This window comes from Muntiacus reevesi, chromosome 2 (assembly GCF_963930625.1).
Source record: "Muntiacus reevesi chromosome 2, mMunRee1.1, whole genome shotgun sequence".
NCBI classification, from domain to species: domain Eukaryota; kingdom Metazoa; phylum Chordata; class Mammalia; order Artiodactyla; family Cervidae; genus Muntiacus; species Muntiacus reevesi.
The window spans coordinates 89,707,974-89,813,912 of record NC_089250.1 but is presented as its reverse complement, the minus strand read 5'-3'; the positions used below and the strand labels follow the sequence as shown (position 1 = coordinate 89,813,912).

At 42.8% G+C, this 105,939-nt stretch overlaps 4 protein-coding genes across 4 annotated transcripts; 2 read left to right on the top strand and 2 right to left on the bottom strand.

The window, feature by feature from the left end:
• Positions 1-5,527: 5,527 nt before the first annotated feature.
• On the bottom strand, positions 5,528-34,087 carry C2H1orf131 (chromosome 2 C1orf131 homolog). The gene is made up of 7 exons (XM_065922315.1): positions 33,935-34,087; positions 29,008-29,351; positions 18,967-19,032; positions 8,158-8,253; positions 7,942-8,028; positions 7,305-7,357; positions 5,528-6,064 (listed from the first exon to the last, which is right to left on the bottom strand). The coding sequence occupies exons 1-7, from the start codon at positions 34,020-34,022 to the stop codon at positions 5,926-5,928; spliced, it is 873 nt and encodes a 290-aa protein (XP_065778387.1). The 5' UTR covers positions 34,023-34,087; the 3' UTR covers positions 5,528-5,925.
• A 53-nt stretch (positions 34,088-34,140) lies between these two features.
• On the top strand, positions 34,141-67,114 carry GNPAT (glyceronephosphate O-acyltransferase). The gene is made up of 16 exons (XM_065922314.1): positions 34,141-34,371; positions 41,980-42,162; positions 49,408-49,584; positions 51,500-51,629; positions 54,603-54,730; positions 55,043-55,118; positions 55,385-55,536; positions 55,655-55,785; positions 57,240-57,463; positions 59,669-59,911; positions 61,610-61,689; positions 62,530-62,670; positions 62,938-63,037; positions 63,259-63,352; positions 63,967-64,028; positions 66,796-67,114. The coding sequence occupies exons 1-16, from the start codon at positions 34,294-34,296 to the stop codon at positions 66,837-66,839; spliced, it is 2,043 nt and encodes a 680-aa protein (XP_065778386.1). The 5' UTR covers positions 34,141-34,293; the 3' UTR covers positions 66,840-67,114.
• Positions 67,115-83,789: 16,675 nt separating this feature from the next.
• On the bottom strand, positions 83,790-87,581 carry EXOC8 (exocyst complex component 8). The gene has a single exon (XM_065922311.1). The coding sequence runs from the start codon at positions 87,438-87,440 to the stop codon at positions 85,263-85,265; it is 2,178 nt and encodes a 725-aa protein (XP_065778383.1). The 5' UTR covers positions 87,441-87,581; the 3' UTR covers positions 83,790-85,262.
• Positions 87,582-87,684: 103 nt separating this feature from the next.
• Positions 87,685-100,168, top strand: SPRTN (SprT-like N-terminal domain). Its single transcript, XM_065922312.1, has 5 exons — positions 87,685-88,270; positions 89,495-89,594; positions 93,560-93,688; positions 96,394-96,661; positions 97,830-100,168. The coding sequence occupies exons 1-5, from the start codon at positions 88,050-88,052 to the stop codon at positions 98,573-98,575; spliced, it is 1,464 nt and encodes a 487-aa protein (XP_065778384.1). The 5' UTR covers positions 87,685-88,049; the 3' UTR covers positions 98,576-100,168.
• The last annotated feature ends 5,771 nt before the right edge of the window (positions 100,169-105,939 follow it).

Here is a 105,939-nt window from a genome sequence, read left to right as displayed (position 1 = left end):
TGCCGGCTGTGAGGTATCGTATCCACATACAATCCCCAAAGCACTCAGCATGTCAACACTGAAAAACTATTGCAAGGCTGTGGGCGATGCCAGGAGTTCTCAGTCTCAGCACTGTTGACATTTGGCAGAGCGGGGGCCTGTCCCGTGCACCCAGGATGTTTAGAAGCATCCTTGGCCTCCCCTCAGTAGATGCCACTACTGCCCCAACCTAGTTGTGACACCTACAAGTGTCTGCAGGACTTCCCTGGTGGTCCAGTGGTTAAGAATTCACCTGCCAATGCAGGGGACGCGGGTTCAACCCCTGGTCCGGGAAGGTCCCACATGCCGCAGGGCAACTAAGCCCAAGATGCCTACACACCCTAGAACCCATGCTCTGCAACAAGAGAAGCCAGTGTAGTGAGAAGCCTGCGCACCACAAGCAGAGAGTAGCCCCCGCTCTCTGCAATTGGAGAAAGTTTGCACACAGCAGCAAAGACCCAGTGCAGCCAAAAATAAATAATAAAATATATTTTAAAAAAATAACTAACTTAAAAAAACATAAAAAAGCTTTAAAAAGATCTACAGACGTTACCAAGTATGCCCAGGGGACTCCCTGGCTGAGAACCACTGGCTTATGCTAGCAGCTGGTCATGGGTCAATACGCAGAGTGGTGTGTGGGGCGTCCACACTGTGGTCCCCAGAAAGCCTGAACTGCAAACCTGTGGGCTTCATCCTAACACCCATGGCCAGGCCTTCCCAAGTCTGCAGTGTCCCGCCAGAACGGACAGGTCAGGAAAACGGGGAAGCCTCTCACCGAAGCCAGCCCATCAGGTCTCACTTTGTATTCCTGAAGGGTCTCCAAGCCACTACCATTCCCAGAAAACAACACTCCTCACCGCGTTCTTCCCTGCCCGCTTCTGACTAGAAGCTGCAGGAACGTCTTAGTAGGTGTGTGGCCTTCAACTGGTCAAAACGTCAAATCAGGCATCATCAGGAAGCTACTTAAGACCTATGCAAACCCTGGAAACCACAGTGTTTCTTTCTCAAGCAAGCCAGGAGTTCCTGGCTATTCATCGGTCACATTCACTGATCCACGGCTTGAACTTTAAATGGACTATAAGACAGAGAAGAGTGGGTTTGGGGGGGAATGCCAGGCTCAGCCATCAGAAATGCCTCTTTCAACCCAGTACAGGTGGGGCCAAACCTCTTCAGTCTGTGCCTCAGCCTCCCCACCTGGACGTGGGCGCGGTCACACTAACCTACCTCCTCTGGTGTGTTGTGATGATCGTAGAGTAAGGAACGCTTCTTAAAGAACAAAGTGGAGATGTGCATCTACTGAGTCCAGGCCAACGGTTCACACTTGGGAGGACACAGCCTGCGCGGTGACTTTCCCGAGCCTCGTCTGACATGTCTTCCATCCAGGAGTACGTATTGATTACACAGCTGCCTGGCCAGGAGTGCGTAAAGCCAGATTCACCTGAGCACAGAGAGCAACGGGACAACAGCTCCCGTTCTCAGAACGGCCTGCTTTGATGGCACTGTGTGGAGCACTGTACGCAGGCTAAGCCTCTGCATGCAGACGCTGCCTTGAAACATGGAAAGACAGTGACCGCCTCCCTGCCTTTGTGGTTATCTTAGCTCTCGCTTAAGGAGACCTTCAGCTGACGGTTTCTCCTCTGTTTTCAAAGATCTCCGCAGAAGGAACGGCTTTGAAAACCAACATCTAAGCATAAGAAGGCATACAACCGAACTACGGTCTGGAAGGCAGGTTGGCCTAAAAGGTGGAGGGCCTGGTGTCCCCACGGGCTGGGACTCACCTGTACTACCTGTTATGGGGGTGGGGTTCATGGGTTTCTTGATGAATGACGTTGTCTTGAGTCAGAGTAGCTGGGAGCTGAGACTACAGGCAAGTCTCTGAGCCAGGAGGCATCGCTTTCTCTCAACGGAGCAGAGGGCTGCCTGGCCCAAGTGCTGGGAGACCCAGGGAGCTCCTGGGCGCCACTCCCCAGACTAGGACCTCAGAAAGCCTCCAAGGAGAATCCGAGATAGGCTTCGGGTCCGGAAAAGTGACAGCTGGCAGCTGTGGACACAGGAGCACAGTGGGTGTTTCCTGGGTGCGGCTGTAGCTGGGGAAGGGCCCTTCCAACTCCTCAGTGGTGACTGGACATCCCAGGCCCCGGGGTTTTCCGGCACCAAGAGGAAGTGCAGAGTGAGCAAAGCAGAAAACGTTAAATGCATGATGTAGAATTGCTGCTTTCACACTCAACTGTTGTATTAAGCATGAGAGATGTGTGTTTAACGTTGGCAAAGGAAATTTCAAAGTAGCAAAAAGCTTCGTGTCCTTGTTTTAGCTGTCGATGACGGAAGCTCCACCTTCCTGTCTTTCTTTACCCTGCTTTCCCCCTCCCCCACTCCTCCCCCGCTGTGCCCACACTCTGTCAGGAGTTGCTGCCGTGGGGTGGCAGCTCTTGGTCCCGTTGGTGTTCACATTCCACTGGAAACCCGGAGGAGGGAGGTGGGGGGAAGGTATGCAACTTTTTTCTAATTTTTGTATTGGTATCCCAAGCGTTTGTATTTTTTGAATTGCAAACACTGTGCTTTCTGGTCTTTGGGGGTTGGTTGGACTTTGTGTATCGCCTTTTGGAAAACTTGAGTTTTACCACAACCTTAAGCAGATTTGAAATAAATTCTTTTGACACTGCCAACAGCTGAAAGACAAGGTCTGATCTGTGCTTACTGCTCAGCAGCCAGGTCTGCATCTCTTCAAAGTGGCCTAAGTGCCAGCTGGATGGGGCAGAAGCTGCAGTGGGGTGGGGTGGGGGCCAGTGGAGGCCCAAGGTCAATGTGCTTCTCTGCGTGTGCTCAGGAAATCATGAGGTGATTGATTACATGTGATGCGTGCTAAGTCGTTTCAGTCGGGTCCGACTCTTTGTGACTCCATGGACTCTAGCCTGCCAGGGTCCTCTGTCCATGGGATTCTCCAGGCAAGAATACTAGAGTGGGTTGCCATGCCCTCCTCCAGGGGATCTCCCTGACTCAGGGATCGAACTCACTTCTGTCTCCTGCGTTGGCAGGTGGGTTCTTTACCACTAGCACCATATGACTCTCAATTATAAGGTACTGTGTCAAACAGTTCATGAAACTCACTTTTGCAAGAAATTGGTAAGAGTTAACACATGGTTGGGATAAATTCATGAATGAAAAGTTGATCATGGGCTGCAAGTGGAAGTTAAGATTTGGGGAAAATGTCCTAATTGACCTGGGAGGATGCAGGAGACTGACCAGCCCCTCCACCCACAGACTGAGCCTGGTGTCTGACTGAAAACTCTCTTTTCTCAAATTGTGCTTCCCAAGAACAGCTGTTTCCCATGCCACCACAGCTGGTGACCTGGTCTCAGCCTTCTGTCACCTGCCGGACCACCGAGTGGTTTAGCCAGGTTTCGGGGCCAGTTGTGGATTCTGAGAGCAGAGAGCAGGACGTCCCTTAGAGAGAGCTCGTGGCATCAACACAAAGAGAAGGAAGCAGAATCTGGCCAAGGGAGACCCAGCAAAGGCCTCGGCCATTCAGCTCAGTCACCCAGAGTTGGGACGAAAGGCCTGGGCTCTAACACCCTCACGTCAGTCATCACTGCCTGGGACGTTAGAGGGGGTGTGCATCCCTGAGAAGAGCTAACTGCTGAAGCAGGTACCTCAGCGCTCTTGGCAGAGGGTCTGGAGGAATATGGCAGGGCCCACCAGTCCACACCCTGTGCCACACACAGGTTTCCCTGAAGTTTAGGCGGAGGCTCCTCCAGAGTCGAAGTGAGGGAAGCAGAGACGAGGCAGGCTGGCTGGTCCTGGAGCTGCACAGACTCTCAGTGTGTGCCTGGACTCTCATCCCCAGCGGGGCGGGGGCGGGGAAGACCTGGGCTTCAGATTGCCAGGCCTTTCTCAGTCCTGGGTTCCCGCACTTGTCTATTTACCACCAACACTGGGGACAGGGAGCACTGCAAACATTGGGGTGACCACCTGGGGGTAGACTCCTCCCTGCCCCCTGGGTGACTGCCGCCCTGCCTCCGCTTGCTGGTCAGGGTCAGCTACCTCTGCAAGCTGGTGCCCATAGTTGCCCGGGCAAGAGCCTTGGTTCAGTGGAACACAGCTGTGCTCTCTGCTTCCTTCTTTGTCCACAAGGCCCAGAGCTGTGGGGCCAGGAATCACGAGTTCCCTAAGCAGTTGCCTGGGATTAAGGGCAGGTGGTAGTGTTGGATGGCAGCAGGACCGATCTGCCCAGGCGTGCCCATGATCAGGGAGACGCCCTGTGAAGGGGGAAGGGCGCTGAGTATGGAAGACATAGCAGGGAAGCACTTAAGCTCCCAAGCGTGGGCTCCTTCCCAGCAGCACTGTTCATCGTCACCTCTTTCTGCAGCCAGCCTTTGCTGGAGGAAGCCTCCCGAACGGGGAAATACACAGCGTGGTCTCACGGGACCATCAGTCCTGAGCATGCAGGCTTGCTTGTCGCCCTGACCTGAGTATTTCCAGAGCACCCAGTGGTCACATGGCTCCTCTGTATTTACTCCGTAAATTAAAAGGTGAAACAATAAACAAGGAAGGCAATTTACACTAGGAGCTTGCATGCTTTTCCAGAATTGACTAGCCTGGGACTCTGGTCGGAGTCGGGTCAAGTGCTCAGTTACCTGAGCCAAAAAGGCTCAGGGGAGGTGGGGTGAGGTGGGACTGCTAGGTTTCCTGGCTCTCTGTCAATAAGAAAGTGAGTTAAAGTGACTGGGTACCCACTCCAGTAGGTCATTTCCAGCTCCTCAGATTTTTCCTAGGGCTCTGTCATGTTTGGGATCTTCTACATCTTCTTAAAAAATACACTTAAAAACTGCCAAGGACGTCATTGGTGGTCTCAGTGGTTAGGAATCCACTTGCCAATGGTTCCATCCCTGGTCCGGTTCCATCCCGAATCAGGGAAGATCCTACATGCAGTAGAACAACTAAGCCTGCACTCCACAACTACTGAACCCGTGCATCTAGAGCCCATGCTCTGCGCCAAGAAGCCACCGCAATTGAGAAACCCTTGTCCTGCAACTAGAGTAGCCCACAGGCAACAATGCAAGGACGGAAGACTCAGCTCAGCCGAAAATGAATGGACTAATTAAAATAAATCTGCCAAAATACAGACCCTAATGAATACTGCCTTTCAAAATAAACCAGAAAAAAAAGTATTTCCAGTGTTTTAATTTAATAAAACATTTTCAATTTTGCTTCAATTCAAAACATACTTTGAACATTGTCAATGCCTTCCAAGTCAACTTATGACCCACTTAAGAGAGTCAGCCAGTGTTGAAAAGTACCCCTCTGTGTTCCCCAAAACTTTATGTATGGCTGCCCCAAGAGGTGACTTTGAAGGAGGTAACATTTGTTTAATTTATTGGTCGTGTTTTTTAATAGTCATGTTCATTTTTTACCAAAAAATTATATCTATACAGCTTCTTATAAAGTAGATTTTATACACCTTAGGTAGGCTGAAAGTTTAAACTGCTTTTCCCACAAAACAACTGACAAATTATCATATTCTTAACTCTTTAATGATTAAATATTTTTAGAAAATTAAAAAGCAATTTTAAGCTAATTATCAGCATCTACAAATCTGTAAAATTATGAAATATCTACAAGTAAACACACAAGGCACCAGTGAAAGTGAAAGCTGAGTGAACCTCACTGGAGAATATTAAACATTCTTCTCAATAATTTGACTTCAGATTCACATTGCAGTTGGTCCAATGTGGTTATCATTAAAAAACAGATACTTCAGCAGCTAGAAATTCATTATTTCAATTTTTTTCCTTAAGATAAAAAACAGTCTATGAAATACAAAATAAATAAGAATAATCTGAAGTCTTGTAGGGGTCCAGTTTCAGTCCATTTTGGCACTTTCCCATTTCTCTATTTTATAAAGTAATGTCATTTAGCCACTCTGGAAGAATTTATTTTCTTGATATCAACTTGGCTCAGAATCAATGTTCCATTTTTGAATTTTCCAACCTGTCCAATCCGTCCACTTGACAAAATACTTGGAGCAGACTTCTTCTTCTTTGATTTCCTACATTTAAAGTGAGAGAAAATTACTATAATGAAGCTTTAAAGAAATGATTCCAGCACCACAGGCCACCTGGGTCTGCTCCTGTGAACTCTCAGCTTTTCCCAGGCACGGCCCCCGGCCCAGTGTCGTACCACCCTCCTTCCTGCGGTCCCTGAACTGCCTCCTGCCTCAGGGCCTTTGCACTGGTTTCTTCTACCCTGAATAATCTGCTACCAGGTCTTTCCAGATCTTCCTCTTTATTCAGTTCTCAAGATTGAGATGTGGCTTCCTTAGAACAGCACACCAGCCCGCCTTCAGCGACATTCTCTCACAGTGTGCTAAACTTCAACCTCCTCACGAAGCCTGCCAGCTGCCCTGGGGGCTCAGATGGTAAAGAATCTGCTTGCAATGCGGGACACCTGGGTTCGATCCCTGGGTCAGGAAGATCCCCTGGAAGAGGGCATGGCAACCCACTCCAGTATTTTTGCTTGGAGAATCCCATGGACAGAGGGGCCTGGTGGACTACAGTCCATGGGGACTGCAAAGAATCGGACACAGCTGAAAGACTAACACTTTCACGAAGCCTGCCAGGACCTGACATGCCCTTACATATCTGTTTATAGGTTTTAATGTGCTTCCCGCCCTAAAATGTGTGCTCCTCCAGGGCAGAGACCCTCAGTGTGCTCACGGCTGTACCCCAACATCTATGTGCCCAGCGCACAGCAGGACCTCAACACACCACACAACCAGAAACAAACAAATGATCAGCTTCCAGCTGTAGACAAAAGTAGATTTTGAAACAGTAATTTGAGGAGAGAGAAAGAGGTACTTGAACGAAAGCTAAGAAATAAGCAGAATGGCAGAAAATCAAGGTCCCACTACTCAAACCCCAGCGCTCTCCCTTGTGTGGCTGTGGACAGGCAGGCAACACAGACCCCGGCCGGTCATGCTGACCCAGCAGCACCTCTCTTAGGAGGGAACAGAGGTCTTGTTGGAAACTGCAGTCCCAGCTTTTCCATCAGTCACTGCACCTGTCTGGTGCTTGAAAATAGGTTCCTGATTCAACTCTGAGGGAGTCACCTCATCTTGGACGATTCACTAAATCCTGTCTCCCCACTCAAGGGCTTGCCTTAGGATAAAAGAGAGACGGCGCAGCACTGCAGCAGGCTCGAAACACCAAGTGCATTCAGGGCATCACCTTCAGAACTAACCAAAGGGTTATCCGAACCATTCCATCCCAGTGCCTAACAGTATCGCTTACCTGTCTTCCTGCCCTTTCCTCTTCTTTTTCTTGAAAATATCTGTGTCCTTGGCCTGATTTCAGAATCAAAGAAAAAATACGTATCCATAATGGATAAAGGAGATTCAAAAAAAGGCAAGAGATTTGTCACCAAAAGCCACAGAGATACCATTTATTTTTAATACTTTTTCAGGTAGGCACATTAAGCGTAACAGACTCAAAGTTTCATCCTAAAACTCTTTCAAGACTGTGAAAGGCCATTCAGAGAAAATGAACAGTAGAAAGGTCAAACCTTCCATTTTTAAGTGAAAGGGAGGGAACATAACATCCGCATACCCTTGTGGTTTGTCATAAGCCCCTGTGTTCTACACAATGCAAAAGGCAAAAGAAACAACTTGATATAGTGAAAAGATCAAAGTAGCTCATAGTATCTGAACGGGAGTTTGCCATTTCAAAGCAACTCTTTCAGGTAAATGAGTCAGATTACGTGGCTGGTATCACAAAATGCAGCTGACTCAAAGAAGTGGACAGAACGGTTATTTAACTCTAGGCTTGTTGCTGCCTAGACTGCTTTCCAAGCAGAGGGGTCCAGCACTGCACTGCGGCAAACTGACACCATCTTTCCATTCTAGTTTAATAAAGAGGCTGTGACACCTACCATTCTCTTTTCCTCTTCCTTTGCTGCCTTCTTTTCTTTGATGTGCTCCTGCAAAATCTTGTAATTCACATAACTATTTTTGGGAGGCTGAAAGGAGAAAGGACATGTCTCATTTTTTATCTTGCAAACACTTCCCAGCGACCCCCACCCTGCCTTGCCCAGGGGTTCCCCTCCTCCATAACCTGGCTGGGGTGGAAGGCAGAGGCAGCCCCTCACCCGAGCACCCAGCATAATGGCACGTTCCCGCTCCAGGACTCTCTCCTTTCCTTTTCCATAGCCTGTGATCCCAAACCGGTGCACTTCCAAGCGAGCCTGCAGATACAAAGCAGAGTCAGACCCGAGTGCCTTCCACAGACTCCACAGAGGGAACACAGCCCCAGGGGTACTGCCTGCCAGACACGATGCGCTGCACCCCAACACTACTATGTGTGACCCGCAGCGGCTGGCTACACCGCCAAAGAGTTCTGTCACGGTGGCAGGTCAGCGGCTTTGTGGAGCCTCTCACAAAGGTTCATGACTTCCCCACACCATTCTCCCACATTTAATGCAGACAGCTGAAGCTGAGATTTCCCTGCGCACAAATCAGTGACAAAACCAGGATGACCCACAGAGCTCTATGGCACTTCGGATGTGCCCGAAAACAAGCTGCTACCCGCAAAGGCAACAAAGCACTCCCCAGACACATCTACTCACACCAAGAAACACTTTATCACAGCAGCTTCAACACAGGTCCGTTTCCTTTAAAAACATTGTTGGAACTTCCCTAATCTACTGGTTAAAGAATCTGCCTTGCAATGCAGGGGATATGGGTGTGATCACTGGTCAGGGAACTAAAATCCCACAGGCCAAGGAGCTATGAGCCTGAGCACACCATAGCCTGTGCACCACAACCATAGATCTGACATAACACAACTAAGACTCACGGCAGCCAAAAAATAAATACATTGAAAAAAAATTTTTTTAATACATTACATATAAAAAAAATATTGTAAAAGAGAAAAAGTCACCAATACCCACCCTTGGCAGCTGAACTACTTCCTACCTTTTTTCTCACACATTTTTATTTATTTTTTTAATTTATTTTAATTGGAAGCTAATTAGTCTACAGTATTGTGGTGGTTTTTGCCAGACACTAACATGAATCAGCCATGGGAGTATATGTGTTCCCCAACCTGAACCCCACTCCCACCTCCCTCCCCATCCCATTCCTCAGGGTCATCCCAGTGCACCAGCCCCGAGCACCCTGTCTCATGCATCAGACCTGAACTGGTGATCTGTTTTACGTATGATAATATACATGTTTCAATGCTATTCTCTCCCACATCCCTTGCGTTCTCCCACAGAGTCCAAAAGTCTGTTCTTTACATCTGTGTCTCTTTTGCAGTCTCGCATATAGGGTCATAGTTACCATCTTTCTAAATTCCATATATATGCGTTAACATACTGTATTGGTGTTTTTCTTTCTGATTTACTTCACTCTGTATAATAGGCTCCAGTTTCAATCACCTCATTAGAACTGATTAAAATGCATTCTTTTTAATAACTGAGTAATATTCCCTTGTGTAAATGTACTATAACTTTCTTATCCATTCGTCTGCCAATGGACATCTAGGTTGCTTCCATGTCCTGGCTATTGTAAACAGTGCTGTGATGAACACTGGAGTACATGTGTCTCCTTCAATTCTGGTTTCCTTGGTGTGTATGCCCAGCAGTGGGATTGCTGGGTCATATGGTAGTTCTATTTCCAGGTTTTTAAGGAATCTCCACACTGTTCTCCATAGCGGTTCTACTAGTTTGCATTCCCACCAACAGTGTAAGAGGGTTCCCTTTTCTCCACACCCTCTCCAGCATTTATTGCTTGTAGACTTTTGGATAGCAGCCATTCTGACCAGCATGAGATGGTACCTCATTGTGGTTTTGATTTGCATTTCTCTGATCATGAGTGATGTTGAGCATCTTTTCACATGTTTGTTAGCCATCTGTATGTCTTCTTTGGAGAAATGTCTGTTTAGTTCTTTGGCCCATTTTTTGACTGGGTTGCTTAGTTTTCTGGAATTGAGCTGCATGAGCTGCTTGTATATTTTTGAGATTGTTTGCCAGTTGCTTCATTGGCTATTATTTTCTCCCATTCTGAAGGCTGTCTTTTCACCTTGCTTATAGTTTCGTTTGTTGTGTAATAGCTTTTAAGTTTAATTAGGTCCCATTTGTTTATTTTTGCTTTTATTTCCAATATTCTGGGAGGTGGGTCATAGAGAATCCTGCTGTGATTTATGTCAGAGAGTGCTTTGCCTATGTTCTCCTCTAGGAGTTTTATAGTTTCTGGTCTTACATTTAGATCTTTAATCCAATTTGAGTTTATTTTTGTGTATGGTGTTAGAAAGTGTTCTAGTTTCATTCCTTTACAAGTTGTTGACCAGTTTTCCCAGCACCACTTGTTAAATAGATTGTCTTTTGTCCATTGTATAGTCTTGCCTCCTTTGTCAAAGATAAAGTGTCCACAGGTGCCTGGATTTACCCCTGGGCTTTCTATTCAGTTCCATTGATCTATATTTCTGTCTTTGTGCCAGTACCACACTGTCTTGATGACTGTAGCTTTATAGTATACCCTGAAGTCAGGCAGGTTGATTCCTCCAGTTTCATTCTTCTTTCTCAAGATTGCCTTGGTTATTCGAAGTTTTTTGTATTTCCATACAAATTGTGAAGTTATTTCTTCTAGTTCTCTGAAAAATACCATTGGTGGCTTGATAGGGATTGCACTGAACCTGTAGAATGCTTTGGGTAGTATACTCATTTTCACTATATTGATTCTTCCAATCCATGAACATGGTATATTTCTCCATCTATTTGTGTCCTCTTTGATTTCTTCCATCAGTGTTTTATAGTTTTCTATATATAGGTATTTTGTTTCTTTAGGTAGATTTATTCCTAAGTATGTTATTCTTTCCTTTGCAATGGTGAATGGAATTGTTTCCTTAATTTCTGTTTTCTCATTGTTAGTGTATAGGAATGAAAGGGATTTCTGTGTATTAATTTTATATCCTGCAACTTTACTATATTCACTGATTAGCTCTAGTAATTTTCTGGTGGAGTCTTTAGGGTTTTCTATGTAGAGGATGGAGGTTCGTGACATTGTACAGGAGACAGGGATCAAGACCATCCCCATGGAAAAGAAATGCAAAAAGGCAAAATGGTTGTCTGAGGAGGCCTTACAAATAGCTGTGAAAAGAAGAGAAGTGAAAGGCAAAGGAGGAAAGGAAAGATATGCCCATTTGAATGCAGAGTTCCAAAGAATAGCCAGGAGAGATAAGAAAGCCTTCCTCAGAGATCAATGCAAAGAAACAGAGGAAAACAAGAGAATGGGAAAAACTAGAGATCTCATCAAAAAAATTAGAGATACCAAGGGAACATCTCATGCAAAGATGGGATTGATAAAGGACAGAAATGGTATGGACCTAACAGAAGCAGAAGATATTAAGAAGAGGTGGCAAGAATACACAGAAGAACTGTACAAAAAAGATCTTCGCGACCCAGATAATCACGATGGTGTGATCACTCACCTAGAGCCAGACATCCTGGACTGTGAAGTCAAGTGGGCCTTAGAAAGCATCACTACGAACAAAGTTGGTGAAGGTGATGGAATTCCAGTTGAGCTATTTCAAATCCTGAAAGATGATGCTGTGAAAGTGCTGCACTCAATATGCCAGTGAATTTGGAAAATTCAGCAGTGGCCACAGGACTGGAAAAGGTCAGTTTTCATTACAATTCCTAAGAAAGGCAATCCCAAAGAATGCTCAAACTACTGCACAATTGCACTCATCTCACATGCTAGTAAAGTAATGCTCAAAATTCTCCAAGCCAGGCTTCAGCAATATGTGAACCGTGAACTTCCAGATGTTCAAGCTGGTTTTAGAAAAGGCGGAGGAACCAGAGATCAAATTGCCAACATCCGCTGGATCATAAAAAAAGCAAGAGAGTTCCAGAAAAACATCTATTTCTGCTTTGTTGACTATGCCAAAGCCTTTGACTGTGTGGATCACAATAAACTGTGGAAAATTCTGAAAGAGATGGAAATACCAGGCCACCTGACCTGCCTCTTGAGAAACCTGTATGCAGGTCAGGAAGCAACAGTTAGAACTGGACATGGACAACAGACTGGTTCCCAATAGGAAAAGGAGTACATCAAGGCTCTATACTGTCACCCTGCTTATTTATATGCACAGTACATCATGAGAAATGCTGGGCTGGAAGAAGCACAAGCTGGAATCAAGATTGCCGGGAGAAATATCAATAACCTCAGACATGCAGATGACACTACCCTTATGGCAGAAAGTGAAGAGGAACTAAAAAGCCTCTTGATGAAAGTGAAAGAGAAGAGTGAAAAAGTTGGCTTAAAGCTTAACATTCAGAAAACTAAGATCATGGCATCTGGTCCTATCTCTTCATGGAAAATAGATGGGGAGACAGTGGAAACAGTGTCAGACTTTAATTTTGGGGGCTCCAAAATCACTGCAGATGGTGATTGCTACCATGAAATTAAAAGATGCTTACTCCTTGGAAGGAAAGCGATGATAAACCTAGATAGCATATTAAAAAGCAGAGACATTACTTTGCCAACAAAGGTCCTTCTGGTCAAGGCTATCGTTTTTCCACTGGTCATGTATGGATGTGAGAGTTGGACTGTGAAGAAAGCTGAGCACCAAAAAATTGATGCTTTTGAACTATGGTGTTGGAGAAGACTCTTGAGAGTCCCTTGGACTGCAAGGAGATCCAACCAGTCCATCCTAAAGGAGATCAGTCCTGGGTGTTCATTGGAAGGACTGATGCTGAAGCTGAAACTCCAGTTCTTTGGCCACCTCATGCAAAGAGATGATTCATTGGAAAAGATCCTGATGCAGGGAGGGATTGGGGGCAGGAGGAGAAGGGGACGACAGAGGATGAGATGGTTGGACGGCATCACTGACTCTACGGACATGGGTTTGAGTAGACTCCAGGAGTTGGTGATGGACAGGGAGGCCTGGCGTGCTGTGATTCATGGGGTCGCAAAGAGTCGGACACGACTGAGCGACTGAACTGAAGTGAAAGAGGATCATGTCATCTGCAAACAGTGAGTTTTACTTCTTTTCCAATCTGGATTACCTTTATTTCTTTTTCTTCTCTGATTGCTGTGGTCAAAACTTCCAAAACTATGTTGAATAGCAGCCGTGAGAGTGGGCACCCTTGTCTTGTTCCTAACTTTAGGGGAAATGCTTTCAACTTTTCACCACTGAGGATAATGTTTTATGTGGGTTTATCACATATGGCTTTTATTATGTTGAGGTATGTTCCTTCTATGTCTGCTTTCTGGAGGGTTTTTTTTTTTTTTGTTATCATAAATGGATGTTGAACTTTGTCAAAGGATTTCTCTGCATCTATTGAGATAATCATATGGTTTTTATCTTTCAATTTGTTAATGTGGTGTATTACATTCATTGATTTGCAAATATTGAAGAATCCTTGTACCCCTGGGATAAAGCCCACTTGGTCATGATGTATGATCTTTTTAATATGTTGTCGGATTCTGTTTGCTAGAACTTTGTTAAGGATTTTCTCATCTATGTTCATCCGTGATATTGGCCTGTAGTTTTCTTTTTTTGTGGCATCTTTGTCTGGTTTTGGTATTAGGGTGATGGCGGCCTCATAGAATGAATTTGAAGTTTATCTCCCTCTGCAATTATCTGGAAGAGTTTGAGTAGGTAGGTGTTAGCTCTTCTCTGAATTTTTGGTAGAATTCAGCTGTGAAGCCGTCTGGTCCTGGGCTTTTGTTTGCTGGAAGATTTCTGATTACGGTTTCGATTTCTGTGCTTGTGATGGGCCTGTTAAGATTTTCTATTTCTTCATGGTTTAGTTTTGCAAAGCTATACTTTTCCAAGAATTTGTCCATTTTTCCCAAGTTATCCATTTTATTTGCATATAGTTGCTGATAATAGTCTCTTACGATTCTTTGTATTTCTGTGTTGTCTGTTGTGACCTTTCCATTTTCATTTCTAATTTTGTTGATTTGATTCTTCTCCCTTTGTTTCTTCATGAGTCTGGCTAATGGCTTGTCAATTTTATTTATCTTCTCAAAGAACCAGCTTTTGGCTTTGTTGATTTTTGCTATGGTTTCTTTTGTTTCTTTTGCATTTATTTCTGCCCTAATTTTTAAGATTTCTTTCCTTCTACTAACCCTGGGGTGCTTCATTTCTTCCTTTTCAAGTTGCTTTAGGTGTAGAGTTAGGTTATTTATTTGATTTTTTTCTTGTTTCTTGAGGTATGCCTGTATTACTATGAACCTTCCCCTTAGCACTGCTTTTACAGTGTCCCATAGGTTTTGGGTTGTTGTGTTTTCATTTTCATTTGTTTCTATGCATATTTTGATTTCTTGTTTGATTTCTTCTGTGATTTGTTGGTTATTCAGAAGTGTGCTGTTTAGCCTCCATATTTTTATATTTTTAATTTTTTTCCTGTAGTTGACATCTAATCTTACTGCATTATGGTCAGAAAAGATGACTGGAATGATTTCAATTTTTTTGAATTTACCAAGGCTAGATTTATGGCCCAGTATGTGGTCTATTCTGGAGAAGGTTCCACGTGCACTTGAGAAAAAGGTGAAATTGACTGTTTTAGGGTGAAATGTCCTATAGATATCCATTAGGTCTAGCTGGTCCATTGTGTCATTTAAAGTTTGTGTTTCCTTGTTAATTTTCTGTTTAGTTGATCTGTCCATAGGTGTGAATGGGGTATTAAAGTCTCCCACTATTATTGTGTTATTGTTAATTTCCCCTTTCATACTTGTTAGGATTTGCCTTACATATTGCGGTGCTCCTATGTTGAGCACACATATATTTATAAATGTTATATCTTCTTCTTGGATTGATCCTTTGATCATTATGTAGTGTCCTTCTTTGTCTCTTTTCAGAGTCTTTATTTTAAAGTCTATTTTATCTCATATGAGTATTGCTACTCCTGCTTTCTTTTGGTCTCTATTTGCATGGAATATCTTTTTCCAGCCCTTTTTCAGTCTGTATCTGTCCCTTGTTTTGAGGTGGGTCTCTTGTAGACAGCATATATAGAGGACTTGCTTTTGTATCCGTTCAGCCAGTCTTTGTCTTTTGGTTGGGGCATTCAACCCATTTACATTTAAGGTAATTATTGATAGGTATGGTCCCGTTGCCATTTACTTTGTTTTTTTGGGTTTGCATTCATATAACCTTTCTGTGTTTCCTGTTTAGAGAAGATCCTTTAGCATTTGTTGAAGAGCTGGTTTGGTGGTGCTGAATCTCTCAGCTTTTGCTTGTCTGTAAAGTTTTTGATTTCTCCTTCACATCTGAATGAGATCTTTGCTGGGTACTGTAATCTGGGTTGTAGGTTATTCTCTTTCATTATTTTAATTATGTCATGCCATTCCCTTCTGGCCTGAAGAGTTTCTATTGAAAGATCAGCTGTTATCCTTACGGAAATCCCCTTGTGTGTTATTTGTTGCTTTTCCCTTGCTGTTTTTAATATTTGCTCTTTGTGTTTGATCTTCGTTAGTTTGATTAATACATGTCTTGGGGTGTTTCACCTTGGGTTTATCCTGTTTGGGACTCTCTGGGTTTCTTGGACTTGGGTGGCTATTTCATTCCCCATTTTAGGGAAGTTTTCAACTATTATCTCCTCAAGTATTTTCTCACAGCATTTCTCTTTATCTTCTTCTAGGACTCCCATGATTTGAAAGTTGGGGCATTCAACATTGTCTCAGACGTCTCTAAAATTGTCCTCCTTTCTTTTAATTCTTTTTTATTTTTTCCTCTCTGCTTCATTTATTTCCACCATTCTATCTTCCACCTCACTTATCGTATCTTCTGCCTCAGTTATTCTACTGTTGGTTCCCTCCAGAGTGCTTTTGATTTCAGTTATTGCATTATTCATGACTGATTGACTTTTTTATTTCTTCTAGGTCCTTGTTAAACTTTTCTTGCATCTTCTCAATCCTTGCCTCCAGACTATTTATCTATAACACCATTTTGTTTTCAAGATTTTGGATCACTTTTACTACCATTATTCTTAATTCTTTTTCAGGTAGACTCCCTATATCCTCCTCTTTTGTTTGGTTTGGTGGGCTTTTATCATGTTCCTTTACCTGCTGAATATTTCTCTGCCTTTTCATCTTGTTTAGGTTGCTGTGTTTGGGGTGGCCTTTCTGTATTCTGGCAGTTTGTGGTTCCTCTTTATTGTGGAGGTTCCTTGCTGTGGGTGGGGTTGGACGAGTGGCTTGTCAAGGTTTCCTGGTTAGGGAAGCTTGCGTCGGTGTTCTGGTGGGTGGAGCTGGATCTCTTCTCTCTGGAGTGCAAAGAAGTGTCCAGTAGTGAGTTCTGAGATGTCTATGGGTTTGGTGTGACTTTTGGCCACCTGTATTTTTGTGCTCAGAGTTAAGTACCTGCGTTGTTGGAGAATTAGCTTGGTAAGTCTTGCTCTGAAACTTGTTGGCTTTTGGGTGGAGCTTGATTTTAGTATAGGTATGGAGGCTTTTGGATGAGCTCTTGTCAATTAACGTTCTCTGGAATCAGGAGTTTTCTGGTGTTCTCATGTTTTGGATTTAGGCCTCCTGCCTCTGGCTTTCAGTCTTATTCTTACAGTAGCTTCAAGACGTCTCCATCCATATAGTACCATATGATAAAACATCTAGGTAAATGGTGAAAAGATTCTCCATAGTAGGGGACACCCAGAGAGGTTACATGGAGTTACATGGAGAAGAGAAGAAGGAGGCGGGAGATAGAGGTGACCAGGAGGAGAAGAGGGGGAGTCAAAAGGAGACAGACCAAGCTAGCCTCTGATCAGTTCCCTAAGTGTTCTCCACAGCCTGGAACACCCAAAGAGATTCACAAGAGTTAAGTAGAGAAGCAAAGGGGGAGGAAGGAGATAGAGGTGACCTGGGGGAGAAAAAGGAATGTCAAAAGGGGAGAGAGCACTCAAGCCAGTAATCACACTCCTAAGTAAAAATGGGTACTGAAGATTGGATTCTTAAAGGTACAGAATTGATAACAAATATGAAAAAGCAAAGGTTAAAAATCTAGAGTAGAGGTTAGACTCTGAAAAATATAATATTAAAAAAAAATTTCTCGCAAGTTGTAAAAAAAGATATATGAAATTTGCTTTAAAAATAGGATCTTTTTTTTGCAAGGTAATAGTAGGTTTTAAAAATGAAAATTAAAGGAGTAATAAAGAACTTAAAAGTTAAAAAAAATTAAAACGTGATAATAGAAAAATATACCTAGGAGTTTCTCTGGAGCTGTTGAGGGCAGTGTGAGGTCAGTTCAGTTTCAGATAGTTCCATGTTTCAGCTTATACTTCTTCTCAAGGTCTATAGGTCCCTTCCAGTGTAGCCAGTGCTAACTACAGGGATTTAATCTGTTGCGCCTGTCACTTCCAAGGCCATTCTCTCTGTTTATTTTGGTTTCTTCTGTTGGCTGGCCTCTTCAGTGTCTAATTTCCGCCCTGACACAACGGGGGCGCTGGTGGTCACTTATTTAGGCTCTCTTGTTCAGTCGTGCTGTGGGGAGGGAGGAGCACTGCAGACAAACATCCCTGGCGTGTGTGGGGAGCGCTCGCAGTGTCTGGGCCACACTGGGTTTGCCCGGCTCATGGCGTGTGTGCTTTCTCCGTCTACACTGCTCAGGCTTCAGGTAGCTCTGCTGGGAACTGTCTGAGGCAGGCCCTCGGCTGCGTGCACCTCCCAGGCCTAAGCCGCTCAGGTTCAGGTTCTCGGGTACTCCACGAGGCACAGACTCAGTTGGGCCTGCGTTGTGTGCCCTTCCCAGGTCCAAGCAGCTCAGGCCACCAGGTGTTTTGTGAGTGCACTCTCCCCAAGTGGGCAGTGCATCTTATCACCTCCCCATCCCAGCTGCTCAGGAGCACCGCCTCAGGAGTGCCGTGTGTCTCCTCTGGGGAGCTGATCTCTGGCTGCGACCCTCCTGACGAATGTCAACCGTCCAGGAGCCAAGGAAGACTTGGTTAGCAACTGGGAGCCTGCTCACAGTTTGGTAGAGGATGCCGTCTCTGGGGCCGAGTTTGCCTCTCGCCTTCCGGCTCTGGCTGTTGCTGCCTGCCTCCCTGCCTCCGGCGGGGGGTGGGCCGGTCCAAAGCCTGCTAGCTCTCCTCTGGTATTGGCTCAGTCCTTTGTTTTGTGAGTGGGCCTGCAGTGCCTGAGGTTAGAGCTTTTCGGAGGAAGTTCTCTCTCTCTCTTTCCTCTTTTTTTTCCTCTCTGGCTAACCCACAGTTTGGGCTGCTGTCTCTTGTTGGCTCCCTCAGATTGCCCTTAGGGCATTCAGGCCCAGCAATGCAGCCAGCGCCTCCCAGTTCAGCCGCTGCTTGCTGGTGGCGGACAGGAGCGTCTGGGCTACTCCACTGGGAGTTGTGGTTAGGCACATAATCTGTTCGGGTTTTATTTATTTATTTTTCCTCCCGGTTATGTTGCCCTCTGAGATTCCAAAACTCCCTACAGACCCGCGGTGAGAGGGTTTACTGGTGTTTGGAAACTTCTCCTCTTTTACAACTGCCTCCCCAGGATGGGTCTCTGTCCCTAGCTATTTAGTCTCTCTTTTTATCTTTTATATTTTGTTCTACCTCCTTTCGAAGACAATGGGCAGCCTTTCTGGGTGCCTGGTGTCCTCCGCCCGCATTCAGAAGTTGTTTTGTGGTATTTGCTCAGTGTTGAAATGATCTTTCAATGAATTTGTGGGGAGAAAGTGGTCATCCCGTTCTATTCCTCCAACATCTTAGGACCACCCCCCCCACACACATTTTTAAAAAACCAAGTTACAACCACAGAACACACACATCCCTGCTTTTCCTACCACTATATCAGGGAAACTATAATCATAAAACCAGCATGTTTTAAACATCTGCACAATGTTCAACCAAGTAAATGCAGTGTGCCCTGCATCACCATTCCCTGACCATTGGACAACATAGAAACACAAGCATTTTTGGTATTAAAAGCTGAAAAAGTAATTTAAAAACACCTACCTTTTCTAAGTTAAATTCTTGTATATCCACATCGTTATCAAGTTGGTTTTGGTCTTTAGTTTTGGTCTGAAAAGGAAAAAAAATTATTAAGGTCATCTGTCCCTTATAGTATCCATCCACCAAGAGACGAGTCATGTTTTTAAAAGCTGTGAAACTGGCCCAGATAACAAACAATAACATATGCTTGTTGCGCAAAAGCCTAATTAACAGCAAATAGAAGAAAAATGGAGAAAATAAATTTAAGGTTTCAAAGTTTAAGATAGGATTGATGAGAAACTAAGAAAAAAGAGGAGTAAGGGAGAGACCAACATCTGTATCTCATGCAGTGTCTGTGGGAAGCTCTGTATAGTGAGGGGTTTAGAAAAGGATAACTGCCGAGCAGGGATTTTAGAGGGTAAAAAGTAATATTTAAATAATTCTCAGGACTCAGAACTTGGTGCTTTCACTGCCGTGGCCGGGGGGGTTCTATCTCTGGTTGAGGAATTAAGATCCCACAAGCCATGAGGGAAAGGGAGGAAGAGGGGGATGGAGGGGAAGGAAAGGGAGAAAGGAAGGAAGGAAGGAAAAAAGGCATAAAAGAACAAATTTCTTTAAGGAACATCAGAAATCTAGAAATGATGGAGAAGTAGCTGAGAAGTAGCCCAATTGCTCACGTCGGCCACCAGAGAGCAGGGGCTGGACAGGGAGGTGCGGGCTGCATAATCGGTGCCTAGGGTAAGGACCGGGCCTGAATGCCCTGAGGACAATCTGAGGGAGCTAACATGAGATAACTTTCCTGAGAAAGGCTCTAATCACAGCCTGACCGGCTCACAGAGCAAAGGATTGAGCGAATACCAAAGGAGAGCTGACCAGCTGCATACAGGCCCCTCCCCAGCTGCTGGAGGCAGAGAGGCTGGCAGGAGACAGCCAGAGCTGGAAGGCAAGGGGCCACTCCAATCTCAGCCCCAGAGCCCAGCATCCTCCACCAAACTGTGAGCAGGCTCCCAGTTGCTAACCAAGTCTTCCTGGGCTCCTGGATGGTTGCAGCCTGAGATCAGCTCCCCAGAGGAGACACACGGCACACCTGAGACGGTGCTCCCACAGCGCACCCGGGAAACCAAGGGGCTGGGACCGGGAAGGTGAGTAAGATGCAGGGCCCACAGGGGACAGTGCACTCCCCACGCACCTGGTTGCCTGAGCTGCTCGGACCTGGGAAGGGCACAAAACACAGGGCCCACTTTGGACAGTGCCCCTGCTGAGCAACCTGGAGCCTGAGCAGTGTAGACCGGGAAACCACACACCCCGTGAGCAGGGGCAAGCCCAGTGTGGTCCATACACTGCGAGCACTCCCCACATGTGCCAGCGATATTTGTTTGCAGCGTCCCTCCCTCCCCACAACACAACTGAACACGTGAGCCTCAGTAAGTGACCATCTCTGCCCCCTGTGTCAGGGCGGAAATTAGACACTGAAGAGACTTGGAAAGAGAGGAAGCCAAAATAAACAAAGAACAGGGAACCACTCTGGAAGTGACAGGTGCAACAGAAAAACCCTGTAGTTAACACTGACTATGCACTGGAAGGGGCCTATAGACCTTGAGTCTTCTCAAGGTGGGGCAAGAAACTATCTGAAACTGAACTGACCCCACACTGCCCAAAACAGCTCCAGAGAAATTCCTAGATATATTTTTATTATTATCACTTTTAAATTTTTTTTATTTTTAAGTTCTTTATTAGTCCTTTAATTTTCATTTTTATAACCTACTATTACCTCGCAAAAAAAGACCCTATTTTTAAAGCAAATTTCATATATATATATTTTTTTACAATTTTTGTGATTCATTTTGTTTTGTATATTTAATATTGTATTTTTGAGAGTCTAACCTCTAGATTTTTAATCTTTGCTTTTTGGTATTTGTTACCAATTTTGTACCTTTAAGAATCAAATCTTCAGTATCCATTTTCTCTTAGGGGTGTGATTACTGGCTTGATTGCTCTCTCCCCTTTTGACTCTCCCTTTTCTCCCCCAGGTCACCTCTATCTCCTCCCTCCCCCTTCCCTTCTCTACCTCACTCTGTGAATCTCTCAGGGTATTCTGGGCTGTGGAGAATGCTTAGGGAACTGATTACTGTCTAGACTGCTCTCTCCCCTTTTGATTCCCCCTCTTCTCCTCCTGGTCGCCTCTGTCTCCCTCCTCCTTTTCTCTTCTCCATGTAACTCTGTGAACCTCTCTGGGTGTCCCACACTGTGGAGAATTGTTTCACCATTAACCTAGATGTTTTGTCATCTGTGCTGTATGAATGGAGACATCTTGAGGCTACTGTAAGAATAAGACTGAAAGTCAGAGGCAGGAGGCTTAACTCCAAAACTTGAGAGCACCAGAGAACTGCTGATTCCAGGGAACATTAATAGACCAGAGCTCACCCAAAAGCCTCCACACCCACACTGAAACCAAGCTCCACCCAAGACCCAACAAGTTCCAGAGTAAGACATGCCATGCTAATTCTCCAGCAAAGCAGGAACACAGTCCTGAGCATTAAAAGACTGGTCAACCACTTGCAAAAAAATGAAACTAGAACACTTTCTAACACCATACACAAAAATAAACTCAAAATGGATTAAAGATCTAAAGGCAAGACCTGAAACTATAAAACTCCTAGAGGAAAACACAGGCAAACATTCTCTGACATAAATCACAGCAAGATCCTCTATGACCCACCTCCCAGAGTAATGGAAATAAAAGCAAAAATAAACAAATGGGACCTAATTAAACTTAAAAACTTTGGCACAATGAAGGAAACTATAAGAAAGGTGAAAAGACAGCCTTCAGAATGGGAGAAAATCATTGCACATGAAGCAACTGACAAAGAATTTATCTCAAAAATAAGCAGTTCAGGCAGCTCAATACCAGAAAAATAAATGACCCAATCAAAAAATGGGCCAAAGAACTAAACAGACATTTCTTCAAAGACATACAGATGGCTAACAAACATGTGAAAAGATGCTCAACATCACCAATTATCAGAGAAATGCAAATCAAAACCACAATGAGGTACCACTTCACGCCAGTCAGAATGGCTGCTATCCAAAAGTCTTCAAACAATAAATGCTGGAGAGGGTGTGGAGAAAAGGGAACCCTCCTACACTGTTGCTGGAAATGCAAACTAGTACAGCCACTATGGAGAACAGTGTGGAGATTCCTTAAAAAACTGGAAATTGAACTGCCATACAACCCAGCAATCCCACTGCTGGGCATACACACCAAGGAAACCAGAACTGAAAGAGACACGTGTACCCCAATGTTCATCGCAGCACTGTTTACAATAGCCAGGACATGGAAGCAACCCAGATGCCCATCAGCAGACGAATGGATAAGAAAGCTGTGGTACATATACACCATGGAATATTACTGTTATTAAAAAAAGAACGCATTTTAATCAGTTCTAATGAGGTGGATGAAACTGGAGCATATTATACAGAGTGAAGTAAGTCAGAAAGAAAAACACCAATACTGTATATTAACGCAAATATATGGAATTTAGAAAGATAATAACAACGACCCTATATGCGAGACAGCAAAAGAGACACAGATATAAAAAAGACTTTTGGACTCTTGCAGAGAAGGCAAGGGTGGGATGATTTGAGAGAATAGCACTGAAACATGTATATTGGCATATGTGAAATCAATCACCAGTCCACGTTGGATGCATGAAACAGAGCACTCAAAGCCGATGCACTGGGACAACCCTGAGGGGATGGGGTGGGGAGGGAGGTGGGAGGGGGGTTCAGGATGGGGGACACATGTACACCCACGGCTGATTCATGTCAATGTATGGCAAATACCACCACAATATTGTAAAGTAATTAGCCTCCAATTAAAATAAATATATCAATTCAAAAAATTATTATTTCAACTAGATTAGTTTATTCCTAATATCTATCTGACTGGATCCACTAAAGAGCAGGGGGCTTGGTACAGCTGAAGGGTGATGCTCAAGGGTAGCCCTGGAATACTGCAGGCTTCCCAGGTGGCTCAGCAGAAAAAGAATCCTCCTGCAATGCAGGAGACAGAGCAGACTCAGGTTTGACCCCTGGGTCAGGAAAATCTCCTAGAGGAGGGCATGGCAACCCAATCCAGTATTCTTGCCTGGAGAATCCCATGAACAGAAGAGCTTGGCAGGCTACAGTCCACGAGGTTGCAAAGAGTCGGACACGACTGAAGCGACTGAGCATGCACGCAGGCTGGGACGCTACAGAGACTGTGAGGGCGGTGAGAAGTGGGGGCAGTGACCGGACAGAATGTCTTTAGGTGGCTAATGCCACTTCTGGCGCAGTGCACACGTGTTCCTCAAGGGACAAACAGCCTAACTAACCTACGCTCCTCTCACTGGTGTCGTAGTTAGGCAGACAGCTTTTAAGCCAGAAAGTCTGGGGTCAGAACTTCAGCACTTTTTCACATCCACAATCCTTCATCTGGAATCCTAAGAAAATTCAGAAGGAAATACTGTGAATGTACTGAATACTGTGTACATTTCTGTCCTTTATTTTGCCCATCTTTGCATGAAACGTTCCCTTTGTATCTCTAACTTTCTTGAAGAGATCTCTATAATCTTTCCCATTCAATGGTACACAATGGAATATTGTGTACCATTTCCAGTGGGGTCTAAGACAGCAACTCATAATTAAGCACATTCACATTTCTGCAGCAACGCCTATAAATGCTTATGTCAAATGTAACCAACAAAAATAACTGTTAACCCTCACGTCAGTTCAGGTCAGGTTTTGCTGTCAAATAAATCTGTACCAAACTTACAAAAAAAAAAAAAAAAAACACCTAAATTTGTGCTTTCCAAAGCTCTGGGGTATTGGAGTTGCATATATGGGATGGTGGGGTGACTGTTTATATGCAAGCAAATCATTAAATCTCTCTAGGCATCAATCTCCTCTGCAAAATGAAGACAGGTCACATGAACTGTGAAGATTCAGTGAAATATTCAACTGGTTAAGGAACATAAGTAATCACTTTTAGTACACATCAACCACTCAGGAAATGGGGCTTCCCTGGGGACTTAGATGGTAAAGAATCTCCTGCAATGTGGGAGACCTGGGTTCAGTCCCTGGGTCATGAAGATCCCCTGGAGAAGGGAATGGCTACCCATTCCAGTATTCTTGCCTGGAGAATCCCATGGACAGAGGAGCCTGGTGGGCTACAGTCATGGGACTGCAATGAGTTCGACATGTCTGAGCAACAAATATACACAGTAAGCTTTTAGGAAATACCGGCCAATCTTTACTTGGCAAAGCATCACATGCTCAGAAGCAGTGTACGTGCACCACAGCCCATGCCAAAGGATCCATGCGTCCCTTCCGATCCACGGGGCACTGCTTTATTGTTTTTACTATGTCTTTCTTGTCTCTTTTCTACAGAGGCGGCTAAGGTTCACGAGATGGACCCATGTCAAGGGTGGAGAAATAGGTTTGTCAGACACAGCCCTGATGGCCGAATAACACTTGGATCATTTAAGCTACACCTGACCCTTTCCTCAGAGCATAGGAACTTTCTTCCTCACAGGCAGCCTTGCACTCATTAAAGAGGGGGCTCATCCACTCTACTCTCAAATCACAAGTCCAAGCCAACCTGTTTTGAACCTGGACTCTGCAGTAAACACCTCACCCTGTCCCCTCATGCCTCTGGCTACTGCATTATCTATAATCCATTTACTATACAGGGGACACAGCAATCTTTTCAAAATATAAAACAGATCACTTCATGCCCCTGCTTAAATTCTTCCATGTGGTTCTTCATGCACTTTAAATCCGAAGGCCCCAAGTCTCTGAGGCCTGGTGTGACTGGCCCCAGTCTGTGTCTCTAACAGCTCACACCTTCTCCCCTCTGTTCTCCTCCTGCTAGTCTCCCAGCTCCTAGAACCTTGCAGGCCTCTAGACAGCTCAGGACAGCAGCAGGGCCATCTTCTGCGTACATTGCTCTCCTCTCTCCCATCCCTGGCACCCTTCAACACAGTGTGAGCCTAGAGTCACCTCCTCGGACACTTCCAACCACTGGCTCCAATGGAGGTTCTGCCTGTTACTCTCAGGACCCTGCATCTTTCCTTCAGAGTGCTTATAACACTTTTAAAGTATATTATTAATTTATGCAGGGTCTGCCTGACTGTACTAATAAACAATATACTCCATGAAAGCAGAGGACTATTATCTTATTTACTGTGGCATCTCCTGGGTCTGGCAAATAGTAGGCACCCAATTACTTACAGAATAAATGAATGAACGAATCGATGTAAAGGTGACCTCTGACCTACTATTTCTTGTCAGATTACTTCTGTAATCAGAGTTTTACAAATGGGACATGATCAGGAAGTTTATTTATGGGTCAGATATCTGGAAGGGGTTAAATATACAAATGGTGGCCAAGTTTGTCACTCATTTGGTGACTCCCAAATGAGTCCATTAAAAGGGGTTCTGATCACCAACTCCAATGTAAGGGAGAAGGATGCCTCACATGTGGGAGCCAGTGTACAATAAAGCAGTGTACTGTAGATCAGAACACACACACACAGAACACACAGCCGGGTGTTCACAGCTCGATGCAATTCTGACACTATGTACTGGAGACAACACAGATTCCACAGGCAAAGGGCTCAGCCCGACAACACCATCCCCACTTCAGACCAGCTGCAAGCCCAGGCTGTTACCTGTAGCACATGTGACCCACCACCTACAGACTGCAAGTTCTCCTGACCCCCTCCTTGTGTTCAACTAATTTGCTTGAGCAGCTCACAGAACTCAAGAAACCCGTTTACTTCCTAGATCACCAGTTTATTTTAAAAGGTCGTAACTCAGGGACAGGCAGATGGAGGAGATGCAGAGGGCGAGGCATGTGGGAAGCAGAGAGGACCCCACATCTCCTCTCTTGGGCCCCATCTCGCAGCACCTCCACATGCTCACCAACCCAGAAGCTCTCCAAACCAAACCCCACCCCCTGTGGAGTTTCAGCGGTTTCCTCACACAGGCATAATTGAGTACATCTGCCCTCTCCAGAGCTCAGGGGGTAGGACTGAACGATCCAATCCTCTAATCACAAAGTTGGTTCTCCTGGCAACTAGTTCCCACTCAAGGATGCTCTCCAAGTCACTTCACTGACACAAAAGACACGTTTATTGCTCTCATCTTTGAAGAAATTCTAAGGGTTTTAGGAGTTCTACGCCAGAAACAGAAGCAAATGTTTAATGTAGCATTTCTTATTATAAATCACCACATCACACCCAAGAATATCTGTTTCAATACACTGTGTAGTTGGATCATTTTTGATGGCACAACCTAAATTCTGGGAAAAGAAGGTCACTTACTTGCCAGTACCTCTTGTGTTCTCAAGAGTACTTCAGACAACAGGAACTCACATGGAGAATCGACTAGTGGGGGGAGCCACATAAATGGAGAAATAAAAGGAAAACAGGAATAAAAAACAGAATACTTCAAACATGACCAGCTGTTCCTGTGATTGGTCAATGGAAGCCACCATTATTTTATCATGTACTTTTGCTGATTCCATGTCTGTCTGACTGTCCGATGGTGACTTGTAAGTTTCCAGAGAGCAGGGGCCACAACATGTACATTTTTCCATGTTCTGCAAACTCTTGGCATAGCATTATGTGTCCTAATTACTCCAAAGAACTGGCCTTTGCCTGGCATGGCTTATACCCAGGATATGCCATAATGACTAGCACTATATTAATTTGCAGTTATTTATATGTTGCAATATCAACATTCTAAAGTCTTTTTATGGACATATGTATTTTCATTGTGTTCATATACTGCCTCCTTAGCCAGACACATTTACATCTTCAGAAGATAAATTTTAGAAAGGAAAAAAGGGCAGAACACCAAGAAAAGCTAAAAAATTTCATTAAGATGAGGAAGTCCAAAATGTAAAATGAGGACTTCCCTGTAGTTCAGGGGTTAAGAATCCAATGCAGGGGACGCAGGTCCAGGCCCTGGTCCAGGAGGATTCCACATGTCGCAGGGCAACTAAGCCAGCACACCACAACTCCTGAAGTCCACACGCTCACAACAGGAGAAGCCACGGCAATGAGAAGCCCACACACCGCAACTAGAGGGCAGCCGCGCTCACCACTACCAGAGAAAAGCCCTCGCAGCAACGAAGGTGCAGCACAGCCCAGAGTAAACAAATAAACAAAAAGGTCCACGTCAAAAGGTAAAACGAGCTGAGGCTCCTAAGAAAAGTCAACCACAGTGAAAAGGGGATTCTCTAGAGCAGAAAGAAAAAGACTGCTATACTTGTTCTATTATTAAGAGACAGGGAGATACAGACTCATTCAATGACAACTTTTTTTGCCCTTTCTATTAGAAAAAAAAAAAAACAACTCTATTCCAGAAGGATGAACACAAGTGAATATAAGAGGAAACTAAAGACCAAGACATTTCAGGAAATAAGGGTATCTAGATGCTTAATGTCAGTTAAATTCCCCAAAGGCAGTACTGTATTTCACAGCACTATTCTCCAACCCTCTTCATATCATGGCACACACAGAAAATACTAATATTTGTCTGGCTCACTGTAGTACCCTACACCGGTAAAGAAAACCAGTCTTTGGAAGCTCCCTGGCTGGCCAGCTTGGGAGGTCTGGCTGCAAGGGCCAAAAAATCCATTTCTTGTCTGCCTGTAAGAATTCCCATTGCCCCAGTACTTGGATACTGTAAGAATTGGAAAGTTGACCTAGGATCAAAGGAGATATGGCTACATCCTAGCCTGTGTTCACACGTTCATCAAGAATATGCAAGCCTAGCTGTCTTTGCAGTGGGTTGAATCATGGTCTTCAAACAGATATGACCATGCATTAATGTCAGGAATCTGTGAATGTGACCTTCTCTGGAAAAGCATCTCTGTAGTGTTATGGAGTTAAGGATTTCATGATGAGATCCATCCCAGATTTAGGGTGGCCCTACATCCAATGACATATTAAAAAGAAGAGACATCACTTTGCCTAACAAAGATCTGTTTTGTCAAAGCTACAGTTTTTTTCAGTAGTCATATATTGATGTGAGAGCTGGACCATAAAGAAAGCTGAGCACTGAAAAATTGCTGCTTTCAAATTGCAGTGCTGGAGAAGACTCTGAAGAGTCCCTTGGGCAGCAAGGAGATCAAACCAGTCAATCCTAAAGGAAAGCAACCCTGAATATTCACTGGAAGGACTGACGCTGAAGCTGAAGCTCCAATACTTGGACCACCTGATGCGAAGAGCTGATTTTTCTTGGAAAAGACTCAGATGCTGGAAAAGCTTGAAGGCAAAAGGAGAAGGGGACAGCAGAGGATGAGATGTTTAGATAGCATCACCAACCCAATGGACATGAGTCTGAGCCAACTCCAAGAGGTAATGGAGAACAGAGGAGCCTGGCGTGCTGCAGTCCACCGGGTCACAAAGAGTTGAACACAACTCAGCGACTCAACAACAACACATCCAATGATGGGTGTCGTTCTAAGAGAAAGGCAAGAGATTCGAGACTCGGGCACCAGGAAGAAGGCCATGTACAGACGGAGGAAGAGTTCAGAGTTCTGTAACTGTCAGAAAATAGAAGAAGCAAGGAAGAACTCACCCTCTGAAGAAGGGAGCACGGCCCAGCCAACACCATAATTTGGACTTCGGGCCCCAAAACTGTGAGAGAATTAATTTCTCTACAGCAGACCCAAGAAACTAAGACAATCCTCTTTTTCTTTTGCTGACAGACAAAAGTTTGGAGGACATGGGAAAAGCAATAGAAATGTAAACATCTGGATTTCTGCAATGAACCTGACAAAAACTTGTGAAAAAGTCTGGATAAGAAACCACGCCTCTCTCGTGGACTGAATTCTGGGCAGAATTACAAATGTAGCCTGAGACTGCTGCTCAGCAGAATCCCTCTGCTTTTCATCAGCATGGAAGTTCCTTGAGAGCAGGTAGTTTTTGCCTATTTTGCTCACTGCTACATCCCAGGGCCTAGAACTGTGGCAGGACAACATCAGGGTTTTCACACATGAGCCGATTTCATTACCTTTGTGTTCTCGTCTTGATCTGGCTTCTGTTTCCTTTTTTTACTTCGGCTGTGAAACTGGACCACTTCTACTGGCTCCCTGTCATTCCTTGGGGGAGAGCAGGCTGTTGCAGTTCCAGCGCCTACAGGTCCCGCAGGGGAACCACTGGGGGTCACAGCAGGAGCGCCCTGCAGCTCTTCCTGGAGCTCCTGGAAGAAGCTGGCAGCACTCTTCCTCTGGCCTCTGACAAGAGACTTGGGTTGGGGAGCTGGCTCTGTTGCCAAAGCTGCCAGGGGCCCCGTACCTCTCTTCTTCTCTCTCTTTTTTCTGACTCTTTTCTCTTCTGTTTCATCTTCTGTCTCTCCTGTTTGTTCGAACACAAAAAGGAAAATTAAATATTTTGTGCTTCAGCTGTCACCAATATCAAATGATACGAATGCGCACGTCCATATGTCACAGTTTACAAACACCCAAAAATACACACAAAGAAGATATTTGTTTTTCTTCGGAGGGTCGTATTCAACATCCCCACAATTCAGAGACTCCAAAGCACTCAGTCATCTTTCCCAAGGTAATTACATTCATGTCTTTGACTCTTAGCACAATTACCTAGTCCTTGCCGTGGTCCTGACTAAAATGTCATCATGACAACATCCCAGGAACTGACAATCCTAGCTAGCTCACAGTCTGTACTAAAAATGTAAGCAGATCCACCACTGCTGCTTTTTAACACTCGCTAGGGTTACAGGTGGGTACCACAGTCTTCCTATTTCCTTTCATGGTTATAAACGAAAATGAATCTAAGACAACTGGCTTAATTTGAAAGCCTTTGAAAGTGAAAAAGTAAAAGTCGCTGAGTTGTGTCTGACTCTTTGTGACCCCATGGACTCCTCTGTCCATGAAATTCTCCAGGCAAGAACACTGGAGTGGGCAGCCATTCCCTTCTGCAGGGGATCTTCCTGACCCAGGGATCGAATCCACATCTCTTGCACTGCAGGCAGATTCTTTACCATCTGAGCCACCAGGGAAGCCCAAGATGAACTTAAGACAACTGGCTAAATCTGAATGCCTTTATTTTCAACTAATACACCTCCCCTTTCTTTTAACTGTTTAAACTCTGACCAGTCACCTGAAGGTTCTGACAAGAACTCTAGGCCTCACTACTGACTGACAGTATGAATATCACAGGGCTCTCTAAATACTAGCTGAGTGTTTATGCTTGCTTCTCTTTTCTCAGTTTCTTATTCAGTAAATGTGTATCAGACTTCTTTACCACAGTGGTCCAGTGGTAAAGAATCCACCTTGCAATGTAGGGGACACGGACTTGATACCTGCTTCTGGAAGATTCCACATGCTGTGGGGCAACTAAGCCTGTGGGCCACAATCACTGAGTCCATGAACTGCGACCACTGAAGCCTGTGAGTCTACAGCCTGTGTTCCAAAACAAGAGAAGTCCCCACAAGGAGAAGCCAGCGTACCACTGCTAGAGAGGCGCCCTTGCTCACGCTCACAACTAAAGAAAAGACCGTGTGCAGCAGTGAAGCCCCAGTGCAGCCAAAAGTTAAATTCAAAACACAAACCTTTGGTAAGAAAATATATGTATTAAGAGTCGACTAGAAAACCTTGGTCAAGATGGTGGAGTAGAAGGATGTGTGCTCATCTTCTCCAGCAAGAGTACCAAAATTGCAACTAGCTGTTGAACAACCATCGATAGGAAGATGCTGGAACCAACCAAAAGAAATACACCCTGAGTCCAAAGATAAAGAAGAAGCCACAGTGAGACAGTAGGAGGAGTGCAAACACAATAAAATCCAAACCCATTCCCTCTGGGTGAGTGACCCACACACTGGAGAACAATAAAACCAAAGAAGTTCTCACACTGTTGTGAAGGTTCTGAACTCCAAGTCAGGCTTCCCAGTCGGGGGGGGGCGGGGGGGGGGTGGGAATCTGACAGGGACTTGGAATCCCCAGGGAATCTGGCCTTGAGGGCCAGTGGGATTTGATTACAGGCCTTCCTGAGGACTAGGGGTAAACAGAGACTCCAGTCTTTGGAGGTCACAAACAAAATTTTGTACATACCAAGACCCAGAGGAGAGGAGCAATGACTCCACAGGAGACTGAACCTAAACTACCTGCTAGTGTGGGAGGGCCTCCTCTGGAGGCGTGGGTTGGCAGGAGTTCACCATAGGGACGGGGGCACTGGAAGGTCTCCCTTAGCAAGTAAACCCTCTAGGAGTTTGCCATTAACCCTACAGTAGAGCCCTCAGACCCCTGGGCTGGGATGCCTCAGGCCAAACAACTACTAGGGAGGGAGTACAACCCCACCCATCAGCAGACAATTGGATTAAAGCTTTACTGAGCAAGGCCCTGCCCACAGAGCAAGACCCAGTCCCTCCTATCAAGAAGCTTGAGTAAGAGATAGTTGCTCAGTCATGTTCGACTCCTGGCAACCCCATTTTGTCAAAATAAAAATCACAAATAACATACAAGGGAACTCCCATCAGGTTATCAGCTGATTTCTCAACAGAAACTCTTCAAGCCAGAAGGGAAGGGCATGACATTTAAAGTAATGAAAGAGAAGAACCTACAATCAAGAATACTCTACCCAGCAAGACTCTCCCTCAGATTTGATGAAGAAATCAAAAGCTTTCCAGATAAGCAATAGTTAAGAGAATTCAGCACTATGGAACCAGCTTTACAACAAATGCTAAATGAACTTTAGGCAGGAAACACAAGAGAAGGGAAATATCTATACAATTAAGACCAAACAATTAAGAAAACGGTAATAATATAGTAGGATATTATATTATATACAGCAATAAAATAATAGGATCATACATATAGATCCTTAAGTGTAAATGGATTAAACGCACCAACCAAAACACACTGACTGGGTGGGTGAAAAATGTGCATGTATGCACTTCCACTTACCACATCACTCGACTTGATCCCCCTAAATTCTATGCAATTACTTTATATCGTTAATCATGTTCCCATTATGGCTTGCAATTGTAATTATCTTTTGCTTTTTGTCTGGCTATTGACTGTGAAAACTGATAAACCTCTTTTACTTTGTAATTATGTAACCACTACTCACTTAACACTATTATATCATGATTGGTCAACAGAAAAATAATAAAACTCTGTATCACCAAAACTAGGATCTAATAGAAAAACCTGTAATCACTTTTTAAAATCCAGATGGATATCAGAATTATCTCAAATTTTTTTTGAAAAATACCAAGGCTCAGGTAGTTTTTTCTTCAGAGCTCCAGATATGTTTCTAATGAGCACTCATGTTTAAAAACAATTAGACTATAGATGATCTTTTACTTTTTACCTAGTTTCACTTTTTCTACTTCATGTTCAGTGCTCCCGTTTCATTTAGTTTATTATGTTTTCCAATTTCTCCATTTCTTTTTCTTTCTAAAAAGCTTTTGCATACATATGTATAATATATATATTTAAGAAAACTTGAATTTTTGCCTAACTAAAAAAATTACATTTTGACTCCACTTGTTTGACTTAGTATAAATAGAGTGTTAGATTTCTAATTAAAAAATCGATATGCACAAGCAACAAAGGTTTACTGTATAGCACATCAAACTATAGTCAATATCTTGTAATAACCTATGATGGAAAATAACTTCAAAAAAATAATACGTGTATTTGTATAAATGAATCACCTTGCTGTGTACCCGAAACATTTTAAGTCAACTATATTTCAATAAAATATACACATTAAAAAAAGAGCCGACTAAACTTTGGCATTAGGGATATAAAAACAAGTAGATACAGCCCGTGTCTTCAGAGCTCCAAGTAAGTTCCGGCCTGTGTTAACACAAACTATATTTAAGATTTTGCAGAAAAGTCTTCTCCTCTAGGACTTCTCAAGGTCAGAGACTAAGTCTTCTCTGTCTTCCAACATTTCCAAAGGCCCAGAGATACTCTGTCCACAGTACAAGTCAATACAAGTGCAGGAGTTGGAAACACAGTGTGGGGCTTAGAATCCAAGCTCTTCAAGTTACTAGCTGGGTGAACTTCCAAGTTTTTTAACCTCTAGTGCTTATTTCTACAATAATGCTATTTGTCTTGTAATAACAGTATTAAGGACAGTATCTATTTCATAGAATTGTTGTGATAATGAAATGAGCATATACATGTAAAGTACGGAGTGTATGGTAAAATCGCAATGCTTTTTTAGCTATTATTTTTTATTCTAAGCTATGTAATGAGCTTAGAATTTTGAGCAACTGGCTCCAAAATAAAACAGCAACATCATACTACAAATTTAAGAAATGTGTTTGACCTATAAGGCACTAATGCCTGATGATTTCCGGTGCATGAAGGAGTGTCATCTTCCCTGGGGTAAGTTCTTCAGAGTGTGTAGAACTGGATCCTTGCTTAAGTGCCAGGAGTTCCCAACCTTTAATGGTAAGTTTCCTTTTCCGCAATCAAGATGAAGGCAAGCATAAGTCAGCCAACTTAAGGCTGAAAGGTCGTGAAAAGTTTCATGTGAAACCATTCTCTGAAGTCACCAAAAGAGGTCCCAACGCGACAAGGTGTCACCAATGCCCGAGGGTCAGGCGGATCTGGGGGGTGCGTGGGAGAAAGGGGCTTCCCAGAGGTCGGGAGTGAGAAAGGATGCCATTTCCAGAGCCTGAGGTCCTGTGCACATCTCCTCGTTAAGTCTGAAAGCGTTAATGCTTTCGACAAGCAAGCCGGTTGGCCCCCACACTCAGGAACGAGTTGGGACATCTGATTCTTAGAAAGGCTCACAGACCCCGGTCGTAGGCGAGGGGAGGGTGCAGGACCCATTATCTGAACCTGGTTGGAGGAGCCAAGGAGTGCTCGAGGAGCAAGAATCTTTAGCCTGAAAGCTGAGGCCAGCCAGGTCCGGGGTCCTTAAGTTGGCTCTCCACGTGGGCTCCGAGGCCCGGCACTCACCAAAGTCGTAGAGGTTCTGGAGCAAAGTGTCCAGAAGGGCCTGAGAACCGGGAGGCGCGGAAGTCGCCAACCGGGGCTCCTGAGCCATCGTGAGGCCAGCGGGCCGCGGCGGGACAGCACAGATCTCGCGGGCCTCCCCGTTCGCTTCCGGTTTCTGACGGGTTGCGCGCGCCTTGAGTCCCCGCGCGGCTTCCGTCCTGGTTAAGATGGCGGCGCCCGAGGTCCTGTGGAGTGGCCTTAGAGGGTGCTGCCGCCCTAGGCGAGGTCGAGCCGCCCCGCGCGGAAGAACCGCCCACAGCAGCAGCACCACCACTGCTTAGCCAAGAATCCCAGGCCACACCCGGGACAGCAGCCGCAGCATGGATCCTTCCAGTTCATCCAAGTCTTGTTTCTCCGTCGGCTCCACGGGTCCCGGGGCTGTCGTGCTCCTCTACGCGGTATGCGCCCAGGGGAGCGAGGCCGGGGCGGGGCTGCGAGAGGACCCGCTTCTCTCGGTCCCGGGTTCCTCCGGGCTGCGACCCGAGGTGCAAAGGAGTGGGTCCGAGATCCCCAGAGGAGGGATGAGGTGATTGATTTGGTTTCCAGGGCGACGGTGTATCTCTGTGTGTGTGAGCGTCGGTATGCTTTTAGAAGTTTGTGTTGGTGATGGTTCCTCTGGTTCCTGCCCGCTCGTTCCTTCCCTTTCACTCCACCAGGCATGGGGCCTTCAGGAAGCCGCTGACACCGGAACGAGGGAGGAAAGTTGGGAATCTCCGTCTCTAGCGAGGGCGAATCGAACTACCTTTTGGTTGGTTCCTCGAACCGGGGAAACCTGCGGGTCTGACCCAGCCTGAGATAGCCTGTGGTTCCCCACCCCGCTCTTCCGCAGGTGTGATATTCCCGGGAGAAAAAGTGTTTGGCTTGTATGTGTGCATCGAGTTTCTAAGACTTTTAATCTAAGAAGATTTGGAGCTTCTGGAAATTTTTATTGTGTTTCTCTGTCTCTGTCCATCATTGTACTTTTCCCACAAGTCATTCTGAAAGACAGCTAATGGCACCTGGCCTCCCTACAGTTGGCCTTTTCACCGCCTAAACCCCTTCTGATTTTAACTGGTCCTTTTTGACAACGGAATGTTAGTCACTCACAGATTCATGAAGATATTTTGAGGCAGAAATTTGTAGCTCTCAGTATTGCACAACCGTGGGGCAATTGACTTAAAAAAAAAATTAATTTTTATTTACCATAGGAAGAAATAAAAGTGCATATTTTAAAGTCATGTTATCAATGTTCTGGCTTAAATCTAAGGTTAATTTATGTAGGAACGTGGTAACGGGGAAAGCATGAAAGAGCAAAGTAAGCCAGAAACTCAGTTTCAGAAAAGAATGTACATATGATAAAGAATCCACCTGCAATGCAGGCGACCCGAGTTGGATCCCTGGGTCTGGAAGATCCCCTGGGGACAGGAATGACAACCTTCTGCAGTGTTCTTGCTTGGGAAATCGCATGGACAGAGGAGCCTGGCGGGCTAGTCTATGGGACTGCACAGAATTGGACATGACTTAGCGACTGAACAACCGCAACAACAACAAAACCCATGTCTACCTTCAAATTGGGAAATCAGTGGAGCATGGGAAAACTTCTGTTGCCTTGCTGTGAAGAGCTTGGGCTTCTAATTGTCCACTCTCCTAAGGTTTATCACTTGTGCCTTTCTCTTCATTGACCTCACTTCATAGTTCAGTGAAATATTTCAACCTTGGAATGTAGTGAAGAGGGTTACTGTGTAGCTCTGACTCCCCATAGGTAGCTTTTTCAGCCCTAAACTGGTTCATGAATTAACAGCAATTTCCCACATGTGTATTAAAGGAAATAATTGATTTTTATTTCCCCCTCTTACCAAAGATAAGACTTTGGTCCACTTTTTCACGTGAAAAACTAAATCAACTACATGTACGCTGTTACTACTTTTGAAGCTAGGCAGCAACCCTCACTACTCTTATGACTACAGGCTTTAGTTTCTTGTTAACCTGAACTTTTTCTTACTGGTTCAGACTGCCCTTATATATTTCCTTGCCATGCTCTTCATTGTGCAACACTCTAATCTTAAGAGATGTTTTAGAAACCGCTGATTGCAGCAGATGCTGCAGCAGTAGGTACCTACATTATCCTAGTCAGCGTTGTCAGTGTCCAAGGTATGGAAGTTAAAGATCCACCTCTTGCCTTTAAGGACTTCACAGGAGATCATGAAAATAAATAATCATAATTAAGTGAGATAAGGGCTTCCCAGGTGGCGTTAGTAGTAAAGAACATGCCTGCCAATGCAGGAAACATAAGAGACGTGAGTTGAATCCCTGGGTTGGAAAGATCCCCTGGAGGAGGGCATGGCGACCCACTCCAGTATTCTTGCCTGCAGAATCCCATGGACTGGTGGGTTACAGTTCATCCATAGGGTCGTGAAGAGTCAGGCACAACTGAAGCAACTTAGTACACACACAGGTGAGATCAGCGCAATGATTGAAGCATGCACAGTATGTTGTGGGAGGGATGAGAAGGAGTACCCAACCTGTTCGGGGACTTGGAGGAGGCTTCTAAGAGAATACGATACCTGAAATGAGATTTTGAGATATGAATGGTAAATGAGGAAGAGGAAGACTACCCTAGGTGCCAATGTAAGAAGACCACACCCTAGCATGTTTGGGGGAACCAAGATAGGCTCGGGTAGAATAAAGGGAATATGAGAAGCACCACTAAGCAAATAGGCAGAGGATATTTCCTAACGGAATTTTATATGTTTAAATGCCCTTAAGGATAAATCTTAGCTTTATGAGGCAACCATTTATTTTTTTTGGCTGCGGCATGTGGGATTTTAGTTTCCTTTCTGACCAGGGAAAGGAACCTGTTCTAACCTGTTCCCCCTGTGCAGTTTTAACCCCAAGATCACCAGGGAAGTCCCTACGGGGCATCATTTAAGGATGATCGGATTTGTATTTTTGAAAGTCCAAGAAGACTACTAGTTTTCTCAAATTGTGTGGATAATCTCTTACTAAAGCAGAGACTATAGAAAGACTTAGGGAAGGAATCTGATCTGGAAGCGTGAGGATCAGTTAGGACTCTTGCCATAGTTCAGGGAAGTGATGAGTGGCAGTGAGTCTGTGGAGAAGGGAGATGGGTGAGTTTGTTTGGTGCTCTGGACAGTTACATGTGGTGGCTAAGAGGCGGCCCTCTGAAACTGACTCCTGATTTTTGTGATAGGGCGCCTGGGGGGGACGATGCCACCTTTCACTGATAAGAAAGAGGAAGAGGAACAGGTTTAGTTGGGATTATACAGTAGTAATTTCAGTTTAGGATGTGGTGAGTTGGAGATGTAAGAGGCAACATTGTGATTTTTAACTTGTGAATTATCTTGTTATGGACCCAATACATCACAAAGATTTGGGAAAACATCCAAATACAGTTAGAAATATGATATTCCTAATGATATGATCTATAAGTATATTTCATATGATATTAAAATATGATACCAGAGTAAGAGAGGATGATCTGGCCTTCATACATGGATATGACGGTCATCAGCAAGTAGGTTGTATCTTAAGCCATAGGTCTCTTGGAATCTTCAGTGATCCCACAGATGAAAAGCAGGCTGGGACTGGGTAATTGCTGGGTGTACCCATAACGCAAATTACAACTTCCTATTAGAGTCTGACTGAAAAGTCCAGTCCTTTCACAGTTGGGCGACTGCTCTGTCTCTGAACTGACTCATCTCGTTCGCTGGTATTCAGCCACACTGGCCTTCTATTTCTTAGAAGTAAGCATGCTCCCTCCTCAGAGTACTTAGATTCCTCTCTGTACGACATGCTGTGTTTTCCCAGAACTTTGCATTGCTGGCCTTTTATTATTATCATTATTATTATTATTATTATTATTGAGATCCCAGTTCAAGCATCATCTCAAAGAGGCCTTACCCACCCCCCGACAGTCAGTCTAAAGTAGCTCTCCAATCACTCTCCTTCATTAGTTACTGTTTTATTTTCTTTACATTCTCTCTTCAGTGTTGTGCTACAGCAGTTTATCCTGACTTTCAAAGTTCATTGTTTAACTTGTATGAAGTTTGCAACCCTATGGTTAAAACACTGCTGTTATTAAAAATAAAGGTTATTATATAAATTTCCATTAAATTGTTAAAAATAGTTAATACAACTCAGCACTTCCTCATTAGTTTACTAAATTTCACTGTTATGCTCTTGAAGTTATTTATGTCACACTGTAAGGTGGAAATCCTAAAGTACAGTGGCTCCTTCCATCTCCTCCTAACTCTTGGGTTTAGTAAAGTTGTGTTGGTAGCTTGAAGCTTCCCAGGTGGCACTAGTGGTTAAGGACCTGCCTGCCAATGCAGGAGATGTGAGAGACAGAGGTTCGATCCCTGGGTCGGGAAGACCCCCTGGAGGAGGGCATGGCAACCCACTCCAGTACTCTTGCCTGGAGAATCCTGTGGGCGGAGAATCCCGTGGCGCAAAGGTCCGTAGGGCTGCACAGAGTCAGATACGATGAAGCACCTTAGCACCCACACAGGCGTTGGTAGCCTGAAACTTGCCAGGGTGGGAGGGTGTGTACCACAGACAGCGGCACATGCTGTAAGTCAGGGCGCTCCCGTGGAGGCACCTTTGCCAGCATGTTACGGTGGACCCCTGCCTGAGCCCGTCTTGTTTCTTCGTTGTTTATCCCCTAAAGGGTGCGCTCAGCTCCCTCGCACAGCCTGTCTGCCCTGCTCAGGCTGTATTCTTGGCCTGTGGAGCAGCGCCTGGTGTATTTGGGGCTCTCGGTCACTGTTGAGTGAATGGGCCCACCGGAGCAGTTGACAGGGGGGTACAGGTAGAGGCTTGCTGTGCAGAGTAAGACAGGGAAGACAGTGGCGGAAAAACACTTCACCTCAGTCTTCTCACTTGGACTCATTGTATTTTGCTCCTGTGAGTATTTATTTTAGGATGGTAAATACTTGTCCAGCAAGATGTGGGGAAGGCCAGTTAAGGAGCAGTAGCACTCAACCCTGGCTGCATGTTGGAAGTACTTAAAGTACTTTCAAAAATACTTCCGATACGCAGGGAGAACTCACAGACCAAAATAATCAGAAATCTTTGGGAGGGCCTGGGCATCAGAATTTTTTTTTTAAGTTTCGTGAGTTAATTTTAATATGCAGCCTGTGTTAAAAACCACTGTATTAGACATTGAGTTAGACCAGATTGGGAGAAGTTTGAGCTTTAGACTGAATATTGGAGAGCTGTCATCAACAGGGCTCAAGAAGTGGCTTCATTTAGTAATTTATGTTACCATTCTACAAACAATGACTGGGTTCCTACTAGGGACTAGAAGTACAAAAAGGTATGACACATGACAAGGAGCTTCCCTGCTGGCTCAGTGGTAAAGAACCTGCCTGCCAGTGCAGGAGACACAGGTGCGATTCCCTGATCTGGGAAGATCGCACATGCCGTGGAGCAACTAAGCCCATGCTCGGCAACTACTGGGCCTGTGCTCCAGAGCCTGGGAGCCGCAGCTACCAAATCCTGTGCGCCCTGGAGCCCGTGCTTTGCAACAAGAGAAGCCACAACGAGAAACCTGCGCACTGCAACTAGAGAAGAGCCCTCGCAGCAGCGAAGACCCAACACATCCAAAAAGAAAGAGAGAACAAATTTTTTAAAAAGACACATGACAAGAAGTTCAAAGTCTTGTAGGGGAAACACCAAATACAAGTTGATTGATAGATGAAAATGTATTGAGGATTCCCTACAAACTCAAAGAAGAGGATGACCATTTCAGTCCTAGGTTAAAGAGAATCTAGAAAAAGTACACAGAAGAGGTGTACAAAAACTGTCTGTGTACAGTGTACAGAAACTGAAGGCTGAGTACTGTCCAGGCAAACAGTGGGGGAGGGCCATCTATAAGTGCCCTGTCTCAACAACTGGTCCCACCGTGCACCTGGTTACCAACAAAAGAAGCTGTGGCTCTCTGGGTTACACAACTCATATCCCCAACATATACCACAATGCCAAGAATGTTAATTACAGGTGCCAAATATTTGATAAGGAATGCTGCTCCTGGAGGTAACTTGAACAAAGCTGTAGGAGCCATGGGCTGTCATAGCTTGTTTAGATAACTAGGTCTTTGTGTAGCTGGGTCAAGTGTTAAGAGGTGTGAGTTTGATCCTGCAGTTAACAGAACCATGGAAGGACTGTAGGTGAACGTATCTTGCAAGTTTGGAGAGTATGCATACCTGCTGCTCTGCCTGGCGAGTTATTGTTCTGAGGACTCCCTTTTTCCCCGCTCCCCCTTCCTCTCTCTCTCTCTCTCTTTCTCTCTCTCTCTCTCTCTCTCTCTGCATCCCCCAACCCTATACATACCTCCCCAACTGATTCTGGTCCTTTTCTGTTCCCACACCTAGGACCACTAAATGGGAAGTCTCTTAAGATCTTTCTGTCCCTAAAATTATATCATTTATAATGGTAATTTGTGGCATTCTACCCGGTCTGAGCCTATATAACTTATACTGTTACTTAGAGAAATGTGAGATTTAATGTGAGGTTCTTCAGCAGGAGTCTGTGATACATTACAGTGACTGCAGTTTTATACCAGAATTCCAACAGTTAAAATATTTTCCCCTCATATATTTTCTTTATTTATATATGAACATAAAAATGTTCGTGTTTGCATATTTCATACTACCCTTTCATACTTAAGCTCCCCATCAATGCTTTTTTGCTTCTGTTTATATTCGTATTGTTTAAAAATCTGGATTTTTTTTTAAAATTACCTTAACATTTAGTCATTCAGAATATATATATTCCAAGCAGAGCTAGATGTTGGAAATACACAGATGCAAAACACAAAGATGCCCTCAAGGTAATTGCATTTTAGTAGGGAGGCAGATGTGCAAATGATCACGTCATGGGATACATACCATAATAGTTATATGTAGAAAGAAGCCCTAATGAGGAAGGCAGAGTGATTCCATCAGGGGAATTCGAGGAGTTTTCACAGAAGAGTGATACCTGAGCAAGGATGATAGGAACAGAAGGGCACTCCAGGCCGATGGACATGTGCAGAGGCCCAGAGGCGTGTCAGCAATGGACTGTGTTGGGGAAATCGAATCACTCACTGTTAAGTGGACCATGAGTGTGGTGAGAAGAAAAAGCCAGGTCTCAGAGGTTCTTGTATGACACCAGCAGTGGCTTAGGTCTTATTCTGAAGGAGCTGAGGGGGAAGTCATATGTTAAACCAGAATTTGGCCAGAATTGTGTTTTAAAAGGGCATGGAGTGGGGACTTCCCCATTGCTCCAGTGCTGGGACTCAGTATTCCCAATGCAGGCAGGCCTGAGTTCAATTCCTGGTCAGGAAACTGGATCCCACATGCCGCAACTAAGAGTTCACATGCTACAAGTAAAGCCTGGCACAGCCAAATAAATTTAGAACGAAAAAATTTTTAAAACCAGTAAAAGAGGCAGACACAATAAGTGTGAGGGATGAAACCTGTGAAATTGATCAGATTTGCTCTAGAGCTTAGTGCCCACTTTCACTGTATTTGTTAACTTTCCCACAGGGACACTGGCTTTATAATAAAGAGAGCAATCAAAAATAAAGTATTACAATTTAATATCAATTCATTGAGCCTAATAATAACTACATTTTTTTTCTTACTATGTGAAAATCTAACATTGGAACACCCTGTTCTTTTTTTTTTTTTTTGCTTTTCTTTTTTAGGCAAAAATTTATTTAGACCCACTCACTTCATGTATGGAATTTTCTCAGACACATGTGGTGGTGGTGGTGGTGGTAGTTTAGTCACTAAATTGTGTCCAACTCTTTCGACTCCATGAACTGCAGCCAGGTCTTCTGTCCATGGGATTTCTCAGGCAGGAATACTGGAGTGGGTTACCGTTTTCTTCTCCAGGGCATTCTGTCCTTATTCTGTGTCAGAATAAAAATTTTTACAGAGATGAAACCTTACCAGTAGTTCCTAACCTGTCTTAATTTATTTTACAGCATGTTCATGGCTTTCTTTCCTTTGTCTTGTCCACAGAAAGAGCTCAAAAAGTGGGATGAGTTTGAAGATATTTTAGAGGAGAGGAGGCATGTCAGTGACTTGAAGTTTGCAATGAAATGCTACACACCTCTTGTCTATAAGGGAATTACTCCTTGTAAGCCAAGTGATATTAAATGTAGTGTTCTCAATTCTGAAGAGATTCATTATGTCATTAAACAGGTAAGTGATTCCATCTGCAGCCATAGCCAGATTCATTCATTGTGTACAAGTTTCTTTTTCTTCTTGATTCTATGAATTTATTTTGCTATTTTTAATGTATCTTTTTAGATTTCACTATATTTAGCACATTCATCCAATGTTTATTTTACCTGTAATTCATGTTAGCCTCTTTGCTAGACATTGTGTCTAATAGTGAGCTAGTTGAGCAGAGTTCTTGAGCTCTTGAGTGTTTAGTCTAATATAGGAAATGATGACAGGTGTACAGTCAGTTACAATGAAACACATACACAAGACATGCTAGTGGGAGGCCAGTGTGCAAGGACATTAATTAATTATAAGGGTGATTAATTTTGTGCAGGGAGTAAGAGAAGTGATTTTTTAAGTGGGGCTGGTAAGATGTGTAGGGACTTTCCATGTGCAATAGGTGAAGAAGAGTGTCCCTAGCAGAACAAATAACTTTTTCCTGTGTTTTTCAAACCTCGTGGCACATCAGAATTATTCAGGGAGCCTTGAAAAGGCCCTCTGCCTACATCTCACATTTGGGCTGATGGAACCATTCACTGAGTTAGGGGCTCAGAAGAGGGATGAGAAGAGGGCTGCAGAGAGAAGCTGTGCTCTGTGCTCTGGACACTTCACTTGAGATGTCCAGGCCCAAGTCCTAGGGTGGCATGACTGGAGCGTCACGGTGGTGGCCCTTCATGTGGTAGTGTGCTTCTGCACCGTGATATTCATGGACAGATCCTGCTTCTTTGACATTTAAGTGGAGGTGAGTCAGGTTTGTGGCCTTGCAACATTCTTAATTTTTTTTTTTTGGCTGCACCACATGGCTTGCAAAATCTTAATTCTCTGACCAGGGGATTGAACCGGGCCTGTGGCGGTGAAACCACAGAGTCCTAACCACTGATCTCCCAGGATAACTCTTTATTATCTTTATTATTTGCTATCTGTTTTCCTCTGATTTAGACTTATGACCTATGCTGTTAATCATATTGTTTTCATCTAGCATGATCTGTCTTGGGGAAATTATTAATCTTCTCTCAGTTCACATAAGTGAAGTCAAGTTTCCTTATCTGTTAGAAGATAAAGACAGTTGTTCTCAATACTGACTCTTTGTTAGAATCACCTAGAGAACTTTGGCGGAAGGTAACCACAATTTTCCACAAGTATGTAAACTCTGTGAAAGCAAGAATTTTTTTGTCTCTCTCTCTCTTTTAAATTGCTATATTCCTGGTACCTAGCACATAGTGCATGTTCAATAAATACTTCTTGAATTAATGGATAAAAAAATACTTTGGTCCCATCCATAGGGATTCTGACTTAATTGGCCTAGCTTAGGACCCAGACATTCTTCTCTTCTCTTCGTCTCCTTCCTTTCTCCTAAATGGCACTTTTTAATTGCCCCGTTCTTCTTGAACCTCCAAATCTACCTCCATGTCCTCTTGACAGATGACTTTTCCTACTTCACAAAGAAAATTTAAGCCATTATGTGGGAACTCTTTGAACTTGCTGTGATCAGGCTTCTAATTTACCTGCATCTAATATACATCATTTTCTTAAATGGAGCCCCTTCTGTTTGAGTTTAATCCCTACCCCACTCCTTTGCTCTGGATCCTTCCTCCCTTCTGCTCCTCATCCTCAGGGACTTGGCTCTCTTGCCTGTCCAGTCAGATGTCTCAGCGTCTTCCTCTTTATCAGCTCTTTACCATCAGCATTTAATATGCTCACTGCTCTTCCAGCTTAAATAGACCCCCTTTGACCATGTTCCTTCTCTCCTTAGTACCCCTCCCTTCCTTTCCCACTTCTCTGCCCTTTGAAGAAGTTGGCTGGTTTCTAGGCCTCTTGCCCTACTTTCTCACCCTTCATATACTGGCTTCCAACCCCTTGTGGTAGTTCTTCCCAAGGCTGTGAGTGACTTCCTTCCTTGTGACTAAAATCAACCTAGTTCAAATCCTGGCTAACTTTTGGTGCATGTTTTGTCCTTTCTTTCCATGACACCATAGTCTTCCACTGAACCCACCACATCTGTGTTTTTATTCCTCAGTTATCTTTACAGGCTTCTTTTCTTTTGCCCATCCCTTTAAATGCCACTGTTCCTCAAGATTTTGTTCTCGCCCCTTCTTATTGAACTCACTCACCGGGCAGTTTCATTTGTTGCCAGAATTTTAAGTACCTTCCTTATACTGTCTCCATATTATAATATTCAGTTCAGTTTAGTCGCTCAGCCATGTCCAACTCTTTGCGACCCTATGGGCTACAGCACGCCAGGCCTCCCAGTCTATCACCAACTCCCGGAGTTTACTCAAACTCAAGTCTGTCACATCAGTGATGCCATCCAACCATCTCATCTCTGTTGTCCCCTTCTCCTCCCACCTTCAATCTTTCCCAGCATCAGGGTCTTTTCCAATGAGTCAGTTCTTCGCATCAGATGGCCAAAGTATTTGGAGTTTCAACTTCAGCATTAGTCCTTTCAATGAATATTCAGGACTGATCTCCTTTAGGATTGAATGGTTGGAACTCCTTGCAGTCCAAGGGACTCTCAAGAATCTTCTCCAACACCACAGTTCAAAAGCATCAATTCTTCGGCGCTCAGCTTTCTGTATAGTCCAACTCTCACATCCATACATGACCACTGGAAAAACCATAGCTTTAACTAGACAGACTTTTGTCAGTAAAGTAATGTCTATGTTTTTTAATATGCTGTCTAAGTTGGTCATGGCTTTTCTTCCAAGGAGCAAGCATCTTTTAATTTCATGGCTACAGTCACCATCTGCACTGGTTTTGGAGCCCCAAAAAATAAAGTCTGTCACTGTTTCTGTTGTTTCCCCATCTATTTGCCATGAAGTGATGGGACCAGATGCCATGATCTTAGTTTTCTGAATGTTGAGTTTTAAGCCGACTTTTTCACTCTTCTCTTTCACTTTCATCAAGAGGCTCTTTAGGTTTTCTTTGCTTTCTGCCATAAGGGTAGTGTCATCTGTGTATCTGAGGTTATTGATATTATAATCTTGATTATAAGATTACTATATAAAAATAGTATATTATAAATAATATAGATAATTAGTATCTATTGTTTCAGCCCAGATCTCTTTGGAGTTTCATATGTATATTTTTGTAGTTTATTGGATATCCACTTGGAAGTTCCCAAAGCACCTCATATTCAAGATGTATAAATCAAAGTCTTTGATTCACCTTACCCTTGTGCCATGGATATTCTCCCACCCCATCCCCCACCCCAGATTACCCTGTCTCCAAGAATGCTCCCCACCATATGTTAGTTGCTCAAACCAAAAATCTGGATGCCGTCTTCCACTTCTGACCTTGCTCTCATACACTGGCAGTCACTGAGAGCTGCTGATGTGCTCTCCTGAAAATAGCACTTGTCTATTTTCTTTCCATGTCTGCTGCCCCTTCTCCGCCTCGGGCTCCCTTTGTCTCACTGGGTGTGGTGGCAGGATGTGATCACGTCTGCATTTAGGAGACTGCTCAGGTTTGTGCGATGGAGAATGAACTGGAAAGGGACAGCACTGGGCACAAGCAGTGGGAAAACTGGCTTCTTTAGGTTTCCAGGAAGAGGGCTCTATAGGGACGGCATGTCTGTTGGGCACATGAAAAGCCCAGCTGCACAGAATAGGAGACCAGGTCACTCTCTGCTTCTCTGGTTTCCTCCAGTACCTCGAGGAAGTCATTCCTCCTGAACAAACAAACCTGTTAAGTTGTGTTCTTCATCTATTCACATCCTTCCTGTCTCCAGGGGTCTTGTCTTTGTACTCCCCAGCGTTCTTTGCTGGCTCAAACCGGCATGTACATTACCTATCTGGAGGAAGGCCCCCTCCTTTCCATGTATTCTTTCTTTTAAATCTCCAGTTCTCCTTTCCTTCTTATCCTGACTCTTAGAAGTATAGGCTGCCCTCTTCAGTTCAGTTCAGTCACTCAGTCATGTCCGACTCTTTGCAACCCCATGGACTGCAGCACGCCAGGTCTCCCTGTCCATCACCAATTCCCGTAACTTACTCAAACTCATATTCATTGAGTCAGTGATGCCATCCACCATCTCATACTCTGTCATCCCCTTCTCTTCCAGCCTTCAATTTTTCCCAGCATTAGTGTCTTTTCCAATGAGTCAGTTCTTTGCATCAGATGGCCAAAGTATTGGAGTTTCAGCTTCAGCATCAGTCCTTCCAATGAATATTCAGGACTGATTTCCTTGAGGATGGACTGGTTGGATCTCCCTGCAGTCCAAGGGACTCTCAAGAGTCTCCTCCAACACCACAGTTCAAAAGCATCAATTTTTCGGCGCTCCACTTTCTGTATAGTCCAGCTCTCACATTCATACATGACCACCGGAAAAACCACAGCTTTGACTAGATGGACCTTTGTTGGCAAAGTAACATCTCTGCTTTTTAATATGCTGTCTGGCTTGGTCATAACTTTCCTTCCAAGGAGCAAGCATCTTTTAATTTCATGGCTGCAGTCACCATCTGCAGTGATTTCGGAGTCCCAAAAAATAAAGTCTGACACTGCTTCCACTGTTTCCCCATCTATTTCCCATGAAGTGATGGGAGCAGATGCCCTCTTCACACCCCAGTTTCAGAAGTTTACTTGCTGAAATCCATCCAGTGAACGTTACTGTGGGTCTCCAAGTACCCCGATCCCGGGCCCATTCAGTCTGCGCTCTGTCAGCTATTACCGTGTCAGTGTTGTGGGACACTCTTCTTCAGGCGATCTTACCCTGACACCTGGGACATCACACAGATGGTCTCTTACATCTTCCTTGTTAACCTCTTCTATATGTTTTTACATCTGCCAGTGTGTCTCAGGATTGAATCTTAGCAGCCTTTCTCTTCCTCTCTACAGTCTCCCTGATCGATTTTATCCATTCTCATCATTTCAGTTTTCATCTATAGTCTGATGATATCCAAACAATATCTCTACCCTTGGCTAGATTATTGACATTCAGAATTTTATCTCCAACAGCCCTGTTCCCCGCTGGATATATAATTTCTGTGTCTCAGAAATACCTCAGAATCAGTATATCTGCCTTGTTAACCCCTGCACTGTCCCTACTACTCATTCTTTTGCCTAAAGCTGAGCGTCACACTGCCGTTACCCTTGTCTTCAGCACCCATTATTGCCTTTGTTTGGGGCTCTTTTGTCTCTGGCCTGAACTATCTTGATAGTTTTCCAAGTGTCCTCCTTTTCCTAGACTCATTTCCTGAAATCCATTGCCACCAAATCTTTGAGTCCTCCTTTTTTCTCTTTTTCTCATTCTGCCTTTCTAATTCTTCCTAACTAGCCTTTGCTAGGATTACTGGCTGAATTATGTCACCAGTAACTGTAATTCTCACATACCGCAGTCTGCCGTCCGGATGGCCCGGGATCTGCGTCAGTGTAGCGCTCTGTTTATGTCCCCAGGTCCCTGGCTGCTCCTGGGAGGATGGACAAGAGTTGTGCACATCAGTTATCTCCAGACTTGAGATCCCCTCTACATCAGTCCTTTCCCGTCCCCTAAATGTGCCAAACCTTAAGCTCTTATTAGACTCTACCCTTCTTGCCATTAACAAACAATCATATTTTTACTTTGGAATAATGACAAATACTAGAAATTATTTTCCTCAGATTCCTGTTCCTTATCTTCAGGTATGTCTGTATCTGCACCCGCTTCCTGTGTGCTTCAGTCTGGGCTCAGCGACAAGGGCTCTGTTCTCCAGGGCAAGGCGAGCACACGTTAATCTTTTCTGAGACTGCTAGCAGACATCCTCTCCCTGTCTCTGGCTTCAGCCTTTCTTTCTCTGTTGATTCTTCCCTTAATCTGACAACAGATCCAAGGCCACCAAGCTTTACACTTAAAAATAGTTAAAATGGTAAATTTCATGTTATTTTATTTTATCATAGTTTTTAAAATAGAATGATGATATAAAGACAAAAAAACAGATCTAAGGCTTTTCCAAGACTGGAAACATTTTTGCTGTAACTGTTGCCCTCCCTATTCTCATGCAGACTTTTCAGTTATTCACTCTATGGCCACTGTCTTCACTTCCCCACCGCCTGTTCATTCCATCTTCGGTCTGTTTATATTCAGTGTAGGTTTTGTTCTGATCATATCACTAAACCTTTCTTGCTTCATCACTTTTCTGAGTAGAAGGATAAGCTCTGAGTAAAATAAGGGAGTACTGGGCAAGAGGAAGCAGTTTATCTTGACCCCACATTCTTGGGCCGGTTGAACTAGCTCCTCGAAAGCTCAGATACAGGGACTTCCTGCCGATCCAGTGCTTAAGACTTTGCCAGCCAGTGCAGCAGCTACGATCCCTGGTCGAGGACTTAAGATCCCACATGCCTCACAGCCAAAAACCAGAACATAAAACAAAAGTAATATTGTAACAAATTGATGAAGACTTTAAAAATGGTCTCCATTAAAAAAAAATCTTAAAACGTTAGAGAAAACCTGAGATATGAGCTAAGTAGAGGATAATTATACATTTGTGAAAGTACTAAATGCCACTGACTTATTTCCTTTGATACGGCAATTTGTATGTTAAATTCACCTCAGTTTTTTTCAAAAAGTGAAACTCCTTCACTGCATGTGACTGGGGAGATTGGGGCTCTAACATCCCATCCTCGTCTTTAAGAGCATTCTCCTTTAGTAGGAACAAATATTATTTATTACATAGATTTCACTCTTTTTCAAAGTGCTTGTTTAGGGGGAGGTTAAAGGAACAGATTAGGCTTCCTTGCAGACAGAAGCTGTGACTTGTTTGTCCCCAGGCACTTGGCAGTCCCAGCACACAGCCAACATTTTGTTCTCTGTACAGAAAGATGTGGCCTGCCATATGAATGAAGAGCATTCCATTGTGAGGTCATGAATTTCACTAATTATCCTTTGATAGTTCAGAGATTTTTGTACCAGTGTCCTGCATATCTGACACAGTGAGTGGTTATTTCAATAGAATCTTACATTTTCACCTTGTATGTTGTTGCCTTGTAATAGCACTAAGCAATTAGACAAAGAGGTACAGTAATCTACTGAAAGTAACTACTTTCAAAGTGTATGTTCTCAGACACTAGATTTTGAGCAGCAACTTAGAGAATTTGGTTATAAGCTTAAATCATTTCCATTTAAATTAAGAACAAAACATCCCATTTCTGAGTTATGTAACGTTAGTCCATTTGGAACTGGTCCTACTGATTTGAGCAAAAAGAATTTGGACTCCCCCCCCCCCAGAAATTTATCCCTGCTTTCCCTTTTAGCTTTCCAAGGAATCCCTTCAACCTGTCGAGGTCCTTCGAGAGGAAGCCTGTGAAATCCTGGATGAAATGAGCCACAAGCTGCGGCTAGGAGCCATTCGGTTTTTTGCCTTTACCCTGAGTAAAATATTTAAACAGATTTTCTCAAAAGTGCGTGTAAATGAAGAAGGGATTCAGAAAGTGAGTATTGCTTGTTAAAAAACAATCTCTTCTTCAACCCCTCACAGTTTCTTCAACTCAAAGGCGTCTCACTTTGCATTGGATGAGCAGCTCCTGGTTATCAAGCAGTATCCAGCCTGAGCATAAAACAGCTCTGCCTCTCTGATGGATGTTTCTCCCTCTTCCTTTCAGACCTGCAGGCTTCAGACAAACAGACTTAGTCACTTACATACGGACTTGACAGACTAAGCTAATGTCAGATGTTCACTGAGTAGCAAGAGAATTTCTGTGTATGTTTCACTGAGGTTCCACAACATTTCATTTTCTTGTTACTCACACACCTTTCTGGCGTGTTTTTCCTATAAACAGAGACATTCTCTTGTGTAATTATCAAAAGAAGCAAATTAACATTGACACCACGCTGGTAATACAGATCCTATTCATGTTTCACTAGCTGTCCCAGCTCTGTCACATACAGGCAAGGAAAGCCCTACATCGTATGTCACAATCAGCTTCCATATCTGTTTGGAGTTTTTTAATCTAGAACAATTCCGTAGTCTTTGTGTTTCATGGTACTGCTTTTGAAGGAAACGGACCAGGTGTGCTGCCCCTTGATCCGTGTTGGAGCTCTTCTCTCAGTCAGGCAAAGGCCGTGTCCTTCTCAGTGTCTCAGCCCGTGAGCGGGTGGCCTCTGTTTGCCCGTTTCTGGTACTGTTCACATTTGTCAGGTGCTCACCACTCTCTGCCACGTGTCTCCACTGTAGAGTTACTCTGTTCCCTTGTCATTAATACATGTCTTGGGGAGTGCTTCAGGTTCCTGTCTGTCATCATACTTTCCTCTGTTAGTTTTTAATACCCATTGATGATTTTTGCTTGAATCCAGTTATTACTCTTACGATTGCCAAATGCTGATTTTTCTAATTCCATCACTGATATCATTTAATACTTTATTTTTTTCTGGAAATAAGAGCTTTCTCTATGAAGATAATTTTTCCATTTCTGTTTTTAATACATTTTTAAAATTAACTTGGAAACTCTTAACTTCATTGGCCTTCCTGCTCATGTCTTTTAATGCTGTGTTTTTATTCAGTCATTTACTTTGTTTCCAAGTATTTCTTCTTTTTCCTCCTGTGACTAATTTCTAAATTGCTGACTTACTGTCTGGATCTCTGCAGGAGGGTGTCTGGTACAGTGCTGGGGGCAGGGAATGTTGCTGGCTAGGTTCTAACTGATTACTAACTACCTTACCTCAGTTGATTGTGTACTTAGATTTCAGAAAAAGAGACAGTATGTTGACACATTGGGTATTTTTGAGGTTGATAGACTGAGAAATGTATTGGGAACTTCAGTTGCATTTGTCCCTACTACCAGGCATCCACTCTCCCCTGAGTCTAGTGTATAAATAGAAAAGTACCATTCATTTTCTTGGTCCTAACAATGTGTAATTTTTTTTTTAAATCTCTGAGAGAGAATCTCTTACTCTCTCTTCCTACAAACCACCGGTCAGTCTAGTACAGCAGCTAATTGTTTACTTCTTAACTCAGACTGACTTCACATTCATTCCCAGCTCCCAGCGAACATTGGTGGCATGACTCTGTCACAACCAAGGAAGCTGAATAAGGCTTAGGCCTTATTTACAAATATGTGTGTGATATTAAACAATGCATGTAAAATGCTTAATTGCTGCTCAACTAATATGTGTTAGTGATCATCACCGTTATTATTATGATCTGTAAATTTTACATTTTTAATATTCTTGCATTATGTAAGATTATTTAGCTAGAACTCAGAAATAAGTTTTGTGTATGTGATCAGAGAGGCAGAAAAACATTGTTAGTGTTCCCTCTGTAGCACATTCTTCCCCTTTCTGAAATAAGATACAGGTTTAATAAGAATGAAAGCTGAAAGTGTTCCAAGTGTAATCTTTGTTTTAAAGCTACAGCGAGCCATCCAGGAGTATCCAGTTGTCCTGCTGCCCAGTCATCGGAGCTACATCGACTTTCTGATGTTGTCTTTCCTTCTGTACAACTATGACTTACCTGTGCCGGTCATAGCAGCAGGAATGGGTATGCTTCGGTCTTCTACTTTCCTTTTTTATTTTGGTTGTAAAAATTAAAGCGTTCACTGGAACAATTTTAACAATTCCAAGGAAGTTGAAGAAAATGATGAAAATATAATAGCCTCTCCCTCCTTCCTTCCAGTTCCAGGTGTAATAGTTGGATTATGTCCTCTGTATTGTGCTCTACTGGCCTGAACAGACATAAGCAAGCATATGTGCACATAGGGCTTTTGGTTTAGGTTGAAAAGGGAGATTAAACTACCCTACTGTTGTTGTTTTTTATTTGCTAGTGCATCAATGGTTATCTCTATAGGTCAATAAATAGATCTAAACTCTTTTTTAAAAAAGTAAAAAAAAATTTTTAATCTAAAGGGACTTCCATGGCGGTCTGTTAATTAAGACTTCACATTTCTAATGTAGGCGATGCGGGTTCAGTCGCTGGTCAGGGAACTAAGATCCCACATGCTGTGCAGTGCGGCCATAAAATAAAAAATATTTTAAATCTTAAAAAAAAAAAGAGGTCTAAACTCTTTTTACTATTTTTCAATTGTGGTAAAATGCACAAAACATAAAATTTGCCATCTTCATGATTTTTCAGTGCACAGTTCAGTGACATAACGCTCACACTGTTGTACTACAACCCATCCACAGAAGTCTTTTCATCTTGCAAAAATGAATTTCTGTCTTCATTTAACACTTAATCTCTCATTCTATTCTCCCTGCAGCCCCTGGCAATCACTATTCTGTTAATGCTTTCTATCTTTACAAATCTGACTACTCCACTACCTTCTGTGAGTGGAATTTACACAGAATTTGTCCTCTGTTGCCAGCCTGTTTCACGCAGCATAGTGTCCTCAAGGTTCATCCATATTGTAGTGTCTGTTAGAGTTTTCTTTTTTTTTTAAGGCTAAATAATACTCCAGTGTCGTCTTTTTCAGTTGCCAAGTCATGTCCACCTCTTTGCAACCCCGTGGACTACAGCACGCCAGGCTTTCCCATCCTTCACTACCTCCCACTGTTTTATATATACCATATTTTGTTTATTCACTCATCTATCCCTGGACACTTGGGATGCTTCCACTTTGTGGCTGTTGTGAATAGTGCTGTAGTGAGTGTAGATGGATAAATACCTGTTTGAGTCTCTGCTTTCAGTTCTTCCAGGTATATAGCCAGAAGTAGAATTGCTGGGTTAGATGGTAATTTTATTTTTAATTTTTTGAGGAACTGCCGTTTTCTTTTCTGTAGTGGCTGCACCCCAACAGTGCACGCAAGTTCAATTTCTCCACATCCAACCAACACTTATTATTTTCTGGTTTTTTAAATTTTTTTGTTTTTGTTAATAATAGTCTTCCTAATGGGTTTGAAGTGATATCTCATCATGAATTTGATTTGTATTTCCCTGGTAATTAGTTATGTTAAGCATCTTTTCATGTGCTTGTTGGCCAGTTCTATATCCTCTTCAGAGGAGTATTTACGTCCTTTGGATTGTTTATTTTCTTTGTTGATGAGTTGTAGGAGTTCTTTATATATTCTGGATATTAACCCCTTATCAGAGATGTGATTGTAAATATTTCATCCCTTTTCACCCTGTTGATTGTATCCTTTGATGAGCAGAAGCTTTTCATTTTGATTTACGGTCAGCCATGTCTATTCACAAGTTCTGTATTCATGGATTTAACCGGCCGTAGATCAAAAATATTTGGAATAAAATCTCCAGAAAGTTCCAAAAAGCAATAATTGAACTTGGCCGTTCACTGGAAACTATTTGCATATCATTTACAGTATCGTTATAACTATTTACAAGCAGCTGTATTAAGAATTATAAGTAATCTGGAGCTGATTTAAAGTGTACGAAGGTGTGCTAGGTGTGCAGTGGTTTCATTTCCTTCTCCAGGGGATCTTCCTGACCCAGGGATCAAACCTGGGTCTCCTGCATTGCAGGCGGATTCTTTACCACCGAGCCATCTGGATTCAATCATACACCTTTGTTAATAAACCCAGGTGGCACTGTGGTCAAGAATCTGCCTGCCAGAGCAGGAGACTAAAGAGATATGAGTTTGATCCCTGGGCCGGGATGATCCCCTGGAGGAGGAAATGGCAACCCACTCTAGTATTCTTGCCTGGAAAATTCTGTGGACAGAGGAGCCTGGTGAGCTACAGTGCATGAGGTCACAAAGAGTCAGACACGAGTGAGCACTAACAGTAAAACAAAAACTGCCAGGAACCTAAGCACTTGAAAAGCATTTCCATCTATGTAAATGTGTGAGAAAGTTATTTGAAAATTAGGAAAAAATGAAAAGAACTTTTTAAAAACTGATGGTGAACTCTTTCTTTTCATTCTTGACTTTTCTTTTTTAATCTGTGCTTCTAAAGGAATATCAATATTTTTACCTGATGGGTAGAAAGGAAAGGAGAGAGTGAGCTAGTTTGGCCTACCTGTCCAGAGCATGAAGGATGTGTTGATCTGTCATCAAGGCCAGGCTTCCCAGGTGGCTCTGTGGGTAAAGAATCTGCCTGCCAATGCAGGAAACACAGGAGATGCTGGTTTGATCCCCTGGAGGAGGGCGTGGCATCCCACTCCAGTATTCTTTCCTGGAGAATCCCATGGACAGAGGAACCTGGCCAGCTACAGTCCATGGTGTCTTAAAGAGTTGGACACAAATAACTGAGTACTCGCTCACGTCATTGAGGTCAGCAGCAGTACTGACTGAAAAGGTTGGCATGATGCCATAGTGACGGCTGCCGCCCCTGTCTATAGCTGGTCTGGTTGTAGATGCAGAGGTGCATGGGAAGGAGGGTGCACAAGGTAACCCCCCTACCAGCACCTGCCCACCGAGGCCATTCTTTCCCATAATCCCATTAGATGTTTCTTAAGATGAGGAGTGTCTTACATACATGAAACCTATCTTAGAATTTGACTTGAGATATTTATAGGAAGTTGCATTCTGTGGATAAATACTAACCAGCCTTTCTCTGGTAGACTTCCTGGGAATGAAGATGATTGGCGAGCTGCTGCGGATGTCAGGGGCTTTCTTCATGCGGCGTACCTTTGGCGGCAATAAACTCTACTGGGCCGTGTTCTCCGAATATGTGAAAACCATGTTACGGGTAAATGCAGATAACTACCCAGTGCTTTCAAGCTGTGCTTCCTTTTCACTGACATTTGCTGTAAGGCCTTATTTAAATTCTTAACTTCTGAGTGGACCATGTAGCTGTTTCTTTCGGCTCGAGGAATGTACGTAACCTCAGCAATCTGTTTACTCTGCGTGGCTCCCTTGTTTAAGTTTCACTGTGAGCAGTGTTTGCTCAGAGGGCTGGGGAGGGAACGTGGGAAAAGGAATCAAAAGAAGCATTTATTACTTTGAGAGTAGGCAACGGGTTTTGTGTTTTGTTTTGTTTGTTTGTGTTTTCTCTTTAAAGAATGGTTATGCTCCTGTTGAATTTTTCCTCGAAGGGACAAGAAGCCGCACTGCCAAGACATTGACTCCAAAATTTGGTAGGTTCCTTACAGATTGAAGGAAAAATACAAACCCAAAGGCTTCAGGTGTGGTGTCGTCATAGCTGCTTAATAGAACATGACACTTCCTTTTATTTTTTTGCAAGGTATTCTTTACCTTTTAAGTGCAACTGTTTCTTTAAGTTCAACTGTCTATATTATATTTATGGGCTTGGTATATAATGTATACTCTTAGTATCTTCCCACGCCTTTGTTTGCTCTCCTTTTCAATATGTATGAAAAGCTCTTTCTCCCTGTGTTTCCAGGTCTTCTGAATATTGTGATGGAACCATTTTTTAAAAGAGAAGTTTTTGATACCTACCTTGTTCCAATCAGCATCAGTTACGATAGGATATTGGAAGAAACTCTGTATGCATATGAGCTTCTAGGGGTTCCTAAGCCGAAAGAATCTACAACTGTATGTAAAGCTTGATAGCCAAGCTTGACTTTACTGGAATTTATAGAAAGTGCTAGTTTATACATCAACTAATTTCTGGATTTATTCCTATTTTTCCCCCCTGTTGTGACACTCATAGGGATTGTTGAAAGCCAGGAGAATCCTCTCTGAGAAGTTTGGAAACATTCATGTGTACTTTGGAGACCCTGTGTCGCTTCGATCTCTGGCCGCTGGGAGGATGGGTCGGAGCCCGTATAACTTGGTTCCCAGGTGCAAGGCCTGTGTTTTCATAACTGACATAGAAACAAGGACGAAAATCTAAAAGTTGTAAATTGTAATTCTTGAGTTGACCACTTGCAGAACTGAAACTTGCTTTTCTGAGATGATTCCTAGAGAAGAGAAAGCTTCAATTAATCTGTTTTCTAGACAGTTAGCTGCAGTGTGTATATTAAGCATGCCAAGCCAGACAGTGCTAAAACAAACACAAGACCCCATTGCCTGCTCTCAAAGTGACAAATGTTTCTTCTGATTCCTTTTCCCCAGGCTCCCTCCCCAGTAACCTACAAACTTAAAAGCACAAAAAAGAAGAGTGTGTTAACAAGCACATGTATGGGAATTGTTGAGCACTTTTGGTAGGCCAGCCAGAGTATGTACTAAGTATTTTTTTTTTATTCTGGAAAGGAGTGTTTAGTAATAGTGAATGGGAGTGAGTCCCTGTTCTCAAGAAGGTTATGGTTTCTGTTCTCAAGAAGGTTATGGTTTTATGGGCGAGGAAACATGTTAGGCTCTCTCGGGATGCAGCTGCAGTCACGCATTCAAGGGTTTTCTTAGTGCAGAGAGGTACACCTGCGGGAGGAAAGGAGACAGAGCCTGCCCAGCCAGGCCCACATGACTGCAACGTCGTTCGTCGTTTACATGCAGTGCCAGTGGGCCCGCGGCAGCTCCAGCTTCATTAGCTATCAGAAGCAGATAGTTAGCTTTTTGTAGCCACAGGCTTTCACTCTTTCGGTCTCAAAGTAGCCAATTTTATCCATTACCAGGGAGTTCTCATTGGCTACAGCTTTCACATTATTTTGTGGGTTATTATGTGACTGCTGTCAGGTCATATGCATATCCTTGGTCCAGCCAGCTCTGAGTAGGTTCCTGATATCATCCAGTGCAGTGTTTAGTGATCCAGGCATGAGGAGTGTGTCAGGTGAGGACCCTGGCAACACCGGACAGGTGCCCTGAAACTTCTCAGAAGGACGTTGTGGCAGTCAGGCCCACTGTACAGCCTGGCAATGCAGACATGAGCAGTTGACAACAGAACGTATATCCTATCATAACCTGATTGGTATGTTCTACAAGAGACACGTTCAAAATACTATGGATTTGAACGAGGCATAATAGTTCAGTCCACTGGAGGAGGCATCAGTTTTCACAAAAGAAGTGATCTATCCCACTTACAAAGCAGCAGAAGTGTTGTTTGTTTGTTTGTTTTGGCCTGGAATCAGGGATAATAGCTTGAGTATTTTTAATCACCTGTCAGGAGCATACTCTCAAGGTGAACAAACAGATCACACTTTAGTAAAGTGCAGGTATGTTTTTTCAGTGTGGCCTTAGAGAATTCAGTTGGCATAAAGCATGAGAGTCCTCTAAAGGGACTATCTTCTCCCATTCCCTTCTCCTCTCACATTGTCTAAGTAGCAGAACTGTGATTGCTTGTTCTGTATTCTTCCTTTTAGATATATTCCTCAGAAACAGTCAGAGGAGATGCACACCTTTGTCACTGAAGTTGCCTATAAAATGCAGCTTCTCCAAATTCAAAACCTGGTCCTAAACCCATGGCCGCTAATAGTTGCTGTCCTGCTTCAAAACCAGCCATCCATGGACTTTGATGCCCTGTTGGAAAAAACCTTATGGCTGAAAGGCTTAACCCAGGCCTTTGGGGGATTTCTTACTTGGCCTGGTATGTATGTGGGACATACGTGGTGAGAATGCTTGCTCTTTTTATTTATTAAATTTGGAAAACTTATAGCCTAAACATGAAAAAAACCCATATAGGACTTTGAGCAAAGCATTGCTCAGAGAAAGAAAGCTTAGTCTGTTTTTATACTATAGGACATTGACCAGGACATTGACCATAGCTTGTTGATTACTTGAGAATAATTGACTATATGTCATGTCTCACTGTAGACTCCAAGTAGATAGAGGACTAGAGCACCCTCCTTTGTATCTAGTAGAGTGGGGATAAATAATGACTCTGCACTCCACATATTCTTCCCACTACGCCCACATTATATTTGCAACCCACTGCCTTACTGGACGGTAAGGATTAAAGGGCTAGTCTTGCAGGACTGTACACAATTCTCTGATAATAACAACTTTGTAAAAACCTCATTGGAGTTGTGAATACTATGCTCAGAGTTTGGAATATATATGACAGTAGTTAGCTTAAGTTACTTTCAATCTCTTTGATTTAAAATTATAGAGACTGCAATTGAAAATGCAATCTTTGGGGGGGGCCACAACCCATAACATATGGGATCTTAGTTCCCAACCAAGGATCAAACCTGTGCCCCTACATTGGAAACGCAGAGTTTTAACCACTGGACCTCTAGGGAAGTCGCAAAATGCAGTCTTTTTAAGACTATCTAATTATATATAGTCAAATACTTTACTGTTCACTCATTAAACCTGGGAAGTACCAGGGGTACAAAGATGAACAAGATGTAAACCCTGTTCTGGATAGAAGGCAGGATGGGTGGTGATGTGTAAACTAGTAGTTTGTTGAAATAAAGACAGAGAGCTATGTTCAGACTGCTGAGGATTAGAGAATAGTGCGTGGGAAAGGGCCCACCGTGACAGCTGTAGTTGTCATTAATACAAAGTGAGAGTTGGTTGGTAAGTTCCAGAAGTCAGGCACCAGAAGTGATCAAACACAGTTTCTAATTTACAACGTGGTGTGTATATTTGGTTCCTTTTTCACGTTTTTACCCAGATTATTTCATATTCTTAAGCATTCTCATGTCTAGGCTATGATATGCATGTTATTATATTATATATTTAAAACAAATCATGTTGTATTATATATATAGTGTCACGCACTGTATCAGTACCATGAGCAACCTGAGACAAGGCAGATTAGTCCAGAGTGGATGTGATTGTGTCTGGAAGGACAAACTTCACCTCCCACTTGTCCCTTCCATGAAGCATTAGCAGAACCTGTTGTCCCACTTGAATGGAGTGCCTCCTTTACACACCTGTCAGCCAGCTCTTTGTCTCAGGGTTACAATAAAATTAGTTCCCTTATCAAGAATATTGTTAAATATCTCCATCTCTTTTATCGTGCTTTTAATTCTGACTCCTCAGCTGTCTGTTGGCCCGTGGAGTGTCAGGTGCTGACTCGCCAGAAATTGTTATGAACCCACTTCTTCAGTTACCTCTGATACAGGAAAACCAGAAAAGTCTCCTTGGTGTCCCTCTGTACTCAGGGAGACGTGAAGCTTGGAGGGTGCCTGTGCGGGTTGCCCTTTGGTTTACCTCCAAAGTTGTAAAGTGATATTCTTGCCATCCTGGAATTTAGGTGTATAGCATATCTTTTTTTTAAAAAAAAAATTATTTATTTATTTTGGCTGCACTGGGTCTTAGTTGAGGCTGCAGGTTTAATTGAGCTGTGGCATATGGGATTTTAGTTCCCTGACCAGGGTTGAACCCACTTTAGAAGGGTAGAACCACCCATCAGAAGGCATGGTCTTAATACCTTAACCCCTCCCTCCCCAGGGAAGTCCCTAGCATGTCTTCTTGTCTTAGTATTCTTAGATTCACATATGTAATTTTCTTGTCATGTAACTTGCTATTACAAAAATGTGATTCCTGAGAAAGTGTTGGCTTTCAAAACGGGAGTTGATGTGCATTTCAGAATGGCTAACAGAGTTGGGGTAGATGAAAAAGTATGTTATATGTCCTTAAAAAGAGTTGATTTATGATATACTGCTTTTAAAATATCCTTCACATGTAGTATCATTGCCTCATTTGGTAGGGTCTAAAACCAGTACCTGCACTTCACAATAAATGTGTCAGTTCACTAGCGTTAATTCATACTGGGGGTAAGACGCCCAGCAGTGATCCAGCCCATTTCTTTGCCATTTACCTGAGTGAATTGCCTGTGTAGATAACGAACCTGCCGAAGAAGTTATCCAGTCCAGCATTCTTCTGCATTCCAACATCGCCACCCTTGTCAAAGATCGGGTGATTCTGAAAGTGGAGTGCAGAGACTCGGAACTGGTGGATGGACTCATGTTCCAGCATATCACCCTCTTCATGTGCTTGGCATACAGGAACCAACTGCTCAACGTTTTTGTCCGTCCATCCTTAGTCGCTGTGGCATTGCAGATGACACCTGGGTTCAGGAAAGGTAACTTTCGGTACTGTGGTCTCGAAATCTGGAAGAGACCTGGCCATTCATTCCCACGGAGGGAGCAACGTTTGAAGCTTTAAATGCCGTGCCATGCGTATGCAGCCCACACACCAGCAAGGGAAGGGCCTGTTCTCAGAATTAGTCAGGTGTTTCCTCCTAAATACATGGCTAGCTGCCTAGAACTCGGGAATTGCAAAGGACCTAAAAAAATCATCAAATCTAAACAACTCCTTTTATAAATAAGGAACAGTAGGCCTAGAAATTTCTGATTACTTAAGGGAATGGGACGAGAGTACAGTTCTCTATTTCCTGGTCTGCGCTTTCTCTGATGTCACTTCCTTCAGCTGACAGAAGCAGATGGCCTGGGTGAACAGTCCCAGCGGTGTGTGAGTGCTCATATACAGGAGCGTGCTGGTCGCACCGAGGAGTGTAATAACAAGTGAAACCGTTTTTTTCACAGAAACCTGTAGTCAGGGCCAGGGGTTTTCTACACAAGGCTGCACTGTAGAATTTTTGGAGGCTGAGTTCCTTCCCGGAAGGCTTCTGATTCAGTTGGTTGTTTTTGTGTTTGTCATTCAAAGCTCTGTAGATCATTTTAAGGAAAAGTCAGAGTGGAGGTACACTGGGCTCAGCCGCAGACCTTTAGCCTTGGAAGGAAATGTCATTTTGTGAATGAGGAAACTGGGGCCCAGAGAGGTCAGACAACTTAGCTCAGGACAAAGGAAACTCAAACCCTGATCCTAGTTCTCCCTGAAGCTTCTCACGTTGGGATTCATCCACAACTGAGGGGCACATACTTAGTCTTCCAGAGTATTTCAGTGTGAACACCCTGAAATTGGAGGCAACTGTTTGTGTCCGTATGGAGGTATATTTTTCTGATGAGAAAAGTCATGCCAGAAAGATGAAGGTCTGTAGCTGATGGGCCAGGAAGACCCACACATCTGAGGGGTAAGACAATAGTTTCTAGTGCTGTGTGCCAGTGTGTTCTAGTGCCAAAGATAGGGTAGAGACATCAGCAGATGTTCATGTGGAAGGGAATGGAGGAAGCCATTCCTCTCCTTCTCTGCTAGGAAACCACGCACAGGTGAAGTGAAGTGCCCTGGCGTCTAAGGCCACTTGCTCATTTCCACACTGACTGATTAGAAGCCTGCTTATAATTCAGCTTCAACCATTGAAATCATGCTAAACTGTAGTTTACTTGTGGGTAAAATTTATAGTTTATAGCTTCCTTCCCTGGGAGCTCTGCTGGTAAAGAATCCTCCTGCAATGCAGGAGACCTGGGTTCGATCCCTGGGTAGGAAGATCCCCTAGAGGGAGGGCATGGCAACCCTCTCCAGTATTCTTGCCTGGAGAATCCCCATGGACAGAGGAGCCCAGCAGGCTACAGTTCATGGGGTCACAAAGAGTTAGACACAACTGAGCGACTAAGCACACAGCATAGCTTCCTTGCCCCTGCTATATGAACAATATGCCTTTAAAATACTACATTTTGAGCTTCAAGAGGGACAGGACATGTGTATACCTATGGCTGCTTCATGGCAGAAACCAAAGCTATTGTAAAGCAATTATTCTTCAATTAAAAATAATAAATTAAAAAAAATAAAATACTACGTTTTGGAGTATCATGGACTTCTTGGTACTCCCTGAATGTTTAAAAAGCTGAGTTGTAATTTTATGTAATGAATTTATTTCCAGAGGATGTCTACAGTTGCTTTCGCTTCCTATGCAGTGTTTTTTCAGATGAATTCATCTTTCTTCCAGGAAATGCACTAAAGGTAAATCCTTAACTGCAGAAAAGCTGTGTGTTTGTGGTGTGAATTCTGAAAATATTAGGCTGGGATTCACAGGTGTGTCTTCCCTTCCTTCAAGGCTACGTGTAGCAGAACAAAAGAGAAACATGGACACTCACAGTTCAACAAACTCTCTTTTAATTCTTCACATTTAATCAATAATTTTGGGATTATTTGGTGAAAGGAACCAAATCGTTGAACCGTTCGTGCAGCCACTGTAAAAATAACTAATAACCAACTATTCTGTTAGAAAATTTACTAATCAGGACACGTTTTCCAGCACATCTTACTTGAATGAATAGTGTCTTTGGCTTAGAGATTGGAGAACAGTGGTGTTGCCCGGTGGTGTGGACAGCTGGTGAAGGATCGGGCCCCCAGAGCTGGACTGCTGGCTGGCTGGGGTGGGAGCAGCACTGAGGGTGGGTCTGAGGGACACAGGTTTCATTCAGTAGGAAATGAGGGCAGCCATTTTGAGCATAACATGATTCTCAGTGTTTTTCGGACTTGCCACATGCACTTTGTTTAAATGTGAGGAGAGTATGGCTATGTACAAAGTGAAACTTCTTTCTGTCACCCAGGTAGTGACCCCTGAGGCTTATCAGGCTTTCAGTGTTTACTGCATTTGAGGATCAACATTCCGAGTGTCGAAACAGTGCTGCTCTGGCTCCTAACAACCACAACCGTGGGTCTGGGAAGGGCTGCAGAATTAGCTAGTGTTTTTCTTGTTTCGAGCATGCGTGGCTGCACACCCTGAGCCCGGCAGTGGATCATTGACCTGAATTATAAATTTGTGGATGAATTCTGTCTTTTTCTCTCCCCTTCCAGGACTTTGAAGAAGGCTGTTACTTGCTTTGTAAGAGTGAGGCCATACAAGTGATGACAAGGGACATCCTAGTTACAGAAAAAGGAAATACTGTGTTAGAGTTTTTAATAGGGCTCTTTAAACCTTTTGTGGAATCTTATCAGGTGTGTAAATCTTTTGCAAGTTCTCCTTCATCCTCCCATAACAAATATAACTGAGACTTTCCTATCCTGTACTCATTTCTGGTCTGAAGACCAAGTGTCTTCCCCAAGTGAATGGTAGAACTTTTTTTTGGAAGGGGAGGGGTCTTTATTCTGCTGTAGAGAAGCAGAATAAAATTAAGAGGGTCAGTGTAAAATTTTCATTGTTCTATTGTAGTTGGCTGCCCTTTTTCACTTTCTGTTCCTCTTATCCCCCCTCTTAAAAATCAGATAATTTGCAAATACCTCTTGAATGAAGAAGAAGACTACTTCACTGAGAAACAGTACTTCATAAGAGTTAGAAAATTCACAAGTCAGCTTCTTGATCAAGGTGAGTCATAAGCCTGTAGGCAGTGATTTCTGTCAGCTGAGAACAGACAGTAGGTTGCTTACCCCCCATGCCTCTGTTCTAGGTGCCTCACAGTGTAGCAATGTGTTATCCTCCATCCCTCTGTTCTAGGGCCTCACAGTGTTATGATGTGTTATCCTCCATCCCTCTGTTCTAGGGCCTCACAGTGTAATGATGTGTTATCCTCCATCCCTCTGTTCTAGGGGCCTCACAGTGTTATGATGTGCTATCCTCCGATGTACAGAAGAATGCCTTAGCAGCCTTTGTGAGGCTCGGTGTGTTGGAGAAGAAGAAGGTGTAAGTAACGGAGCACGATGCCCAGGGTGGGCTCAGGGTGCAGCGACCACTCAGAACAGTTGAGCACCAAGTCCATAGAGAGAACTGTGGAAACGCATGTGATCTAGGAAACATCACATCATGCTTCACTTTTGCATGTCCTGTGTAGGAAGTCACTCTGCATTACCATGCAGATTTTATGTGGCTATGAATAAAAATTATATTGAGGCAAAGAAAAAATTTGCTTTAGGCCAGCATTTTGGCTTTGACCTAATGATTGAAATTTATAGGTTAATTCTGGAGTAGAAAATGGCAACCCACTCCATTATTGCCTGAAATATTCCCTGGTCAGAGGAACCTAGTGGGCGCAGTCCATGGGGTGCAAAGAATTGGACACAACTGAGTGATTGAGTACACGTGCACATGTATTGGTTAATTATAAGAAAATCCGGGTGTTGGGCATGTCGCGCGTGTGTGTGTGTATTCCTACATATATATTAATATACACACAACTTTCAACTATTTAAAACTAGCCTTGAGGACGACTATTTAAACATATTGTTACTATATAAAAAATGATGTTGTCTTTTCATCCTAATTTATGCAGTAAGAAAGCTTATCACTTTTTCTCCTAGAAATAATGATTATATATTTAGCGTGAATGAACCTGCCACAACAAAGTTAGAAGAAATGCTTGGTAAGTACCATTTAATAAAATGTGATGGGTTTTCACGTTGCATTTAGCAACATATAGTAAAACAAGAAAGTACGGCACTAAATAATTTATCAAAATGAACAGCAGTCGAGCTTTAATACACACAGAGAACTATTTTTGTTTTTTTTTTTTTTTATATTCATAGATAAGCCTTATTTCAATGTCTACATAAAAATGAGTTGATGTTAATTAGGAAAAAGTTTTTCCAAAGGGGTTAAAATTTATCAACAACAGAATTTGGTCCTTCCCTTTAGGCAAAGAACTATTTCTATCATCTAGAGTTTTCTCAAGGAACTAAGGAGAAAACTAACATAAAACACACCAGGCATAAAATAGGCAGTCTTATACAGCATAAAAATGATCAGCTTCTAACATAACTAATCAGGGTGCATGATCTAGTCCTGGTGACATCAAGAAAATTCCTCTCCTTCTAGTCTTTGGATTCATTAGCTCCAATTTCATTGCCATGGACCTTAGTTTCTTGAACAGGGCCTGAACCCAGGCCCTTAACAATGAAAGCACAGAGTCCTAACCACTGGACTGCCTGGTTAGGACTATAAATAGCCTTATATTTATAGTATGTCTGAAATTTCAGAATACATAACCTTGAAACCTTGAAATTTTGTGGTGATGATGTTCAGTTCCTAAGTCGTGTCTGACTCTGCAACCCATGGATGGCAGCACTCCAGGCGTCCCTGTCTTTCACCATCTCCCAGAGCTTGCTCAAACTCATGTCCATTGAGTCGGTGATGCCTTCCAACCATCTCGTCCTCTGTTGCCCCCTTCTCCTCTTGCCCTCAATCTTTCCTAGTATCAGGGTCTTTTCCAGTGAGTCAACTCTTCACATCAGGTGGCCTGAGTATCGGAGCTTTAGCGTCAGCATCAGTCCTTCCAATGAATATTCAGGGTTGATTTCCTTTAGGATTGACTGGTTTGACCCCCTTACTATCCAAGGGACTCTCAAGAGTCTTCTCCAACACCACAGTTCAAAAAGCATCTGTTCTGCAGCACTCGGCTTTCTTATCGTCCAACTCTCACATCCATGACTTCTGGGAAAACTGTAGCTTTTGACTATGTGGATCTTTGTTAGCAAAGTGACATCTCTGCTTTTTAATATGCTGTCTAGGTTTTTCATAGGTTTTCTTCCAAGAAGCAAGTATCTTTTTTAAAATGTCATAGCTGCAGTCACCGTCCACAGAGGCCACTAAAATTAAGTCTGTCATTGTTTCCATTCTTTGCCTGTCTATTTGCCGTGAAATGATGGGACCAGATACCATGATCTTAGCTTTCTGAATGTTGAGTTTTAAGCCAGCTTTTTCACTCTCCTCTTTCATCTTCATCAAGAGGCTCTTTAGTTCCTCTTCGCTTTCTGTCATTAGAGTGGTATCGTCTGCATATCTGAGGTTGTTGATATTTCTCCCAGCAATCCTGATTCCAGTTGTGCTTCATCCAGCCCAGCATATCGCATGACCTACTCTGTATATAAGTTAAATAAACAGGGTGACAATATACAGCCTTGACATCCTCCTTTCCCAGTTTTGAGCCTGTCTGTTTATTCCATATCTGGTTCTGTTTCTTCTTGACCTGCATACGGGTTTCTCAGGAGGCAGGTAAGTTGGTCCGGTATTCCCATCTCTTTAAGAATTTTCCACAGTTGGTTATGATCCACACAGTCAAAGGCTTTAGCATAGTCAGTGAAGCAAAAGTAGGTGGTTTTTGGAATTCTCTTGCTTTTTCTGTGAGACGATGGGTGTTGGCAATGTGATCTCTGGTTCCTCTGCCTTTTCTAAATCCAGTTTGTACGTCTGGAAGTTCTCAGTTCACATACTGTTGAAGCCTAGCTTGAAGGATTTTGAGCATTACCTTGTGAAATGAACGCAATTGTGTGGTAGTTTGAACATTCTTTGGCATTGCCTTCCTTTGGAATTGGAATGAAAACTGACCTTTTCCAGTCTTGTGGCCACTGATGAGTTTTCCAAATTTGCTGGCATATTGAATGCAGCACTTTAATAGCATCATCTTTTAGGATTTGAAATACCTCAGCTGGAATTCTGTCACCTCTACTAGCTTTGTTCATAGTAATGCTGCTTAAAGCCTACTTGACTTCACACTCTAGGATGTGTGACTCTAGGTGAGTGACCACACCATCATGGTTATCTGGGTGATTAAGACCTTTTTTGTACAGTTCTTTGGTGTGTTTTTGCCACCTCTTATTATCTTCTGCTTCTGTTAGGTCCATACCACTTCTGTCCTTTGTTGTGCCCATCTTTTGCATGATACGTTCCCTTGGTGTCTCTAATTTTCTTGAAGAGATCTCTAGCCTTTCCCATTCCTTTGTTTTCTTCTATTTCTTTGCATTGTTCATTTAAGATGTTTTTCTTTATCTCCCTGCTATTCTTTGGAATTTGGTGAGAGAGGCATAAAGCTAAAACAGACACCAAAACCCTCATTCTGAGGATGATGGAGTTGATTTCTTAATCTCAGAAGGCAACTGTGTGAGTGTGAACATACTAGAACATGCTAGCCTTGAAGTTCAGGAAACGTGGCTGGGGCACAGTGGCCATGCCCATGGCCTCTTTGAGACACTGCTGCTTCTCTTATTAAGGGTGCTACTGTCTCCACTGATCCCTTTTCAGTCTGTAAAACTGCACAAGTGTCATGTGTTTTTCTTTTGCCAGTGCCCAAGCAGTTGTACAAGGAAGAGCAAACTCAGTGCCATTCATGAGCCATCTCTCTGTTTTTACCTCAGGTTGTAAAACACCGGTAGGAAAACCAGCAACTGCGAAGCTTTAATGATTGCCAAATGGTTACGGAAAAATGGGTCATGTTGTTTCTGTCATTCACGGACTCTTATTACAACAAAGAGAGAAGTAAAGGAAGAGACCCGTCTTCTCATCCTTTATAAGGCTTCAAGAACAGTGGACTCAGTACAGAGGGAAAGCCATCAATTTAAGCAGTCAGTGAAATCTCCACAATGGTTAAAAAGACATTTGTGTCCAACCCTGTGTGTGTTTTAAAATAAAACAGGCTTTTGGAAACATGTTTGGAAATACAAAGCCTAGCTTCTATTTCACTAACACTTTCAGTTTATTACATGTATTTAACTGTTTTGTTGACTTCTGAATTAAAAATGCAGCATCAACTCTATAAAGGCTCTGGCTATCAAAACTACTAGAAAGGGCATGTCTTACGCTTCTCATGACTTTAATTCAGGTTACCTCAAACAAGTACGCATTTGACAAAGATATATAATAAAGTAGCTAGCTTCTGTTAAACTTTGCCACCCAGGGGCCTTAATCAGTAAAACTGAATTAGAGAAAGTACATGTGACAAAGAGAAGTTATGAGATGTATCATAAATAGGCTTAACAATTCAAAGGAAGAAAAGTTTGAAATAAGATGGGCAAAAAGCAAAAACCTTGACCGCTCGCCACTTCTGGAAGGGCATTTAAGCTGAGAACTTAGATGAGATCAGCCAGTCCTTGAAATGTGGGGCTGAGGTGACAAAGGAGGGGGCAAGGGGTGAGCGTGCAGAGAGAACTGTGATCAGAATGTCCTGGGATTGGTTCTGAAGGACCTGGAAGGCCAGTGTAACTGAAACAAGAGCCATGGAAAATGAAATTAAAAAGAAAGGCAGGTATATTCATCTGCTTGGGCTACCATAATGAAATACCACAGAGTGGGCAGCTTAAACAGCAGAAATTTGTTTTTTTACAGTTCTGGAGGCTCAAAGTCCAAGACCAAGGTGCCAGCAAGGTAGGTTTCATTCTGAAGCCTCTTTCCTGGGCTTGTAGGAGGCCATCATCTTGGAGTGTGCTCACCTTACCTCTCTATGCGTCTGAAGACAGAACAGTCTCTCTGGTATCTCCTTAGAAGGGCGTTACCCCATCAGACTAGGGCCCCACCCCATTTGCCCAATCTAGCCCTAATTACTGCCAACGGCTCCAGATATGTCACATTGGGAATTAGGGCTTCAATATCTGAATTTCGACCTATGGTGCTGGAGAAGACTGTTGAGAGTCCGTTGGACAGCAGGGAAATCAAACCAGTCAATCCTAAAGGAAATCAATCCTGAACATTCATTGGAGGGACTGATGCTGAATCTCCAATATTTTGGCCACCTGATGTGAAGAGCTGACTCATTGGAAAAGACCCTGATATTAGGAAAGATTGAGGGCAAGAGGAGAAGGGGGCAACAGAGGACGAGATGGTTGGAAGGCATCACTGACTCAATGGACATGAGTTTAAGCAAGCTCTGGAAATGGAGAAGGGCAGAGAAGCCTGGTGTGCTGCAGTCCGTGGGGTCGCAAAGAGTCAGACACAGCTGAGCGACTGGACAACAACAAGCTGAATTTGGGGACCACCATTCAGTCCATAGCAGCAAGGTTCAATTTCTGCAGTGCCTTAGAGACTTCTTATAAAACGTTTGAATAGGAATATAAGTCCCATGGGAAATGCTGAAACGTGGTTTTAGCATTTGGTTGTAGGACTGTCTGTATCCAAATGGCTGGAATGTGCATTTGTTTTCCAGAGACCCAGCTGTTTGTGCTGCACATCCGGATTGGAGAGTCCCTCGCCTAGTCTGTGCGTTGGGGGCAGAGGGGCCCTCTGTGTGGCTCTGCTTGTTGGGAAGCCAGAGAAGATTGCCTGAGAGCGGAGGAGTCAGTTGAACAGTTCTTGGCTTGTATGGATCGGATGGCTTGCCAGCGAAACAGCCTTGAGCTGCTGCCCTCCAGGCAGTCCAGAGCAGTGGGGAGGCTGGGCCCTGGCCAGTCCTCGCTGAGTGGGTGTGCCTTAGAAAGACTCCCCATGCACCCAATCTGGTTACTTGTTTTATCGTGCTAGGTATGTGTTGAAGACTGAGTAAGACGACTTTTATTTACTTTTTGATGTGTTTGTAATGCATTTCCAGTTTGGGGACAAAGCTACTTGGGTGCAAATGGCTGTAGAGTTGTCTCCTGGCCAGTTCTGGCATCAGAGCCAGGCAAGGAAGCCCATAGTGGAGAGTCAGGAAAAGGCGGTATAACCCAGACAGTTGAGGTCTTGCCGTAGGGGCAGCTGTGGGAGGTGAGGGGGTGGGTGGGGCTTTTTCCCCTCTCAGTCTCCTCAGACCCTCCCAAGTCACCCAAGTCAATCTAAAGTCTTAGTCAAAGAACAACGTGCTTCCTATGCTGATGGGGCTTCAAAGTGGGTATCTTGTACCCTGCCCCACATGAGCTCCTGCACACACCTGCAGTTACAAGCCACACTGCTGTCCCTAAACTGCCCCTGCCCCCCATCCCATCTATAAACTGTGGACCTGCCCTTGCTTTGAAGTAAGTAAAAGAAAGACCCATAGCGTCTGGTTTTCCAGGACTGTCTCCCATCCTAACACCACACAACGTAGCGGCCAAGAATGCAGAGTCTGAGGCCCAACTGGCTGTGAAGTCCAGCAACCATACATGAGCCCTGTGTGATTTGCTTAACATCTTAAAGCCTCAACTTCCTTATCCATAAAATGGGGATGATGAGAGTACCACTTGAGTTGTAAGAAATACTGTCAGCAAAATGTTAGATCCAGTCTTTGGCAGTAAGTATAACCTGTTGTCACCGTGACTAATGACTGTGACACACCCTATGTGGCCTCCAGAGTAAATGAGATTGGACGCTTCCAGAGTGGTCAGTACAGCCATAGGCACTTGCATCCCTGACTGACAACCTCAGGAGCCAACCTCAGTCCAGCTCTTTAACCCAAGAGCGTTACATGTGCCTCACTGGGCTGTCTCTCACAGACACCTGCTGTCCTCCAAGGCCAGCTGGGCCATGGTGGAAATCACAGCCTTCCAGATATCCCTTCTTCCTCTCACCAATAGGATCGAATCCTTCAGTGTGGGCTAGAAAACAGATTTTGATGTTTTATTTGACTCCATTCGTATCTTTACTTTTTTGTTTTTCCAGATTAAAGTTATCAACTCTGACAGAAGTATGACTTCCCCTTCAGTAGGTTCAAACACATTTTTTCTAGAGCCCACCCTGGGCTGGTTGCTTTCTAGGCCTGCATATTGCTGTCAACCAGGGGTTTCCCATCACTGGGAAACTGGTACCTTGACATTTTCCTTCACTTTTCTGCACTGGATTCCCCTCTCTCTTGGATCCCATGTCTTTCTTTTTATCTGTTTATTAATTTTAGTGAAGCACATGTTCCAGGGGTATGAGGGATTAGTATTTTAGATTTCACCTGTTTAAAAGTATCTTTCCACAGTCACAGTTGTCTGATGGCTTAGCTGGGTATAGAGTTCTAGGGTAGAGATAATTTTCCTTCAGTGTTTTGAAAAGCATTTCTCCTTTATCTTCTGTTTTCTAAAGTTGATTAGAACATTCTGATCCCTGAATATAAAGTACTTGCTTTCTCAGAAAATCTTTAGGATCTCCCTTCTGAAATTTCAGGTGATGGGCTTTGTTCTCAGTGACTTTCTGTTTGTGGCTCAAGCAAATTTATGATCTTACTGTTCAGGTCAGAAGTCTGAGAGGGAACCTCAGTGGGCTGCCTTCTGAGGCTGTCATGGGTGTACGTTTCCTCACTTTTTCCAACTTCCAAAGACCGCCATAGCTCCTGGCTCCCCTCAAAGCCATGGTGTCCAGCTGAGTCCTCACAGTGCCTCTTCCTGCTTCTCTCTTCTGTCTCTCTCTCTTCCACTTTTTAAAAACATGGTGGTATAATTGAAATGGCATTATATTGGTTTCAGGTGTAAATGTCATAATTCAGCATTTGTATACATTGCAAAATGATCCCCACAATAAGTCCAGTTATTACTCGTCACCAAATATAGTTACAGAATTCTTTTTTCCTGTCATGGGAACTTTTAAGACCTATTCTCAACAACTGTCAAGTATGCAATACAGTATTATTTATTAGAGTCACCATCCTGTACATCACATCCCCAGGACTTAACTCATTTTGTAACTGGAAGCTTGTTCCTTTTGACCCACCCCACCCCCGGATCCATTTCATCCACGTCCAAACCTGCTGCCTCAGGCAACCACCTATCTGTTCTCTATATCCATGAACTCAATTGTTTCTTTTTTTTTCCCTTTAGAATCCACATGTAAGTGAGATTGTATGGTATTTATCTTTTCTTGTGTGACTGACTTCACTTAGCATAATGCCCTCGGGGTCCATCCAGACTGTCATAAATGGCAAGATTTCCTTCCTTTTTTATGACTGAGTAGTATTCTACTGTATATAAATACCACAACTTCTCTATACATTCATTTATTGATGGACATTAAGGTTGCTTTTATGTCTCAGCTATTAAGACTAGGGCTCCCCAGGTGGCGCTAGTGGTAAAGAACTTGCTGCCAATGCAGGAGACATAAGAGACCCTGGTTTGATCCCTGGGTCAGGAAGATCCCCTGGAGGAGGGTATGATAACCTACTCCAGTATCCTTACCTGCAGGACCCCATGGACAGAGGAGCCTGGTGGGCTACAGTTCATGGGGTGGCAAAGAGTCAAACACAAACTGAAGCAACTTAGCACACAACAGGCAAAGTCTTAGCTGCTTCTATGTAGACTCTTGAGGCTTGAAACCTTTGATTTCTTTGGAAACTGAGCCATTAAATACTGAGAACAAAAAGGAAACAATTCCACAAATAACTAATACATAAAAAATTAACTTTCCTTAGAAAGTGTGATTCTTCCCCAGCTGTGTTAAATGGAAATGAAAAAATAAGATTTTCCATCTGTGTCAGTTTGACAAAGTAGAGACAAAGCAACTCATTCAGCTTTCTTTTCCCATGGGAAACTCATAGGTAGAAAGATATCAGTTTCTCCAGGCAAGCCTGTAGGTTAAAGCAGAACACATCTGTATGGTCATAACTAGCTGTATTTATGTGTTAGTGGTTGACGAGTGTTGTCTCAGAGCCACCCGGAGAGCTGGCTGAACATACAGGTTCCCGGGTAACCCCACTAGAGTGGGCTTGGAGTTCCGAGCACAGTGTCTAGGTCGGACTGCTCTAGGAAGGCATGATCTTGGGGCCACTGGGCAGAAGTCAGTCAAGGTCACCCAAGCGGTCAGTTCTCAGGCTGTGATGAGCTGCCCCATGGATGGAGGGGCAGAGCCAGGACTCAGCCAGAGCTGGGATGCAGCAGCTCTGGCAGCAGGTACTCGGGGACAGCAATGATGTGGGTTTCCTATTAATAAAAATGGTGCTCTGGAACAGGAGCACTACTAATTTACTTTCACTGGCCAAAGCAGTATGAACATCTCCGTCTTTCTCCACTGCGCTGGGTCTTTGCTGCACTGGGCTTTCTCTACTTGCATTGTGCGGGTTTCTCGTTGTAGTGGCTTCTCTTCTTGTGGAGCACGGGCTCTAGTGCATGAGTTTAGTTGCTCATATGGAATCTTAGTTCCTGGACCAGGGATTGAACCCAAGTCCCCTGCATTCCAAATGCAGGATTCTTAACCACTGGACCACCAGCCGAGTCCCTACATCTACATTTTCCCAATGGTTTTATTTTCCTTTTTTACCTGTTCATGATGTTTCTTTTGTAGGTTTGGACTAGACTTCTTCAGAAGTGCATTAAAGAATATGAAATTAGAAAAACCTAATCCCTGCAGGTCAGGAGAGCTGGACCACATATGCTCTTCTGCAGGTTTCCAGCCTGCACCAGTGCTGACACGTGGGGACAGGACCAGGCCACAGTCTTGCCTCCCGTAGGTGGGTCTTCTGGGCACCCATTCAGGCTGCTGCCACCTGCCCCTTAAAGATAAACAGTGATCACAACAGCTAACGTGCATTAAGCACTTGCTGTGTGCCGGGCACCGTCTTAAATCCCTTACATGTGTTCACTGATTTACTCCTGCAGACAGCAGGCTGCATGTTACTCTACCTCCACCATATGGCTGCCCAGACAGACAGGTTAAATAACCCACCCAGATTCACACAGCAAGAAAGTTGGAACTAACTGTCAAGCAGTCATTTTACCGTGGAGCTGTCCCTGGGAGCCGGCTGTGCACAAAAGCAGAGATGGCTGTGCGGGATCACAGGAGAGGCTCCACTTCCAAGGAGAAAGTAGGGGAAAGAGCGCCTTCCCAGGGGAAGAAAGACCAGCTGTTCCTGCAAATCCTGGTCCTCACGAAGGGGACAGCCAAGGAAGGCAGGCAGGCTGGGCTGAGGGCCCGCAGAGACTCTGGCCTTTCTGCCCCAGGACTGGGGAGAGGGCTGGGAAGGGCAGCTGGGGCAGTGGTGCTAGTGGGGCCACATTCTCATCACTGGCCCCTGCTTCGTGGTGTCCAGAAAGCTGGAGGGATAGCACGCCCTCCTGTCCGCATAGGCATGGCCCTGGCACGGCCCTGGGGCCTGTTCCCAGCTGGCCAGGGCACCAACCCAGGCCCAAGCCTGCCGCTACCTTGTACCAGGCCCTGAAGCCTCAGTTTCTCGTCTCTTCCATGAGGGGGCACCTGTTCACTCCCGGCGCTCTAGCCCACAGGAAGCATCCAGTAAAGATCAGATCATTGCCGGCTCTTACTGTCCTCACACACGGGCACTGCAGAGGCTGGGCCCTCTCGCCCCCAGCCGGTCCTGTGGGTAGTGGCCCTCGTGGCCAGCAGAGGTGTCAGTGACCCTGCTGGTGGGATGCTCATGGCATCTCCATTGGCTCAGGTTGTCCTTAGCTTGAGAGGAGGAAATTATGCTCTTTAAGTGTACAATTCATGAGTTAAAACTGAAGGTACCGCTCTGCTTGAAAACTTGAAGCTTCCCATTGTGCAAGCTGTCAGGCGTGGCAGCTTCTGAACTGAAGAGCTTAAGGTCAGGGATGCAGGCAAGGCCTCAGTGGGCCGGTGTGTCCCCCGGGGTGCACCCAAGGCCAGACGGGGCCACCTCTGTGCCACGCACCCTCAGCAGAGCCTTAATACTAGTCATTTGATCCTCAGGACAACTGTGAGGTTGTTACCGGAGCTGCATGGACGTTCTGTGACATGATGATTTAAATTGTTTCCATTTACTGTTTCCATTTCATGAATGCTTTTGGTGAAACAACCACCCCAACAGGACTATATGATGTTCAATCACAGGCCAGAGGCCAAAGGGATGGAGTTGCAGGAGCCCAGGCAATGGCCCAGAGCTGCTCAGGGCAGGACCTGGGGAAGCAAAAGTGCAGGTCCAAGGGGTGGGGGTGGGTCACTTAAGCTGCCCCGGGATTCAGCTGAGGACAGAATCTTCCTGGAGTGGAGACAGGCTCTCACAGTGAGGTCACTGTGGCTTCCTGCTGGGGTATCAGCTCTGCTGTCATCACTGAGCCCCACAGCCTCCTTCCTCTCTCTCTGTCTCTAATTCTTTATTTAAAATCACTGTCCAAATATACGTATGTGGATGAATATTTCTTGATGCTTCCACTTTTCTCCTTATGTTTTTTCTTTTCCTTTCTCACAGTTCAAACAATTAAGCTTCCTTTTCTTTGTCTTAGGGGAAATTATTAATAGCAGTGGGATGGAAGGCAGAAAGAATTGCCAGCAAAATGTTTCCCCTCTTAGACTTTTAGACTTGTTTTCAAGAAACTAGGGATAAAACTACCATATGACTCAGCAATTCCACTACTGGGCATATATCCTGAGAAAATCATAATTCAAGATGACACATGTCCATTGGAGCACAATTTACAATAGCCAGGACATGGAAGTAACCTAAATGTCCATTGACAGATGAATGGATAAAGATGTGGTACATATACACAATGGAACATTATTCAGCCATAAGAAGGAACAAAATTGTGCCATTTGTTGTTGTTGATCACTTACCGAGTCGTGTCCAGCTGTTTGTGACCCCATGGACTGCAGCACATCAGGCTTCCCCGTCCTTTGCTATCTCCAGGAGCTTGCTCAAACTCACGTCCATTGAGTCAGTGATGCCATCCAACCATCTCATCCTCTGTCGTCCCCTTCTCCTCCTGCCCTCAGTCTTTCCCAGCATCAGGTCATTTGTAGTGAGGTGGATAAACCTAGAGTCTGTTTCACACAGAGTGAAGTCAAGTCATAAAGAGTAAAACAAATATCGTATATTAACACGTGTATAAGGAATCTAGAAAAATGGGACTGAGGAACCTATTTGTAGGGAAGGCATAGAAACCAGATGTAGAGAACGGACTGTGGACACAGCATGGAAGGAATGGTTGGGATGAATTCAGGGAGCAGCACTGACATATATAAACTGCCGTGCATAAAACAGACAGCTATTTGGAAGCTGTTGTATAACACAGGAAGTGAGGCCTGGTGCTCTGTGCCAAGCTAGAGGAGTGGGGTGGGGGTGGGGTGGAAGGGAGTTTCAGGGGGGGATATATACATAAGTATATTTATATATACTTAGAGCTGATTCAAATTGTTGTACAGCGGAAACTAGCACAACACTGGAAAGCAATTATCCTCCAATTTAAAAACAAGTCCTATGATAAGCTCTAATGGAAAAGAATATTTTAAAAATATTTTTAAAAGAACATATGTATATACATACATGAAAAAAGACTTTGAGAGAAGGTTGCTGCTTGCCAAAAACAATTTATTACTGTAAGACATTTTTTGCCATGTGTATTTTTCCATTTTCCCTTCCACATTATCTGTGTAGCCTTGTAAACACATCGTAATCCAAAACAGCTGAGAGTTGTAAATAAAACATAAATCAACGTTTAAAAAAAATAAACCTGAGGCAGAAGATAGGATTTGCAGGGAGGAGCAAGACTCCAAGAAAGGAATGAGAAGGAAAGACACCTCTCTGAACCACCACCTGGTCCTAAAGTTCTTCAGAAAGAAAGATGGCCTTGGGGCTGGGGGGGCAGGGAGGGGTTTGTCCTACAGGATTCAGTCTACTGTTGAATCCAGAAATCAACAATGGGGTGCTGGGTTATGGGTAGGGCAGCAAGCAGGGCAGGGTGAGGAGTGCTGGCAAGGAGAACCCAGACCCCGGGGTTCATTGTAACAGTAAAACCTGATATCCTTAATGTCCTCTGTAAGGTAAAAGATGATCTTCCCAACCCAAGGATTGAACCCAGGCCTCCCACACTGCAAGCAGATTCTTTACCATCTGAGCCACCGGGGAAACCCATATAAAGGGACAGTCAGACAAAAAGCAAGCTCAGGAAAAATAAACATGAAAACAGATTGGAAATGAAAAACTCGGTAGAAGTTTGGAAGACGAAGACATTTCTCACACATTAGGGCAAAAAGAAATATAAAGATGAAAATTGGAAAGTAATCTTTCCCTTTGAGGTTCTAATTATCTGCATTCTAAATGTGATGCCCCTGTAAAAGTTTCTTTGTGCTCTTGTCTGAATACCTTCTTCTAACCTATCTTCCAATTCAATAATGCTGCATCTGATTTTCTCTTTAACTCAATCTCAATTTCAGGTTTTGAGTTTTACAGCTCTAGGCTCTCCATTTCATTATTTTGTGTGTTGGCTTTTTCATTTCTGGTTCTGACAAACTCTGAATTTTGTCATTTATTCCTGAGAACATATTAAAATTGTACCTGATAACTCTTTTATCTGGGTCCTCTGTTAAGTCTGTTTCTATTGTCTATTGTTTCTCTTTCATTTGAATCAAATGATCTCTTTCTCTCATAGATCTCACTATTTTTATTTGAGGACTAAACACTGTATATAAAAAAGTTACAGACTACTTGAGAGTTTTATATCCTCAGTGAAAGATTTGGCATTTGCTTCTGGCTGTTCACTGGAGGAACTAGCAACCACAAATCCCCTTCATCTATGGTTTATGATGAGTCCACCCTCAGCTTCTGTCCTTTGACAGCCTCTTTATTTCTGGTTTGTCTTTGACTTTCAGAGTTCCAGTCCTAAAAGCCTACCTGTGACTGGTTCATGTTCCTGTATGGCAGAAACCAACACTACAGTTTAAGGCAGTTATCCTCCAATTAAAAATTTTAAAAATAAAAGTTCATAAATCACATATGTTTGTTTAATGGGTAAATCTGCTTTAGGAAGTAGGCAAAGAAGTATATTATTGCCAGGTTAAAGGGCTTGTGCATGCGTGCTCAGCCGCTTCAGTCATGTCCGACTCTGTGACCCTAGGACTGTAGCCCGCCAGGCCTCTCTGTCCATGTTATTCTCCAGACAAGAGTACTGGAGTGGGTTTGCCCTCCACTGGGGGATCTTTCCAATCCAGGGATTCAACCCGCATCACCTGTGTCTCCTGTATTGCTGGCAAATTCTTCACCCACTGAGCCACCTGGGTTTCCACTGGGAAGCCCTGGAATAATTCTGTAATTTCAAGTTATCCAGGGAATCAGTTTATGGTAATTATTAATTCTGGCTTGGCTTATGTAACCTTGCTTAATGTGTTTAACTGGTATAGTAGTCCGAAATTGACAAATCAGGCAAAATTAATGAAGAAACATGAGAAACACAGCTCTTTTCCTGCAACTTTCCTTCTTGGTGGTTTAGTCCTGAAGTCGTGTCCAGATCTTTGTGACTCCATGGACTGTAATCTGCCAGGCTCCTCTGTCCATGAGATTCTCCAGGCAAGAATACTAGAGTGGGTTGCCATTTCCTTCTCCAGGGGATCTTCCTGCCCAGGAATTGAACCCAGGTCTCCTGTATTGCAGGCAGATTCTTTACCAACTGAGCTACAAGGGAAGCTCTTTCCTACTTAAATGACACCTACCCAGTGGCTTAGGAGCTTCCCTTGCCTCTGCATGGCGCCGTCACAAGCATTTTAACCCCCAAGGCAGTTACTGTGTGTTTGAGACTGTTTAATATCAGTCTTACTCAGAACTTGAGAGCTTGTTTAGAGGTTCTAGCAGGGGAGCGCAGCTACTCATATACCCTTGACTGAAGACCAGTCCTCCTCTAGGGACGACTGCCCTACAACATTTTTGGACTTCCCTGGTGGCTCAGATGGTAAAGCATTTGCTTATAGTGCGGGACACCAGGGTTCGACCCCTGGGTCGGGAAGATCCCCTGGAGAAGGGAATGGCAACCCACTCCAGTACTCTAGCTTGAAAAATCCCAAGGACGGAGGAGCCTTGTAGGCTACAGTCCATGGGGTCTCAAAGAGTTGGACAGGGCTGAACGACTTCACTTTTCTTTCACTCAGAACTTAACAAGGTACATCTTGTGATTAGTGGAAATAGTCTTATTGTAACTATCTCGTTAACTCAAACCTGCAACTTCATTCTTTTAAGGAAGTTAAAAAAATACCCTCTGACTTAAAGGAGTGCATATAATTTTAACAGAGTACCCAAAATGTGTACAGATAAGCCTTTGGAAAAAGAGCAACCTATCCTGGTGAGATGTCAACATCAGACAGAATCCAATCACACAGCTCAGTGACTTAGAGCAGGGACCCCCAACCCCGGGGCCACAGAGCAATACTGGTCCAGCCTCTGAGGACCTGGGCTGCATAGTAGGAGATGAGGGGCAGGCGAGCAACTGAAGCTTCTTCATCTGTCACTGCTGCTTCCCAGCACTCGCGTTACTGCCTGAGTTCTGCCTCCTGTCAGATTTGTGGTGGCATTAGATTCTAATAGGAGCTCGAATCCTACGTGAACTGCACATGAGAGGGATCTAGGTTGCATGCTCCTTACGAGAATCCAATGTCTGACGATCTGAGGTAGAGCTGAGGCAGTGATGTGCCCACTGATTCTGCATGATAGTGAGTTGTGTGACTATTTCGTTATATATCACAATGTAATAAATAATAGAAATAAACTGCTTAATAAATGTAATGAGCTTGAATCACTCCCAAACCATCTCTTCTACCCCACTCCCCTACTCTAGTCCATGGAATTATCTTCCATGAGACCAGTCCCTGGTGCCAAAAAGGTCAGGGACCTCTGACTTAGAGCTTAGAGGAATGTCCTCTGAGTTCAAGTTCCACTTAGTTAGGGACCCCTTTGTAGACTGGATTACTTGCAAATTATTTAACTTCAAAAAATTGAAATTCCTTCATAGACTGATGTGAAGAATAAATCATCTGTTAAGGGGGCTTACCACACAGCCTGGAACACAGTAATTGTTGATCAATGGTCCTCCAAAGGAAGGTTCACACATTGCTTGTCATACTTGAATTTTTTTCACACAAATATTCTGATTCCTATTGATTCAGACACAAAAATAATCTTGTCTTCAGAAAATTTACTTAGAAATACCAATTTGAAATGATTCTGTATATAAGTAATGGTCCGGTTAATGACAGAATGAAAAAACTGGGCCTGGGACCTGGTCTTGAACACAGCCTGCCACTCAGTGGGAAACACCTCGGCCAGGTGTCTGGCTATCCCTGAGTCATCGGAACAAGGAGTATAATGATACCTATTTTCCAGGTTATTGTGAGGATCAAATGAGATTAAGCATGTAACAAAAGGTGGTGCAAACTAGAAATCTCATAAGCTATAACCGTCATTAGTTTTAAAGAAATGTACTCAATAGCATTTATTTAATAAGCTTTTATCATTAATGTTATGCCCAACACTGCTCTAGGCAAGTTGATGGCAAAAAAATGAAATGCAAATATTCTCTGTGCTAATGAAACATACCTGTTTCTCAATATATACAGAACATATTTAACATGCATATATTTATATATCCTGTACATTGCTGACACAGTTGGAAATGGGGATGAGATTCAATGGGATCCTTTACTCCTTTTAAGAGCTCTGACTGTCCCAGTAGCTTAGGGAGGCTCATTATACTTGAAGTGACACAAGTCATGTGTGTCGCACTGTATGATTTTTCATTCTCATTGTTCAGCAATCAAAAGGAAAGGGGATGTGTCTCATTACTTCACCATCGTTATTATCATGCTGTGCTCACCTCATGAATGACATGAGCATTGAATATCAATGCAAAAATGCTAATGAAATATTCATTAGAATCAGGCAGTATATTAAAAGAATTACGTGTTACAAGATAGAATTAATTCTTAGAGTGAAGTATGATTCAGTGTTAGGAAATCTTTCTTAAAAACTTACCAAATTAATATGAAAAAGGAGAAAAAATACTCTAAGTAGATGCTGAGATTCATTTGATAATTCAACATGCATTCTTGACCTTAAAAAATTAAAACCACAAGTCTTAGTTAACTGAAATACATGATCACTTCCTTAACGTAATGACCAAAAGCCAACATCATGCTTTGAGGACAAACAAGAAAAAAAAAACTTCTAGTAGATATGTATCTACTATAATTCCTAAATCCTTTATATTAACATCAAGCAAAAACTATGACTTAATATAGGTTTAGGTGTTCAATTTAATACAGGATATTAAGAGAACTACATAAGATGTATAAAAATTTAAGAGGCAAAATTATCTTTAGAATCACATCTTGCGTGATGTAATTACACACTGGAAAATTCTAGAAAAGAAACCCCAGGAAACTAAAATCAGTACATTCCTTACATACAATCAGAAAATATAATGGATTTCATTCACAAAAGCATTAACAGATGAAGTACCAAGGAATAAATTCACCAAGAAATGTACAAGATCTACCTGAAGAAAATTTGAAAATGCTACTGAAATATGAAAGTACCCTTGCATAAATAAAATAGGAATAAAATAAATAAATAAAATAGGAACATTCAAAATTATAAAGATGTCATATTTCCCTAAATTAATCTACATTTGAGATTATTTCAATGAAAATGACAACTGTTTGGCAGGATAGTAAGGAATGTTATTAAATTACTTAAAATTGGATAATAAATATGTGAGAATACTTAGGAAAAAACTGAAGCAGCAGAAGAATGAGACCAGTTATACCAGCTGTCAAATTAAAAATCTACAATTAAGATTGTTAATGGCACAGAAATCACCGATTCAGTAAAACAGAATACAGAGCCTAAAAGTGTACTCAGATCCACATCTAATAAATGTAACATATTATTATAAAAGCATTTCAGGTAGCTGGGGGGAAAAGAAGGATGATTCAAAAATACTGCAACAATTTGCTAATTATTTGTGAGGAAATGGGATTCTTACATCATTCTTCACTCTAAAACAAATGATAGATGGAGCAAACTATCAAGTATTAAAATATAATAAATTACTAAAAGAAAAGCATGAATGTTTTTGGAATCTGAAAGTGGGTAAGGCCTTTGAAAACCTAATAGAAACCATACAAATCACACAGAAAAAAACTCAGATGTGGTTTCGTAAGAGATTAACACTTACTATACTATGAAAATAAATACATGAATGAATAAATAGATGAATAAATGACAAACTAGGGAAAAATCTGTAACACAGGATACATGAAAGTTAATTTCTTCACTATACTATAAACTACAAAATTATAATACAAAGATCATCAAAGAAAAGAATGACAAAAGACATTTACGGAGCTTAAAAAAGAAAGATATGCAAGGTTGCTGAAACTCACTCATAAAAATTACAAACAAAACACGGTAACATTTTTCACAGATGAGTAAAGAATAAATGTTATTACTAATCAGAATTATCTTATTAAAAAGTGAATGACAAAAAGTAGTGAATGAATAAACAGTGACATTTGGGGAAGCAGGTGTTCTCCGACACTGTTGAGAAGGTAAAATGGTGCAAGCTGCCTGACCAGCAATTTGACAATGTTTTACCTAAATTTAAAATGCATGGTTTGGCTGAGCAATTTCGATCATTCTGTCCTACGACATAATCACACAGGAAAGCAAAGATACATGCACAGGGAGCTTTTTTCAGGATTTCTGGTAATCCTGAAAAACCCTGAAGACAGCCAAGTAATTAGAAAATGCACAACCCTGACAGATCCATTCATTGTGACAGAGTGCCATTCAGTCATAGAAAAACCCAAGCTGGCGAGGAGCACTGGGATCTGAGAAGTACTGAACCAGTAACACTCAAGTGAGAGCAAGACTCTCAACAACAGGTGCCGTGTGGTCCAATTTCTGGGGAAAACATGATGAGAAACTCTTACCAGAGGTACCTCTGCTGAGGAGGGTCACCAGGGGCCCGGGTGTGATGATGTGAACTTCTTACTCCATACCCTCTGCAGGTATGTTAGGAGGGATGAATTACAGACACAGCTTTCCTTGCCTTGAATCTAGCACATCTGCAATGGTAGTGGCATGTTACTTCACAAGCCTGTCCACTGCGTGTCTCTGTTCACGTTCTCATGCCCATCTTCCTTGCACACCGAAACCTTGTCCCTTCCAGGACCGACTTTAAAGCCAACGATTCCACGAGGCCTTTCCAAACTCCTCAGAATAACACTGCACTCTTCCTTCTTGGCACTCCCATGGCACTTAAACTACAACACACATGTTTTTCAGTCTTTTTTTTTTTAACACGGTTTGCAGTTATTCAAATTAATTTTGCTTAATTTAGTTTGCAACAGTTCTGCCTTTAATTTGCTAATTTATTTTTTCCATGTTTTTATTCTCTATTTTCTCCGGTTTTTAAGCACATTAAGAGGAAACACACTTAACTTTATCCTGTCCTCCCCACCCCATGTTTTAGTCAATGTGAGGCATAGTACTTGATAAATACTGTTAAGTTACTTGATAAATACTGTTAAGTCAATTATATATGATAGTTCCCGCAGTATCCACATATTATTTTTTTTTAAAAGGAGATTTTTGTCATTTGTGACCCAAGTTCTTAGGTCATATAGCCCACATTATATTTCCTTCATTTAAAGATGTGCAGAAGCTACAAAACCCAGTAAGTTCATATTTGGTATATCTGACTCCCATTCAGGGAAATCCTAAAAATCTGCGATTTGACAAGTCACAGTTCTGATAGTAGCAGAACACTTACTTAAATTAGCTAATGGTTTTGTACCTATGATCCCCATATAGAAAAACAAAACATAAAAACCTAGGCATTTAAAACATTTCAGTAACATGAACATAAGAATATTAAATCATTAAAGAGAAGAAATGAATATATAACAATGTAACATCAATCAATTTTATCCAGTGTAAGAAAAAAATGTAAGCTTTATTTTGGTAAGACATTTCAGAATCCCTCAGATCACAGCATACCAATAAGCAAAACATACACATACTGATTTTATACTACACATCAAGTCCCGAATTCCCAATCCCAGGAAAGCAAGCTGCAGAATACTAGTGCTGATAACAACTACAGGTAGTATTTGAAACAAAAAAAAAATGAGTTTTCAGCACTTAAGTGAAATGAGGCTTTAATCAAAAAGAGACTTAATTCCACAGGGCATCTTTTTTCAACAGTAATTAATTCATTCAAGTCTGATTTCAAGCTCAAGTGACAGTGTTATGTTTGAAGCAATTGAGAAAAGGCAATCAACACGTAAGTGGTATAATACAGTATGTACTAGATTTAGGGGCAATCTCTAACTGCATTCAATTTTTAGACCTTGTTTTGGAGTCTAATTAAACAAGAACTAGAGCTCTGACCCCACTTGGAGGAATGCAGTGAAATTGCTCTGCCTTGGCACAAAGGCACGTTGCAACATCGATGCTCTTTAATCAACTTGTCCCACACTAACCCATTCTCCAACAGCATACTTCCTCCAGCTACAACTTAGAGGAACATACAACTTTTACCAGAAGAAAATTCTGTACTTCCAGTTTTAAAAAGCAGACAATGTTTTGGAGGCAACCATTTGAATATCTGAGTATACACACTGAGGTTTCTGCAACTTCATGGCATAAGAGAAGTTTTGATTTCAGAAGTATCATTTCATGAACCCAGCATCAAATATTTACACAATACATGTTTCATACAATATAACTTTAGAAACTTCAAGCGGCATAAAATTATCAAATTCAAGTTTCCAGTGATCTTAAAAAAAACAAAAGGCAGGTTACAACTGCTTTTGTTCAACTGAAATATCCAGTCATGGTTATTATCTAGAAAATGCTAAAGTTATGTGAAAAAATTTAGTCAAAGAAATGATTTTTAACCTTTTAAATATGCACAGCTAAACAGAAAATAAGAGGTTTGTCTGGCATATGAGTAATTAATGTCAAGGAGCTTCACAACTCTCAGCTGCTATTAAAAACTATCTCAGGTTTTACATAATTTCCACAGTCTTAATACCACTATTTTCATTCAGATAAAAGAAATGACCTTTCGAAGTCATTGACATCAGAAATGACACTTATGGACAAGAATGATAACTAGAAGCTGGGGAAAAATGGGTCTTAGCAGTTTCTCTCCAGGTATGAGGAAGGCCATATAATCAATATGCAATAGATACAATAGTTTAATGGGCACTTTTCTGTTTTCCTCTTAGCCAGAAAAAACAAATCTCTGCTCAAAGCAGTCACACTTGAGAATGCTATGGCGTCTGCATATGATTTTCCCTAATTTCCTAACCACCCAGACCCTGAAATCCAAGTAAGTATTTCAGTGAAAACTTTGCTCTCATTTGCATGAAGTCTGATTCACTTTATGTAACCCACACTAAAAGTGGGTTATCTTTATTATTAACAATGTGTCTTGTTACCTTTATTATTCTTAACATGACAAGGAAAAGCTCCAGCTGGAACTTTAGACAACTCAGAGATATGTACAAAGAAAAATTTTATCACAGTTCTTCAGATTTTCAAGTAAATGCACCCAAATCAAGTGTTATCAAGCTGCTAATTAGCAGCTACAACAAATGAACCATTTAAATCAGGTTGTAAATGCTTGCTAAACTGTGTTTACAAAAGCTTCCTCTTGTGAACTATAAGGACTGGAGTATTAGACTCCGCACACTAGCTACTTTCATGAAGGAATTCTGTTGACCAAAGTTTACCCTAAAGCCAATTTTCTCAACTCCTTCCCTTTCCCCTAAACTGTTCAAACACATTTTACGGTCCACAAGAATATGAAGCAGGGTGTTTTATATGGCACTGTATCCTTTCAGAAACCTAATATTTCAGTGAACTGGGAGACTTTCACTACATACTCTGTGTATTTACAGACACTGTTCTATCTGCACCGCATAATCTATACTGTGAGAAAGTGTGTTGAGTCAAAGGATAAGCTGAAACGCTATACTGTGACAATATATTCACTAGAGAGTTAGCATACCTTAAAAGGAAGGCATATTAGTTATTTTAATAATTCCAATGTTTTTGTTATATGGGCTTAACATTTTTTTCCTTTGATTTTGCATTTCTATCTGAGAGAGCATCTTTTAAGATGTGTTTGAGAGTATAAAGAATATGCTAATACAACTTAATATAAATATAAATAATATATAAGCAATCTGTAGGGCTACACATAAACAGGTCCAGGTGTCAGACCACTGACGTTGTACTTTCGGGATTCACGCGAATCAGTCTGGAGGCATTTCTCAGGTCCTGGAGTTGCTTGGCAGGTTTCCCCACACCCTCCTCAAACCTTTTTTCCACCACGGGGAGGACTGTTTCATACAGAAAGGATGCGTTCTGTCTGATAAAAGCTTTCTTCTCTGGATCTTGCTCACACCGAAGGCTGTAATCCACATGCTGGACAGCAACCAGAATGATCTCCACCAGGCTCTCCAAAAGCACCATGTGCAGCTCTGGGAAATACAGCTTCAGTGCCTCTTCTAAGAAGCCCATGGTCTGCTTGGTGAACGCGACCACCGTGTAACTCAGGTTCACCCAGCAGTCATCCCCCGTGTATTGTTCAAAATTACTCACCCCACAGCTCTTCATTTCCTCTTTGAGTTTCCCCAGGGCCTCTGGAGTCATCAAGTTCATCCTCCTCCACATCTCCTCGGAGTTGCGATGCTTAGTGGCTTCGATGATGATTTCTTTATAACTATGCAAGGCTCCTTGGATGTCTTTCACCAGAAGGGCGTGGATGATGAAGGTGAGGTCGAGTCCGATGTCGCCCAGTTGCTGACAGTGCTCCTTCGCCACTTTGACGCACTCAGCCGCTGTGGAGAGGCTCTCCTTACTATCGAACACCTGCTTGCTGAAAGCATCCACGAACATGCCCATGGCTGACCTCGCCCAGACCACAAAGGCAGAGTAGCAGCCACTGTCGGTGCCTGCAAAGTCGGTCTCAAATTCCCTGGCGGTCTCCAGAAGGCTGGTAAAGAAAACGTGGCATAGCTTATGAATGTAGAGTAAGGTGGCCCCTTCAATGCGGAGCTGGCGTATTGCGGTGTGCACAGCAGCCGCCCTGTTTCTCAGAAACAGCTCACAAGCCTTCGTGCACTGGCCAAGTCGGATTAGTTGAGAAACTGCCCTGCGGGTCGCCTTGGGACCACCTCTCAGGGACCGATCCGGGGAGAGTTCAAAAACTAGCACCTCGGTGAGCTGGCGGACACGCTCATCCACTCTCGCCCTCAGTTCTTTGACAGGAGGTGGGCTGGGCTTGTCTTCTAGGTAATGGTTCAATTTATCCAGCAGGTCAACGGCACCTTCAAAGTCCCTCTGGGCAATACAGACATCCAGGTCTTCAGGCAATTCTTGGATCCATTCCATTGAGAGGTCCACCTTCTCTTCTTCTATCTCGGGAACAGTTGGTTCGTCGTCGTCTTCGTCCTCAAACGGGTTACTGGCCTTGGGGGTCACTTGGGGTGGCCCGCGAGGGGCCGCTGCCTCCTCCTGTTCCCTGCGTCTTTTTTCACTGAGGGCCCTCTTGGTTTCCTCCAGCACTTCCAGCCACTCCCGTTTGATTTTTGCATTTTCTGCCTGAAAAATACGGCTCTCGGGAAACATTAACAGCTTGAACATGTCCTTCATGGGTGGGTTGTCCTTGACATTGACCACAGCCAAACCATCCAGGGGATAGAGGGCGTTGTAGCGATACATCCCCCGCCGCTGTGGCAGCCAGGTGGCCACCAGCAAACAGTCGTTCATGAGAAAGCCGTGCACCCGCTGCAGCTGGGCCATGTGGTCCGCCTCGTATTCCACCAGGTCACCATTGTACACTAGGTACTGTCCTGGCGTCTCCAGCAGGTGCCTGCAGCCTTCCACCTTCTCAAGCAGGGTGGTGAGGGTTCGCTGCTTTCCTTCCTCGCCTGGCCCAGAACCGTCCCGGGAGGCGCCCCCGGGGCTGGGGAAAAAGCCGGTCTGGCCACGGAGGTGGTCGCGGCCCCCCGCGCCACCTCCTCCCTCCTCCCCTCCAGAGGTGGCGGCGGCGCCCGCGGCAGCGGCAGCCGGCAGCAGGGTAAGCGGGATGCTCTCCAGGCTGCTCTTCTGCTCCGTCAGCAGGTGGCTGAGCTGATACATCTCGCTCTCCAGGTAGGAGATCTCACGGGCCGTCTCTATGAACTGCCGGTAGTTCTGGTAGACGTTGCGCTTCAGGTTCTGCGCCGTCTCCTCCGCCAGCGCCTGGATGCGCTGTCGGTGCTCCTGCAAGTCCCGGTCCCCGTCCGACTGCTGCGAGAGCTGCTTCACGTACAGCCGCGCCTCGAAGCCGCCTGACTCGAGCTGCCGCCGCAGCCGGCTCGCCCCACTGTCTGACATCGCCATCGCCATTTCCGTCCGGACTCACGCACTCCCTGTCACTACCGCCGTGGCCGGTGCCGCCGCTGTGGAGGCCCACCCAAGCCGGGACAAACTCCAGGGCTAAGGAAGCAGGATGGAAGAGAGACGAATACGCCTGCGCCCGGGTTTGAACTTCAGTCACTGCGCCTGCGCAAGGAGCCGAGTGCCGACGTGCGCCTGCGCAGTAGCTTCAGGGGCCTAGGGCTCCTACGCTGGAGAAGCTATTGCGGAAGTAAGTGGAGGGCGGGGCAGAGAGATGTAGGTACTACGAGGGGCTACGTGTGGGCGGAGTGTGTCGTTGGTGTTTGACGTGACTCGCGAACCGTAAAGACTGTAACCAGGTATCTGAAACCTTCAACCCTAGTTTTGAGCCCATAGGTGGTGTCACGCTGAGTTCTTTTTTTTAAGGCCCAGAATCTTGACTTCGGCGTTTGGGACAAGCTAAGTTATCGTTGTCGAGCCCGTTTTCCCTGAGTCTCGCGAGATCGGCGAACTGGCCAGAAAGCCCGTATCTCCTAAGCGTGCGACCGGACCCTCAGACGCCCCCCCCCCCCCCCCCCGCCCCGGACGTGGAGTCACCCCCTCTGGGCCTCGGCAGCCATGGATGAGGACCTGGTTTTGGCACTACAGCTTCAGGAGGAGTGGAACTTGCAGGTCTCGGAGCGCGAACCGGTCCAGGAGCCCCTGTCGCTGGTCGACGCGTCCTGGGAGTTGGTGGACCCCACCCCTGACTTACAGGCCCTGTTTGTTCTGTTCAACGACCGTTTCTTCTGGGGCCAACTGGAGGCGGTCGAGGTGAAGTGGAGCGTGCGGATGACGCTGTGAGTCCCGGGCCCCGCTGTGGACGGGGCCGCCGGCGGCCCTTCTGTCGCCCCTCCCGGTCCCGGGGCGTTAGCCCGGGCTCTGGATTTGGGGCAGGCGGCCCCACAGGGATTATCTTCCTTCCAGCCCCTTCCCTTCTCACCTTAAACGACTTCAAGAAAGCCCCGTGGCCCATCCCGCGATGGCTTGACTTGTAAGGGGCGCACTGAGAGAAAAATTGTGTTTCTTTGAATCTCACTTCACTAGAAAGGGCTTCCCTGGTGGCTCAAACGTTAAAGAATCCGCCTGAGACCTGGGAGACCTGTGTTTGATTCCTGGGTCGGGAAGATCCCCTGGAGGAGGGCATGGCAACCCATTCCAGTATTCTTGCCTGGAGAATCCCATGAACAGAGGAGCCTGGCGGGCTTCATACAGTCCGTGGGGTCTCAGAGTCGGACACAACTGAGCGACTAAGTACACAGCACAGTCCAAAGGCCCTTAACGGTTACTAAAAAGCAAGTTAACGCTTTTCTAATTTGTCTTAGGGGTGTGCTTTAGGATCCAGGTGGGAGAAACAGCCAGAATCTGCCCCAAGAGAGAGTGCCAGGGACACATTGTGTGGTGTACTTAGCTGTGAGCTCCGGAGCCCCAGAGTGGGGAAGGTGCTCATGTTCCCATATTTCTGGATCCAGGGGATCTAAAGGGATGCCTCTAAAAGGATCCCTTTCTGACACTCCAGGTTTGAGAAATTCTGATTTGAGATAATGTACCCCGGTATATGAACGGAGTTAACAAGTAAGTCTAAGAAGTTGTTGTATACCACTGTACTTGTTTTTTGAATTGATATCAAAGCATCTAAAATAAGAGAGAAGATATGACACTTCGTGTGTTTAAAGTATCTCTTTCATATAGGATTCCATTATAATTTTGGACATAGGCTAATGGAGATCTGGCCGTTACGACTACAACTGATTGAGCATAGCTTGTAGGGAGGAGACAGGGAGCAGCAAAATAAGATTATCTTTTTCAAGCTGTTACAGCCTGGTAACAGGCTAGGGAAGCCACTACTCCGATGAAATACAAGTATCTCCCAACAAAGTGGGTATACTCTCAAGAAAGCCATCCTTCATAGAGTTCTCTGTCTGAACTGTCCAAGAACAATAAATAGGGATTTTGCTCTTTCATTTCTATTTCCATTTTGTGTATATTTGGTGACTAACAATTTTTGTGGTGGTGTTTTCCAGGTGTGCTGGGATATGCAGCTATGAAGGGAGGGGTGGAATGTGTTCCATCCGTCTCAGTGAACCCCTTTTAAAGCTGAGACCAAGAAAAGATCTTGTGGAGGTATTCTTTGCATAAACCTGATTCTTAGCTCAGTAATTTAGAAACAGTTATTATTAGACTGCTGTAAATTAACCTGTACACGTGGGGGAAAAAATCAGTTTTCCCTCACTGCAAACTTTTATTGTGGGGCAAATAATGATTATCTTATATTCTTACAGTGTTTCAAAGTTGGAGGCTTTCAGGTATGTTAGCTACTTTGATTTTTACAACAGTCCTGTTTATGTTCAGTATGTGTTATCCTTATTTTTATAAATAACATAAGGTTTAGATAGACAAGGTAGTTGGTTTAGAAGCAGCAAGAAAGTTAAGATCCAAACCTTTTTATTGACACACACGAATTTTGATTCTCTTCTGTTTCGCCACCATGGTGTCCTCCCATGACATATAGCTGGGCTGGCAGAACAAACCAATGTGAGGGCACACTTCATATCTATAGATGGTGATCACTCCTAATAGCTGAATGAAACAGTAGGAGCCCTGAACTGTGTTTAGTTGAGTCCAGTAGTTGCCTTAAAATCCTCAAGATATACCTGGTGTGAGTTGTCTTGCCTCAGTTGTATCATTTGAAATATATGCACCAGAGAGCATAGATGATAGAGGTTGGATGGGAAGTAAGTTAAAACATGCCTGGAAATATGTTTTTTAAGGATAGCAAAAAGTGGTGGGTTTCACAACAATGTGAGTGTACTTAGCACTACTGAACTGTATACTTAAAATAGTTAAGATGGTAAATGTTTTGTTACATTTTTTAAAATTACAATTAAAAAAAAAAAGCTACTAAATGTTAAAGTAGTACAACAGAAATACTCAATAAAAAAGAAACTAGTAAAGGGACAAAGCCCAGATGAAATAGAAAAGTGGACATAAAAACAATATCAGTTATTATATTAAATGTAAATGGACTAAACATTCCAGTTAAAGACATGCAGTGGCATATGACATTAACAGAGATGTGATTAAAACAGACACATATGTTAAATGTAAAAGGATGAGAAAAAGCATATCTTCCAAATATTAGGCAACAGAAAACTGTTATGGCAACCTAGTATTAGTATAAAGATTTTAAGGGAAGAAGTTTTACTAGAAAAAAAGGAGACATTTTAAAATGATAAAATAACCTATTAAATACAGACACATAATGACTCTAAAAGTAATAGCATAGCTTTAAACATGAAGCATCAATCAGCAGAAATGAATTAGAGAAACAAGCAATCTACAGTCATAGTGGTAGATAAAAACACAATTCTATTGGTAATTCAGTGAAGAAGCAGGAAAAAAAACAGTAAAGCATTAAAAAAAATTAAACTATGATTAACCAAGTCAACCTTATAAGGAGCGCCAATTGAACAGCCCTAATTGAAAACTGAGTTCATTGCATGAACAATGTTGGTTTAAATAACACATGAACGATTTTTTTCTTAAGGTGATAGGCAAGAAGAAAATGGGAACTATGTGGTAATGCTTCAGGTGAGCATTTGCTGTTGGCAGAAAGTTATAATGTGAAATCAGGAGTAAGATGGATGGAGGAAGAATAGAGGGACTGGCCTGTATTTGAAGTAGCTGCCTAAATTATAATGAATAAGATTCAGAAAAGGAAAAAACTTAAACTGGTTGAGAAGGTCAAGAAAAGTTTCACAGATGTGGATTTCATTACTACTAACATCAGCATGCCTACCACTCACTGTATTGAGTACCTACTGTGTGCCAGACTAATCTAGTTATTCTAGTATTTGCTTTTGATGTTTGTTGTTGTTGTTCAGTTGCTAAGTCATGTCCAACTCTTTGTGACTGCAGCCCTCCAGGCTCCTCTCTCCATGGGATTTCCCAGGCAAGAACACAAGTGGGTTGCCATTTCCTTCTCCAGGAGGCGAGCCTAACAAGCCAGAATTGAATTCTGACATGTAGAAATGGTAGAGGAGACTACTTCTGGCAGAAAGAATGGGTATGCTATGGACAAAAGTGAGGCCACTAAGCTTATGGCATATTTAGGTCTAGAAGTAGTTGTTTTTGGCCAGATCTAGAACAGTGGTGGGAAATTGAGGTGTTTGGGGACAAATGATGTGTAGGTAGAGCCTAAATGTGGAAAATGGTAGATAAATAAAAATGGAAATGTTCAGTATGTACCATGTACCATTTTCAAGACGTGTTTGAATTGAACCAAAAATCAGGAACCTAAGTTGTTTCTCTTTAATGAGAGTAGTTATCATTATTTTAGAATGTTGAAAAACATCTGAAATATAGAATGACCTTTGAATTTGAGTCTCGATAGAGTGGCATTTTCTTGAAAAGGTAAGAGTTGGTAAATGTTTGATTCTTGCATTTCTCTATTCATATAATTCTATACAACTAAAATTCATTAATGCCAATCTAGTTCTGATGAAAACTTTTTTTAAAAAAAACTGTGGAGGGTTATGGAAAAAGCTATGCTTTTGAGGACCTTTATGGTTTTCACTTTTTGTATTCATATTTTTTAGAATAGATTATGACATATCAGCCATAAATGCTTTTGTAAACTTTATACCTAAACTATTCCATCCTTGGTATGGAATGAGCAGTAAGTTTTATTGTTTGTTTTAAAATTTTACATGATTTAAAATCCTCAAACTACAGAAGACTATACACAGAGAAATCTTGGTCTCCCCCATGCCTCTATTCTGACCTTTTCACCATAAAGGATACTGTTGTTACTAGTTTTTTTTCTATCATTCTCTTTTGCCAGTATTTATATCCACTCTTATCTACTCCCCACCACATAGCATATTTCTTATACACTCTTTTGTACCTTGCCTTTTTCATTAAAACAATACATTCTATAGTGCCCTCCATATCATTTCATAGAGGTACTTTTCATTCTTTGTTATGGCTACATAGAATTCCATTATGTGGCTGTACCATAGTTCTTTCAATGAAGCCCCTATTGCTAAACATTGTTTTCACTCTTTCACTTTGTAAGCAGTGCCACAATGAAATACCTTATACACATGGCCTTTCATTTTAGTCTAGGTGTTGCTGAGTCCAACAATAAATGTGTTTGTAAATATGTTAGATGTTAACCAAATTTTCCACAAGGATTGTACCATTTTGTATTCCTACCAGTGATCCCTGGTGGCTCAGTGGTAAAGAATCTGCTTGTCAGTGCAAAAGACTGGGGTTCAGTCCCTGGGTTGGGAAGACCCCCTGAAGGAGGAAATGGCAACCCACTCTAGTATTCTTGCCTGGGAAATCCCATAGACAGTGGAGCCTGGTGGGCTGCAGTCCATGGGGTTGCAAAGAGTCAGACATGACTTACAACAGACATGAAATGACTTACAGAAATGACTTACAACAACAACAACCAGTGATATATGGGAATGCTTATTTTCCCTTAGCTTTACTAATAATGTCAAACTTTAGTTTTACCAGTCTCAATAAGCAAGAAGTTGTATACTTACGTATTAACTTGCATTTCTATTTTTACAAATGAAGTTGAGCATTTTTTCATGTTTATGGATAATTTATATTTCATTTTCTGTGACCTGTCCATGAAATTTGCCTATTTTAAAATCAGATTGTTGATCATTTCCCCATTGATTTTTAGGAGTGCTTTATAATTTAGGAGTTAATAGTCTGTGAGATAGTTGCACATATATTTTCCTGAGTTTTTTCATTTTACTGATAACATTTTTTTCCCCATACAGAATTTAAAAATTTTAATGTAGCTGAATTTATCAGTCTTTTCTACTGGATTTTGGGTAATAATTTAAAAGGCTTCCTTGGAACAGGGAATTAACCTGGGATCTACAGGACTTTGGGTATTATATGCAAAGTTGTGTGAATGTGTGCTTATATAAGATAGTTCATGACTTCTTCAGTATCTGAAAGGAGTCTGTGATCCAAAGAAGGTTAAGACTCCAGGTAGAGTCAGAAAATGCATTTTTATTTTCAGAAGCACCATAACAAATTAATGTGATTGTTTTTTGTTTCAGACCCTCTTGCATGAAATGATACATGCCTACTTATTTGTCACTAATAATGATAAAGATCGGGAAGGGCATGGTCCAGAGTTTTGTAAGCATATGCATCGCATCAATCGCCTGACAGGAGCCAATGTAACGGTATATAAAGCCACACACATTTATGATATTTAGTAGTTATTTATTCAGTATTTCCTGGGATTTAATTAAAAATAGAAACTGGGTAGAAACAAATACTGTGTTTGAGGATTTCCCAGGGCAGGCGAGGGGCCCAGAGAAGCACCAGCTTATCTGGGACCCATAGTAGAAGACAGCAGTTCTAGTGACATTCCTGAGACCTCTGACCTCTGGGGGCAGCTTGTTGTGCAGAGTTATTGCAGGCCTGAGTACCTCTCTTCTGGACTATTACTGTCATCTCCTAATTACTTTTCCTCATTGTCTCTTCCTTCAGTCTGTCCTATATTCTGCTGCTATTGTATGTTACTCCCTTCATCAGAAGTGTTTGACTTGCATTTCTGCATAATGTGGGAGGTGGCAGAGCCTGGGGTCAGAAAAGCAGGAAGAGTCAGGTTGCCTACATCCTGATGCTGGTGCCACTGATTGTGGGACCTACTTAAACTCTTTCATACTTTGGTTTACTCACATGTAAGAGGAGGATGATAACAATACTTAGGCTATTGGATCCTTGTGAGGGTTAGAGAAAATGCAAGCAAAAACATTTTAGCACAGTTTGGGTACTAATTAAATGTTGTCTTTGTTATTATACATTCATTTTATCCAGTAACCTTACTGTTCCTTTTTTCTTACTTTCCACAACTCCCTTGCTTATGTTTTTAACGGAACTGTTCATTTCTCTGCCTTTCCTCATATATTCTTTCCCTAAAATGTACCTCTTCTATTTTCTGTCAAAATGATCTTCATCTTTATAGTGGGATATAACTTCTCCCTCCTTTGAACCTCCTCAGCAGATATTTAACCTTTTACAATGTTATATTCTACTTTCATACCCCAATAGGTTGGTCTTACCTATCTTTATATACACCTGTGTGTCTTTGTATACACCTGCACAAGATGTATAACATAGCGCCTCTACAAGCACTTAGCAAGTACTGAATTTAATTGAACCAAAACAAATATTAATTCCTACAGAGATTAAATGCCTTTGTGTGTTTAGAAATTTCCTTATTTTAAAAAGCAATAAAAGCCAGTGTGACGGAAAGGGAAAGTACTCACCCTCCATGTATTATTTTCTAGCTGTCAGTTTAATTTTCTAGAGAGCTCATTTCATTACTGGACTGAGTTCCTTTAATATCAAATAAGTGGCTTGCATTAACACAGTCACATAAAATCCAGATTAGCAAAGGAATTACGGAGTTGCTAGTATAAAAGACTTTTACACTTTAAGCAAAATTCTAGTGTATTTCCTGTTGTTCAGTTGGAAGAGAATTTAGGAGGTTTTATCAAGTAGACAGCCCTTGCTTTGCCAGGTTACATTCTGATATGGCAGACTTCATGGGGCATCCACATTGAGGACAGTTTTTAGTTAACTGCATTGTTGAAAAGTTACAGCCCCAGGCTATAGGAATTACAGAAGTTGGAATCAAAAGAGATCCAATTCCCTGTCTTTTTTACCACTGAATTACTAAGCGAGGTGTTCTCAACATAAGAGAGAAGGCAGGGTCTTATAAGCCTTCTTGCTCCCAAACCTGTCCTCCAGTCTCTTCTGCACTTACCATAATTTGCATTGTTTGTATGGTTGCCAAATAATAGAATTTGTTTGCTTATAGTGGAGAAATAGTGAATATAAAACTATCTGTAGAGTTACTGAAAGCTTAGTATTGTTTCCCACAAGGGGAATTTATTAAGAGTTTAAAAAAACAAGACTCATGCTGTTGTTGCTCCTTATCTTATATAACTAATAACATTCCACTGAGAGGACAGGAGGAAAAGTTGCTCACTCATTTGGAAATACCATTTGTAAAATGGGGCCCTGCCAGCCTCAGTGCCACCATGTGGGAGGGCTCACCTTCCTTTCAGCCTGAACTCTTCTCTGTCTGTCTGCTGCTTAGGTTCTAAGTAAGATTTCATCTAGAGGGTGAAACAGAGGGATCCTGTTCAAGGACTGAAAAGCACCTTTAAAGAGAATTTGTCTCAATGAAGTTTCTCATTCACTCAGTCAGCAAACACTTACTGAGCACCTTCCCTATGCCAAGCTGGTAATAACCACTAGGGATATAAGGATGAGAACATTCAAACCCTGGAGAACTTTTCACCTGTAAACAGATTAAATGGTACCCCAGAAAGCTGTTTGTGAGGAAATGAGCAGAGTTGGGTGAATGTGGAGAACGGATTTTGCAGAGGCAGCCTGAGACCAGGTGCATGTGTTTGGGTCCAGTGTTTATAGGAAAGAGTCCTTCAGAATCCTTTGGTATGGTTACCTATAGGGGAAAATTTCAACTTAAGCAGTGGGAACAATTCTTACTGATTATGACATTATATAAAATCTTTATCCTAATTTTTCATCATTTAGAAAGTGAGTTTCTAAAACTTTTAGCACATATAGAAGCTTTTTGGTTTTTTAAATTTGTCTTCTAGTCTCACATTTCTCTATCTTTACATAGTTTATGTAGCACTAAATTAACTACTGCTGATTCCCATTAAAATGAACTTTTGAAGAGAAGCTAAATATAGTTACTATCTTTCCCAGAATATAACTTCAGAAAACCCTTGAGAAGTTGGAAAGTTTAAAAAAAAAGGAAGTTGTGGGAGGCTGCTTATTTATTACATGTATTTTCTTGAAATTGTTAACTTGCCTACTTAACGCTGAGAACTTTGTTCCGGCCCAGGTGTACCATACTTTCCATGACGAGGTGGACGAGTACCGTCGGCACTGGTGGCGCTGCAATGGGCCGTGCCAGAACAGTAAGCCGTATTTCGGCTATGTGAAGCGCGCCACCAACAGGGCACCCTCCGCCCATGACTACTGGTGGGCTGAACACCAGAGAACCTGTGGAGGCACTTTCATCAAAATCAAGGAGCCAGAGAACTACTCAAAAAAGGGCAAAGGGAAGACAAAACTGGGAAAGCAGCCAGTATCAGAAGCAGAGCATAAAGGTAAGTCTGCTTGTAGTCTTCCTACTTTTCCACTACTGTGGCTAGTTCTCTTAAGGACACTTCAGAGACTGGCATAAAGATAAACCTTTAATTAATTTGTTCAACAGAAAAAAAGGCAAAACAAGAAATTTGGTTTCAACCGAAGCCCATTTAAAATTTTTTTTATTTTATTATTTTTCTCTTGTTAGAGATAAAACCCTTAGCAATATTTTTTGAAGAAAAAGATAAAGTTTAAAGAGTGTTTCTTGTGTAGATATTTTCAAGTATGGACTTAAAGCAGAAAAAAAATCCCATTGTCCATAAAACGGTGGTAGAAAAATATATTTTGCTCTATATACATGTGAGAAAAAGTGGGAATAGTTTCCACTGCTAAAATTGAAGGGTAAAGTCCCTTTCCCTATCCTGACTCACTGGGTCATTAGGAAACAGAAGGCAAAAAAAAGATTGTCAAGGTAAAAACAGTAATTCAAATAACAATGCCCGGAATGTAAGTCCTAGCTACACCCCTTCCTATCAGTTGGAGTCTATCCAAGCAACTTCTGTTGATGTATGTATTTTCATTAGAAGAATGGGAAAAGGATACGGCATGTATATGCTAACACTTCAAGATTTACCCCTTTCTTCTGCAGTTCAGAGTTACTGCTCTTTGAAGGGGTAGCCAGGTTACTAAAGTTAATGTTTCTTCCCTTGGGAAGTTGTTGATTGGATGTGATAAGGATTCATGGACATAAGCTTTCTCAAATCTGAAACGTTTACTAAGTTGAGAAGCTATAGAAGAATTTATGTGGAAAGATTATATCCTGTTTTGTGAGCTGGGAAGATGATGCAGTAGCAGATTTTTCCCATCTGGGACGTGGCTTAAGAGTACTAAAGGCAGTTTTCTTGATAAAAGTTATTTTGCTATTGATATTTGCATGATAGAACTCCTTGTTTAAGTATGAGATGGTATTTTGTGTTTTGTTTTGAAAGGAGGGTGTTTTTGTCCTTTATGTGTTCTCATTATCAGAGCTTTCTGATAGCTGAAGGTTGCCCTCCTGTTAATAGAGAATTACAGTATAGTTCTAAGTCAGAACAAAACAGTATTTCTTCATTGGAAAAACTATCCATTAGCTTAATACTTGTTATGGTATAAATTTTGAATCAAGGAAAAATCTTACTTCTTTTGCAGACAAACTGAACAGAGGGGAGAAACAGCTGTTAATCCCCTTTAGCGGGAAAGGTTATGTCCTAGGGGAAACCAGCAATTTTTCATCTGGGAAATGTATCACTTCACATGCTGTTAATGAAACCCAAGAGCCTTTAAGTCAAGACCATTCAGCAAATGCCCTGAGACCTCATTCTAAAACTGAGGTGAAATTTGAACAGAATGGTCCAAGTAAAAAGACTTCTGTAGCATCCCCTGTTCTCAGTACCAGTCATCAAAATGTCTTAAGCAACTACTTCCCTAAAATGTCCATTGCCAACAACAGGGCTTTCAGAAGTGTGAATGGGACTCCAAAGAAAAGCCTCACAGTGGGCGACAGCACTAAAAAGTCAGTCTTTTCCAGTTCTCAAAGGAGGGCTACATCTTCTAGGATGTCTCTAAGGAACTCCTTAAAAGCCATGGAATCGACATCTGTCACTGCGCCCCAGGATGCAGGTGGGCCTGAAGGTAAACTCCCAAGTAAACGACCCAGGCTAGAAGACAAGACTCTTTTTGACAACTTTTTTATCAAGAAAGAGCAAACCCAGAGTGGTGGTAATGATCTGAAGAGTAGTTTACATCCTCCAGCTGCAGCTCAGAATCCCAGCAGTTCATCAAGTCAGAGCAGTGTGGTTCACTGTCCTGTGTGTCAGGATGAAGTTTCAGAGGCTCAGATTAACGAGCACTTGGACTGGTGCCTTGAACGTGATAGCACCCAAGTCAAAAGCTGAAAAAAATCTCTGAAAAATGAATGGGTCTCCAATGTCCACCTTTATTGCCTCACTACTACACTCAGGAATTTCTGGTTAATAAGATTTGCAGGTTATAATCTAGTTCATCAATAGTAAATGTTCTACTTTATATAAATATATATGAGATTGTAATTAAAAAATATTTTGCCTAGAGGTTCTATACTCTTGTCTTATGTACACTGGAGCCCAGAATTTCTTCTGGATGCATTCATGTATATTTTTTAGATACTTCTTTCTGGCTTTTAAAAGTATTTAAATCTGTTAATCTTTTTACTTTCCTTAAAACATGCAGTGAGGAATTCTGTCAGGTATTTGGTTAAATTGAATATTTCATTATTAATATTAAAACTCATTCCCAGAACTGCTAATATCCATAGTGTCAGACATATTGACCAAAATTACAAACTAGTTGTTTTAGGCTACTCAAGGTCTTTGGGTTTTTTTCTTCCAAATTTTAACATTTCCTATATTGTAAAGATTTTATTTTTCTGTTTCACTAAAAGGTGGCAGATTTTATAGTAAGTAGATATTTATAGTAAATATTATATAGATATTATATGTATTCTATAAATATGTTGATATTATAGTATCTACTTATAGATAAGTATAGTAAAATAAATTTCTTTTGGAATATTGCTAGTAACAAATAGCTACTGTAATTCTGTAGGTCAGAGCTTAGCTGTTTTCTCAAAATTTTAGATGCTAAGTAACATAACAGTTGCCTAGTTTATGCACAAGTGAAACATCATCTGGAAACAGTATTATGAATCTTAAGCCAAAGTTGAAACCATTTAGGAATACCTTTTTGCCTATGCAAAGTATTCCTTTTAAAAAAATTCTTTTTTATGTTACAACAAAGGGGCAAAGATAGTTGGATGAAATTTACTTTGTTGTCTCATGGCTGTAACACCAGCTGTTGGCATATTTTCAAGGCCTTAGTTCATAAGTTTTTTCTTTTTCTTAACTTTGTTGCAGCATGACTTTTACATACATAGGTGCAGCTGGGTTCCCCTCTGTGTGATCACTGGAAGTTAGAGAACATTTCAGTTACCCTAGAAGGTGTCCTCATGGGCATCTCTTCTAGTCAACACCCACAGCCCCCAAGTAACCACTGTTTTCATCTGTCACCTCAAGTTAGTTTACTTGTTTTTGAACTTCATGAAGTCGTATCTTTGTTGCTATGGGTAGCAGAAGTTCATTCTTTTTTCATTGCTCTGTAGTACTTGTATGAATATGCCAGTTTATCATTCTAATATTAATGAACATTGGCATCATCTCCTGTTTGGGGCTGGCCGTTGTGAGCAGTGCTGCTAACAACATTCTTATTTATTTCTGTTGAGCATAACCCCAGACTGGAAATGCAGGGTCACCAGGTACCTTGTTTAGCTTCAGTAAATCCTGCCAGTTTACATGCTTACCAGCAATGTATGAGACCTTATTGTTCAGCAGTCTTAACGCTATGATCTGTCCTTTTCATTTTAGCCTATCTCAGTGAGTGTTTATGAGTTTTGATTCTTTTGAAACATTAAGTTAAACCATAGTATTTAATAAATATTTGTAAATGACTTAAAATGCGTATTATGTTGAATATATACATTTATACTCTCATACAAGATCATTTAACAAATTATGTTCAGGAAATATTTTTTGTGCGCCAAAACCATACAAAGCTCTGGTGCTATGAAGCATATGATAGCCCACCCATGGCCTCAAGGAGTAGTACAACCTATCGGGGAGTGAAACAAAAGCAGATTAATTTCAAAATAGCTAAGTGCTGTGGGAACTGGAAAAGATAATCAGCCCAGCCCAGGGCTTCAGGAGATGGAGGAGACAAATTGTACACCCAAGTTGAGTGTTCTAGGGCAAGTTAGTCCAGCAGGGGTGGAGAGAAAGGGCCTTGCAGAAAGAAGGAACACTAAGGGCTGGCAGCAGTCCAGCACATTCTACTGGGAGAACTGAGCTGCTCTAAATGAACAGAGGAAAATGTGAAGGGTGGAATGGTAGGAGAAAGACTGCAGACAGGACAAATTCAAGTAAAACTTGGAGGCTGAAAAACCCACCTATGGCATTCTCCACTTACGTCCTTTGTGTAGTCCCTGTTAATACACATCTGTTGATTCACATTGGGGTGGTGCTGTGGGAATTGGGAAGGCTTATACACCAGCCAAGAACATCTGAGAAGTGTTTTGAGGGGTTCACGGTTGGGGGGTTGGCAAGAGGGGGAAGGGCAGTGGCTGGGATGGAGAGAAGATGGCTTCCAGAAATACTTAGGTTGTAAAATCAAGAATTGGTCAGTTTTAAGTGATGATGGGACTATGTTAACTGGCAAGAAAGTTGAAGTTAATTTAAAATTTGGAATTAAATAAGACTTCATGTCAATATCTAAGAATTCTGATACTCCCAAATCTGTTGTTTTATATTAGGAAAAACAATCAGTTTTACGTTCTGCTGGTTTTTCACTTTTAAAAATCATTAGGGGTCAACTTTTAAATGTTATTGCCCTTCATTTTGAAGAGATGGGGAAGGAGAAAAGGGAAGCAGACTTTATCCCATGGTCCAAAAGCTCTGAGATTTTCTTTCCGAAGCTTATGGGAGTTTTAAGTAAGAATGTCACAGTGAAACAGGCAGGCGCTCTAACTTTCCTCAGACTTAGTACCCAGCTGGGATCTCCTCACTGGGCTGCCTTGAAAAGAAGCTGAGCTCTTTCTGCAGTTAATCCTTATTGAGGGGCAGTGGGTTCCTGTTGTTCATTGTTTGTTTTTTATCCTTGAGGTTATTGTTGCCTTTTTGGAAATCTGTTGTATTTGTTGTTGAATAGTAGCATATCCACCAGATGAAGTAAAACTCTACTAGACAATTATTACAGATTAAATTCTCTGAAAGTGAAGTCACTCAGTCGTGTCCAGGCTCTTTGCGACTCCATGGACTAAAACCTACCAGGCTCCTCTGTCCATGGGATTTTCCAGCCAAGGGTACTGGAGTGGGTTGCCATTTCCTTCTCCAGGGGATCTTCCCGACCTAGGGGTCAAACCCAGGTCTCCCGCATTGCAGGCAGACGCTTTACCATTGGAGACACCAGGGAGATTAAATTCTCTAGGGAACTGAAATGGTATAGGATGCCATGTGGTGATTAGCTCTGGCTTTTTCTCTGGCTTTTTATTTCTAACATTCCACTGTTAGAAAGTTATATAATTACATACACATCATCTCGTATCTTTTGATATGAAAGTGAAAGACTTGATCTTTAGTGATTCAGGAATCATCTCATTATCAAAGTTTACAATGCTGTGGACTAATAGAGAAACAAGCTGCAGTTTGCCGCCTTTGGTTCTGGAGCTAAACCTACCAAGATTTACCCTCTTGCTTACTGAACACCAGATGGCACTCTTGTGCTTAGCTGTTCAGTGGTGTCTGACTGATCCCATGGTGGTAGCTTGCCAGGCTCCTCTGCCCATGGGGGTTCTCCAGGCAAGAATATTAGAGTGGGTTGCCGTGCCCTCCTCCAGCGGATCTTCCCGACACGGATTGAACCCAGGTCTCTCGCATTGCAGGCAGATTCTTTACCATCTGAACCACCTTAGTAAATTAAATTTTTCTGAAAAACTGAAGGCATAGCAGCCAAAGAGAGAAAGAGAAACTTCAACAATGGGAATAATAATGACTGGTTCTGACACATAAAGGGAAAAGATAGGTTATGATCTCAAGTCCTGGGAGAGGGGACACAGCATGGTGAAGAGTCTGTGCTTGTTCAAACAAACAAGGACTGATCTACAGGTCTACCTCCCTAAACTTGTTTATATTTCACCTTTTACTCTGAACACTAATGTACAGTCTTCTGCAAGAAACCAGTACCCAGAGATGGCAAAACACGGTAACCGCCAACAGGAAGTCTTCCAGACAAGGTGGGACCTATATTTTCTACTGTTTTCAAAAATCATAGTATTCTTCCTTTGAATGTCTAGTACTTATTATTCTGCTCTCTTATCATCTTGATTAGTCTAATGTAGTGTTCTTTGCCCCTGTATCAGAGGTCTAGTGGAACAAAGAGGAGCCTGTTAAATTTTTGGTGTTAAGTGCATGAAATGGCTAGGCACTTCTCAACATCTGTTACCTGCTTTTGCAAAAACATCTTAATGTAACACTGATTCTCCATACTTCTCCAAAGAATCAAAATGTGTGTATTTTCAAGACAGATATTCTAGAGACCCAAATCATTCCAGGTTATAAGCATTTCTTGGAAACTAAACATGAAAATCTGCACCAACATGAAAGAAAGTTGGATTTCCTTTTTAACAAGATTCCTCACATGTATTTGTATACATTCAAAATAATTCAGTAAGATACACCCAGACACTTGTTCAGTTGCATTCTTAGTATCAAGATATTCAAATACTTCCTTTGTGGCTCATCTGATAAAGAATCCACCTACAATGCAGAAGACCTGGGTTCTATCCTTGGGTTGGGAAGATCCCCTGGAGAATGGAAAGGCTACCCACTCCAGTATTCTGGCCTGGAGAATTCCATGGACTGTATAGTCAATGGGGTCACAAAGAGTCGGACACGACTGAGTGACTTTCACTTTCACAGGATCCCTGATGGTAGGATGGAGTCTAGCTTCTTATCATGTCTGTGAGTCAACCATGTTGTTATTTGTAAACTCTTCATTCTAGTTGCTATTTCATGTAAGCACACTGCAACACGGGCTTCCCAGGTGCCTCAGTGGTCAAAAATCAGCCTGCCAAGCAGGAGATAGCGGTCTGATCACTGGGATGGGAAGATCCCCTGGAGAAGGAAATGGCAACCTACTCCAGTATTCTGGCTTGAAGAACCCCATGGACGGGGGGAATGGCGGGTTACAGTTCATGGGGTCACAAAACAGTTGGACATGACTTAGTGACTGAACAATACATCTGCTCATCGTGTGTCCCCTTCTGCTTTCTAACCCTTTGTGACCATTTTATATGGCACTGTGGTCTGCTTTCCTACTCTTTTTTTCTAATGATCGTCATTATATATTCGGTTGAATTTATTTTTCCTGGGGTATCTTACAAATTAATTTCAGATAATTTTGTCATCTTCAGTTTCTTTGCTGGAGTTACATCAATTCTTGTTACACAGCTTCCTGAGGGATTTTTTCTTTTGGTCCATTTTTGTTCTGAGATTTTGAATTTCGAATTTCAGGTTTTAATTTTTATTCCTACAAAGTCCTGTTTTTAAAGATATTTCATTCACACTGAACATTCTGCAGTTGCCTTATGGTTGAGGAAAGAATTTTCATCAGCTATAATTCTCATTTTTTTTCCTTCTAGATAGTACTGTTTGTAGCTATTTTTCTTCCCTATTCTGCTTATTTTGAAAGGTATTCTTTTCCTTGACTTGCAAAAACAGTTGGTTTGATATAGGCAAAGATGAGAGGCTTCTGAGTCAAGAGGGTTTTCTTCTGTTGGAACAGTGAAAAACAGTATTTCTCAGAGAGGACATATTTGTGAAATGGGAGTGATTTGCAATCTCATTTGATTCTATAATTTTATTTTTCTAAGATCCTTGCTTCCCTCCTTCTTCCATTTTACCATCAAGCCTCCAGGAGACATCTCCCCTCTCTGACACGGTGCCTTCCTCAAGCAGCCTCCTTCCATCTCATGAACTTTGAAGCCTCCCCGTGACGCCCCAGAGGGCAGCACTGGAGATGCACTGGTGTGATTTATGGGTATTCCCACCACTTGTGGGGGGTCCGTTTTTCCCCGGACACCGCTGCCTCTAGGCCCCCACTGCCCTGGCTCTCTAACATAGTTTCCATTTCCACCTGACTCAGCCTTCACAGGAATGCTGGTGCTGGCTCTAGTTTCAGATGCTCACTTCTCTGTTTGCACATAAGCTGAACTTTTTTGTGTCTCACAGTTATGCTATAGCTACAGGTTACAGGTGACTTTGTTGGGAAGATAATGAAAGAGATTCAGATTCAGGCAGCAACTAAGATTCCTTGGAAAGCCAGAAGCTCAAGTACTTCCCCTTAAATATGAACACAAGCAAGAATGGTCAGACCTGGGAGGAAAACGTCTAATGACAAAAAATTTAAAAAAAAGATAAATACTGTATCTACTAAATGGAACAGGTTTTCATATATTTTAAAAATTTAGAGAACAAAAAAGAGAGTTCTTAAAAATTAAAAATGTGACAGCACATGTGAAACCCTTGGAGAACTGGAAATGAGACGTCTTCAAAGCAAAGGACAAAGGCACGCAGTAGTAGCCGACAGTGACAGGCTCACACCTGAGGTGGACTGTTTGGACGACAGCTCAGTTCAGTCACTCAGTCATGTCTGACTCTTCACGACCCTGTGAACTGCAGCACACCAGGCTTCCCTGTCCCTGTCTGGACAATAGTTCAGAAAGAGCAGAGAAGATGGAGGGGAGAAATAATTTAAGAAAATGTCCCCAAATGTAGGGCATGAGTTTACAGTTTGCATGCCTCTCACAGTGGCTGAGAATAGGCATTCTGTCACAGCCCTGGCGACAGGAAATTAGTCTGTGAGTGTCCACATAACGAAAAGCAGAGTACGTGTAAAGAGTCAGAAATAGGAATGGCTTCAGATTTCTCAGCATCCACACTGCAACTTAGAACCGAGAGAATGCCTTCAAAATTCTGAAGGATAATTATTTCCGAGCTAGGTTTCTAAACTCAGGCAAATTACCAATTAAATGTGAGAGTTAAAAAGAAGAAAATGTACCTCCCAGGTACTCTTTCACAGAAAGTACTGAAGGACATGCTACACCAGCTTGAAGTGAGCCAAGAGAGGAGAAGACACAGGCCCCAGGAAGCGAAGACCCCACAGAAAGGAGCGCTAGGACCTCCAAACAACGTGGGAGGGGGTCAGTGGAGACAGCTGTGCTCCGGGCAGACAGCGCGACCACACTAGGTTCCTGCAGGTTGGAGGTCTTGGGGGTGTGAGACAGAAGACCAAGCAAGACATTAAGAAAAAAGTAAACGATAAAAGTCATCATGATATATTCTACACCTCATGTTTGAATAGCACAAATAGTCTTTGTTCCTTTTGCTTTGGCTATGTCACATAGCATGTGGGATCTAGTTCCTAGACCAGGAATGGAACTCTTTCCCCCTGCAGTGGAAGCACAGAGTCTTAATCATTGGACCACCAGGGAAGGCTCACCAGGGATGTCCCAACAGTCTCTAACTCTTCCTGTGATCTAAAGTTACAAGACAGTATGTAAGGACTCAGGGAGGCATGGTAGAGGCAGAAGAGGAGGGGTGGAGAGACACCTGTATGCTTACCTCCCACGCAGGGACATTCAGACATAATGAAGAATCTAGAGCGTGGCAATGGA

Coding starts and splice junctions, on each gene's coding strand:
- C2H1orf131 (XM_065922315.1), bottom strand. CDS start 34,022: ATGGCTCAGGAGCCCCGGTTGGCGACTTCCGCGCCTCCCGGTTCTCAG. Junction 19,033..29,007: donor ATCAAGACGAGAACACAAAG/GTAATGAAATCG, acceptor TTTCCTTTTCAG/ACCAAAACTAAAGACCAAAA. Junction 8,254..18,966: donor AAGAATTTAACTTAGAAAAG/GTAGGTGTTTTT, acceptor TTGTATCTGCAG/GCTCGCTTGGAAGTGCACCG.
- GNPAT (XM_065922314.1), top strand. CDS start 34,294: ATGGATCCTTCCAGTTCATCCAAGTCTTGTTTCTCCGTCGGCTCCACG. Junction 49,585..51,499: donor ATGAAGAAGGGATTCAGAAA/GTGAGTATTGCT, acceptor TTTGTTTTAAAG/CTACAGCGAGCCATCCAGGA. Junction 55,119..55,384: donor GACATTGACTCCAAAATTTG/GTAGGTTCCTTA, acceptor CTGTGTTTCCAG/GTCTTCTGAATATTGTGATG.
- EXOC8 (XM_065922311.1), bottom strand. CDS start 87,440: ATGGCGATGGCGATGTCAGACAGTGGGGCGAGCCGGCTGCGGCGGCAG.
- SPRTN (XM_065922312.1), top strand. CDS start 88,050: ATGGATGAGGACCTGGTTTTGGCACTACAGCTTCAGGAGGAGTGGAAC. Junction 88,271..89,494: donor TGGAGCGTGCGGATGACGCT/GTGAGTCCCGGG, acceptor GGTGTTTTCCAG/GTGTGCTGGGATATGCAGCT. Junction 89,595..93,559: donor CAAGAAAAGATCTTGTGGAG/GTATTCTTTGCA, acceptor TTTTTGTTTCAG/ACCCTCTTGCATGAAATGAT.